General features: G+C 46.2%; 5 protein-coding genes, 2 long non-coding RNA genes and 1 pseudogene across 7 annotated transcripts; 3 read left to right on the forward strand and 5 right to left on the reverse strand.

The window, feature by feature from the left end:
- Window positions 1-19,349: 19,349 nt before the first annotated feature.
- Window positions 19,350-22,509, reverse strand: LOC127298957 (uncharacterized). The gene is made up of 3 exons (XR_007850219.2): window positions 22,014-22,509; window positions 21,696-21,929; window positions 19,350-21,364 (listed from the first exon to the last, which is right to left on the reverse strand). It is a non-coding gene; the product is annotated as an uncharacterized lncRNA (long non-coding RNA).
- Window positions 22,510-38,994: 16,485 nt separating this feature from the next.
- On the reverse strand, window positions 38,995-44,194 carry LOC127298956 (uncharacterized). The gene is made up of 11 exons (XM_051328825.2): window positions 43,794-44,194; window positions 43,130-43,299; window positions 42,932-43,049; window positions 42,561-42,814; window positions 42,273-42,482; window positions 42,098-42,190; window positions 41,909-42,013; window positions 41,020-41,802; window positions 40,684-40,923; window positions 40,542-40,605; window positions 38,995-39,211 (listed from the first exon to the last, which is right to left on the reverse strand). Exons 2-11 carry the CDS (start codon window positions 43,289-43,291, stop codon window positions 39,207-39,209), a joined length of 2,034 nt encoding a protein of 677 aa, XP_051184785.1. The 5' UTR covers window positions 43,292-43,299; window positions 43,794-44,194; the 3' UTR covers window positions 38,995-39,206.
- Window positions 44,195-45,841: 1,647 nt separating this feature from the next.
- Window positions 45,842-51,832, reverse strand: LOC127303234 (probable carboxylesterase 18; annotated as a pseudogene).
- A 1,101-nt stretch (window positions 51,833-52,933) lies between these two features.
- On the reverse strand, window positions 52,934-55,283 carry LOC139830963 (uncharacterized). The gene is made up of 2 exons (XM_071819741.1): window positions 53,689-55,283; window positions 52,934-53,368 (listed from the first exon to the last, which is right to left on the reverse strand). The coding sequence occupies exons 1-2, from the start codon at window positions 54,764-54,766 to the stop codon at window positions 53,325-53,327; spliced, it is 1,122 nt and encodes a 373-aa protein (XP_071675842.1). The 5' UTR covers window positions 54,767-55,283; the 3' UTR covers window positions 52,934-53,324.
- Window positions 55,284-63,401: 8,118 nt separating this feature from the next.
- Window positions 63,402-65,489, forward strand: LOC127303233 (uncharacterized). The gene is made up of 3 exons (XM_071820675.1): window positions 63,402-63,660; window positions 64,167-64,452; window positions 64,534-65,489. Exons 1-3 carry the CDS (start codon window positions 63,402-63,404, stop codon window positions 65,093-65,095), a joined length of 1,107 nt encoding a protein of 368 aa, XP_071676776.1. The 3' UTR covers window positions 65,096-65,489.
- Window positions 65,490-68,083: 2,594 nt separating this feature from the next.
- LOC127304565 (uncharacterized) lies at window positions 68,084-69,354 on the forward strand. The gene has a single exon (XM_051335211.2). The coding sequence runs from the start codon at window positions 68,134-68,136 to the stop codon at window positions 69,352-69,354; it is 1,221 nt and encodes a 406-aa protein (XP_051191171.1). The 5' UTR covers window positions 68,084-68,133.
- Window positions 69,355-77,840: 8,486 nt separating this feature from the next.
- Window positions 77,841-79,991, forward strand: LOC127303232 (uncharacterized). Its single transcript, XM_051333989.1, has 2 exons — window positions 77,841-79,382; window positions 79,905-79,991. Exons 1-2 carry the CDS (start codon window positions 77,841-77,843, stop codon window positions 79,989-79,991), a joined length of 1,629 nt encoding a protein of 542 aa, XP_051189949.1.
- Window positions 79,992-80,491: 500 nt separating this feature from the next.
- On the reverse strand, window positions 80,492-81,991 carry LOC127304564 (uncharacterized). The gene is made up of 3 exons (XR_007853439.2): window positions 81,885-81,991; window positions 81,730-81,789; window positions 80,492-81,656 (listed from the first exon to the last, which is right to left on the reverse strand). It is a non-coding gene; the product is annotated as an uncharacterized lncRNA (long non-coding RNA).
- Window positions 81,992-144,179: the final 62,188 nt, after the last annotated feature.

The following is a 144,179-nucleotide window of genomic DNA, read 5'->3' on the forward strand; positions in this document are numbered from 1 at the left end:
CCCCCCGCATTATAATAGGATATGGATTGTCTTTCCTTAGATTAACTAACTCACAGAGAAAGGCCAGCTTAAGCTCATCCTGGGCAGCTCCATAAACTGCGACCATACTCCAAGTGAAATTGTCCAACTTATTGCAGATATGGAGTCTAATATGAAAATCTCCACCCGAATCTGACAAAGCATCCATGGTATCTTTCTCGGTGCCAATTAGGAGGCCCCAGAACAACCAAGAGGAGGACGAGACAACCACGTAAAGCCAACCCCGCCAAAAAGACGGTTTAGGAGATGTCGGGGGGATGGCCCCCGATAGGCCAAGACTATGGCAAATATGCCATGTTTAACCATTTGTGTACCGGATTAAAGATTAATCCGGATCCTAAGAGTTAATCTTAATAGCGCTAAGCTGGTACAATGCGGTGTCCCAGGAGGGGTATACCGGAGTACGGGAAGCGGAGGAGATAGAGATACGAAGGCAAAGAGGCCGGAACTCGCAGGCAAAGATACCGGAGATCCGACATAGGCTCAACTATAGCATGTCGGCACCCCAGTCAAAGATTCCATCAAGGACTAAAGGACAAGATGAGCGAAGCACTTCAGCTTTAATCGAAGCCCTGAAGCCAAAGCAGAGGATGACGTAAAAGAAGCCGGACGAGGTCATCAGCCCCTGATTAAAGACAGAAGCGTCATCATTGGGGCCAAAGAAGCTTTATAAAGTAGCTTAGGTCATCAAAGATGCCATTAGGGTTTCTTCCCTTGTAAGCCACCTCTCCCCTATATAAGGAGAGGAGGGGCACCCCTGCGCGGGAGATCGAGACACATGCGAAGAAAGAGTGCACTATGTAGGAAATAGACTCTGGTTTGGTAGTCCGTACCTTCTTCAACCTCTGGCCTTCGGCCAAGTTCTTACGATCAATACAATCTTGGGTTCTGTCTCCCTTTCTCTCTAAACCTTACCCTCACCCGGATCCTCAAGCGTACATCCGCGCCCCAACTTAAGCCATCCTATGGCATCTGTCGTTCCACCACGACGACAGTTGGCGCCCACCGTGGGGCCAGCAGCTGCGCTTGCTGGAGTTCATATCCGGGCGGGCCTCCTCACCGTCTTCGGCGAGCGTGTGGTGTCTGGCCTCGTCTAGCGCCTCGGCTCGCTGGATTTCGTCAGCAACAACGCGGGCTGCTTTGCCAACGGCGGCCGCTTCCCCAAGAACGGCCGCATCATCGAGTTCGGCTCGCACCACGTCTACTTCGTCACCGTGCCGGAGCCCCGGTATCCATCGCTGGTGCTTGTGGCGTCGGATCCACCATGGTCTTCAGCTGCCCGCGCCACCGGCAGCGTCGAGGTGATGATGGCCGGCGCAGGAGGCGCTGGCAAAGCAGCAGCGGAAGAGGGCGCTGGGCCTACCAAGTCTGGGAGCACGGCAAAGCCTCCAATGGAGTGTGACGAGATCATCGCCGGCACCTCTACCGCGCCACCGGCGGCAACCCCGCTGTAGGCCGCCATGAGCGTGTTGGCCACGCCGATCACGCACAACACCGATGTCGCGGCCACCCAAGCTGAGCTGGAGGCGCAGCGACAGACGCTGCTCACCGGCGCAGCGGATATCATCCGAGCCCGGCAAGAGCTCAACCTAACCCTCCGTGAGTACAACGCTGCGCATGGCTTTGCTTCAGTTAACACGAACCTAGCTAGAGTAGCGGGAAACCGGCTTAGAAGTCGAAACTTAGACCAGGATCTGCGCCGGGAAGTTCTTTCCGGTAAGAGCGTGTCGGTATGTTTGGGACCGGTAGAGAAACCAAAGTACAGTAGTCCGGATAAAACTTTGAAAGCTGCTAGAGCTGCTGTAGAGGCATGTGATTCGCTATCAGGTGATGCTCTGGCAAAACAGCAAGCTCGACTAAAAGACTTACTTGATACAATTGAAGCGCAAAATGCTGAGATGGTCCGGAACACCAAAGTGGCCGTGGCATCTCAAACGGTTCGTTCGGCAAGAAATGCCAGAAGCAAATCGCATGGGCAGGCCTCGTCCCCCCATCCGGACAGAAGAAGAGAAAAAGATGTGAATGCACAGCAAATGACTGTGTATGATCCGGTGTTGGCCGGAAAACAAAAAGCCGGGCAACATGATGCCGGTAGAAAAAGCCAAGGGGCAGGCCACGGTTATGCCGGAAACGCCTATGCCGGAAACGGTGAATCCGGGCAAAATTATCACCCAGCAAGAGCGGGGTATGCCGCACAAGAGACAACACCTCACAGATACCAAAGGGTTGCCACTGCTGCGCCCAACCGGTATGATGAAGCTGATTCCGGGATGGAAAGAACCGGATACCACCGGAATCCTTTGGAAGAACGTGTTGGAGAAAGATGCTTGCCGGAACGAGATGCGCGGCACAAACTGGACAGAGTATACTTGTCTGAAATGATTGAGTCCGAGGGTCCGCCAGGTCCGCCATGTTTCGGCCCCCGGATCATGAGGGAGGAGCCACCGGTGCGTAACTTCCAGTTGCCTCGGGACACAAGAACATACGATGGCAGTACCAAGCCGGAAGATTGGCTTGCGGATTACGTTACAGCGGTATATGTCGCTAGAGGAGGAGGAACCGCAACTGGCAGGGGAAACCGGCGCTGGGCGGTAAGATACATACCGTCAGTGCTGGTAGGATCGGCACGCATTTGGCTCAACAATTTGCCAAGGGGAAGCATAAATGGGTGGCTTGACTTTGAAGAAGCCTTCGTGAGCAATTTCAGCAGTACATACCGGAGACCAAACAGACCGCAGTAGCTCGCCATGTGCTAGCAGCGCGAGAATGAAACAGACCGGGAGTACCTGACCCGGTGGAGTTCCACAAGAAACTCCTGCGAGGGTGTGATAGAAGCTCAAGCAGTTGCTTGGTTTTGCAATGGGTGCCAGAGAGGCTCACCGCTGTGGCAAAGGCTACAGAGAAACATGCTGACCACCTTGGCTGAAATGATCCGGATAGCCGATAGTTATGTGTTGGGAGATCCAATGCAACCGGCAATCGCGGGTGATCCGTTGCCGAGAATCCCACCGCGCCAAGATCAGTACCGGAACAACCACCATAACAAAAGAAGGGAAGATTTTCCGGATAGGAGATACGGAATGCAACAAGTAGCCGCAGTGCAAGATAACTCAGGAGCCGGCGCAAGCCAAAGGCAAAAAACCGGAACGCAGCCGTGGGCTGGCCAAAAGAAATAATGGGCTGAGAAAAAACCTTGGCAAGATCAGCCAAAGTACACAATGGAATCCGCTATGGATCAGCCGTGCCGCTGGCACACGCCCAACTGATACGTCTCCGACGTATCGATAATTTCTTATGTTCCATGCCACATTATTGATGTTATCTACATGTTTTATGCACACTTTATGTCATATTCGTGCATTTTCTGGAACTAACCTATTAACAAGATGCCGAAGTGCCGATTCTTTGTTTTCTCGCTGTTTTTGGTTTCAGAAATCCTAGTAAGGAAATATTCTCGGAATTGGACGAAATCAAAGCCCAGGGGCCTATTTTTCCACGAAGCTTCCAGAAGTCCGAAGGAGAGACGAAGAGGGGCCACGGAGGGGCCACACCCTAGGGCGGCGCGGCCCCCCCCTTGGCCGCGCGGCCCTGTGGTGTGGGGCCCCCGTGCCGCCTCTTGACCTGCCCTTCCGCCTACAAATAGCCTCCGTGACGAAACCCCCAAGTCTGAGAACCACGATACGGAAAACCTTCCCGGTAGACGCCGCCGCCGCCGATCCCATCTCGGGGGATCCAGGAGATCGCCTCCGGCACCCTGCCGGAGAGGGGAATCATCTCCCGGAGGACTCTACGCCGCCATGGTCGCCTCCGGTGTGATGTGTGAGTAGTCTACCCCTGGACTATGGGTCCATAGCAGTAGCTAGATGGTTGTCTTCTCCCCATTGTGCTATCATTGTCGGATCTTGTGAGCTGCCTATCATGATCAAGATCATCTATCTGTAATTCTATATGTTGCGTTTGTTGGGATCCGATGAATAGAGAATACTTGTTATGTTGATTATCAAAGTTATGCTTATGTGTTGTTTATGATCTTGCATGCTTTCCGTTACTAGTAGATGCTCTGGCCAAGTAGATGCTTGTAACTCCAAGAGGGAGTACTTATGCTCGATAGTGGGTTCATGCCTGCATTAACACCGGGACAAGACAGAAAGTTCTAAGGTTGTGTTGTCTGTTGCCACTAGGGATAAAACATTGATGCTATGTCTAAGGATGTAGTTGTTGATTACATTACGCACCATACTTAATGCAATTGTCTGTTGCTTTGCAACTTAATACTGGAGGGGGTTCGGATGATAACCTGAAGGTGGACTTTTTAGGCATAGATGCAGTTGGATGGCGGTCTATGTACTTTGTCGTAATGCCCAATTAAATCTCACTATACTCATCATGATATGTATGTGCATTGTCATGCTCTCTTTATTTGTCAATTGCCCAACTGTAATTTGTTCACCCAACATGCTGTTCGTCTTATGGGAGAGACACCTCTAGTGAACTGTGGACCCCGGTCCAATTCTCTTTACTGAAATACAATCTACTGCAATATTGTTCTACTGCTTTCTGCAAACAATCATCTTCCACACAATACGGTTAATCCTTTGTTACAGCAAGCCGGTGAGATTGACAACCTCACTGTTTCGTTGGGGCAAAGTACTTTGGTTGTGTTGTGCAGGTTCCACGTTGGCGCCGGAATCTCTGGTGTTGCGCCGCACTACATCCCGCCGCCATCAACCTTCAACGTGCTTCTTGGCTCCTCCTGGTTAGATAAACCTTGGTTTCTTTCTGAGGGAAAACTTGCTGCTGTGCGCATCATACCTTCCTCTTGGGGTTGCCCAACGAACGTGTGAAATACACGCCATCAAGCATATTTTCTGGCGCCGTTGCCGGGGACCTGAAGAAAAGTTACACCACAAAGATTTCTATCTCCCACGTCAACTGCACGCCAGCAGCATATTTTCTGGCGCCGTTGCCGGGGAGATCAAGACACGCTGCAAGGGGAGTCTCCACTTCTCAATCTCTTTACTTTGTTTTTGTCTTGCTTAGTTTTATTTACTACTTTGTTTGCTGCACTAAATCAAAATACAAAAAAATTAGTTGCTAGTTTTACTTTACTCGCTATCTTGTTTGCTATATCAAAAACACAAAAAAATTAGTTACTTGTCTTACTTTACTTAATATCATGCATGTTTTTATTTCACTAGTTAAGCATAATGGAAAACAACAAAAATATGAGAGATCTTTATGAACTTTATCTTGAATTAGGACATGATGTGTTTAAAGAGAGAATTAAAAAACCCATGGAACTTTATATGCATGCTAATGGGAATGTTATTACTATGGATGCTTTGAACACCATTGTTGCTAATGCTATGGAAAATTCTAAGCTTTGGGAAGCTAGCTCTGATGAGCATGATCTTTTTAGTCCCCCAAGCATTGAGGAGAAAATTTTCTTTCATGATTACAATATGCCTCCTATATATGATGATAGCCACTTTGTTGAATTTGCTCCCACTACAACTAATAAAATTGATTATGCTTATGTGGAGAGTAATAATTTTATGCATGAGACTCATGGTAAGAATGCTTTATGTGATAGTTATATTGTTGAGTTTGCTCATGATACTACTGAAAGTTATTATGAGAGAGGAAAATATAGTTGTAGAAATTTTCATGTTACTAAAACACCTCTCTATGTGCTGAAATTTTTGAAGCTACACTTGTTTTATCTTCCTATGCTTGTTACTTTGCTCTTCATGAACTTGTTTATTTACAAGATTCCTATGCATAGGAAGCATTTTAGACTTAAATGTGTTTTGAATTTGCCTCTTGATGCTCTCTTTTGCTTCAAATACTATTTCTTGCGAGTGCATCATTAAAATTGCTGAGCCCATCTTAATGGCTATAAAGAAAGAACTTCTTGGGAGATAACCCATGCGTTATTTTGCTACAGTACTTTGTTTTTATTTTGTGTCTTGGAAGTTGTTTACTACTGTAGCAACCTCTCCTTATCTTAGTTTTGTGTTTTGTTGTGCCAAGTTAAGCCGTTGATAGAAAAGTAAGTACTAGATTTGGATTACTGCACAGTTCCAGATTTCTTTGCTGTCACGAATCTGGGTCCACCTCCCTGTAGGTAGCTCAGAAAATTAAGCCAATTTACGTGCATGATCCTCAGATATGTATGCAACTTTCATTCAATGTGAGCATTTTCATTTGAGCAAGTCTGGTGCCATTTTAAAATTCGTCAATACGAACTGTTCTGTTTTGACAGATTCTGCCTTTTATTTCGCATTGCCTCTTTCGCTATGTTGGATGAATTTCTTTGATCCACTAATGTCCAGTAGCATTATGCAATGTCCAGAAGTGTTAAGAATGATTGTGTCACCCCTGAATATGTCAATTTATAATGTGCACTAACCCTCTAATGAGTTGTTTCGAGTTTGGTGTGGAGGAAGTTTTCAAGGATCAAGAGAGGAGTATGATGCAACATGATCAAGGAGAGTGAAAGCTCTAAGCTTGGGGATGCACCCGGTGGTTCACCCCTGCATATATCAAGAAGACTCAAGCGTCTAAGCTTGGGGATGCCCAAGGCATCCCCTTCTTCATCGACAACATTATCAGGTTCCTCCCCTGAAACTATATTTTTATTCCATCACATCTTATGTGCTTTTTCTTGGAGCGTCGGTTTGTTTTTGTTTTTTGTTTTGTTTGAATAAAATGGATCCTAGCATTCACTTTATGGGAGAGATACACGCTCCGCTGTAGCATATGGACAAGTATGTCCTTGGTTTCTACTCATAGTATTCATGGCGAAGTTTCTCCTTCGTTAAATTGTTATATGGTTGGAATTGGAAAATGATACATGTAGTAATTGCTATAAATGTCTTGGGTAATGTGATACTTGGCAATTGTTGTGCTCATGTTTAAGCTCTTGCATCATATGCTTTGCACCCATTAATGAAGAAATACATAGAGCATGCTAAGATTTGGTTTGCATATTTGGTTTCTCTAAGGTCTAGATAATTTCTAGTATTGAGTTTGAACAACAAGGAAGACGGTGTAGAGTCTTATAATGTTTTCAATATGTCTTTTATGTGAGTTTTGCTGCACCGGTTCATCCTTGTGTTTGTTTCAAATAAGCCTTGCTAGCCTAAACCTTGTATCGAGAGGGAATACTTCTCATGCATCCAAAATACTTGAGCCAACCACTATGCCATTTGTGTCCACCATACCTACCTATGCTACATGGTATTTTCCAGCCATTCCAAAGTAAATTGCTTGAGTGCTACCTTTAAAATTCCATCATTCACCTTTGCAATATATAGCTCATGGGACAAATAGCTTAAAACCTATTGTGGTATTGAATATGTAATTATGCACTTTATCTCTTATTAAGTTGCTTGCTGTGCGATAACCATGTTTACTGGGGACGCCATCAACTATTCAATTGTTGAATTTCATGTGAGTTGCTATGCATGTTCGTCTTGTCTGAAGTAAGGGCGATCTACACTGAGTTGAATGGTTTGAGCATGCATATTGTGAGAGAAGAACATTGGGCCGCTAACTAAAGCCATGTTCCATGGTGGAAGTTTCAGTTTTGGACAACAATCCTCAAATCTCTAATGAGAAAAGAATTAATTGTTGTTGAATGCTTAAAGCATTAAAAGAGGAGTCCATTATCTGTTGTCTATGTTGTCCCGGTATGGATGTCTAAGTTGAGAATAATCAATAGCGAGAAATCCAATGCGAGCTTTCTCCTTAGACCTTTGTACAGGCGGCATAGAAGTACCCCTTTGTGATACTTGGTTAAAGCATATGTATTGCGGTGATAATCCAGGTAGTCCAAGCTAATTAGGACAAGGTGCGGGCACTATTAGTACACTATGCATGAGGCTTGCAACTTATAAGATATAATTTACATGATGCATATGCTTTATTACTACCGTTGACAAAATTGTTTCATGTTTTCAAAATCAAAGCTCAAGCACAAATATAGCAATCGATGCTTTTTCCTCTATGGAGGACCATTCTTTTACTTTCAATGTTGAGTCAGTTCACCTATTTCTCTCCACCTCAAGAAGCAAACATTTGTGTGAACCGTGCATTGATTCCTACATATTTGCCTATTGCACTTATTATATTACTCTATGTTGACAATATCCATGGGATATACATGTTACAAGTTGAAAGCAACCGCTGAAACTTAATCTTCTTTTGAGTTGCTTCAATACCTTTACTTTGAATTATTGCTTTATGAGTTAACTCTTATGCAAGACTTATTGATGCTTGTCTTGAAGTGCTATTCATGAAAAGTCTTTGCTATATGATTCACTTGTTTACTCATGTCATACACATTGTTTTGATCGCTGCATTCACTACATATGCTTTACAAATAGTATGATCAAGATTATGATGGCATGTCACTCCAGAAATTATCTGTGTTATCGTTTTACCTGCTCGGGACGAGCAGAACTAAGCTTGGGGATGCTGATACGTCTCCGACGTATCGATAATTTCTTATGTTCCATGCCACATTATTGATGTTATCTACATGTTTTATGCACACTTTATGTCATATTCGTGCATTTTCTGGAACTAACCTATTAACAAGATGCCGAAGTGCCGATTCTTTGTTTTCTGCTGTTTTTGGTTTCAGAAATCCTAGTAAGGAAATATTCTCGGAATTGGACGAAATCAAAGCCCAGGGGCCTATTTTTCCACGAAGCTTCCAGAAGTCCGAAGGAGAGACGAAGAGGGGCCACGGAGGGGCCACACCCTAGGGCGGCGCGGCCCCCCCCTTGGCCGCGCGGCCCTGTGGTGTGGGGCCCCCGTGCCGCCTCTTGACCTGCCCTTCCGCCTACAAATAGCCTCCGTGACGAAACCCCCAGTACCGAGAACCACGATACGGAAAACCTTCCAGAGACGCCGCCGCCGCCGATCCCATCTCGGGGATCCAGAGATCGCCTCCGGCACCCTGCCGGAGAGGGGAATCATCTCCCGGAGGACTCTACGCCGCCATGGTCGCCTCCGGTGTGATGTGTGAGTAGTCTACCCCTGGACTATGGGTCCATAGCAGTAGCTAGATGGTTGTCTTCTCCCCATTGTGCTATCATTGTCGGATCTTGTGAGCTGCCTATCATGATCAAGATCATCTATCTGTAATTCTATATGTTGCGTTTGTTGGGATCCGATGAATAGAGAATACTTGTTATGTTGATTATCAAAGTTATGCTTATGTGTTGTTTATGATCTTGCATGCTTTCCGTTACTAGTAGATGCTCTGGCCAAGTAGATGCTTGTAACTCCAAGAGGGAGTACTTATGCTCGATAGTGGGTTCATGCTGCATTAACACTGGGACGATGACAGAAAGTTCTAAGGTTGTGTTGTGCTGTTGCCACTAGGGATAAAACATTGATGCTATGTCTAAGGATGTAGTTGTTGATTACATTACGCACCATACTTAATGCAATTGTCTGTTGCTTTGCAACTTAATACTGGAGGGGGTTCGGATGATAACCTGAAGGTGGACTTTTTAGGCATAGATGCAGTTGGATGGCGGTCTATGTACTTTGTCGTAATGCCCAATTAAATCTCACTATACTCATCATGATATGTATGTGCATTGTCATGCTCTCTTTATTTGTCAATTGCCCAACTGTAATTTGTTCACCCAACATGCTGTTCGTCTTATGGGAGAGACACCTCTAGTGAACTGTGGACCCCGGTCCAATTCTCTTTACTGAAATACAATCTACTGCAATATTGTTCTACTGCTTTCTGCAAACAATCATCTTCCACACAATACGGTTAATCCTTTGTTACAGCAAGCCGGTGAGATTGACAACCTCACTGTTTCGTTGGGGCAAAGTACTTTGGTTGTGTTGTGCAGGTTCCACGTTGGCGCCGGAATCTCTGGTGTTGCGCCGCACTACATCCCGCCGCCATCAACCTTCAACGTGCTTCTTGGCTCCTCCTGGTTCGATAAACCTTGGTTTCTTTCTGAGGGAAAACTTGCTGCTGTGCGCATCATACCTTCCTCTTGGGGTTGCCCAACGAACGTGTGAAATACACGCCATCACCAACCCAGCTAAACCGGCAAATCACTTGACGAAAGATTGCTCCTAGACCAAGAGGTTGATGGAAAGAGGTGCGATGAAGGAAGGTAGAGACCAAGGTTTCGAAGCATTGCCGCCACCACCCTTAACCGGGGCAAATGCGCAACCGGTTTTCACTCAGCAGAACCAGCCGCAACAGCAAGGAGTTCATCAGGTGGCGCAGGGAAATAATCATGCTCCTCCTCCGGCACCGCTGGGCCGGAATGTTTACCAAGATCCGGACTTATGTTGCGTGGTATTCGTAACTGAGCCAAGAGACCGGCAAAGCATGCATCGCCGTTCCATGGAAGTGAACGGGGTGATACCGGCAGTGCTGAAATATATGTTGTGGTCAGAGCAAGAGATCACTTGGTCGTTTAAAGATCATCCGAAGGTGATGCCTAATCCGTGCGGATATGCTTTGGTGGTGGATCCGATCATGCACGGGCCATCATCGCGAGTCCGGTTCAGCAAAGTGTTGGTGGACAATGGAAGCAGCATCAACATCAGTACCGGCATACCATGCATACGCTAGGCATAACTCAAAACATGCTGGAGCCAACTCACACAACATTCCACGGCATAGTTCCGGGATTGTCCTGCTCCCCGATGGGCAAAATTCGGGTTGATGTGCTGTTCGGCGGCCGAGACAATTGCCGTGTCGAAAACATCCTATTCGAGGTGGTGGATCTGGAGAGCCCTTACCATGCACTGCTTGGGAGGCCAGCATTGGCTAAGTTCATGGCCTCAACTCATACGGCTTACCTGAAGATTAAGATGCCAGCGCCTAACGGTCCCTTAACCGTGGTGGGCAATTACAAAGTGTCACTGGAAACTGCTTCTGCTGGATCAAATCTGGCCGAATCACTGGTTATAGCGGAAGAAGAAAGGTGGATGCAAACTGCGGTTGCGCTTGCTCAGTCATCCCAGCTGAACTTAGCGGCAATGAGCGGCCAGCTTGGCGGACCGGTTTTCAAGCCGACGAAGGAAACAAAAGATATCGTGCTGGATCCGGCTTACCCAGAGCGCACCGTCCGCATCGGTGCCGGCCTGAGTGAAGCATAGGAAAGCCCGCTCGTCAACTTCCTCCGTGAGAATCGGAACATCTTCGCCTGGTCTACTGATGACTTGGTAGGTGTGCCGAGGGAGTTGGCTGAGCACTCTCCGAACGTCTGTAAGGACGCTAAGCCGGTGAAGCAACCATTACGCCAGTTTGCTGAAGATAGGAGGAAGATCATTGGAGAGGAAGTAACCAAACTACTGGTGTCCGGTTTCATTGTGGAGGTGCTAGATACAGAGTGGCTGGCCAATCCGGGGTCGAGAAGAAGAAAGAAGAGGACCCGAAGGCTCCAAAGGCGTGGCGAATGTGTATTGACTACACCAACCTGAACAAGGCGTGCCCAAAAGATCCATTCCCGGTGCCTCGAATTGATCAGGTGATTGATTCTACTGCTGGATGTGAACTCTTATCTTTTCTGGATGCTTATTCCGGTTTTCACCAAATTCCCTTGAAAAAGGAAGATCAAATAAAGACTGCGTTCATTACCCCGCACGGGGCTTATTGCTATGTCACTGTGCCTTTTGGTTTGAGAAATGCCAGCGCAACATACCAGTGCTGTATGCAAAAATGCCTTCACGATCAAATCGGTAAAAATGTGCAAGTCTATGTCGATGATGTCGTGATAAAAACGAAAGTAAAAGATACTTTGATGGATGATCTGAAGCAAACGTTCGATAACTTGCGAAGGTTCCGGATGAAACTTAACCCAGCGAAATGCACTTTCGGCGTTCCTGTCGGAAAACTGTTAGGCTTCCTAGTCTCAAGCCGCGGTATAGAGGTTAACCCGGTAAAGATTCAGGCCATCGAAAGGATGGAGCGGCCTCAGTGCCTCAAATATATGCAAAAGTTTACCAGATCCTTGGCATCTTTAAGCCGGTTTATAAGAAGGCTAGGAGAAAAAGCCTTGCCGTTATACGCACTAATGAAAAAATCGGATACTTTCGTTTGGACCACACAGGCAGACGCGGCATTCAAGGAGTTGAAGAAAATGTTAACCACAGCTCCGGTGTTGGCTTCACCTTTGGAAAGGGAACCCATGTTGCTTTACATAGCGGCAACAAACCGGGTCATAAGTGTTGTGGTCGTGGTGAAAAGAGAAGAGGAAGGAAAAACCGTGCAGAGACCGGTATACTACCTAAGCAAGCTGCTCTCCCTCTCAAAGCAAAACTACCCGCACTTCCAGAAAGTGATGTTGGAGATATGCCCAAGAGGCAATAATAAAGTGGTTATTATATATCTTTATGTTTATGATAAATGTTTGCATACCATGCTATAATTGTATTAACCGAAACATTGATACATGTGTGTTATGTAAACAACAAGGAGTCCCTAGTAAGCCTCTTGTATAACTAGCTTGTTGATTAATAGATGATCATAGTTTCATGATCATGAACATTGGATGTTATTAATAACAAGGTTATGTCATTAGATGAATGATATAATGGACACACCCAATTAAGCGTAGCATAAGATCACGTCATTAAGTTCAAATTGCTATAAGCTTTCGATACATAGTTACCTAGTCCTTCGACCATGAGATCATGTAAATCACTTATACCGGAAGGGTACTTTGATTACATCAAACACCACTGCGTAAATGGGTGGTTATAAAGGTGGGATTAAGTATTCGGAAAGTATGAGTTGAGGCATATGGATCAAGAGTGAGATATTGTCCATCCCGATGACGGATAGATATACTCTGGGCCCTCTCGGTGGAATGTCGTCTGATTAGCTTGCAAGCATGTGACTTGGTCACAAGAGATGACATGCCACGGTACGAGTAAAGAGTACTTATCGGAGACGAGGTTGAACAAGGTATGGAGATACCGATGATCAAACCTCGGACAAGTAAAATATCGCGTGACAAAGGGAATCGGTATCGTATGTAAATGGTTCAATCGATCACTAAGTTATCGTTGAATATGTGGGAGTCAATATGGATCTCCAGATCCCGCTATTGGTTATTGGTCGGAGAAGAGTTTCGACTATGTCTGCATAGTTCACGAACCGTAGGGTGACACACTTAAGGTTTGATGTCGTTTAAGTAGATATGGAATATGGAATGGAGTTCGAATGTTTGTTCGGAGTCTCGGATGGGATCCAGGACATCACGAGGAGGTCCGGAATGGTCCGGAGAATAAGATTCGTATATAGGAAGTCATATTCCAAGTTTGGAAATGATCCGGTGCATTTATGGAAGGTTCTAGAAGGTTCTAGAAAAGTTCGGAAGAAATCACCATGGAAAGTGGAATCCCGGAGGGACTCCACCTTGCATGGCCGGCCAAACCCTAAGGGGGAGGAGTCCCAGATGGGCTCCACCTTGGTGGCCGGCCAACCCCCCCAAGGAAGGGGTGGGAGTCCCACCTTGAATAGGATTCCCCCCTTGGGTAGGTTTTGTCCCTTTGGTAGGTTTTGGTTTCGGGTCTTATTCGAAGACTTGGATATCAACACTTGGGGATTTCCACCTATATAATGAGGAGCAAGGGGAGGGGGCCGGCCACACCAAAGCCCTCTTGGCCGCAGCCCCCAAGTGGCCGGCGCCCAAGACCCCCCTCTCCCCAAACCCTAGCCGCCTCTCCTCCTCCACCTCTCCCGCATACGCTTGGCGAAGCCCTGCCGGAGATCTCCACCACCACCGCCACCACGCCGTCGTGCTGCCGGGATTCCGAGGAGGATCTACTACTTCCGCTGCCCGCTGGAACGGGGAGGAGGACGTCGTCATCAACACCGAACGTGTGACCGAGTACGGAGGTGCTGCCCGTTCGTGGCACCGTCAGGATCTTCTACGCGCTTTTGCAAGCGGAAAGTGATCGTCTACATCCACCACGAGATCTGATCTCGTTAACACTTTGTGATCTTCAACGATATGCCGATCTTCACCTCGTTGCTACCATCTTCTTGATTGGATCTTGGCTTGTTCTTCGTTCTTGCGATAGGAAATTTTTTGTTTTCTATGCTACGAATCCCTACAGTGGTATCAGAGCCGTGTCTATGCATAGATTGGTTGCACGAGTAGAACACAATGGTTTTGTGGCCGTTGATGCTTTTGTTGTCTTTAGTTCGTGTACTTTGCATCTTGCGGGATGGTGGGATGAAGCGGCTCGGGCTATCTTTACATGACCGCGTTCATGAGATTTGCTCCACGCTTGACATGCAACTTGGATTGCATAAGTGGCTTTGCGGGTGTCTGTCTCTCCCACCATAGTGAAGATTCAATCTACTCTTTCTATTGACAACATTAGTATCACCGTTGTGGTTCATGTTCGTAGGTAGATTGGATCTTACTCGAAAACCCTAAACCACGTAAAAAATGCAAACCAAATTAGAGGCGTCTAACTTGTTTTTGCAGGGTTTGGTGATGTGATATGGCCATGATATGATGATGAATATGTATGAGATGATCATTATTGTATTGTGGAAACCGGCAGGAGCCTTATGGTTGTCTTTAAATTTCATGTTGAAGTATTATTTCAAAGTAGTTGTAATAGTTACTACATGGGAGCACAACCATGAAGACGGCGCCATTGACCTTGACGCTACGCCGACGATGATGTAGATCATGCCCGTTGATGATGGAGATCATGTCCGTGCTTTGGAGATGAAGATCAAAGGCGCAAAGACAAAAGGGCCATATCATATCACATATGAATTGCATGTGATGTTAATCCTTTTTATGCATCTTATATTGCTTAGATCGCGACGGTAGCATTATAAGATGATCCCTCTCACTAAATATCAAGATAATAAAGTGTTCATCCTTAGTATGCACCGTTGCTAAGACTTGTCGTTTCGAAGCATCACGTGATGATCGGGTGTGATAGATTCTACATGTGCATACAACGGGTGCAAGCCAGTTTTGCACACGCGGATACTAAGGTTGCCTTGACGAGCCTAGCATGTACAGACATGGTCTCGGAACACGGGATACCGAAAGGTAGAGCATGAGTCATATGGATGATATGATGAACACTTTGAGTGTTCGCCTTTTAAGCTACATCTTTTCTCGTGATGATCGGAATTGGTGTAGTGGATTTGGTTCGTGTGATCACTAAGACAATGCGAGGGATATTATTTTGAGTGGGAGTTCACCTAGTTAATTTAAGAATTAAAATTTGAACTCAATTTATCATAAACATAGTCTAAACTCTTTGCAAATATGTTGTAGATCATGGCGCCCCCCTCCATCAATTTTAACCAGTTCCTAGAGAAAGAAAAGCTTAAAAGCAATGGTAGCAACTTCACCGACTTGTTCCATCATGTGAGGATTTTCCTCAATGGTGGAAATCTGCAATTTGTGCTCGAAGCACCGCTAGGTCCCCCACCACCACCTGCAGTATCCGAGGACGAAAAGAATGTTTACGAGACTCAGGTAAATCGGTACTCTCAAGTTCAGTGTGCCATCCTGTGCAGCCTAGAGGCGGAGCTCCAAAAGCGTTTTGAGCACCACGACCCTTATGAGCTGGTCCATGAGCTAAAAACTATCTTTGAAACTCATGCGGCCGTGGAAAGCTATGAGGCATCGAAACACTTCTTTGGTTGTATGATGGAAGAGGGTAGCTCCGTTAGTGAGCACGTGCTCGCTATGTCCGGGCATGCGAAGAAGCTCAGTGACTTGGGAATAGTGATTCCTAACAAGCTGGGTATTCATCGTGTACTCCAATCACTGCCACCTAGTTACAAGAACTTTGTGATGAACTACAACATGCAGAACATGAACAAGGAGTTACCTGAACTCTTCTCCATGCTGAAATCTGCTGAGGTGGAAATACAGAAAGAGCACCAAGTGTTGATGGTCAACAAGACCACCAGTTTCAAGAAGCAGGGCAAGCCTAAGAAGGGCAACTTCAAGAAGGGTAGCAAGAAAGTTGCTGCGCCTCCTGAGAAGCCTAAGGCTGGCCCTAAACCTGATACTGAGTGTTATTACTGCAAGGAGAAGGGGCACTGGAAGCGGAATTGCCCCAAGTACATGGCTGATCTGAAGAGTGGCCTTGTCAAGAAAAAGAAAGGTATATTTGATATACATGTTATAGATGTCTATCTTACTGGTTCTCGTAGTAGTGCCTGGGTATTTGATACTGGTTCGGTTGCTCATATTTGTAACTCGAAACAGGAACTGCAGAATAAACGAAACCTAGCGAGGGACGAGGTGACGATGCGCATTGGAAATGGATCCAAGGTCGATGTGATCGCCGTCGGCACGCTCCCTCTACATCTACCTTCGGGATTAGTTTTAAACCTAAATAATTGTTATTTGGTGCCTGTGTTGAGCATGAACATTATATCTGGATCTTGTTTAATGCAAGACGGTTATTCATTTAAGTCAGAGAATAATGGTTGTTCTATTTATATGAATAATATCTTTTATGGTCATGCGCCTGAGATGAATGGTTTATTCTTGTTAAATCTCGATAGTAGTGATACACATGTTCATAACATTGATGCTAAGCGAATTAAATTAAATGATAATTCTACTTATATGTGGCACTGTCGTCTTGGTCATATTGGAGTGAAGCGCATGAAGAAACTCCATTCTGATGGACTTCTTGAGTCACTTGACTTTGAGTCACTTGATAGATGCGAAGCATGTCTAATGGGAAAAATGACTAGGACTCCATTCTCTGGTAAAATGGAGCGAGCTACAGACTTATTCGAAATCATACATACCGATGTGTGTGGACCAATGAGTGTACAATCGCGTGGTGGTTATCGTTATGTTCTAACCTTCACAGATGATCTGAGTAGATATGGGTATATCTATTTCATGAAACATAAGTCCGAAACTTTCGAGAAGTTTAAGGAATTCCAAAGTGAAGTAGAAAATCAACGTAACAAGAAGATTAAGTTTCTGCGTTCTGATTGCGGAGGTGAATATCTGAGTTATGAGTTTGGCATGCATTTAAAGAAATGCGGAATACTTTCACAGTTGACACCGTCGGGAACACCACAGCGCAATAGTGTGTCCGAACGTCGTAATCTAACTCTCTTGGATATGGTTTGATCTATGATGTCTCTTACTGATTTGCCGTTATCGTTTTGGGGTTATGCTTTAGAGACAGCCGCATTCACTTTAAATAGGGCACCATCTAAATCCGTTGAAACGACACCGTATGAATTATGGTTTGGCAAGAAACCTAAGTTGTCGTTCCTTAAAGTTTGGGGTTGCGAAGCTTATGTAAAGAAGTTACAACCTGCCAAGCTAGAACCCAAAGCGGAAAAATGCGTCTTCATAGGATACCCTAAAGAAACAATTGGGTATACTTTCTATCACAGATCCGAAGGCAAAATCTTTGTTGCTAAGAACGGATCCTTTCTTGAGAAGGAGTTTCTCACTAAAGAAGTGACTGGAAGAAAGGTAGAACTCGACGAGGTTACTGAACCTTCTCTCGTAGATCAGAGAAGCGCAGTACCGGAAGATGTTCCTGTGCAGCCTGCACCGATAGGAGAGGAAGCAAATGATAATGATCATGAAACTTCAAACGAGAAAACTACTGAACCTCGCAGATCGACGAGGGAACGTACCACTCCTGATTGGTATGATCCCAGTCTAAATGTCATGATTGTGGACAACAATGATGAAGACCCTGCGACGTATGAGGAAGCAATGATGAGCCCAGATTCCAACAAATGGCATGAAGCCATGAAATCCGAAATGGGATCCATGTATGATAACCAAGTATGGACTTTGGTAGACTTACCTGATAGCCGCAAGGCTGTCGAGAATAAATGGATCTTCAAGAGAAAAACAGATGCTGATGGTAATATTACTGTCTATAAAGCTCGACTTGTCGCGAAGGGGTTCCGACAAATTCAAGGAGTTGACTACGATGAGACTTTCTCACCTGTAGCGAAGCTAAAGTCTGTGAGGATTTTGTTAGCAATAGCTGCATTTTTCGATTACGAGATCTGGCAGATGGATGTCAAAACGGCGTTCCTTAATGGTGACATTGAGGAAGAGTTGTATATGGTACAACCCAAAGGTTTTGTCGATCCTAAAAATGCTAACAAGGTATGCAAACTTCAGCGTTCCATTTATGGACTGAAGCAAGCATCCCAGAGTTGGAACCGACGCTTTGATAAGGTGATCAAAGACTTCGGGTTTATACAGTGTCATGGAGAGGCCTGTATTTACAAGAAAGTGAGTGGGAGCTCTGTAGCATTCCTGATATTATATGTAGATGACATATTATTGATTGGGAATGATATAGAACTATTAAGCAGTGTAAAAAGTTATTTGAATAAGTGTTTTTCAATGAAAGACCTTGGTGAAGCAGCGTACATTTTAGGCATCAAGATTTATAGAGATAGATCAAGACGCCTAATAGGGCTTTCACAGAGTACATACCTGGACAAGATTCTAAAGAAGTTTAGAATGGATGAAAGCAAGAAAGGGTTCTTGCCTATGTTGCCAGGTAAGTTCTTGAGTAAAACTCAAGGTCCGGCTACGCCAGAAGAAAGAGAGAGGATGAATCAGATCCCCTATGCCTCGGCAATAGGCTCCATCATGTATGCCATGCTGTGTACTAGACCGGATATCGCACATGCTGTTAGTTTGACCAGCAGATATCAAAGTGATCCAGGAATGGAACACTGGACAGCGGTCAAGAATATCCTGAAGTACTTCAAAAGGACTAAGGATATGTTTCTTTGTTATGGCAGTGACCAAGAGCTCGTTGTAACCAGTTACACCGATGCAAGTTGGAACACTGATCCTGATGACTCTAAGTCTCAGTCTGGGTACGTGTTTTTATTGAATGGTGCTGCAGTTAGCTGGATGAGTTCCAAGCAGTGCACGGTGGCGAAGTCTTCAACTGAATCTGAATACATAGCGGCTTCGGAGGCTTCATCGGAAGCGGTATGGATGAAGAGGTTCATTGTTGAGCTTGGTGTGGTTCCTAGTGCATTGGACCCATTAGTCATCTATTGTGACAACATGGGTGCACTACTGCAGAAATCCTTATCAGTGACAAGCACATTTTGCTCATCAGTGACAGGCGATGCGCACAGCCGCTAGTGTGCGATCACTGTACTTTGTCACTAGTGATGGGAAGAATGCCCGTCACTAGTAGGTGCACTAGTGACAAGCAGAAAAAATGCATGTCACTGGCGTGATGAAAGGCCACATCCATGTTGGGTTCACTAGTGACTAGTCCATTATTATGCCTGTCACTGGTATGAATTTTGATATTAAAAAAAAATTCATTTTCGACGAACATGCAGTAACAAGTAGGTACAATATAGCATTTCATAGGCGCAGTCTCATATTGAATTCATGAAAAGCACAGTACAAAGCGTAATATAGGAAACATATGAAGAGTTACACAAAATTTAAAACTAAGCGGAAAGAACACTATGGGAACTAGAGGCGAACCAAAAGAACCCAAACACCATGCAGTTCGACATCTTCTACTCGGCGAACTGAAAGACACCAACATCCCTGGATCACCTCCAACGTGAGAACCATCAGTCCCAGCCTTGCCTTCCTGGAAAAAAAGGAAAGTAGTCATATTCTAAATCTATATTTTTCAAATGCAAGAGAAAGATATAAGCCAGTAGTGCATTGGACTTGCAAACATATCACCAATAGTAAAACCAGCAAACAAAACATTAGCTGCAAGTAGCGGTAGTGTTGTAGTACTCAAAACAAATGCACTTGATGCTCACCCCATTTCGAAATTACAGTGCAATATATTTCTGTACATTGCACGGGTTGAACCAAAGCACACTATACCAAAGAGCAGGCAAAACCAAGTTACCAACTGTCAACATTACTCTATAAATTTACATCATAAGTATTTACTATAGCTCTCTAAATTAACCCGCGAGATAAATTTACATCATAAGTATTTACTATAGCTCTCTAAATTAACCCGCGGGAACAAGAAGAAGCATGGCAGAACAGTAAGTCATGCAGCTAGAACCAACAATAGACGACAAGGTTCATAAAATTTAAGCCATTGGACGATGTACTCCAGCCTAACCTGGTTAAGAAATACACCGGAAGCATAAGGAGCATAATGGAACTAGCATCCAATGTCAGACTTTGCAATTTCCACTATTCATATTGCCGTAATGAACATTAATACAACTAGATGATACCATGCGCTTTGCAGCGTGCATTTGTATCACTGTATAATTGGATGCATCCATTCATATGAAATAAAAAGTTATGCGGCATAGATCTCGAGAGCCTTCAAATATGCATCAGCTGGCATTCAGATACTCTCATCTATAAAGTTGCAGATTATTTATCATACACGCCCGAATGTCACACCACTTCTCAATGTTCAGATAGACCACATGACTCTGAAGACCAAACGTTCCTAGATGCAGATGAGCGAGACACAACCACACAGACTTCAGTATGGTACGAAGAGGAGTGCAACGAAATAGCAACATATGATAAAATCAACTTTAAAACATGGAGATCATCTTTAGTCATATATTTGTACAGAAATCCTGTATAGAATGGGTAGTTTCAGATTTACCCCTTTAAGAAGTCGTCATCTTCCATTTGCATGCACTGGGTCTTTTCAAATTGCGTTCGGAAACTGAAATAGCAACATACTAATGGTATATACCAATGGATTTTCCGGGACTGGAGATACTCTAGTTACACCTAGAGCATAATCAGCTAGCCAAACAGCCTCAAAAGATCAACAAACTTGATTAAAAAAATTAGCCTGCAGATATGTGTGTAACAATATAAGGGTTATCAGTTTATCACCTACAACTATTGAATTGACATAAGTCCATAACTCATAAAACCGAACTGGTTTGTAAATCAAGATGTAAACAACTTAAATAGATATTGCATGTTCTCAGCAAAGGGCTAAGGCCCAAGGTTTATTAAATACAATATGCATAGTTTTTGTTCAACTTACTGATTGGAGTAACATCCCACCGAAGGAAACATCAGAGAGAAGTACCAGCAATATATAGTGGCTTACTGGTTCGAAGTAGCTTCCAAGGAAAAATGAGATCCTCAATACCAAATTATTTTATCTCATATAGAAGTGGTACATAGCAAATGGTGGGCATGCAGATTAGTGTTAGATAATTATTACAGAATTAAGTTGAAGCTTGGAACTGAAGACATCAGGATGTGATGTGCAGCTTGTGAGAGAAAATAAACAAAGCAACTTTGGTCACTCATTGCCGGTTGGTCCTGATCAAAAGCTGCAATCAGAAAACACATACTGTTAGCTCAAGTCATGATATATATAATATAGTTTCATAATATAGTTTCTTTGCAGGTTTATACACCAAGAATATAATCGTGGCTGCAGTACATACAACGGTAAAGATTAGACTTTGATTTAGAACCATCCAACTGCATCACAGGGTACCATATTCCCTCAAATCTGATATCATAAAAATAAATACATTACTGTGTGTTCAGAAGCTCAATCAATTAAGATCGACTACAGGTTAACCAATCACGTCGGTGATTGACGATTACGCTTACGAATTAAGCTATCTGCTAAATCTCCAAGAAAAACAACAGTACCTAGGACGGTGAAAGGGTGCCATGATGGGGATCCAGCATTCCGGCGCCGCCTGTTGACCGTGAGGCGGACCTGGGTCTTGTAGCACGGGAGGCGGATGATCCATCTGAGCTTGGCAATGCGGCGAGTTAACTGGCACTAATTGCTATAAGGAACGCCTCGGTCTCCACTTGCCCTGCTCGTTCGGCTTCGTGTCGCCCATGCCCATGAACAGGTGCTGCTGCTCGCATTACGCACTGCATGGACAGCAACAAATTGTCAAACATGTAAGCGGCAAGGGTCTGATTGGCATAGCAAGGCAAGATTGGGTGGTAATGGACCGATTGGTCTTTGATCTCACGGAGCCAACTTCCAGCGGCTTCAACACATAACGCTTGGCCAGTTGAACAGCTGGAGACGTTCTTCAGCACCATCGCGTGCTTCTTGGCTGAGGACGCTGGACGCGCCATATGCGGCACCGGAGTTACAAGAGGAACAAATCAAATAATAATAAAAAACTGAATCATAGGAATTCTCAACCGATTTACAGAATGAAAAAAAGAATCGATGTTCCTCACCCCTAGCTCGCAGGCTACATCGGTGTTGAACCGCCCCTGGCCGTGCGGACGGCAGCATCTCCACAGGCATGGAAGATTGGTGGAGGCGACGACGACACCCTCGTCGAGAGGAGGATGGGCGGCGGCAGCGCGTCCCAAACGACGGAAGAGCTTTCGTGTCCCTCGCGGCGGGATCTGAGCCGTGCGTGGCGGAGTGCGGAGGCGGCGGTTTCGTGGGGAGGGAGTGCGAAGGGAGGAAGAAGCGATTTGGCCCTTTGGATTTTTTTAGGCCGGCGGATGTAGTCCGCTCGCGTCAAAGACGGGCTAAATTTGGGACGCTCGATGTGTATGTTTTACGGCCGAGATTAATTATTAATTAATTAATAGTAGAGGTGAGGTGATGGAACCTGGTCCGAGGTGACTCTACGTCTACTGCGACCTGTAGTCCAGCGCGACTCCGGGACGGATACGAGGCCGCCACGATTCGCGGCTGTTTCGGCTGGACGCGCGACACTCCGGAACGGATACGAGGCGATCGCCGTAGTTCTTGGCCGGAACTGCGCGGGGCATTGTTCGCGGAAGCTCCACAGCTGCCTCCTGATCGATTGATTGGCCAACGGTACTGCTGCCGTGCGGACCAGCCGGCCAGGTAACAAGAGCGGGGAAGGCCAGCCCATGAAGATGGCGTGCTGGAAAGAATCTCACAAGGAGGATACGCGCCCGAAATACCGGCGTATGCCTAGTGACAGGCTTTTTTACTAGCCTGTCACTAGCCACTTCTCCATCCAGGCTAGCCTCAAAAAAATAACCAGTGACATCTCTTTTCACGCGCCTGTCACTACTATTTTCTACCAGTGACAGGCTTATAGGTGCCTGTCGCTGATTATGGTTACTAGTGACAGGCATAATTTTGCCTGTCACTAATCACCTGGTGGCTATAAGCATTTCTGCAGTAGTGGTGCCATCGTCAATGCACAAGAACCAAGGTCACACAAGAAGCTGAAGCATATCAAGCTGCGTTTTCATTCGATTCGCGAGTACATCGAAGATGGTGAAGTAAAGATTTGCAAAGTACACACACATCTGAATGTGGCAGATCCGTTGACTAAAGCTCTCCCTAGGGCAAAGCATGACCAATATCAGAATGCCATGGGTGTTAGGTACCTTACAATGTAATCTAGATTATTGACTCTAGTGCAAGTGGGAGACTGTTGGAGATATGCCCAAGAGGCAATAATAAAGTGGTTATTATATATCTTTATGTTTATGATAAATGTTTGCATACCATGCTATAATTGTATTAACCGAAACATTGATACATGTGTGTTATGTAAACAACAAGGAGTCCCTAGTAAGCCTCTTGTATAACTAGCTTGTTGGTTAATAGATGATCATAGTTTCATGATCATGAACATTGGATGTTATTAATAACAAGGTTATGTCATTAGATGAATGATATAATGGACACACCCAATTAAGCGTAGCATAAGATCACGTCATTAAGTTCAAATTGCTATAAGCTTTCGATACATAGTTACCTAGTCATTCGACCATGAGATCATGTAAATCACATATACCGGAAGGGTACTTTGATTACATCAAACACCACTGCGTAAATGGGTGGTTATAAAGGTGGGATTAAGTATTCGGAAAGTATGAGTTGAGGCATATGAATCAAGAGTGGGATATTGTCCATCCCGATGACGGATAGATATACCCTGGGCCCTCTCGGTGGAATGTCGTCTGATTAGCTTGCAAGCATGTGACTTGGTCACAAGAGATGACATGCCACGGTACGAGTAAAGAGTACTTGTCGGAGACGAGGTTGAACAAGGTATGGAGATACCGATGATCAAACCTCGGACAAGTAAAATATCGCGTGACAAAGGGAATCGGTATCGTATGTAAATGGTTCAATCAATCACTAAGTTATCGTTGAATATGTGGGAGTCAATATGGATCTCCAGATCCCGCTATTGGTTATTGGTCGGAGAAGAGTCTCGACCATGTCTGCATAGTTCACGAACCGTAGGGTGACACACTTAAGGTTTGATGTCGTTTAAGTAGATATGGAATATGGAATGGAGTTCGAATGTTTGTTCGGAGTCTCGGATGGGATCCAGGACATCACGAGGAGGTCCGGAATGGTCCGGAGAATAAGATTCGTATATAGGAAGTCATATTCCAAGTTTGGAAATGATCCGGTGCATTTATGGAAGGTTCTAGAAGGTTCTAGAAAAGTCCGGAAGAAATCACCATGGAAAGTGGAGTCCCGGAGGGACTCCACCTTGCATGGCCGGCCAAACCCTAAGGAGGAGGAGTCCCAGATGGGCTCCACCTTGGTGGCCGGCCAACCCCCCCAAGGAAGGGGTGGGAGTCCCACCTTGAATAGGATTCCCCCCTTGGGTAGGTTTTGTCCCTTTGGTAGGTTTTGGTTTCGGGTCTTATTCGAAGACTTGGATACCAACACTTGGGGATTTCCACCTATATAATGAGGAGCAAGGGGAGGGGGCTGGCCACACCAAAGCCCTCTTGGCCGCAGCCCCCAAGTGGCCGGCGCCCAAGAACCCCCTCTCCCCAAACCCTAGCCGCCTCTCCTCCTCCACCTCTCCCGCATACGCTTGGCGAAGCCCTGCCAGAGATCTCCACCACCACCGCCACCACGCCGTCGTGCTGCCGGGATTCCGAGGAGGATCTACTACTTCCGCTGCCCGCTGGAACGGGGAGGAGGACGTCGTCATCAACACCGAACGTGTGACCGAGTACTGAGGTGCTGCCCGTTCGTGGCACCGTCAGGATCTTCTACGCGCTTTTGCAAGCGGCAAGTGATCGTCTACATCCACCACGAGATCTGATCTCGTTAACACTTTGTGATCTTCAAGGATATGTTGATCTTCACCTCGTTGCTACCATCTTCTTGATTGGATCTTGGCTTGTTCTTCGTTCTTACGATAGGAAATTTTTTGTTTTCTATGCTACGAATCCCTACAAGTGACCTATGGCATGTTCATGGCCGCCACTAAGCTCAGGCACTACTTCGAAGAACATTCGATGAAGGTGGTGTGCCAAGCGCCTATCTCGGAAATCATTGGCAATAAAGATGCCAGTGGCCGGATCGCCAAATGGGCAATTCAGCTATCGCCTTACGTACCCACCTACGTAAGGAGAGACGCCATAAAATCACAAGATTTGGCGTACTTCCTGGTTGATTGGGCTGAAATGCAGTAGAAGCCGCCCAAACCGGAAGTGCATTATTGGAGGATGCACTTTGACGGATCAAAACTCAAAGAAGGTCTCGGTGCAGGAGTGGTTCTCACCTCACCAAAAGGAGATCACCTGAGATACGTGCTGCAAATACACTTCAGGGCATCAAACAATGTGGCTGAATACGAGGCTTTAGTCCATGGACTCAAGGTCGCAAAAGAAGTCGGAGTGCACCGGATCATTTGTTACGGTGATTCGGATCTGGTGGTCCAGCAGTGTTCCGGAGTTTGGGATGCAAAAGATGCCAACATGGCCGCATACCGGTTCTATGTGCAGAAGATTGCCGGATTCTTTGAGGGATGCGAATTTCACCATGTGCCGCGAGCAGAAAATGAAGCCGCAGACACATTGTCCAAACTGGGCTCATTTAGGCAAGAAATTCCTTCCGGAATAGCCTTGGCTCACCTAAGGAAACCGTCAATCAAACCAAGTCCGGAATCCAAGTCAATTTTTGTGCCGGAATCTCATGTCGTACCAATGGACATTGATGAGGTGAACCCGAGGACTGCTCCTTTTATCTCGGGGACTGCTCCATCTAACCCGGGGACTTCAGGCTCGAAACCGGAAGAAACTATGATGGTGGATTACATGGAGATCGATGTACCAGTTTTTGTGGTTCGAGAGGCACCAACCTGGGTAAAACCTATTAAGGAATTCCTAGTCAATGGCGGTTTGCCAGCTGATGAAACCAAAGCAAGAAGAATCCAAAGGAGGTCCAAAGCGTACACCATCATTAACGGTGAGATGTACAAGAGAAGTGTTACCGGAGTCCTGCAGCGCTGTGTGGAACCGGAAGAAGGAAAAGAGATGCTCCGGGAAATTCACCAAGGGGAATGTGGGCACCATGCCTCATCCAGGGCGCTGGTGGCAAAAGTATTCCGGCATGGGTTCTACTGGCCCACGGCTTTGGATGACGCTGAGGACTTAGTCCGGAAGTGCAATGGGTGCCAGAGGTACAGCAAGCAAAATCATACCCCAGCATCCGGTTTGAAAACAATCCCGATAACGTGGCCATTCGCTGTTTGGTGCCTGGACATGGTTGGACCATTCAAAACGGCAAGAGGAAACATGACTCACATCTTGGTTATGGTTGATAAATTCACCACGTGGGTGGAAGTGAAACCGATCCGGAAATGTGATGGGCACACAGCCGTGAAGTTTCTAAAAGACATCATCCTCCGGTATGGTTATCCGCACAGTGTAATCACTGATAACGGAACAAACTTTGCTCAAGGAGAGTTCAAGTGGTTTTGTGACGATAACAAAATCCGGTTGGATATAGCCTCTGTGGCACATCCGGAATCTAATGGGCAAGTGGAAAGAACAAACGCACTCATGCTGTCCGGTATAAAACCGCGGCTTATCGAGCCACTCGAAAAGACGGCAGGATGTTGGCTTGATGAACTACCATCAGTATTGTGGAGTCTAAGGACCACACTAGACCGATCAACCGGTTATACACCATTTTTCATGGTATATGGAGCAGAAGCGGTCATACCAACCGACATCATCCATGACTCACCACGAGTCCAACTCTATACCGAAGAAGAGGTTAAAGAGGCCCGAGAAAATGATGTCGACTTGCTCGAAGAACAAAGAGAGCTGGCATTGGCAAGATCGGCCATATACCAGCAAAACCTCAGACGCTATCATAGGCGGAAGGTAAATCCAAGGTTGTTCCAAGAAGGAGACCTAGTGCTACGTCTAGTGCAGCACACTAAAGGACGGCACAAACTCAGACCTCCATGGGAGGGACCCTTCATTGTGAGCAAGGCTCTGCACAATGATGCCTACTACCTAATAGATGCACAGGATTCCAAGGAAGGAGAGAAGGATAGGTCAGGAGAGGAAACCAAGCGCCCATGGAACATAGCTCTACTTCGCCCTTTCTATTCCTGAAGATGTGATGTAAGGGGTTCTTTTTGTACCCTATTTGCTATCAATAACATGCCAACACCTCGAATGTATCTCGGGGACTGCCTTTACCGGAATCATATGCAATGTGTTTATTTTTTCCGTACACCGGTTTGTTTGTTAGAGATTCTCCTTTCCGGTTTAGTAATGTGTTTAACCTAAAGGTGAATCTTCGACTTAGCTACTGTCCGCAACCTGGCTTCATGGCAAGCAAGACAAACCGAAAGGATTTGAGCACATGAAAAACAAGAAAGAAACCAAAAACACCCAAAAAAACATGAGTTTGAACCAAAAACATGAGTTTTTTCTCTAAGTTTGAGAAGGTGTTTGCTTGGCAAAATAACTTTGGGCCTCATACGTCAAACACCCAAAAAAGGTAGACAGAGCCAAAGTAAAAGAACTAAGCATGCATTGGATTGAACTCGGGAATGAATCCGGAGTCTTCACCACGAAAATCGGAAAGAGAGCAAACCGAAAGGTTTCTGTCAAACCAAACCTACCGGTTTAACATACCAAATGTAACAAGGTTCAAACATCTCAAACTTAGCAAATTAAGAAGTTTAACAAACCAAAAGGACTTAAGAGTATATTACACCTTCCCACCCGGCATACCGGGGGATTTCACAAATTGTTTATGGTGAGACAGGATCAAAGTTTTTCACACGTATTCCGGAGAGGAACTCTCCGGAACAGGACCAGTGGTGACGGTTTCAATGTTGGTGGCAACGGTTTCTTCTGGGGCATCTCCCTGAAGCTCTTCTTCTTCTTCGCCATCTCCGGCTTCTTCTTCGTCTTCAGAAAGCTCATCTTCGACATCAGCGGGAGGAGGAATAAAAGTGCTGGTGGAGGCATAGCTGGCGATGCGGTAAGCCCGGTAGCGGCGCGCGGCAGTCTTGGCTAGATCGGTGTTGGTTGGAGCATCGCCACACATGGTGGTGAGGGTATCCAGATCCAAAGACTCATACCACGAGCAGACAAACCGCAGAGCGGTGTCAGCTCCGGCCCGTGCAGCAGAACGCCGCCATTCGCTCAGCCTCTTGCCGGTATCCAGAAACCGGTCGGCGAGGGCGCTGACGTTGTCCGGAACGGGCTCTCCAGGCCAGAGGCACTTGAAGATTTTGAGCGCAGCCTCCGGTAGCTGAGCGAGATGCCGGTCAACGATTTTCATGTGCAGAACGCGGGAGGAGAGAGCGGTCAAGTAATCTTCTGTCGTCCAGGGGGAGTTGGCATCGGAAGCCGAAGCCTCGACACGGACTTTGGCAACGGCCGCTTCGGCACGTACCTGTGAGTCCGGGAAGATCTCTGCAGAAAAATAAAAAGAGGATGGTGTAAGAATAAACCGGCAAGAAAAGAAAGCTTATAAGCAAAGACAAAACACTTACTCCGGACTTTCTCATCCAGCTCCTTGATGAACTGGGCAATTGAGTCCTGGACCACCGCAAGCTCCTTGTTCCGCTCCTTCTCGAGCTGCCGCAGCTTCTTCTCTTCCTTCAGCTCCTAGCGCAACTGCTCCTTAGCCTCCTCCACCTCCGCTTTGCCGGCAGCAATGGCGTCCTTCAGCGCTACAGCCTGCTGCACTCCGGCCTGGAACAACTACTCCTTGATCTTGGAGGTTTCCGCTCGTTGGGCATGCAGCTCCTGCTGGTGCTGGAGGGATAGCTCTTCCTTTTCAGCTGAAATCCGACATATATGGAGTTGGTGAAATGAAACAACAGCGAAAAAAAAAAGAAACCGACGGAAGCGGCTCACCTTTGAGTGCAGCAATTTGGCTGGTGAGCTCATCAAGGGAAGCTTCCGGAAGCGCGGCTGCCCAAAAGAAACAGTTTAGTAAAAATTCTGCAGAGGCAAAACTGGTACAAAAGAAGCCGGTTAGCTCACACAAACCTTGGCACTGGCTATGCGTAAGCTGGAGGGCGGCGAAGGCCTCCGTAAGGTCGCGGTGCTCCCACAGCATATTTTCAAAAAGTTTCTTGCGCGAGTCCAGTGTGCCCTGAAAGAGGTTAAATGAAACCGTAAGGGATGCCGGTTTTTCGGCAAGTTTTGTGCTAAGTACTGCACGTTTAACCCGAAACTCGGGGACTACGTATGCCGGTTTTTTGAGCAGTTTCACGCTAAGTACTACGTGCTTAACCCGAAACTCGGGGACTAGGAGGATATATCTACAAGATATAAGTTGAAACAGTTTTGAATAAGTAAAGTGTGAATCCGGGACAAGATCTTACCAGCACGTTCTTGTCAACGTCGTGCCAGGCATTGTCGAACTCGCGCACGCTGCGCTTGAGCCGCGTCAGGTGCTGCACCGTGCAGCGGGCGCCACGGGCGTCCATCACCACTTTCCCATCCTTGCCCACGCCAAGGGTGGCCTCAGTCATGTCGGCGGTGTTCCACTCGTTGACATATTTCTGAAGCGCGCCCATGTTGTCCGCGCCACGGTTCAGCTCGATGATCCGGCCTGTTTGAGCCGAGAACTTCTCGCTGACGGTGAGCGCAGCACGCCCGGCATGTAATGTGAGGGCCTGTGGGCCGGTGGGCTGAGCCGCTGCAGCTTGGACTGCGCCGGAGAGCTGCTCCGCAGTAATGTTAGCAACCTTCCGGGAGAACTTCTTGCCGGAAGGGCCAGTAGGAGGCTTGTTGGAAGGTACCGGCGGCGCAGCCGCGCCCTTGGCCGGAGAAGACGGCTTCGATGGTGCGGAAGAAGAAGTCTTGGAGGGGAAAGCAGATGGTGCTTTGCTTGTTTTCGCGAGGACGGGCGGAACCAAAGGTTCTGACCGCCCGATTTGTTCTGAACCGGCGCCCGTGTTGCTGTCGTCGGGATCTTCAAAATCCGAAGGGGAAGTGAAATCATCCTCGGCGCGGTGATCTTCAATATCAGGGGCCGCGTTCCCTGCACTTGTTGTACGTCCCCGAGGGGAGGAAGGATCTTTGCCGTCACCAGAATGTGTCGGACTTTTCCGAGGAGTTTCTTGGCGTGAGCCGGTATCCTTGGGGGCTTCCGGCTTCATGCCGAGCGCGCTCCTGGTGAGCTCAAGTGCTGGTCTGAAAAAGGAAATAAAGCAAGAGTTAGCCGCAAGAGGTGCAAAATGTGGAGATTTAAACCGAGAAGGTGCGTCAAGGGAATTTACCCGGAGGAGGTGGGAATGCTATTCTTTTTCTTCTTCCGGGGAGGCCCGGAGCTTAGGATCTTTTGGCGCTTGGATGCTGGCGCACCGCTTGAACCGGTTTCTGGGGCAGGAGCCTTCCGGACTCGAGAGGCCGGAGGATCCCTGACCTTGGCCTCGAGCGGAGTAACGTGTTCCAGCACCTGGCGGTCCCGGTCAGCTGAAACCGGCATCGCAGGGAGAGCATAAGATAAGGGAAATGGATCAAGTACCCCAATAATTACGCAATCGTCCTCCTCGTTGCTGGAATCACCGGCCCGAGCACTTGAAGGGCGGGATGCAGAAGTGTTACCGGTACGCTTGGTGTAGCTGGAGCCCATCTCGTGCAAAGATCCGGTTCGGAAGGGAGCCGGATCCTCGCCGTCCTCGTGGGTGTGCCTAGGGGTGAAAGACTCCGGCTCCTCGGCGCTGATGCGGGGAAAGTTCTGGAGCACAAGATAGAAACAAGTGAGATGATGAAATTCGTTGTTCCGGAAAAGTTATTCCGGAGTCCCCAAGATCTTACTTTGGACGGCGGCGGGCGTACGTGGCAGTGAGGCTCCAGGCCCCATTTCCAGTCAACCGGCATCTTTGTCTTACAAATTTGCTTGGCCTTGGCGACCACGTCGGCTTTAGAGAGCCGGAAGGTAGTGATCCGGGTGGGATCGAACCGTCCGGTCATCTGGCAGATTTTGTGGGCGCGGCGCTGCAACAGGAGAACCCGGCGTGCGATAAAAGCGTGCACTATATTGTCAGCTGAGAGATCAGTGTCCCTCTTCAGCTTCTTGATATACCGGACGATCCGGTTGGTTTCATCGTGATTATCCTTGGGGTTGTACTGCCAGTTCGTTCTGGCGGGTGCGCCAGGGACATATGCCGGAAGATTGATAAAATCAACCGGCCCGGAGTTCCTCACATAGAAAAAGGTTTGCAGCCATTTCCGGCAGGACTCGAAGCTGGAGAGCTTATAATAAGGGCTCCCCTGGCGGGGCGTGAGTATGCACGCCCCGCACTGCACTACTGGTTTTGGAAGAGGAAGTTGGGGGTCTTGGATCGAGTTTGTCAACACCCGGATTTTTAAGTCCAGATGCCTGTTATGCCATACATCGCAATCCCAGGAATATTGTTGTTGCGAGACATAACAGTTGAATATCATAAGTCATCATTCATTACATAGCATAGTCGTCTTATAAATTCAGATCACATGATCCATATTACACAAATAGTTGATCTATTGATCAACAAACACAAAGTTCATAGCGGAAGCGTAAATAGAAGGGACTCTCTAGTCCACAGGCCAACGTCTGACGTCAGAAGATTCCCTAGTTGTCGTAGACATCTTGGTTGCCGTCATCTTGATAGTTCTGCTCCTCTTCATAGTCTGGCCATTTGAATAGCCAGGGACACAGCCGTGAGTACTTTAAAGTACTCGCAAACTAATACTAATGTAAAAGCTATCAATTCTAGTAAGGGGGTGCTAAGCTCTAATTTATTTTGCATAAAGCCAATTTTAGTTCACAAGTATTTGATAAAAGACTCTTTAATGTGCTAACTAACTTAAGTGGGAACATTAGTGTCATTCCCACAACTCAGTTGTGATTCAAAAACAAGTCACCATTCACCATTCACTTCACCAACCTTTTCAAGAATCTGACACCGGAAACTGTATGGCATTTCCAACCGTCCGTAACCGTGGACACGGCTATTCGAATAGGTTTACACTCTGCAGAGGTTGCACACTTGTGCCACAACATTTTATTTCATCCGTTGGGATAACCCCGAATCATCGTAACACAGTACGCGGATCATCAACCATAACCTTTCATTTACAAACCCTAGTATAGGCACCTCTCCCATGAGCTTGGCCTCCCAGTGAAGACCAATTGTCAACCTGGGAACTGCACAGGGCTTGGCCGTACAATTCACCTCAATTCACATCATTTCTCAACAACGGAGGCAGCCTCGGCATAACCCCTATGATGTGTGTTCAGAGGAACCCATACTAAAATGTATAAACTTCCAGTTAAGCCCTACCCATAATCAGGTATTGTGGGGGTACTCAAGAATTGGAAAGGTATCGCATCCAAACCAATATCAGTTTTAATCAAAAATCACCATCTTCTCCAAGTCATATTCACCTTCAAAAATCATTCAATGGAATGACTCATCATTCCAAGGTTTCAAATTCAAAACAAGTCACATGTTCCTATCTAGAGTAGTCAAGTTTTAGTATTTAGCACTAGCACTAATCATGAGGGGTGCTAATTTATTTTTAGCTATCTAGGCTAAGTTTGATGCTCTTGTACTACTCCATACTTAGACCAAAGTTAACTATAAAAGGAAGCTTGAATACTCAAGGTAAAAGCTTGGAAAGGTAAAACTTGGGATTCATCCTGAGCATAAAGTAATAGGTAAGTGTGCCTTGCTCGGGTAGAGCTTTGCACTTTGCAAGAATATTAGCTTGCAACAATAGAGCTTGCATTGGTGTTAGCTTGCCTTGATGGTTGAGATGAGCAAAGTCCTCTTCTTCTTCGGGGTAGAATCCTTCCTCTTCCTGGTATTCTCCGGTACTAGCGTCTATACACGAATACGAGGATACAATCACCAAACAATACTTAAGTAGCCTTAATTAGCCTTAATGGCTCTCTCCAAAAGATCTAACATCATCACTTAACATTGCTACCTAAAATAAATCTAGGGTTTTCGTATTTAGTGTTAGAGAAATAATTTCCTCTCATTATATATGTAAATGATAGTTTCCATTTAGTTCTTTGAGGAAATAATTTCCCCTCATTGAATCTTCTTAAGATTTAATTTCCTCAACAATCATGCATGAAATCATGTTGACCTAAGTCAACCATTCATCATCATCCTTTGGGAAAATAATTTAAATGAGGTAGAGTACCTCATACTATTTAACAATACTAATTATGATTTAATATCACCAAGTATTTTCATGTGAGAGCATTTAGACCAGGGTCACAACTTCATATGAAAGTACTTGGGACAAGATTTAAATGAAGCAAAACCCTTCATATGATTTTCATAATAGTTTTGGACAATATCACTTGACTAACTAGCCATATAGTCCTTTATTTACTTTAGGCCATGATCACTCAAGGTAACCACACCATATTTTTGCAGAAACAATTAGTGTAAGTGAAAAGTGAGCTATGACAGTTGAAATCAACTTAATATCACCTTTGGTTGATTTTTAATAATTATTTGAATGTGCAAAAGTCTCTGACTTGTTATTTTTGTCAGCTTTATTCTACACAGAATTTCAATGTGAGACCAGTGTGGTTGGATCAAGCCTTTCATAAGCTTTCCAACAATATAAAGTTTGTTAAATTTGGTGCAGCAGAGTTGAAACCATTTGAATTTGAATTGGACACCAGTTTGCATTTTAACAGATTTGATTTAAACCAAATTTTGAATTAACAGGCCACGCGGGAAAAGCTAAACGGGCCGGCCCAGCTTCGCTCTGCGCTCAGCGGGCCGTCTGACAGTGGGACCCAGGCGTCAGTGAGATTTAAAACCCGAAGCGGTACGGGAGGAGGCGGGCCGTTGGATTAAAACGCGATCGTGCTGCGCACGATCGTCGTCTCCTCCGACGAGAAGGGCTTACGGGCACGGCGAGGCTAGGGGGTCGACGGCGAGCAGGGACTCCGGCGAGCGGCGGCGTTGATGCAGGGCGGCGTTGTAGACGACGGCGAGCTCAACGGTGGTCGTGGGAGCTCCGGGGATGGCGCCAATCGTTGGCGTTGCTGAGGTACTGGCGCGGCGAACTCCGGCGCAATTCCGGCGATGGAGGGCCAAATCGAGGAGGGGAAGGGGTATTGGCGAGCGAGAGGAAGGAGGGGAGGCGACTGGTGTGCTGAGAGAGGGTCGGGGCTTGCTCCTTTTATAGATGCGAGGGGTGGCCGTGGAGTGCTGGCGAGGTCGACCATGGCGCGGCGCTTCCGGTGAGCTAGAGGGGTAGGCGAGGGTGGCGCTAGGTAGGCGACATCCAGGTGGTGCTAGAGCGCGTGCTGGCGAGGTAGGGGACGGTCGGGTTCGTGCTTGCGCGTGCAATGCCGTGAGGCACGGCGGCGGAGAAGTGGTGAGGTTGTCGACGGCGACAGCCTGCGCGAGGGCACGGGCGCGTGTCTGGCGGACTGCGGGTGCGGTGGCGAAGCCCAGCGTGCCGGAATGGGGTCCGGGGGAGGCGTCGTTCGTCGGGGCGACAGGTGGCCGTGGCGCGCTCTGGTGCGTGCCCACGCCGTGATCGGCATGGCCTGGGTAGTTCTGGGCACGACGAGTGCCAGCACTGGGGACCTCCTCTCCAGCAATGGCGGGCACAGGCGTGTTGAGGGAAGCTAGGGGGAGCAGAGGGACAAGGTGTCCAAGGCTAGAGAGGGGAGGATCTAGGGTTGGCATGTCCAGGGAGGACATGGCCGGCATGGCCTTGCCATGGCTAGGTTTGGCCTTCCTCTAGGGTTTTAATAGCATGGGTTGGGTGAGAGGGGACCAGGGGGCAGTAGAGGACCAAGTGGTGTTAAAGGTTGGGCCAAACACTATTTAGAATAGTGTTTGAGATTGATGCCTAGTTGCAAATTTCAAATTCTTGCCAAATTTGGTTAATGCAATGTGGTTCCAAAATTTGAAATTGAGTTGTTTGGATGAGTTGCAATAGACCAGAGGCACTCAAAGGTGGTGGTGGAATTTAAAAAAAACAGAAGAAATGCAAAATTTGCAAAGTGTGAGATTGTTGAATTTGTTAAAAAGTCTCAACTTTGCATGAGCATAGTTTTTGATCCAAGATGAATTTGATATGGTGGTCTTTACAAAAGTTGTTCACCTTGATGTGTACTTGGATGAGGTGCAAAGAATTGGAATTGTTTGGTTTGAAAATCTTGAGATACAGGGGCTCAAAGTAGTGACCAGACTGAAATTGTCAGATTTGACCAATATCATATGTGATCACAATTTGAGTTCAAATTTGATTTGATTTGAGTTTCTTTGCTTCCAAAAGTGTGAATAAGTGTTTGGTAACATAATACAACTAATGGTGAAAGCCAAATTGGTCTAAGTCAAAGATTTGTAAAGATGGCATAAACCATATGTGAGGGTTTTGTGATTTTCTAACTTTTATTCTTTTCTTTTTCTTTGCTTCTCTTTGGCATGGGTGAGGATCTATTTAGGGTTAGATTGAGTTGGGTAAAGGGTTCAAACCATTTGGGGAAAGTGTAGGTGCCAAGGTCAAGATTTGGTATTATGGCTAAGTGCCACATATGCCTCTATGCATATGTTTTCTTTTATTTTTGTTTCTCACTTAGATTTGTTGGTAAGTACTAGGTTAGGTGTGTTGAGGTATTTCAAAATATCTACATAAGGTAGCCATGGCAAAAGTTATTGTTTGCCAAAAATAGCCATAGGCTTACATAGGCCTTTTTCTTATTTAAGATCATTTCTTTTTATTTTGTTTTTCAATGGATGGTGATAAGAGGGGTGAGGTTTAGGGTTCAGTGGGGTTTACAATGGTTCACCACCATTTAGCAAAGTAAGAAATGGTAGGGTTCAAGATTTACATATTAGGGCTATATGCCCACATATGTCTTTTTATTTTGGTTTCTCAAAATTGATCCACTTTGTCTTGAGAAGGTTAGGGTTTAGGGTTTTGGAAATGTGTGTAATGCAATGAACACACAATCATGGCAAAAGCACAAGGATTAGGTATGAGCACTATACATAGCACCCTATGTAAGAAAAGTTTTTGTTGGTTCTCATTTTTTGGAAAAAAGGAAATTTCATTTTCTCTTTGTTTTAAAATTTGGGATGTTACAGAGTTGATCCGGAGATTGTAGAAACGGGCGAAGGTTTCGGTTGTGGGCCAGAGGCCAATGAATCCTTCCATGAAAGAAACGAAGGAAGAAAGGTAGAAAATAGCATTGGCGGGGAGATGATGGGGCTGAAGCCGGTAGAAATCGCGGAAGCGCCAGAAGAAATCTGACGCCGAAAGGCCTAAGCCGCGCTCAAAATGAGCGGTAAAGACCACAACTTCGCCCGGATGGGGCGCGGGCTCGTGCTCGTTGCCGGGGATCCGGCAGAACACCTCTTCCGGTATCCTCCGGGACCGGTATAGCCAGTCGATCTCCGCTTGACTCACGTCGGAGCCCCTCCGGGAGCCGCGCGTATAATCCGCGAGATTTGGCCTAGCGTCTTGATCCGGTCCGCCGGCTTCTTCCATCATCTGGTCAATTTCTTCTTCCAGCGCCACGGATTCTTGATCCACGGCGTCTTCTTCACCCAAAGAGACCTCGGGCTCCTCGCTAACCCGCGAGCTACCGGAAAGATCTAATCCGGATCCTTCTGATGCCATTGAGCAAAGGTACCGGAGCTACCTAACAACAAGATTTTGAACCTCTACTCCATTTGCGAAGATCTAGACACAAGAGAAAAAGAAAGAAAAAGGGGTGAATAAACCTACCGCGCCTATGATGAACACGAAGAACACAGAGAAAGGAAAAGGGTGCGGATCTAGCCGCACTGACCTTAAACGGGCGGCGGAGGTTCCCGGCGGCAGCGCTGCAGAAGTTCGCCGGAGGAAGTTGCTTTGGCGACGAGCGGCGGCGCGGGAGCTCAGGGGCAGCGTGCGTCAGTGAGATGGGATGGAGAACGGAAGAAACGGCGAGAGCCTGAGATGAGCAGTGCAGTCCCCGCAAAGGTTCGCCGGAGGAAACGGCTTCGGCGATGAGAGGTGGCGCAGAAGTTCGGGATGCAGAGAGCTTTGAGGTTGGAGATGGCGAGAATGGAGGCGTGGGGGAACGGCGATGAACCGTCGCCCCTTATATAGGCACAGGGCGTGATGGGCCGGAAACCGCCCGGCCCATGTCCCTTCGGCAGATGGGCCGCCACGTGGCGCCGCGATACACGCGGTTCTGGAGCCACCACACCGAGGGCCACATGGATCAGATGCGGCGCATTTAATACGCGCGGGAGACGAGGGATTTGACACCCTGACACTGGGGTGTCAGTTACAGTGCGCATGTCACTGGCAGGCACAGTAATGGAGATATTCTCGACTTCGCCGAGGAGAACTTAATGACAAAGAAACCGTCGGAAAGAAACCGGAAGGGTTTGGAAGAATCCGGTTTATCGGTATAAAACCGGTATGAAATCGGTTAAGTGTAAATGGAAACCGGAATGATTAGTCTGGTACGTTCGGAATAGGAACCTAGCGTGGTCCGTCGGATGAATCAGCCGTACCACACCAGCTTCGGGGACTAATGTCGGGGGATGACCCCCGATAGGCCAAGACTATGGCAAATATGCCATGTTTAACCATTTGTGTACTGGATTAAAGATTAATCCGGATCCTAAGAGTTAAGCTTAATAACGCTAAGCTGGTACAATCCGGTATCCCAAGAGGGGTATACCGGAGTACGGGAAGCGGAGGAGATAGAGATACGAAGGCAAAGAGGCCGGAACTCACAGGCAAAGATACCGGAGATCCGACATAGGCTCAACTGTAGCATGTGGGCACCCTGGTCAAAGATTCCCTCAAGGAATAAAGGACAAGATGAGCGAAGCACTTCAGCTTTAATCGAAGCCCTGAAGCCAAAGCCGAGGATAACGTAAAAGAAGCCGGACGAGGTCATCAGCCCCTGATTAAAGACATAAGCGTCGTCACTGGGGCCAAAGAAGCTTTATAAAGTAGCTTAGGTCATCAAAGATGCCATTAGGGTTTCTTCCCTTGTAAGCCACCTCTCCCCTATATAAGGAGAGGAGGGGCACCCCTGCGCGGGAGATCGAGACATATGCGAAGAAAGAGTGCACTCTGTAGGAAATAGACTCTGGTTTGTTAGTCCGTACCTTCTTCAACCTCTGGCCTTCGGCCAAGTTCTTGCGATCAATACAATCTTGGGTTCTGTCTCCCTTTCTCTCTAAACCTTACCCACTACACCATGGACCAAACATAAGGGCAGCTCTCCTGCCGGGAGAAGTCGCCTAAGATGGCAATGTAACTGCCGGCAAAGATTTTTGCCCGGCAGTTTGGCATGCCCGCTATAACCCTGCCGGCAAATGTCTTTGCCGGCAGGTACATCTATGCCGGCAGTTAGATTGCCCTATTATCGGAACAATTCCCGGCAGGTCTGTAAACTGCCGGCACAAGTTGTCCCGGCAGGTTGGACATCTCCCGGCAGTCTAATTGCCATTGAATAGTCAAGTTGTCCCGGCAGTGGGCCTGCCCTGAGATCATATTCCTGGCAGTCTGACTGCCTTGGCATGCTGAACTGGTTCAACCCCCACACTCCTAGCTCCCCTGTTTGGCAGTATGTCAACTCAAACACACAATTCAATCAAACTTTGACAAACATAATAATAATATATCTTGCAGAAGTGAGATATGATCAAAAAGTCACATTCTTCATAAAGCATGGTCAATCCATAGGTCATACTTCATGAGGTGCACAAAACCATAAATAGTTCGCCCATCGACAACAAAGTGAACAACAACAGTGAATAGGTTTGTTTCTAAGACAATGACAATACATATGTTTGTTCCTAAGACAACGAATAGTGCATAAATAAGTCCAAGACAGTGGTTGGGCATGCATCTAGTCCATGGAAATCCTAGTTATTTCTTGCCCTGATGATGATCAACCTCTTCTGCTGTTAATTAAACTGAACAAAACAAAGTGAGAGATGAGAGTTAATAACAATCTTTAATTAAGCACATGAAAGTTAGTCGAAGACAACATGAAGACAAGGTATTTTTGTTGATCATGTCAGACCTACATCTTCCACTACAGCGGTTTTCCTTTATGAGCTAACTGATGAAGTTTCAGTGTGAGTTTCGATTATAGTCCTATGCCATGTGACAAATCTGGAGCTTGCTCCACAGCAAAACTGAAAGCCTTTCAATATTACAAGAAGGTAACTACACCAAATTCAGGAAAAAAACATGGTAATCGCTGAGCACCAGCGACACTAGAAGGCATGTAACACCAGCGGATAGGAGGGCCTGGTCACGTCGAGTCGGTCCGGCCTACAAGATCATCCGCAAGTTTGACCGCGACGGCAATCGACTGCCACCAGATCATGCCCGTTAAGCACTCTCTGTTGTCACCTAGGGCTGGATTTTGATTTGCAGCAGCAGAGACGCCCTGCTCTGTTTTGCATTTTCTTATCCGGGTGTAGCCGTGCACCCGTGCCTCAGAGCTCTGCCCGCATGAAGATCAGGTCAACGTAAGTTCAGCAAAATTTTCAACGTCTATTTGCTCAGTTAAGTATATATGTTAGTTGTCCAGTCCACTTTAATGACCTCCATTGGACTTATGATTTTACGATTGGTTTAGTCCATGTGTAATAGTTTCTGCACCTGGTACTCTGTAGTATAGTGCAATTGCTTCAAAGGTTTGTGGATGCCATGATTTGAGGCTTCAGGCTTTGCTGTATAAACTATCGATTGAGATATATGGATAGGTGGAGTGCATCGTAGGTTTTGTATATGGCTGGAAATATGAACCGCAATTCCATTGTGTTTCTACGGCTGGCTACAGCTTGCTATCACAAATTCAGTTACAGTACACAGTTATCTATTTGCTCTGACAACTTTTCGACTTAGCCGTCTTAATCTTTTTTTCTTCTTATTTCTGAAATCGGAATATAGTGCATTATTACCAGGTTCAACAAAGACATAATAAAGGCTACTACGACGCCCTGATTTGGATAAGTAAAGTACATGAGCATGAATGTAGGGCAAGTCTGAGATTGGGAACCAGACTAGCAAACAACACACTTATAGCTGCCAAGCAAGCTTGTTTGGATGATCTGGACTGTACGTAGTATACCCAGGTTTTGGTCTTACCTTGTGTATTCAGCACGACTGAAATACTACTGACTGATATTAATACAACACAACAACTTCAATTACGTAAAGGAAAATTCGTTTAATTAGACATGTATATAATCGTAACAGGCACCATGGTTAACTTAGACAATATTTTATTACCTCTTGGGAGTTCATTTTCTTGTGGCGGCGAGGCTTGCTTCATCTTGGACTTGTCAACCTCCAGCTGCATATGAAAAGCTTCGTTAGAAACTTGAGACAATATTTGGCTATTTGGAATGTGAATAAAGCAAAATAATCCTACATGTTTATAGAGCCATGCAATAGTTCTTCCTTGAGCTTGTCCCATGGTCGTCACATCGCCAATGGGACGAGGCAATATGGCATCTCTTTTGATGATGTAGTTGACAACAACTTCACAACATTCAGTGCCAAGCTCACGACCCCCTACGATCTTCTTCCTGTCAGTTGCTAGAATGGTAGCTTTTGCCACTGGTGTAGTATGATCACGATAAACATTGAACAAAATCACTTCATTTCCTTTCTGAAAAAATTGTGAAACAGGAGTAAGAACTAAGCAGTATCAATTATTTGCTTTCCTAGAAAACTAAGAAACCGAAGCAGGAAAGGCCTAAGTCACCTGATGATTCTTTTGTGTAACTGTTGCTTCCTTCTTCTTCTTCAGGTCAGCTTCCCTCTTCTTTTGCATGTCTTGTTCCTTCTTCTTTTGCATCAGGTCTTCTTGTTTCTTCTTCGACTCAATTTCCCTCTTCTTTTGCATGTCTTGTTCGTTATTCTTTTGCATTAGGGCCTCTTCTTTCTTCTTGTGCAGTAGTTCAACCTCCTTTCTCTTCTGTAGTTCTGCTTCATTGTTTAGTCGTTGGGCTCCTTCCTTCTTCTTCCTAATCAGTTGTGCTGCTTCTGCTCTCTTCTTTTCATATTGTTGTTGTGCTTCCCTCAACTCTTGCATCATAACTTCTTCCTCACCAATGCTATCAACATCATGAACAGATTGGTCAGAGGTAGAATATTCTCCCACACTTGCTTCAGGTTGAATTGCAGAAGTATGCATAAAGTTCTTGTTTCCAGCAATAGATTGTGATAACATGCTTCTCATTTCAGCCATTTCGGCCATCAAGGCATCCATCTGAGCTTTGGTATCTTCTTTAAAATCATCCATGTGATCCATTAGAGCTTCATTAGTTCGCCAAGCTTTCTCAGCCTCTAGCTCCGCCATTTGGAGCTTTGTAGATTTAAGCTTTTGAGCTCCTGGTATACCAAGAGAGCCCGCAGTTGGTCCTAGTCCTACGCACCTAACATACCCATTTCTCTCTTTCCCCAGTACATGTGACAAGATGTCACCTTGCTGAATGGATTTTTCTAACAGCTCGGGGTGCTCTTCAATCGCAGTATCTATGTCCTTCTACAATAAGCATTAACACAATAAGAATAGGATAATATACTACGCAAACTGAAAGAAATATCAGATGTTATTTAAACGAACTTAAAGAAATATCAGAAGTACATACAATTACTTTTGATGTTTCTGCAGTCATAGTAGTTTCATCTCTTTTGCTTATGTGTGTTCGGACAAACACTTCATCTCTGCGAGGAGCATATCCTTTCTCCTTGTGCTACATCAAGTATAGAAATAATCCTAGTCAGCATCACATTCACAAATTGTGCTAAGTTCAGAAATAAAGGGAGCATAAAGTTACCATTTCAGCGGCAACACGAGCATGACTCTTGCTTCCAGATGTATGCAATACCTTTTGAGAACTTCGATTCTTTTTTCCTTGTTCACTTCGTTTCTATGACAACAGAAGCAATATATAAATTATCCAAACCTGAACCAAAATACAACATGTGAAATATAGGTTATAAAAACATTACCTCAGCTTCTTCACTTCTCCAAAATTTGATAAGCCAGACACAATCATCATAGCTTACTCTATTGTCCTCAACCCTAAGAGTTAAGATTTCTTCATCAGTTTTTTCAGGCTTAAAAAACTTCTTCTTCAAATCCACCTTGAAATCTCGCCATTTCTTATGAGAAGTTCCCATGACATAGTCCTTGAGCTTGTCGTCAACAACATAGTATTTCTGAAATGGATGTATTGGAACTATTAGACTACTACATAACAAGGAAGCAAACTACATGCTAGAACAACTACAACATACCCTTAAGGTTGTCAATAATGCATTCTTCTTTTCTACTGGAACAAGTCTCCAGTCCTCATGTCCAAGAGGGATATGTGTTTTGACAAGCGTAGCAATGAAATTGCTAAATTCTGAGGCATTGTCCCCATTTGGTTGTCCTTTTTCATTAAAAGACACTGGAACTGGTGGTTGGTTGCCCCTGTTATAGACAGTGTGCATTCTAGTGCGCTTCCGGCCATCCTTTTTCTTCTTCTGTTGATCATCCAAACCCAGCTCTTGCATATAGTAAAGGATCAGTCAGTTACAACAATTATTTGGTTGCAGCAACAAGAGCCATTCCGTTTACAAGAACATGAGTAAGAACTAAGGAGTCAAAATTGTTATTTTGTTACCTTCATTCTCTTCTAGCTCTTGTTCATTATCAACATCTTCTTCATTATCAGACTCGTGCATAACTGATTGAGATCTAAGCACTCGAGTGGATTCTGGAATAGCTACTTCTAAAGCTCTCTGGAAATGAAAATGACAACAGAAGTTTCAGCATAGAGGAACAAAACAAAAACGCAAAACATCAAGTCATTTTTCATCACCTTCTTCTTTGGTTTTCCAGCAGCCTTCTTTGATGCTTTCATCTCACTAGAAATAACAGCAAGCCCCAAACTCTTCATTTTCTCAGTGTTTCTTGCCACTTGTTCCTCACGTACATCATCGTATGTGCGAGCCTCCTCGCTTGACCCTTCTTCCCTTGCCATTCTTTTTCCTGAAAAGAAGATGCAATAATATTAGAACAAACATATTTAATTTGAAGCCGATAAAAATAATGAAAGTAAACACAGCGGCCGACCAGGTGCTCTTGAGTCTTCCCTTCTTCAGCTCTAGCACTAGCTGTTAGTAGACTAGTAGACTAATAAATTAGCTATTTGGCGTACTAACCTAGCACTATCAGATCGAATTCCCTAAACCCAACTATGCAAGCTCCTAATCCTGTCTTTTTTACAATGAATACCCAACATCTATTTTCTGGCGCCGCCACTGATCAACGACAAGACCATCTGCTGCCACACTCAGCTTAGCAATCAGTCAAGACTGACGAAAAAAACTGTATACAAGACTACTACACCGCACATTTCAGTATTGACTTAACTTAGCAATCACGTATATTTGTTACAGCACAGTGAGAACATCACATGATTTATTCATGATTTAGCAATAAGAAAACTGTAGAAAATAACTGAAAAGAGGGGCTGGTCTCACCTTGATGCGCTGGTCGACTACAGGTTCAGGAACCGTGGTGAGTAGCAGATGCAGTTCTTGTTAGGATTCTCTTGGATGGTGGAAGCGGGCAGCACAATAGACTTCTCAGGCACGGAGAGACAAGGTTGGGGACGATTCGAGAAGCCGGCAGCGAGCTCCCTTCTGGCTGCGGCGACCTCCTCCTGGTGGCTGCGAGTTCTTTTCCGGCGCAGGAGCCCGGCGCCGGACGTGGACGGGAAGTGCCGGACGGACGCGGACAGGGTCAACACAGGATGCAGAGTTCGGCGGCCATTGGGAGGATGAGGTTTGACGGTTCTACAACGGTGCGGCGCGGCGGCGGGAGCGACGAGCGGAGGAGAGGTGGTTGCGGTTGCGGCGCGCGAGCTCGAGCGAGCGCGGCGGCGGGGAGAGGTGGCGGCAGCGTGAGGGCCAGAGAGATTGGGGATTTAGGGATTTGTGATTTTTCCACCTACTAGTTACAGAGAGATGGGCTGAGCGCGGTCCTTTTTCGCCAAAGTTTCGCTCCCCGCGCAAACTCGCTAATGTGCTCGGGCTTATTTCGCTCCCCCCTCGCCACAGATGTACCGGCAGTTGATGGGCCGGGATCAAGTTGTACCGGCAGAATATGGGCCGCCATATGTTTTGACACTTGCTGGCAGTTTGCTTGCCGGTGCTCCTCCATCTATACCGGCAGCAAGTCTGCCCTCTCCTACTTGTGCCGGCAGTTATTTTTTCCTGGCAGTTAAATTGCCTGCTTAGGTGGACTTTTACCGGCAGTTCTCTGCCCTCTTGTTTGGTCCATGGTGTAGTGACCCTCACCCGGATCCTCAAGCGTACATCCAGCCCCAATTTAAGTCATCATATGGCATCTGCCGTTCCACCACGACGACATGAGACTTGGTGAGTAATCTCGTTTACCCGTCTCGAAGATAGCAACAAAATCTAAAGAATGACCCCGAATACATTCAACAATGTGAAAATGTTTATGCACTTTACGAATACCTCTGTTATTGTCAAACATGCCGTGGAAATCATTGTAGATTTTAAAAGTTCGGTCCTATTTTTTAGACCCAGAAAAATCTTTGTGGGGGAGGATTTTGATTTGTGTCGAGATGCTTTTAGATCGAAGACTGATCCATGCTTCGCCTCATCAAAATTAACCTCAGATACTCTCACCTACCAGATGTGAAAGGAGCTGACCATCAATATCGGCATGCAGCTCTTCTTCAACATCTGTCAGGGAGGTATCCGACTTACTCAAGGCCTACGCTACTTAACTTTGCTAAAATTTAAGGAGTAGAAAAAGGCAAAAAGGATCGAGACGTTTTAATTGTACCTATAGAGTCAAGGTTGGATGCGGCTTTACGATGCAACATCATAGATAGAGTGTCATCATATGTCGTCGACGACCCATCCGCCCCCACCGTATGGCGAGTGCTGCGCCGAGCCGGGGTTGCGGCACGTGGCGAGCGCGCTGGAGAAGGTATCGGGATATGCGTTGGCGGTGAAGACCCACCGCTAGTAGTCCTAGACGAAGAAGGTGTGAATGGCGGCGTGGTGAACAAAGGGGAGGTTTGTGCGGGTGGAGGCACCACCCCCATAGTCCGCGACGTGGAAGCAGCAACCCTCGTTGTACCATCGGGCGTCGCAGTTGAACCCCCGGTCACCAACTCATCAGCAGCCGGCCATCCTAGCAGCTAGCTCGTCTGCACCATGGTGCGACCCAGCAGCAAAATACCGGCCCGGTCAACACAGAGTGCTGACGGTGGCCTAGCGTTGACCAGCACCGCGCTACCTTAGACAGCAGTAGGCGGGGTCGCTCGTGGTTGCACCTCAGTGGACGCATGTGATGACTTTGTCAAATCTCAAGACCCATCAAACCAAATTCTTACACTCGGTTTTTTTTAAGGTGCTCATAGAGGTAGAATGTCGATGCATTCGTTTATATGGATGAGTGTATGTAACGGTTAAAATACATTTTCGAAAGTTAATTACAGACCATCTCAAATCAACTTCGTTCCCGTCGGTTGCAGCATGGTGCCTATTCACTACGCGGAGTATTCCGGCGTCGACCACGACACACTGTTGCATTCCACGAACGCCCCAATGTCCTCAATGATCTTGGCGCTGGCGGCGAGCTGCGGGAAGAGGTAGAAGGCGTGGATGCCCTCCGGGAACTCCACCACCTGGAAATTTTGACAGATCAGACCACCTATGAGGGCAAATGTCAAAACTACCATGGCGGCACGCTGACCAAGGGACACGTCGCACATGCCGCTGTAGCCGGTGGCGGCAAGACTTGCCGCCGTGATTGGTGGCGGCACGTTGGACGAATGCCGGGTGGTGAGCCCTGCTGCCACCGGCTGTGGCGGCACTTTGACGTGGACGAAGCTGCCCAACGTGCCGCCACCACACACGGCGGCAAGCCCTGCCACCACCGGCTACGGCGGCATGTGCGACATGTCGCTTGGCCAACGTGCCACCACGGTAGTTAGTTTTGATATTTGCACTCAGATGTGGTCTTTTCTGGCATTTCACTTGAGGCAGGTGGTCTCAGGTGGTCTGATCTGTCAAAATTTCCACCACCTGCACCTGCTTCCCCTTCCACCGCAGCACGTCAGCGTACCGCCGCTGCCAGTTTTGCAGCGGGTCGAACCCGCCGACCACCACCAACGCCGGGGGGAACGCCTCCGCCAGCTCGGCGTTCTCCTCGGTCACGTGCGCCGCCGAGTGGTTAAGGCTGGACGTACGGGACGAGTTTTTGGCTCGGCCCGAGCTTTTCTCGGCTCGGCCCGAGTTGAGCTCGGCCCGCGTAAGACGCAGCCCGAGTCGAGCCTAATTTTCTGGACCGCAGCGGGCTAAAAGCTCGTCCGGCTCGGCTCGAGCCAGCCCGTTAGCTCGTGACTTTTTTTTCGAATTAACAGAGGGACGTGATCTGGCCTGGTTTGAGTGGTCCAGCCCGAAAGCTCGAGATATTTTTTTTGCGAATTAACTGAAGGGAGAGATGTGGGCTGATTTCAGGCCTGTGAGGAGATCGAGCAAGCGACTAGGTCACACTCCGCTCCTCAGCAATCGCTCGATCTATCTGCTCGTTCTTCTCTGTAGCGCCGCCGGGTGGTCGAGGGGCAGCGGCACGTCCCGTACGGGCTGAGGTGGCAACCGCGAAAGTGTGCGGAGGCAGGGCCAGCGCGGTGCTCGCGGCTGCAGGGGTGGTACTCGTGAGACGACGGCGGCAGGCGGTGGCTGGCGCCTTGCTCGATCCGTCTTTCTTTTCTGGCGAGCGGCGGCGCGCAGCCCCAAGTGCTATGAAGCAGCATGCTAATTCAGTCGTGGGAGGCGCACACAAGCTTTGCCATGGTTGCCGTGAAGTAACGTAGGAGAATTTTGGGCGTACTCCTGCGTTCCATGAGCTGCAGACCGAACCTTTGAGAAGAAGATGAGGTGGGTCCCAGTGTCAGTGACTGTTAGCCGTCTGGCTCGCGAGCCAGCCCGAGTTAGCCCGAGCCAGCGACAAGCCCGAGCCGAGCCCATTTTTCCAGCTCGACAGCAAAACGAGCCAGACCGAGCCGAGCTGAAATTGAGCGAGCCAAAGTGTGGCTCTGCCCGAGCCTGGACCGAGCCAGCTCGTGTCCAGCCTTAGAGTGGTCGCGGGTGGCGCCCGCCGGGAGGAATGCCTTCCATCCAAAGTCCGACCGCAGAAGGTTCACGATCGGCGCCACGCCGTCCAGCCGCAGCTCCGACTCGGTCCGCTCCTCGCCGCCGAAGAAGGGCTGCACGGACAGGAGGCCGGCGACGCGCACGCAGCCGGAGGTGCGCTGGTGCGTGGCTGCAGCCCAGCGGTTGGCCACGTGGTGGATTATGTTGCCACCAGCGCTCTCCCCGGCGAGGAAGCAGCTGGAGAGGTCCAAGGAGACGCCGTCGCCAAGGCCCGGGACGGCGTTGGCGTCGATGAAAAGGAGCGTGTCCGTGGCGTCGTCGTAGGCGGCCGGGTAAGGGTACTCGGGAGCGAGGCGGTACTCGACGGAGACCACGACGGCGCCGATGCCACATCAGATTCGGCGGCAAAGACGGTCGAAGTAGCATTGGGCCGCGGAGAACACCGCGAAGCTGTTGGAACTAATCTTGTTAGTTAATAGTTTATTATGTTTTAATTTCGTCAGTCATACATGTAGTCAGAGCTGCGGTAGTGTGTGCACGTATAGTTGTGTTCACGTGCACAATACAAAGCTAATCATGTTGAGTCAGCTAGCTGCATGCCCATACACTGCGGAGCTGGATAGCTAGCTAGTGGAGTAAAAATAGGATCAAGTTGTTGCATGCAATGTGCGTGCGTGTGTGAGTGAAATACGGATCAAGCCGGTGTGTGTGTGGCTTGGCCGTGAGTGTGAGTTGGCTATTTAAGCCCATGTAATGTGTTGAGTTTCCTAAGTTGAACAAGAGAAAAGGGCACAAGTGTGCGGTGCCACAAAACTCTGCGTGTTTTTCTTCTACCATGAGCATATGTGTGTGTTGATCCTTGGGCAAATTCTATCAGAAGCCCCCGCCGTGGAAGTAGACGACGAGCGGGAGGGGCGGCCGGGGAGAAGATGCGGCCCGTGGCGAGAAGACTCGCGCCCAGAGGCCGCGTGAGGCGTCCACCGTGAAATCTGCCGAGCCGACGCCGGAGGAGTCCGGGCGGTTATCCGCGCGCACTCGGAGGAGGCGGTCGGCGACGGAGTAGAGGCAACGATTGACGGTGCCGTCGCGGCGGCAGCTGATGGCGTCGATGCCGACCGAGAACGCGGTGACCTGCAGATGAACCGCGCACGGCAGCGCCGGCGGCGAGGGCCGCGGTCGCCTGGCGCGAGCTTGCGCCTCTTGGCTCGTCACTGGTAGAAAAATGGCCTTTAGTCGCGGTTCGCAACTGCCATTAGTCGCGGTTGCGCAACCGCGACTAATTAAGCGCGACTAAAGGCCCCCCCTTTAGTCGCGGTTGCTTACGAACCGCGACTAAAGGCCCGTCCACGTGGGCGGCTACCGTGCGCCTGGGCGAAGGACCTTTAGTCGCGGTTGGTGTCCCCAACCGGGACTAAAGGCTATTTCGTTAAATTTTTTAAATTCATTTGGATTTCTAATTTTTTTTCACTCCGTTTTTTTTTCCTTTTTTTTTTCAGAATTTCTCTCATTTCAGTTATTTGCATAGCTTAGTCTCTATCTGTAACTACACTTATCTCTAGTCAAATTACTTACTCGTGGTCAAACTTCCCGCTCGGTCACCCATCCTCCCACTACTCCACCTCTAGCACGCTTAACTTCCAAGTTCCATTCCATTCCGCATCCAAGTGCTTCGCGCGCATGTATGTGATAGTAGTATCATATCAATCCTATTAACATGTTGATCGATGTCACATTTCTTTATTGTTTGAATTTCAAATAATTCTTTTAATAAACAAAAGTAATGATGTAATAATAATATTGAATAAATAAATAAACATTAACTTTTTAATTTGTATTATTTTTAATTTTATTAATTAATTAAATATTTTTTTTGCCAAACCTAAAATCTAAAAATTTGAAAATCTAAAAATTGGGTAAAACTGATAGTAATCTTTATGCAGAATGAAATTATTAATTTTAGGTTTTAAAAAATTAAAAAAATATAAAATCCATAATTTACAGAAAAAACTAAAATCTTCCTGCTTTTGTATTTCCATTTGGAATTTTGAGAATCTAAAAATTGGCTAACCGGGTAAACCCAGGTGAATTCGGATGTAACTTTTTCCCAGGATTTTTTTGATATATTATACGTTTTTTTCCGACGTCGTATGCAAAAGTTATTGCGGTTTTACCATTTTTTAAACTTTTTTTGCAAAAAAAGTGGAAATTCGAATTTCTTAATTTCTCCGAATAGTAGGTTGCATAACATACAAGAATCTGAAAACAATTTTTTTTTTGAATTTTCTACCATTTTCTTTTGTATTTTACAAACCAAAAAAAGGCGATCCACGGGGGTGTGCAGGTGCGTGGGAGTAAAAAAACTCGGAAAAACCTTTAGTCGCGGTTGGTGTCCCCAACCGCGACTAAAGGTTTTTCCACCGGCCGCATCCCTCCATAGCCCGTTAGTCCCCCCGGTTGGTGTTACCAACCGCGACTAAAGGGGTACCCTTTCGTCGCGGATGGAGCATTAGTCGCGGGTCGCCTCCCGAACCGCGACTAAAGCCCCCTTTAGTCGCGGTTCGAATATTTCCGGGACTAATGGGGGTGAACGGAAGCCTCTTTTTCTACTAGTGCGTGATTCCCATTTCCATCGTTTAATTACCCGCGGTTGCTGCCTTTGGCTCATTTTCACTGGCCTGCTCAGATACATATGAAGAAACACACGAAGGAAAATATTCAGATTCTTGATTTTTGGATCTGTAGTCTGTACTAGCTAGGCTTACAGAGTTGAGGACGGGAGAGTTCTCTGTTTCTCCTCTATCCTCTCGATCCTTCTAAGCTATTCTATATGGACTACCCCTTTTACACTTTAGACCCTACAGCTCTATATATTTTACTACTTACTCCAACACTCCCCCTCAAGATGGGTCAAATATATCAAATAGACCCATCTTGCTACAAAATACAGAGAAATTTTTTTCAGGTAAACCTTTAGTAAGAATGTCAGCTATCTGACTTGCTGAGGTTACATAAGGTAAGCAAACAATCCCCCTGTCAAGTTTCTCTTTGATGAAATGGCGATCTATCTCAATATGTTTGGTTCTACCATGTTGGATTGGATTGTTTGCAATGTCAATGGCAGCTTTATTGTCACAGTAGAGCATTAATGGACCATGCTTATAAAGCCTTAGCTCTACTAGAAGAATTTGCAGCCACAATAGCTCACATATCCCATGAGCCATAGACCGAAATTCTGCCTCCGCTGTTGATCTCGCTACCACAGACTGTTTTTTACTTCTCCATGACACGAGGTTCCCCCCAACAAATGCACAATAGCCTGAGGTGGAACGGCGATCATCTAGGGAGCCAGCCCAATCAGCATCCGTATAGCATTCAACTAATAAGTTCCCTTGCTTAGTGTATAACAGGCCCTTCCCGGGGCACCCTTTGAGGTACCTTAAAATTCTATTCGCAGCATTCATGTGAGATGTCTTTGGTTCATGCATAAATTGACTAACGACACTCACAGCAAATGCTATGTCAGGACGAGTATGAGAGAGGTATATTAGCCTTCCAACTAGTCTCTGATAGCGCTCCCGATCAACAGGTATGCCAGCATCATAGCTTAAGCGGTGATTCTGTTCTATAGGAGTTGCCGCAGGACGAACCCCAAGCATACCTATTTCTTTGAGTAGGTCCAATGTATACTTTCGTTGTGATAAAAAGATACCTTTTGAGCCCCTTGAGACCTCTATGCCGAGAAAATAACGCAGCTGACCAAGGTCCTTCACTTCAAATTCTTGTGCTAAATGATGCTTCAGCTCATTGATTTCCTCGAGGTCATTGCATGTTATCACAATATCATCAACATACACTATTAACACAGCAACTTTATCATCAACATGTTTGTAGAATAATGTATGGTCAGCATTGCTCTGCTTGTAGCCTCTTTTCAGCATGGCTTGTCTAAAACGATCAAACCACGCCCATGGTGACTGTTTTAGACCATATAATGATCGACATAGTCGTAACACCTTCCCAGAATTTTGCTTTGGTTCAAAACCAGGTGGAATGTCCATATACACTTCCTCGTGGAGATCACCATGAAGGAAAGCATTTTTAACATCCATCTGATAAATATTCCAGTCAAGATTTACAGCACAAGAAATGAGTGTCCTTATTGAATTCATCTTTGCTACAGGAGCAAACGTCTCCTCGTAATCAATCCCATAAGTTTGTGTGTAACCTTTTGCTACAAGTCTAGCCTTATATCTCTCAACCTTACCCTCAAGGTTATATTTAATGGTAAAGACCCATTTGCATCCTACAGTTTGCTTACCTTGTGGTAGATCCACGAGCTCCCAAGTCTGATTTTTTTCCAAAGCTCTCATCTCATCCAGCATTGCTTCCCTCCACTTTGGGTCCTCTATGGCTTGTTTCCAGTGGGATGGTATGGAACCAGAGTCTAACGAGGCAATAAAGTTTTGGAAGACAGGACTACAGTATTTATAGGACATATAATTTGCTATGTCATGTTTTTGTGTAACAAAATCTTTGAGGTATCCTGGGGCACTACGTGTTCTGGTTTGTTTCCGTAAGGCAATAGGCAAGCTATCTTGTGGGTTAACAAATGGAAGTAGATTATGACCCTGCCCCATAGTGCTACTAGGATTTGTAGGATTAAGAGAATTACTATCAGTACCTGGATCCTCATGCAATGGAGGCTCTGCTCCTTGATGTGGAAGTGGTGAATTTGCTGTTGCATCCTCTATGTTTCCATGACAGGAATTATTGTCAGCATTGCCATTTGGCTCCCCCTGGCTTGAAATGCGATCACAAGTTAGAGTACCACCTGGAGTGGGAGCAAGAACAGGGCTACTCAAAGAACCTCGAGTTCCACTCTCCCCCTCTTGTTCCACTTCAGGTGGTAATAAAGCAATACCAGTATCATTAATTGACTCATAAAAAGGTTCATGTTCACGAAATGTCACATCCATACTCACAAAAAAACGATGTTCAGAAGGACACCAACATTTGTAGCCTTTCTTAGAAGGAGAATAGCCCATAAAAACACACTTTAAAGCACGTGGATCCAGTTTCCCAACAGAATTACGATAATCATGTACGAAACAAACACATCCAAAAATCTTTGGAGGAACAACAAATTCATTTGAATTCAAAAGACATTCAGCGGGAGTTTTATAACCTAGTGAGCGAAGAGGCATACGATTTATCAGATATGCTGCAGTTTTAATAGCCTCTCCCCAAAGAAATTTTGGAACATTCATAGTAAACATAAGTGAGCGTGCAACTTCAAGAAGATGTCTATTTTTGCGCTCTGCGACACCATTTTGTTCTGGGGTATTAACACAAGTAGTCTGATGTTCAATACCACTCTCAGAAAGAAAATTTTCGAACTCCTGATTGACATATTCAGTGCCATTATCTGAACGTAGAACTTTAATAGTTGTTCCATGTTGATTTTTTATGAGAGCACACAAATCTTTAAAGACGGATAGAACATCACTCTTTCGCTTCAAAAGATACAGCCAAGTATATCGGCTAAAGCAGTCAATGAAAGTTACAAACCATCGATGTCCAGAGATTGAGTGGACCTCACAGGGTCCCCAGACATCTGAGTGAATGACATCAAAAGGTTGTTTACTTCTTAAACCCCTACTAGGATAAGAGCCCCTAGTATGTTTACCTAGTTCACATGCATCACAAACTAAGGACTCTCTAGTACATGATTTAAAAAGAGTAGGATATATGCAGGACATAACAGCAAAAGAGAGGTGTCCAAGCCTGCGATGATGCAACAATATTTCTTGACTTGGAGACAAACAGGATGCAAACGCCACTTCATCACTTCCTTCGTCAAGATAGTAGAGCCCCTCATGCTCGGTCCCAGTCCCCAACAGTCTCCCTGTTCCTAGATCCTGAAACACACAACGAGTAGGATCAAACCAACTTCCACAATTGAGGGACTTGTTCATAGAGCTAACTGATAAGAGATTAACTGGGAACTTAGGAACATGCAACACTGGTGATAAGGACAAATTCTTGGTGCACTTGATGGATCCGCGCCCTACAATAGGTGCCATCGATCCATCAGCAACACGCACTTTGTCCATACCTGAGCACGGTGTGTAGGATGTGAATAAGTTGGAGGCTCCTGTCATATGATTTGTAGCTCCGGTGTCGATAATCCATGGGTTTCAGAGATGTGTGGAAGTGTAAATCTGAGGACATGTCATACCTTGATGAGAGGTGGCGGCGAGGCAAGAATCTGGTTTAGAGGAACCCTGGGAGGAAGAAGATCCTTCTGAGAGGCGAAGCCTGGAACTGAACTCCTCAAGAGCTCGAACATCTACCACGGGTCGCTGCTGTAGAGATGCAATATGACTGGCTTGCTTCTTGTTTTCTATCTGAACTCCCCCTGTCCGTGGCTTTCCCTTGTCCCACCAAGATGGATAACCATGCAGCTCAAAACACATTTCTTTTGTGTGTCCATTTTTCCTGCAATGATCACAGAACAATCTGCTCTTGTCAATCTTGTTGAAGGACCTTGGACCACGCCGTGACTGCATTGACAGGGCCGCTCTTTCTTCTTTGTAGTTTAGATTTTCCTCCTTGCGTTGAGCCAAGCGTGTCTCTTCTTCAATCACACTAGATATAATGTCATCAAGACTTGGCCATTCTGGTTGTGAAAATATGAGTTGTCTCCGAAGATTCAGTTCCTCGTTTAACCCATCCAAGAAAAGTTTGGCTACAAGTGACTCAAACCACTTATGGTGAACAGCCATATCTTTCTTATCAACAGGTTGGAACGGATGATAATAGTGAAGATCCCTGTACAATCTTTTGACCTCGCCTGCAAATTCAGTAACAGACTTGGACCCTTGATTTAGATGAGTCAACTCATCCATAATTCGTGTAGCCTGCATCTTATTCGACTTGCCAGCAAATTGTTTCTCTAGTGTTGCCCAAACTTCATACACAGTTGGCATAATCTCCACTTGCTGTCGCACAACGGGGTCCATACTTCCTAGCATCCACACTAGAACTCTATCATTAGCCTGTTTTGCAGTAATATCACCACTCTTTTGCTTCTCATCCTCTTCAACAATCAGATTCTCACATCCGTGAGAGCTCAAAATGAGCTGAGCATGCCTTGCCCAGCTAATGTAGTTCCCTGGACCTGACAATCGCACAGGATTGGGTTCAAGGGCATACTTGGTCACCTCAGGGATTGCTTTCAGCTGTTGCTGTTCAAAGAACTTGCTAAAAAGTTCATACATCTTATCCATACTCGAGTCCTTGTTTGGTTCTCCCATCTTTCAGGGAAATCACACACTAGCAGATAATAATTGCAGTATGCTAATCTGATTTGATTTGTCTTTCAAGACAGGGCTGCAATTTCGACCTCTCAGCTCAACTCTCGTATACTAAATAAATGCCAGTGTAGTTCATACCTTCCTCTGTTTCTTGTGAAAGATCTGACGAAAGATAAAAAGCTTGGAGTGGAGCACTGCAGCAGCCAGCTGGAGCTTGTGACCTGTGAAACGATAAAGGGCAACAGTAGATAACTAGGGATCCGCCTTCTTCTAGCCAATTCCCCCTGGATCCAAGCGAATCAAGCAGCCGCTGCCACAACTTCTTCAGTTGCCGGTGACACAGCACCTCGCCTGATAGCGATTTCCGCTCAAGAAAGTAGGGAGGACGTGCAGGAACCGTCCTGCTCTGATACCATGAAGAAACACACGAAGGAAAATATTCAGATTCTTGATTTTTGGATCTGTAGTCTGTACTAGCTAGGCTTACAGAGTTGAGGACGGGAGAGTTCTTCTCTGTTTCTCCTCTATCCTCTCGATCCTTCTAAGCTATTCTATATGGACTACCCCTTTTACACTTTAGACCCTACAGCTCTATATATTTTACTACTTACTCCAACAACATACGTACGTACTTATGACTCCGATCCGATCCTTGTCAGATCGTCGTCGTGAAGAACTCTCCCAAGTTTTGGTTTGGATTCGTGCACACGTATGCGCAGCTCGAGTAACTAGTTGTGTAGAATGACACGCTACGCGACCGGCCATGAAGAACTGTCACAGAACCCTACTGTAGACGACGCACAAGATGATAGCGAAGCACCAAAGCACCTACAGTCTGTGATGTCCATTCTAATGAATAAAGCGTCCTTATTTTTTGAGTTTTTTTTATCACGAATTGCTCCAAACATGTAAAGATTGTTGGTATAAAATTAGCATCTTTAGAGAGTGTTTTTCAATACGAATCCAACGATACTAATTGCTAATTACGTACAATATAACCAAAACTTCGTTGCTTAATTTTTTTTTCTGTCAAAGTTCGTCTTAAAATACATGTGCACTATTTATAAAAACAGAGGTAGTACACGACATTAGCTTTTTTCGGTCCTCAAAAGGAAAGGATAATTGGACATTTCGAGAGAGGTGTTTTGGCACATGGGAGCACATGCTCCCTCTATTTTCAAATACATGTTATACATATTTTGAAAATTTAAAAAAATAAGATGAAAAATTAGCACGTACATCTTCACGTGCTACGCGCTCACAAAGTCGTATCACAAAAAAAATCGATTTTTCGTGAGGCCTGTGTAAAATAGACAAAATTTAATGGTATAAATAAGGCTTTTCGGGTGATATATTTTCTGTTTTTCAATAGACCACACAAAATATTGTTTCCTCGCGATACTTGACAAACACACGTATATTATGGAGATGTACAAGTAGAATTTTTGTCAAAAAATTTCGATATTAAAAAATATAACTTTTTGGTAGAGGAAGCATATGCACCCGAGAGCTGAATTAAATTTCCAGGATATTTCTTTGTTTTCAATTAGAGGGCCTTTATTTTATTTTTTGTCAAGCAGTTAATTATATAATGAAAATTGTGAAACTTTTCACATCCACAGTCCCATTCTTTTAAACCTATGCTTAAGCATGTGTTTTTTCCTACGCTCTCAGACTGAGGGTATCTCCACCGGGTGACACATTTCGGATGTTCAAAACGGCCACGCATGTTCTTTTAGTGGACACAAAAATGATTGTCTTTAACGCGTATCCGTTTGCGTCTGGGTGTGCTCCCAGCGGGACGACCCATATTATTTTTCCAACATTTTTTCATAACTCAAACGCTTGAAATGTACATACGAAAAACAAGAAGGAAGAACAAGGTCATATACTACTTGTTGCCACTCGGGGCGGTTGATGGCCCGGCCCCATCGCTGCCTCCCTCCCTCCTCCTCAGCTTCTCCGCCGCCAGCCGCTCCATCCGCCATGCGGCCGCCAGAGCTCGGTGGGTCGCCGCGTCCTCCAGCATCCGCTGCCGCAGCGCCTTGTTGGTGGCATCCTCGGCCTTCTTGAGCATTTCGAAGGACTCGACTAAAGCCCTCTGCTGCGCCGCCTTCTCCTCCAGGTCATGTTCCAGTCCCACTCGAAGTCGTCGTTGTCGGACTCGTCCTCTACGACCGCCGCCTCCTGTGGCGTTCCTGCTCAGCGTCGAAGCGCCCATGGCCGCGTCGATAAAGTTGTCCATGCTATGTTCGTTTCTCCTCATCGGAGCTGTCGGTCGGGGGTGGTGGATTGTCGGAGGTGGAGACAACGGTGGAGGCGCACTAGCCTCCCAGACGCGAGCGGTCACGCGGCGCGACCACGCAGCGTCCGCAGAAACGCATCCGAGATGCATATTTGAGCCGTGTTTGCGTCTCAACGGGCAGCCCGGTTACTATGTGCACATTTTTCGACGGCGCGGTCGCAAACGATCGCTCCATGTCACACTTGCGTCGCCCCGTTGGAGATGTCCTAAGAATATGCATTTACATGGCCTGCCATTATCCAATTCGTAACAATCAATTGTCATAAAAAAGTGAATCAAGAGGGCACGATTTCTGACCAACGGACTGGATTACGTCAAAATATGAAGAACCGTACACGATTAAAAAAAGGTCTTGCCTTAATCCATATTCTTGCTTGTACTCATTTTTTTCTTATTCGTCCAAGTAAACCGTGGTGGCTTCCCCGCCCTTTTCTATCAGAAGCACTGGAACCTGCTGAAGAATGACATATGTGCAGCTGTTCGGGGCTTCCTTTCTGGTGATGTGATACCTGAGGGTTTCTGTGATTCAGTTCTGGTCCTTATTCCCAAGGTATGGAAGCCGACATCATTGACTAATTTCCGGCCTATAAGCATATGCAACGTTTTTTACAAAATTGCATCAAAGGTTGTTTCTAATAGACTGAAGGTTTATCTCCCGGAGATTGTGTCAGAGCAACAAAGTGTATTTGTGCCTGGAAGGTTAATCACCGACAATGTTCTTATTGCCTATGAGTGCTTGTACACGATTAGGAAACAAAGATCTAAACAACCTTTCTTCGTACTAAAGATTGATATGATGAAGGCATATGACAGAGTTGAATGGTGTTATCTTGCCGATGTTCTTCAGAAACTTGGTTTTGATCAGTCGTGGATCAATATGGTGATGAGATGCGTCACAACAGTACGTAATTATGTCCATGTAAATGGAGAATTAACAGACCTCGTTATTCCATCAAGAGGTATTCGTCAAGGGGACCCAATTAGTCCGTATCTGTTTCTTATTTGCGCGGAAGGTTTATCGTGCTTGTTGCAACAAAAGGAGAGAACCGGAGATCTTCTTGGACTGAAAAATGGACGTTCTGGTCCACCCATCAGCCACCTTTTGTTTTCTGATGACAGTGTGTTCTTTACGAGAGCTAATAAGAGGAATGTGGAACATTTGAAGGATGCTCTAACAACCTACTGTCAAGGCTCCGGACAGAAGGTCAATATGAGTAAATCCTCTATTTTCTTTGGGAGGCACTGCAATGTTCAAGTTAAGAATGAGGTGAAAGCTCTCCTACATGTCGATGATGAGACTTTGCAATCCACCTATTTGGGCATGCCTACATGGATTGGTAATTCACCAACGAGCTGCTTTAATTTCCTCACCGGGCGTCTTTGGAAACACTTAAATGGATGGTCAGACCGTCCAGTTTCGCGTGCTGGTAAGGAAGCTTTATTGAAAACTGTTGCACAGGCCATATCAACTTTTGTTATGAGCTGCTTTGAGGTCCCTATTGCAGTTTGTGATAAAATGAGAAGGCCAATATCCAACTTCTGGTGGGGAGTTGAGGATGGCAAAAAGAAAATGCATTGGAGATCCTGAAGGTGGATGTGCACACTATGGTGGCATGGGCTTCAGAGGCATGCCTACTTTCAACCTTGCAATGCTTGGGAAGCAATGTTGGCGCCTTCTAACCGAGCCAAACTCTTCGTGTGCTCGTGTTTTGAAAGGGCGTTATTTTCCGAATGAGGATTTCTTGAATGCATCAAAACCTCGTTCTGCATCATATACTTGGCGCAGCATTCTCAAGGGAAAGAAATTGCTCCAGCGTGGACTGTTTTGGCGAGTTAGGGATGGGTCAAACAGGGGCGGAGCCAGGATTTAGGTATAGGGGGGGCAAGTTAACGGTGAAGCCAGCGATTTATTTTTTGTTGCGCAAGCAAAGAGCATTGAAACAATTGACTTGGAAAATGTATTCGTTGCTTGTGTCTTCCTCTTTATTCTTAAGTATGTACTGTATTTTTTAGATCAAAATTTTACCTTATCTTATACTAAACTATAGTAATTAAGTAATATGTAACCCCTGACACACATCTAGGCAAAACCATTTTTGCTTCGACTGAAAGTGGGCTTTCCAAACATCTAGCATAGGATTGATCACTCACCCCAGGATCAAAAATCACGAAGTAAAATATATGAACAGCCGGCAGTTTGTACTGATTTAGTTGTATAACATATGACATACCTTGCGAGATGCAACTCCGGCTACATCAGGCGGTCTGGCTCTGGCCGGCAGGTTACTTCTGCACTGTTACGGATGGTTGACATATAGCGGCGTAGGGCGGCTGTGGCTGTGGATCATATGGCCGGCCGGAGGCTATCGGTAATATGGGGCGGGACGGCGGCGGCTGTAGATGATAGGCGGCGGCTTTTAGTCAGGCGGGAGGCGGCAGAACGGAATTAGGGAAATCGTTAAACGTACATCAGAGCGTTTGTGGAGGCGAACTAATCGATCTCTTCTTGGGCCTGGGCCGCCGGAGGGCACGGTAGACGCTAAACTGTACAACTGATTTATCATAATCAACGTAGATTAGTACCAGTACAATAGGCAGATTGTTAGGGGGGGCCGATCGATGGGGGGGGTCTGACCCCTGCTCGCCCCCCCCTGGCTCCGCCCCTGGGGTCAAAGATCTCTGTTCTGATTTCTGAAAGACAACTGGATTCCGAACACACCTTTTGGGTCAGTTGTTACTACTGTTGAACTCCCCGACGAAGTCAAAGTAAACTACTTCCTTGATGATGTTCACAAGTCATGGAAGGTAGATGTGGTGCGAGGTGTTTTCAATGCTGATACTGCTGAGAGAATTCTCTCTATCCGTCTCAGCTCTGATGGCACCACCACGGCCACCGAAGCCTAGACCACCCCGCGGCCAGCACCACCTCGCTGCCAGCCAGACGCCGCGGTCAAGCGCTACCGGCGCTAGCACCGCGCATGACTGCTGCCACGACCAGAAACCCTGGACAGCCCAAGCCCATCTGGGCCCGAGCCGGCCCGGGGCTCACCATCGCGCTTGCAAGAGCGCTTCTACTCCGAGGCGGCCGAGCAAGGATCATCAGCGCCAAAACGCCTTGCCTCAGGAAGCCTGCAGCACCTCGCCGCTGCCTCGTTGCCGGAACCTCACACCACCGCCGCACGTGCATGGAGAGGTCTGTGTCTCCGTCGTCGCAGGCCGAGATTTTCCTGGATGGATCTCAGGCGCTGGCGGGAAGGGGGTGTGGGAGGAGGATTCCTGCGACTAGCGACGTGTTCGCCCCCAAGCCGCCAACGGTTGGGGGTCATTGGCTTTTTCTCTCGAGTAAAGCTCACCTTTGTCTGAATCAGTCGGATGCAGATTAATGCAGACCAAAATAGGCTGGTGAGTACCGGCCAGAGCGCAGGGCTATGTACTATTAGAAAAAGTATATATATTTCAGACATCATGGATTTCTTTAAAAAGAGCAGCTTTAGAATAGTAGATGTGGTTTCTCTCGAAACCGCAACGCTACATGCCCATCGGCACGTGCACCGCCTTAGACTTTCCTGGCCCGAAGAACAAAGCATACTCACCGAAGCTCGTCACCTCTGACCACTTATTTGGTAATTCTCACAGCCTCCCGGTGGCGCGTAACAACGAGGAAGCTAGGCGGCATGGCGGTGGCATCAACCACTTGCACAACATCTGTATTGGGGAGGGGATCTCATCCTCCACGAGAACCGCCTGCTGGTGCCGCCGGCAAACGGATGGTAGACCAGAGCGGGCAGCTACCCTATGCCAACCATCCTGGAGGGCGCTGAGCTCCGCACCGGAGATCAGGGAGCTACCACCGGAGGCGCACACCACTACGGGAAAAACGGCAATTGCCGTGTTGCCCAACCTTTGCCGTGTGCCATAGACCTCGGAACACGGCAATTACGAGCTTTGCCGTGTTCCACGAAAAAGGAACACGGCAAAGATAAAAAACACGGCAAAATCTGGGAAAAGAACACGGCAAAAAAAGCAGCACGGCAAAGGTTCAAAAAAGAACACGGCAAAGAGTTGAACACAGCGAAACTCGTACAAGACACACGGCAAAGGTCCAAACCACGGCAAAGGCGGCGACACGTGTCTCGGGCGAGCACTCAAGACGGCGCCGTCATAACGGCATGGCTTTGCCGTGTGCCCCTAACGGAAACACGGCAAAGGCCGCATGTCGGCAACATTTTGGCGTGAAACCTTCGCCGTGTGCAAAAGAGCAAGGAACACGGCAAAGATGTATTTGCCGTGTGCCATTTTAAAAAGAACACGGCAAAGATGGCTTTGCCGTGTGCTATTCTAAAAAGCACACGGCAAAGGTCCATTTCTCTCTTCTTCCCCACCATTTCTCTCTTCTTTTCCGTCGTTTCTTTTCCGCCATATTTTTTCTCGGCCGCCGTTTCTTTTCCCCATTTCTTTCGCGCCGTTTCAGCACTCGCCCTCCCTATATATACCCATCTCTCGGGCATTTCTCCTCCACATCCACCAGCACTTCTCCCTCTCTAGCACTGGCACCTTCAATTCTCCTCCAAACACCACCATCACTCGTCCTACCTATATATACCCATGTCTCGGGCGTTGTTTTATGTGACCTAGTAGAGGGAACAAAAGACGAATGTGGGATACGGTTGTTCTTCTGAAAAATCCTTCACGAAATGAGCTATCACGTCCGGAGTTATATGGCTTTTAGGGCAAAAGAGCTAGGTATTGCCCTCCGGACACGCATAGTTTGTCGGAACGAGCCCATATCGGGAACGTGCGTGTAACTTGGGATGGGAAGCAACGCCGTATGAAGTGTTTCCCTTTAGGTGCCACGAAAAACCCGTTTCCCATTTCCTGAGTGCCGAAGCGGGCTATTTTTGTGAAGCAGCTACAAAAGGCACATTCAACAATTCAGCGGGACCTCTGCACGTTGATAGAGGAACACATATACACCACGGATCACATGCGTGCCGCACAGGTTAGCTTTCCTGGTAGACCTACGGCTCCGTGCGGTGTCCAGTCGATTTCGCTGGAAAAACTACCCGGATTTGAACTAAGCGTCCACTTTCTGTCGCCCCAAAATTTTTGGAAAAATCATTTTTAGAACCGGGACACGTTATTTTATGTGTAAAGGTAACCTCGGTTTCACGCGTTCCCAACCCAGTGAACCCCGGCCAGCGGTTATGGCGGCCCGTCATTTCACGTGGGTCCCATTTCGGGCAGAAATGTATTGAAACAAAGTCAAAAATATGCGAGATGTTGTGGGACGTCGTTTTATGTGACCTAGTAGCGAGAAAAAAGACGGATGTGGGATATGGATGTTCTTCTGAAAACCCCTTCACGAAATGAGCTATCACGTCTGGAGTTATATGGCTTTTAGGGCAAAAGAGCTAGGTATTGCCCTCCAGACACACATAGTTTGTCGGAACGAGCCCATATCGGGCACGTGCGTGTGCCTTGCGACGGGAAGCAAGGCCAGATGAAGTGTTTCTCTTTGCCATGTGTTTTTCGCCGGCACACGACAAACGGTATCCCCGCCTATTTTTTCCTCCATTTTCTCTTCGCAACCCTGCTGTTTTCTCCTGCCATCGTTTCGTCCTCGCACCACTATATATTGCCATGTATCGAACACAAGGTTCACCACTCAGTTCTTCCTCCACCAGTTCCCACCTCCAATAGCCCCTCTCACCGCCACCACCAACCTCGCAGGGTCGTTGATGTGGGTATTACCCTTCGGGTACTCGATATTGCCCTACCTCCTCTTGCCCAACAAGGGGCCCATGTGGACGCCGCAGCCCAAGAAGGTCCAAAACGTCGGTTGTGCGGTGGAAAGGTGGAAGGTGACGATTTCTTGAAGTGCAGGACTCTCGGAACCTGGCGTCCTATATAAAGGCTAGGAGAGAGCCTGGAAGATCTCTCTCTCTCTCTCTCTCTCTCTCTCTCTCTCTACTACTCACGCACGCACCAAACCCTAGCAACCTTGCCTCTCGGCGTGAACACCATCATGCAGTCCTTTAGCTGCTCCATTGTAATCAATTTCACCCATAATCAAGATCAGACCGACAGGACGTAAGGATATTACCTCTACGAGAGCCCCGAACATGGGTAAATCTCGCGTCGGCTACATCTGCGTCGGCATCGTCTTTGTCGGCCCTAGAGGATTCGATCTGCTTCGGATCCTTCGTGTTCACTCAGCAGCCCTTCTCGCCGTGCTCAGCCTTTTCAGGCCTACTTGGCGGGATGGATCTCGTGATCATATCAGCTTATTCATCAGCATCATCATCGCGCGGAACCGCGTCTCCTTCCACGATGTTTGTCGGGTCTGACGACTCGGGGTCGTCGGATCTGATGTCCTACTACTACATCGGCTGCGACAACAGGCACGAGCTGGGCTCAGACGCCCTTGTCTTCTGGCGGAACCGACGCCTCCTTCACCGGCTCCTCGGCTCCCGTGGTCATCATCTTTTCAGAAATGACCCTCGGTTTCTTCGAATGTGGAGGAGGTATCTCTCCTTCATCATTGGTCAAATAAATTCGAACATATCATCAAAACGGATGAGGCTATCGGGTGATTCGGTGGTGTAAAAGAGAAAAGGCACACAAACGGATGAGGCTATCTTAGGATCAACCTTTGATTTCCATGTTTCCGTGAGATAAACAAACACAAACGAATATAGTATCCCATTGGCGAACCGTCGTTTGGAGAGTTTCGCAGGGTAGACCGCCATCGTTCAGAGAAATCAAGATAGGTAGAGCGCACAGAAACCCTAACGAAGAAGCCTTTAAATTAAAGAAAAATAAAAGTGAAAACAATAGAAGTACCAACATTTATATAATAGTACAAGCTTTAATAATAAAGAAATATAGGAAACTGAAATAGTAAAAAAAAATAAAAAAAGGCTTTTCCCGTGTGTCCCCTTCCAAAACACACGGCAAACGTGTCTTTTCCGAGTGTTTCCAGGATAGAACACGGCAAACATGTATCAATAGTTCAATACGAGATCTGATGACATAGCAAAAGAAAAAGAAAAAGGCCCACCCCAACCCTTATCCTCTCCCCTCTCTCTCTCCCAGCCGCACAAGCCTCATCTCTCCCAGCCCCGGCCCTCCGCATCGCTCCCAGCCCCGTCCCTCCGATTCGCCGCCGGCCGCCGCCTCCCTCTGCTTCGTGCTCACAGTCTTCAACGCCACCCACGTCGACACCTACGCCGTGCTCCACGGCACCACCGCCTTCAACGCCGCCCACGTCGACACCTGGAACGGCACCACCTTCATCGTCCCCGTCATCGGCGCCTTCCTCGCCGACAGCTGCTGGGGGAAGTACAACACCATCGTCGCCTCCCTCCTCTTCTACCTCGCCGTCAGTATCCTCCCCTTCTTAATTCACTATCTATCCCCTGCGATTCTGTGAAGCAATTAGCTGAAATTATTTTGGATGCAGGGCCTGGTGCTGCTCGCCCTGTCCGCGGGGATCTCGCCGCTGCGGCCGGCGTCGTGCGAGGGGATCTCGTGCCCACAGGCCACCGGGAAGCAGTTCTCCTCTTCTTCGCGGCGCTGTACCTGACCTCCATCGGCACGGGGGTGTCAAGTCGGCGCTGCTCCCTTTCGCGGCGGAGCAGTACGACGTGGACGGCGGCCCGGAGCAGGCGCCGAGGAAGCAGTCCTTCTTCACCTGGTTCTTCGGCGCCATCAACCTCGGCATCTTCGTCACCGGGACGCTCGTGTCCTGGCTGCAGCAGAACGTGTCATGGGCGCTCGGCTTCGGGGTCTCCGCCCTCTGCCTGCTCCTGGCGGCGATTGGCTTCCTGCCCGGCACGCCCTGGTACAGGATTCAGCGGCCCGTCGGCCACAGTCGCGCCTACTCCTCCATCGCCCCTCCGCCGACCGTTGCCGTTGCCAGGTGCTCACACTCGCCGGTAGAGATGCGTCCCAGAACGACGACGTGGGTCACCGGCGGGGGTACCCGACTACCCGGCATCGTCAATGACAAAGGTGGGGCTTGAGCTCGTCTCTGGCGACGCGACAAGACAGCTTTTTTTTTTTAATTTTGAAACTAGCCTTTGCCGTGTTGGTTGTAAAACACTCGGCAAAGGGTCCAGGGTAGTGCCGTGTGAGTCCTCCAAGGCACACGGCAAAGGTGGCCTGACGTAGCACCGTCAGTTAGGTGGAGAAACCGTGAAGTTAATTTTTGCCGTGTTCTTCAAAGTGAGGCACACGGCAAAGGCTTTGCTGTGTTCCACGCGGAAAGGCACACGGCAAAGGTTCTTTGCCGAGCTGTTTTTCGCCGTGTGAACTTTGCTGTGTTCCGCCACACAGCAAAGGCTTTGCCGTGTTCCGAAGGGCCTTTGCTGTGTATTTTGCCAACACGGCAAAGTCGTGTTTTCCCGTAGTGCACATGCCAGTAAGATAACTCAATATCAGTTCCCTCCAACATCGTAATATATTTTTCTTCTGATAAATTTCTTCCCTTCTTGTATTAGCACATTGTCTAACTAACTAGATAGCTGTTTTCCCTTAGCTATTCTTGTTGCTGCTGCGCTAAATTGGCAGACAAGTCGACATGCCATGTCTCTTATTTATATATACCGACTGTGTCATGTTTTCCAACCCATTTGTTTGCAACAGCCCGTGTTGATATCGTATGACCAACTAACACTTTATGGAGTCATTCAGTTGCTATGCAGGCAACTAGAACAGAGCATCTCAATTGCATGAACTTTCCACATAGAATTCTTCTTTTCCATAATCTGATATCTAACTCTCTTTTTTAACATTGGTGCAAATTTTAGGCACTTGTAGAATCTGACTTTTTTTACAACCAATACCATATATTTATAGTAACAAATATTACATGGTAGTGATACATGATATTTCTCCAGCGATTGCAAAATAAAGTGCAATAAAAATGAGCAAGTCTTCGAGGTTTACAAACTCTTTCGTCTTTCGTGACATAATCTTGTAATTTTCTGAAGGCAGCCAAAGAGAGATACCAAACTATAGACCTGAAAAAAGTAACGAAGATTCTCTCATAATTATAATTTGAGTCGCAATGCTAAGTCTGAATGCACACGCACAACCACTAGGATAGTCAATCAACATCTGCAAGAATACCAACACCCGTATATCAGGAAAAAACAACCAAACATCTTGGTCGATATAGCTGAGAGCTGAGAGTACGAATCACCATTGTCGAGGACGTAGCAGCTGGGAAAAATATTACGAGGATAATCCTCCACGCGGCAACCATGAGAAAGATCCATAATAGATCCGGCGAAGCAAGATCTAAATGCCCATATAACTAAAGAAAATATAATCTTATGACACCACCATTGACATCATGAAGGAGATCTCGACGTCGAACGAAGAACCCAATATCACTTATTGTAGACGGTGCGATCTCTGTTGATGGAGAAGCCAAAAAATGGCAGCTACTAGATCCCCAGAAAACACTACTTTTATTTTAAAAAATCACATATAGATCAGGTTTCCCACCCCTCTCGACGACGACAAGGTAGACCAGAGGAGGGTGAACCGACCTATGAAGGAGGCGGCGCTAGGGTTTTTCTCTTCCCTGTTTCACAAACCGGCTAATCCGTCTTCTTTTTTTACATGTAGAATTATGTCTTCTTCATTGCCGAGTAAAGTTTTTCCGTTTCATGCATATTCTAAAAAAAGTGATTCCCTTTTATAGGACGAAGTGGCTGGGCTCAACGTTTCTTAGACTATGGGTGCAAGTGAAAACCCTCCAATAGCTGCCGCGGCGGACGTAGACGGAGAGGAAGAAGGCATGTAGCAGAAGGGAAACATAAGCGGATACGGGTGATTCGTATCACCACTGCGCCATCGGAGGCCACCGCTGATTATTCTGCTACTTTGAGTTTACGCTGATTTGGTGATAATCACATACCTGTTGTCATTGGTTTGCTACTCTCTTCTTTCTCCCACGCGTTACTTTGTAGTGTTTAGAGAATGACCGGATGGTCAGATGGTTAGCTTGAGTTGGTGGTTATCCCACAACCCGGGTTAGAATCTCCTCGGACGCGAAATTACAGCTCATTTAGCTTCTTCTATAAGAATATGTCCTCCTTGTTTAGCTCAATCTATACTCATAACTTTGAAAGAAGACGTTACATATGTGATAGATCCTGCACGCTTACGGTTGCAGTTTGCATAATTTGTTTATGTGGATGTGGCTCTGGTGTAAGTGTTCAAAGTTTGAGGCCCCGGTGTTCAGAATACCAACACAAAACCATGTCATTTGTGTAACTTTAATTCTTCCCTGGCGTTGAAATGAGATGAAATATGTACACCGATACATTGGAGAGGGGAATATGGACATACTAATTTTAGTTTTTTTTTATAAAATTTGCCTGCTTTAGTGATAATTATTGATAATAGCGTACAAGAAATATTAAGGGGCTCTAGTAACCACAAACTTGAATTTGTAAAAGTGTGCCATGTATCAGCCCAAAACCGAAAAGTGTAATGGCAAAGGGAACATCGGTGTAGGTGGCACGTGTTGCTTGGGGAGCTTGCCGCCATGGTGTAGCTGGTCTTTTTTTTCAATTTCACTCAAAGGTGATCATTTTTAACAATTTACTCATAGAGGTGATCTTTTTGCCAAAAAATCTGGGAGCACCCTCATAAAGGGCCGGGGCCATCATTCACCAGCATCATGGAGCTATCTGAGTTTTGCTGCTAGAGCGGAGGTTGTGATCTTCCACTTTTTTTAAAAAAAAACTTATTTATTTTATTCACCTATATGTAGACTCAGATTTTGCATTTAATTTAATTATTTAGAAAAATCACGACTCCCTCTATTATAAAATATTTTTTTGAACATTTTTCTGGATATGGAACTGTTGTATCTTTTTTTTTTGACAGAATAAACTGTTGTATCTGGATATGGAACATTCGCTGCTTCAGTCCCGACGGGGACCACAACCAAATCGCTGAACCGCAGCCGCCATGACCGCCTTCGCACACAGCACGCCCCTCAAACCCTAATCCCCCTTTTTTACATTTCCATTCCTCTGCCCCGATGGCACCGCCGGAGCAGTCGCCGCCGCGGCAACTCCAATCCCCGCCGTCGGAGCAACCGATCCTGGATGAGCTCCTCGAGGACATCTTCCTCCGCCTCACTACGGCCGCCGACCTCGCCCGCGCCTCCACGGCGTGCGTCTCCTTCCGCCGCGTCATCGCCGGCCACGCCTTCCTGCGCCGCTTCCGCGCGCTCCACCCACCGCCTCTCCTAGGCATCTTCAACCACCCATTCCTGCCGGCCCAGCCGCCTCACCCGTCCGCCGCTGCCGCCCGGGCCGTCGCCGACGGCGCCGACTTCTGGTGCTCCTTCCTCCCGTCCCGCGAGCGTTGGGGCATAACGGACATACGCGACGGCCGCGTCCTCCTCGTCGGCGTCCCCGAGGGGAAGACCTACCCTTGGGGCAGCAACGGCATGCTAAGGCACTTCGCCTTGTGCGACCCACTCTCCCGCCGCTACCTTGTGCTACCTGCCATCCCTGATGACCTAGTCCATGAACTGCACATCACTGATAATGACGGTGCGTACTTCCTTGCACCTCCTGTCGCCGGGGACGACGACGGTGTGTCCTTCAGGGTGATGTGCTTGGTGAAGCGCAAATCCAAGCTGGTTCTGTTCGCCTTCTCTCGGGGTGCTGGACAATGGCGTTATATTGAGTATGATCCAGGTTTTAAGTTGCATTGGGCATCCAGACGCTACTATTGGCGTAGATTCTTTTGCTGGGCAGTTATGCCGGAGAACAAGTTGCTGAAGCTTAACACGGACAAGATGGAGTTCTCTGCTGTCGACCTGCCACCCGAGCCCTGGCCCGAAGAGTATGAGATGACCTTTGTGGAGGCAAGCAAAGGAAGGCTTGGGATGTTCACTATCTATGATGATTTTGATGAGGAGCAAGGTGGAAAAATCTTCCATCTTGGGTATGCCATATTGCGAAAACGCCGGGACAGGACAACCCGGTGGCGATCGAAGGCGATGATTTCTTTGCCTTCAACTTGTCGGCATTATAGAATTATTGGTGTAGCTGGGGGATACCTCCTCCTAGAAGGGGTCCCAAAAGATCTGCCTTCCACCCCTTCGCCGGAAGGTGATGAAATCGACATTTTTTCATTCAATCTGCAGACTCTCCAGCTTGAGCCGTTCTGTGGTGCCACGGACACGATTTATGAGGACAACACCTTGTATGCTGGTTTCCCACCTTCCTTGTCTGCACCAACTATTTAATGCGGTAAGCTTGCTCTCAGTCTTTTCTTATTTTTACTTCACATTGCAATATCACACAGTTATTTGTTTCAACCTATTTTGCTTTGTGATTTTACTTACTTCAGCAAACGCTGATGCAACCAATATATGTCATGCCTTTTATTATCCTTATAGACTCTTGGACTTGTTGGTGTATGGGTGATATTCTAATTGCTAATGTATCAGTTTAATTTGAAAGCTGCGAATCTCAGAAACTAAAAAGAAGTATTTGTTTCTTATCTTGCTTAATCGATAAGTCTCAAGTATCATAGAAATAAAACAAACCAGCAGCATATTACCCATTAAAATGCTTTACTGAACTTGATTTGGACCTGTTACTGTCTACTTTCCTGTAAGTTATGGATACGTTGTACATTATTACCGTTATTTTCAAAGCATTCCTTTCTTACGTCAATCATGATTATTCCATGATGATTTAGCATCTTTGTTTTACTGTCCTCTCTATAGAAAAACTTATATTCTTCTTAATTTCAAGCCAATGCTCCTGCCAATTATTCGTAAAGTTTCTCCGTGCTAAGATTAAATGGAGTTTTATGATACTTGTAGCAGGAAACCCCACCTTTTATCAGAACATGCACTTTTAACCACTTGTTGTTGAGCATAGCTGGCGCTGCAGTCTGCATCATTTATAGTGGTAAATGTTATGCTCTTGGCTGGTTAGACCCACAGTTCAGTTGAGGAGTAAGATTTAGCATGTTAAATTTGAGTTTTGGTGCTGTGATTTTATGAAGTTGCCTTGCTATTAAGCCTGGTGGGATAACATGAGAAATGGTAATGATTTGTGCATCAATTTGAACGATGCTCTTGCTCAATTAGGACTTCTGATCACACTATTGATGCTTCCTCTTGTAATATTAGGTAAATTTGTGTAAGTATATGTGTTTTTATCTCATGATGCACTTGTGAGCATCGTGTGCAAATGATCTTCAATTTTATTTGAATTGGCAGTTGACATATTGCCAGTTTTGACGGTTAATTGTGCATTCAGATGTCCTTCTGACTCTTAGGCCCAGTAGAATGCCTTCTCTTGAAATGAAATTACACTCAATTTTATTTGAATTGGCAGTTGACATATTGCCAGTTTTGACAGTAAATTGTGCATTCAGATGTCCTTCTGACACATAGGCCCAGTAGAATGCCTTCTCTTAAAATGAAATTACAAGGTTACTTGGCTAGGCAACTATTTAAGAAATGTTTGTGCAATTTTGCGTTTTCCTGTACTTAACCAGTGGAACTAAACGCACACTCAAATTTTCAGCAAACTAACTGCTAGTAGTTCACTGGAATTACATGGCTTGTATCTGAACCTTTGGGCATGTTGTGCTGTTGCCCAGCAGACCGTTGGTGCTTGATATGTTCTGGCTGTGTTGTATCTGAACCTTCTATGGACGTGATTGCTTTATTTATAAAGCGGGGCGAAAGCCTATTTCGAGGAATTACATGGCTTGTATAGCATCTGACGATGATTTCTCATTGCATCTAATTGCAGGCTTTAACCTGCATATGGGGGCTTATTTTGTGTCAGGCTCTGCTGGCGTGGACTGGGATTGTTATTGAACCACACTTCGGTTTGGCCAGCTTTTGATGAGACGTCAACTGTGAAACCCTTTGGTTTTTCATGTGTTGACCTTGAGTACTCCATATATTCAGCATGCTCCTATAAGTTAGGTCAGCTGTTTGAGCAAGTATCCTGCTATCAGTTAGGCTATTCTGTTTGGAGCCATCAGTTAAGCTTTGTAGTTCAATAAACTAGCAAGACAGGGCGCGGCGGCACGCCGCGCCAGTGAGAGAACATTGGCGGTTCAATGCATGTGTGACATTAACTATGTACTGAAATTTCATCAATCTATATCTGGTGCACACAACTATGAGTCAGAACCTATAGTTCAGTGGTAGATAATTAAGCAGTTAATGCGGCTTATCCCACACAAAATAACACATGCTCGTGCGGTCCTACACTTTTAAGACTTATATGATCTATGATGCAGCCAATCTGTCTAAAACCGGCCGCATAATCTAGTAGGCTGCATAGATAAGTAAACCTAGTGGAGCAATCACCCATATCTCTACAAAAAGCCTTAGTACAGCTATCCATTGTATGCATGCTTTGGAGTCAACTATCCAATGAATGAATGACATGTTACCCTATGGCCATGACTGCCATCGGAATAACTGTGAGGACTGTTGTTTCCTTTGTTAGATGCTCAACATTTGTCACCGCCAGTGAAGCCAGCACTCAGTTGCCGCGGTAAGCTTCTAAGTTCTGCCTTGATCAATGACATCAATGACCCGTGTGTTGGCAATGGCTCTATAACCCAAAGAAATTAAGGGTCGAACACCATTTCACCATCAACAACATAAACAGGAACTGGCTCATAGTTCTTTTGAGGTAAAAAAACAGGAGACCATCAAGTAATATTACAAAATGCAGATTGACCACCATTGGTTAACGACTTGATACAGATGGGGCTAATTATTTGTTTCCAATCGTCATATACTCGCTATATAGGATTGCATCCATATATTTTCTCTCCAAGCTCTATTACTCTGCTCTAGATTAGATGGTATTTTATCCCCAATCATAATATCATAATAATGGTGAAAAAAGTAATAAGTTTTGTGCATACTAAATGTACAAATGCAAAAAAGCAAATTATCAGACTCTCCGCCATGATCTTCTATCGTGTGCCTAAAGCTATAGCTTCCATCCTTACTATCTTGGCATATATGAACAGTCTGTAAAGTGTACAAACAAAGGAGTGAAGCCCATAGTTGCCTGACTGGAAATGACAACATGTTACTAAATCCGGTTCAACACTCCTGCCATCTATAGTTAAGCACTCTCATAATCAAGGGTTAAGCATTTTCCTCATATATTGTGCACTCTTGTTGGGAATATCTAATATACACGTGATCAACTTCGGCAAGATATTGTGGCAAAATCCTAAGTTATTTTCCTCTAGACTTGAGCTCCTTGACTAATTACTTGTTTGGACAACCGGTTGTTGTTTCCACTTTGAGATCATGTGTAACTATTAAGAGTAAAACTCTCAAATTCAATACTACTTAAAAAAAAAGAAATGCAAAGACAATGAAATGAAGGAAAAGATGACTTTCTAAATATTCAGACTCTTTATCCATGAGCACTTCAGGTGGACCTGTCGGGGGGGTAGGTCAAGACTATGGCAAATATGCCATGATAAGGTGTTTATAAACCGGATTAAAGGATAATCCGGATTATGAAAACTTGGTTTAAAAGTATTGGAAGGTATGATCCGGTATACCAGATGGGGTATGCCGGAGTAAGGGCAACCGGTGATAACTAAGCCGGAGGAACACCTAGGTTAACTAAAGTTTCAGGATAAAAAAGAACAAGAGTCCGGTTTATGCCGGTCATATTACCCGGGATCCGGCATAGCCTCAACAGTAGCATGTCGGCACCCTGGTCAAAGATTCCCTCAGGGACCAAAGAACATGAGGAGCTAAAGCAATTCAGCTTTAATCGAAGCCCTGAGGCCAAAGAAGAAGATGACGTAAAAGGTACCGGACGAGGTCACCAGACCGTCAATGCAGGAGGAAGCGTCACCCCTGGAGCCAAATAAGCTTTATAAAGTAGCTTAGATCATCAAAGATACCCCTTCGGTTCCTTCCCTTGTAAGCCTCCTCTCCACTATATAAGGAGAGGAGGGGCACCCCTGTGCGGGACGATCGATCCTTTGAGTAGTTACAGGGGGCTAGGCTAGTTGTGCCGTACGTCTTCAACCTCTGGCCAGAGGCCAAGTTCTGTAGCTCTCTGTTCATCTCCTAATACATACAGTGTGTTGGGCTTGTCCCTTGAGCTTTTCTGCTTTCTCTCTCAACCTTCCCCTCCTCCGGATCCCCTTGCGCACATCAGGCCCCAACTTAAGCCATCCCATGGTATCTGTTTGTTCACCACGACGACAGTTGGCGCCCACCGTGGGGCCAGCGCTTGCGCTTGATGGGGTTCAAATCCGGATGGGTTTCCTCACCGCCTCCGGCGAGCGCGTGGTGTCTGGCCTTGTGCAGCGCCTCGGCTCGCTGAATTTCGTCAACGACAACGCCGACTGCTTCGCCAACGGCGGCCGCTTCCCCAAGAACGGCCGCATCGTCCATTTTGGCTCGCACCGTGTCTACGTCGGCACCGTGCCGGAGCCCTGGTACCCATCGATGGTACTGGTGGCGCCGGATCCACCAAGGTCAGCAGCTGCCCGCGGGTCGCGCACCGATCGCACCGCTGGAAGCGTCGAGGTGATGATGGCCGGCGCAACAGAAGACGCCGGGCCCGCCAAGTCCGGGCGCCAGGCGAAGCACCCACTCGAGCGGGACGAGAACGCTGCCGGCACCTCCAACGTACCGCCGTTGGCAACTCCGCTCCAAGCCGCCATGAGCGTGTTGGCCACGCCCATCGCGCCCAACGCCGATGCCGCGGCCACTCAATCCGAGCTGGAGGCGCAGAGGCAGACGCTTCTTACCGGAGCCGCAGACATCGCCCGAGCTCAGCAGGAGCTCAACCTAACCCTATGTGAGTACAATGCAGCACATGGCTTTGCTTCAGTTAGCGCAAACCCCGCTAGAGTAGCTGCAACCCGGCTTAGAGGTCGTAACCTAGACAAGGATTTGCACCGGGAAGTTCTTTCCGGTAAAACTATGTCGGTGTCGCTAGGGCCGGCAGAGAAACCAAAATATAGTAGTCCGGATAAAACTAACAAGGCTGCTAGAGCTGCAGTAGAAGCATGTGATCTCTCTCGGGTGATGCTCTTGTAAAACAACAGGCCAGAGTAAAAGAGTTGCTTGATATGGCTGCTGAGCAAAATGCAGAGGTTGCTCGGAGCAAGAAAGCTGCCGGACCATCCCAAATCGTTCATTCGGCTAGAAATGCCGGAAGTAAGTCGCATGGGCAGGCCTCGTCCCCCCATCCTGACAGAAGAAGAGAAAAAGATGTGAATGCTCAACAGATGATGGTGTATGATCCGGTTTTGGCCGGAAAACAAAAACCGGGCAATACAATGCCGGCAGGAGGAGCCAGGGAGCAGGCCACGGCTATGGCGAAAATGGCTATGCCGGAAACGGTGAAACTGGGCAAAACTATCGGCCGACAAGAGCCGCATATGCCGGCGCTGAAATGCCGCCACCGAGATATCCAAGAGGCAATGCCGCGGCGCCAACCCGGTACGATGAGGCAGATTCCGGGTTAGAAAGAGCCGGGTATCACAGGAATCCTCTGGGAGAACGTGTCGGAGAAAGATGCCTTCCAGAACAAGATGCGTGGCACAAATTGGACAGAGTATACTTGTCCGAGATGATTGAGTCTGAGGGTCCACCGGGTCCGCCATGTTTCGGCCCCCGGATCATGAGGGAAGGACCTCCGGTGCGTAACTTCCAGTTGCCCTGGGATACAAAAACATATGACGGCAGCACTAAGCCAGAAGATTGGCTCGCAGATGACATCACAGCGGTGTATGTTGCTGGAGGTGGAGGAATCATAGCTGGAGGAGGAAACCGGCGCTGGGCAGTAAGATTCATACCGTCGGTGCTAGTTGGACCGACACGTATTTGGCTGAACAACTTGCCAAAAGGAAGCATAAATGGGTGGCTTGACTTTGAAGAGGCATTCGTGAGAAACTTCAGCAGCACATACTGGAGGCCAAACCGTCCGCAGCAGCTCGCCATGTGCCAGTAGTGCGAAAACGAAACCGACCGGGAATATCTAACCCGGTGGAGTTCAACGAGAAACTCCTGCGAGGGCGTGATAGAAACTCAGGCCATAAGTTGGTTCTGTAACGGATGCCGGAGTGGCTCACCGCTGTGGCTGAGGTTGCAGAGAAATAGGCCAACTACCTTGGCTGACATGATCCGGGTGGCCGATAGCTATGCGTTGGGAGATCCAATGCAGCCGGCAATCGCAGGTGACCCCCTGCCGAGGTTTCCGCCGCATCAAGATCAATATCGGAACAACCACCACAACAAAACCAGGGAAGATTTTCCGGATAGAAGATACAGAATTCTGCAAGTGGCTGCAGTGCAAGATAATTTGGAAGCCGGCGGAAGCCAAAGGTAGAAAACTGGAGGACAGCCGTGGGCTGGACAAAAGAAGAAATGGGGAGAGAAGAAACCTTGGCATGATCAGCCCAAGTATACCATGAAATCCGCAATGGATCAGCCGTGCCGCTGGCATACTCCTAACCCGACAAAGCCGGAAAACCACTTAACAAAAGATTGCTCCTGGACCAAGAGGTTGACGAAAGAAGGCTTTCAAACGTCACCACCACCACCTCCACTTACCGGGGCAAATGCGCTACCGGTTCATGCACAGCCAAACCGGCCGCAGCAGCAGGAAGGAGTTCACCAGGTGGTACAAGGGAATAACAACAGTGCCCCGCCTCAGGCACCACAAGGCCGGAATGTGTATCATGACCCAGATATGTGATGTGTGGTCTTCGTGACCGAGCCAATGGACCGGCAAAGTGTGCACCGCCGTTCCATGGAGGTGAACGCCGTTATACCAGCGGTACCGAGATACATGTTGTGGTCGGAACAAGAGATCACTTGGTCCTTCAAAGATCACCCGAAGGTGATGCCTAATCCGGGCGGATACGCCTTGGTGGTGGATCCCATCATGCACAGGCCGTCATCGCGAGTCTGGTTCAGCAAAGTGTTGGTGGACAATGGCAGCAACATCAACATCATGTACCAGCACACTATGCACACGCTCGGCATAACTCAAAACATGCTGGAGCCAAGTCATACGACATTCCACGGCATAGTTCCGGGATTGTCCTGCTCCCCGATGGGCAAAGTCCGAGTTGATGTGCTGTTTGGCGGCCGAGATAATTGTCGCGTGGAGAACATTCTCTTCGAAGTGGTTGATCTGGATAGCCCTTACCATGCCTTGCTTGGAAGGCCGGCGTTGGCAAAGTTCATGGCCTCTACTCATACAGCTTACCTGAAAATGAAGATACCGGCACCTAATGGTCCAATAACCATGGTGGGCAACTACAAGGTCTCGCTGGAAACCACTTCAGCCGGATCAAACTTGGCCGAATCATTGGTCATAGCAGAAGAAAAGAAAAGGATCCAAACTGCTGTCGCGCTGGCACAGTCAGCCCAACTAAATTTAGCGGCAATGAGCAGCCCGATTGGAGGAACGGCATTCAAGCCATCGAAGGAAACGAAGGACGTCGTGCTAGATCCGGCTCACCTAGAGCGCACCGTTCGTATCGGTGCCGGCCTCAGTGAGGCATAGGAAAGCGCGCTCGTCAACTTCCTCCGTGAGAATCGGAACATCTTCGCCTGGTCTACTGATGACTTGGTGGGTGTGCCGAGGGAGTTGGCTGAGCACTCTCTGAATGTCCGGAAAGACGCTAAACCGGTGAAGCAGCCCTTGCGCCGCTTTGCTGAAGACAGGAGGAAGATCATCGGTGAAGAAGTTACCAAGCTGCTGGTATCCGGCATCATTGTCGAGGTCCTGCATACCGAGTGGCTGGCGAATCCCGTGCTGGTCGAGAAAAAGAAGGAAGAAGACCCGAAGGCACCGAAGGCTTGGCGCATGTGCATTGACTACACGCACTTGAACAAGGCATGTCCCAAAGACCCGTTCACATTACCCTGGATTGATCAAGTGATCCATTCCACTGCTGGATGTGAACTGTTGTAGTTTCTGGATGCTTACTCTGGCTTCCACCAGATTCCACTGAAAAAGGAAGATCAAATAAAAACTGCCTTCATTACCCCGCACGGGGCTTATTGCAATGTCACTATGCCTTTTGGTTTGAGAAATGCCGGTGCAACATACCAATGTTGTATGCGAACATGCCTTCATAACCAAATCGGTAAAAATGTGCAAGTGTATGTCGACGATGTCGTGATAAAAATGAAAGTGAAAGACACTCTGATCGATGATCTGAGGGAAACATTTGATAACTTGAGGAGGTTCCGGATGAAACTTAACCCGGCAAAATGCACCTTCGGAGTACCAGCCGGCAAATTGCTCGGTTTCCTGGTGTCAAGCCGCGGCATAGAAGTTAATCCGGTTAAAATCAGAGCCATCAAAAGGATGGAGTTACCACAGTGTCTAAACGATGTGCAAAAATTTACCGGATGCTTGGCATCCTTACGCCGGTTTGTAAGCCGGTTGGGAGAAAAAGCCTTGCCCTTATATGCATTAATGAAAAAATCGGACACTTTTGTCTGGATTTCCCAAGCTGACACGGCATTCAAGGAACTAAAAAAGATGTTGGCCACCGCACCGATACTGGCATCACCTTTGGAAAAGGAACCCATGATGCTTTACATAGCAGCAACAAACCGGGTTGTGAGTGCTGTGGTTGTGGTAGAAAGGGAAGAGGAAGGAAAAACCGTGCAGAGGCCGGTATACTACCTGAGCAAGGTGCTCTCTCTTGAAACAAAACTACCCACACTACCAGAAGATGACTTATGGCATGTTCATGGTCGCCAAAAAACTTAAGCACTACTTTGAGGAACACCCGATGACGGTAGTATGCGAGGCTCCTATCTCGGAAATCATCAGCAACAAGGACGCAAGCGGTAGGATCGCAAAATGGGAAATCCAGTTATCACCATATGTGGCGCTATACAAGAGAAGAGATGCGATTAAGTCGCAGGCACTGGCAGACTTCTTGGTGGATTGGGCTGAGATGCAGTATAAGCCACCTCTGCCGGAAATAGAGTATTGGAGGATGCACTTTGATGGATCAAAGCTCAAGGAAGGACTTGGAGCCGGAGTGGTTCTCACCTCACCAAAGGGGGACAACCTAAGATATGTGCTGCAGATACACTTCAGGGCATCGAACAATGTCGCTGAATATGAGGCTTTGGTCCACGGACTTAAGGTCGCAAAAGAGGTCAGAGTGCGCCGGATCATATGCTACGGAGATTTGGATCTGGTGTTACAGCAATGCTCCGGAGATTGGGACGCGAAGGATGCAAACATGGCATCATACCGGTTCTACGTGCAACAAATTGTCGGATTCTTTGAAGGGTGCGAGTTTCACCATGTGCCGCAGGTAGAAAACGACGTAGCTGACACTTTGTCTAAGCTGGGTTCATCCAGGCAAGAAATTCCTCCCGGAATAGCCCTATCCCATCTAAGGAAGCCGTCAGTTAAGCCCAGTCCGGAGTCCGAGTCAATTTTTGTTCCGGAATCACATGTTGTTCCGATGGACATTGACAGGGTGAACCCGGGGACTGCCTTGCCAAACCCGGGGACTTCAGAATCGAAGCCGGAAGAAACTATTTCGGTGGACTACATGGTAATAGATATGCCGGTCTTTGTTGTTCGAGAAGCACCAACTTGGGTGAAACCAATCAAGGAGTTCCTGGTCAATGGCGGTTTGCCGGCTGACGAAGCAGAGTCGAGAAGGATCCAAAGAACATCCAAAGCTTGCACCATCATCAATGGTGAGATGTACAAGAGAAGCATAACAGGAGTGCTGCAGCGCTGTGTGGAGCCGGAAGAAGGAAAAGAAATGCTCCGAGAGATTCACCAAGGTGAATGTGGACACCACGCTTCATCACGAGCCTTGGTTGCCAAAGTATTCCGGCACGGGTTCTACTGGCCCACGGCTTTGGAAGACGCAGAGGATATGGTCCGGAAGTGCAACGGATGCCAGAGATACAGCAAGCAAAACCACACCCCAGCCTCCGGTCTAAAAACAATTCCGATAACTTGGCCGTTCGCGGTCTGGTGCCTGGATATGGTTGGCCCATTCCGGCCGGCGAGAGGAAACATGACTCACATTCTGGTCATGGTGGACAAGTTTACCAAGTGGGTGGAGGTCAAACCAATCCGAAAGTGCGATGGGCACACGGCCGTGAAGTTTCTGAAGGACATCATCCTGCGGTATGGTTACCCGCACAGCATTATCACTGACAACGGCACAAATTTTGCCAAGGGAGAATTTTCATGGTTCTGTGAGGATAACAAAATCCGGCTTGATATTGCCTCTGTGGTACATCCACAAGCCAATGGGCAAGAGGAAAGGACAAATGCACTTGTGCTGTCCGGCATAAAGCCCCGACTTATTGAGCCATTGGAAAAAACGCCAGGATGTTGGCTTGATGAATTACCATCTGTGTTGTGGAGTCTAAGGACCACACCAAACCGGTCAACCGGATATACACCATTCTTCATGGTATATGGAGCAGAAGCGGTCATACCAACCGACATTCTCCATGACTCACCGCGAGTTCAGCTATATACAGAGGAAGAGGTCAAAGAGGCCAGAGAAAATGATGTCAACTTGCTCGAAGAGCAAAGAGAATTGGCACTGGCAAGATCAGCCATATACCAACAAAACCTCAGACGCTATCATAGCCGGAAGGTAAATCCAAGGGTGTTCCAAGAAAGAGACCTAGTGCTACGTCTGGTGCAGCGCACTGTAGGACAGCACAAGCTCGCACCCCCATGCGAGGGACCTTTCATTGTGAGCAAGGCTCTGCACAATGATGCCTACTATCTTATCGATGCACAGGATGAGAAGGAAGGAAAGAAGGACACATCAGGTGAGGAAACAAAGCGACCGTGGAATGTAGCCCTTCTTCGCCCTTTCTATTCCTGAAGATGTAATGTAAGGAGTTCTTGTACCTTTCGAACATTTGCTATCAATGAAATGCCGACACCTTGAATGAATCTCGGGGACTGCCTTTGCCGAAATTGCATGTAACGTATTTATTTTTTCTGTATGCCGGTTGGTTTGTTTGAAATTTTCTTTTCCGGTTTAGTAGTGTGTTTGACCCAAAGGTGGATCTTCGACTTAGCTGCTGTCCGCAACCCAGCTTCATGGCAAGCAAGAAAAGCCGAAAGGACCCAAACACATGAAAAACGAAAGAGAGAACGAAAACAAACAATTCGGAATAAAATTTAACTAACCCCGGTTATACCGGTTTTTTGCAAAATTTTCGAGTTACTCGAAGTTTTTTCTCTAAAGTTCAAGAGATTGTGTGTTTGGCAAAAAGACTTTGGACCTCATACGTCAAAACACCCAAAAGAGGTAGACAGAGCCAAAGTCAAAAAGCTAAGCAAACACTAAATTGAACTCGGGATCGAACCCGGAGTACTTGACATAACAAGTTCAGACAAACCGAACCTAATAAGTTCAAACATACCAGACCTAATAAGTTCAACGGACCGAAAGGACTTAAAGTGTATATTACATCATCAAACCCGGCATACCGGGCATTTCACGAATTGTTTTTGAGGATAGGACCAAAGTTTATCATGCATACTCCGGCGAAGAGCTTTCTGGAGCTTGGCCAGACGCAGCTGGTTCAGCATTGGCAGTGGCATCTTCAGCGGTTTCTTCAACTTCATCATCACTTTCAGCATCTTCAAAATCTTCCGGCGCCGGTATGAAAGTGCTCACGGAGGCATAATGGGCCACTTGGTAAGCTCGCTCGCGGCGCTTGGCGGTAAGAACCGGATCGGTGTCAGTAGGAGCACCAAAGCGTAGCATAGCCAGAGCATCCAAGTCCAGGTCTTCATACCAGGAGCAAACAAACCGCAGAGCGGTGTCTGCACCAGAACGTGCGGCAGAACGCCGCCATTCATGAAGCCGGGCACCACACTCATTAAGCCGGGCACAGAGGGCATCAATACGGTCCGGAAATGTTTCACCAGGCCAGAGCCACTTGAAGGCTTGAATTGCGGCATCTGGGAGCTTAGCAAGCTTGGTCATATGAGTCACGCGAGTAGAGAGAGCGGTAACATGTTCCTCTGTGGTCTAGGGGGCGGCATCAGAAGCCGGATCCTCGACCCTGACCTTAGCAACGGCCGCTTCAGCACGTGCCTGTGACTCAGGGAAGACGGCTGCAGAAATGAACAAAAGAAACCGTTATAAGAACAAACCGGCAAGATAGGAAGAACTACAGATAAGAAAGGGGATGCTTACTCCGGATCTTATCATCCAGGTCCTTGATGATCTTGCCATACGAAATCTGGACTAGCTGCAGCTAGTTGTTCCGCTGCCTCTCCAGCTCCCGCAGATCCCTTTCTTCTTCAATGTCCTTGTGCAACCGGTCCTGGACTTCCCTCACCTCCTGCTCATGCAGCTCAATCAAAGCAGTTTTAGCTTCCTCCACCTCGGCTTTTCCGGCCTGGACGACCTCTTTCAGGGCGCTATCATGTCGCAGCCCGAGCTGGATCAGCTCTTCCTTGAGCCGGGCGGTCTCATTTTTCTGAGCCTGCAATTCATTCTGGTGCTAGAGGGAAAGCTTCTCCTTCTCTCCTGGAAACCGGAATAACAGAAGTTAGCAAGGTAAAAAATGAGAAGTGCAAACACAAAGCACAACGGAACAAACCTTGGAGGGCAGCAATGCGGCTTACAAGCTCATCCAGCTGGGAAGGTTCCGGTAGCGCGGCTGCACAAAAGGAAACCGGGTGAGAAAAATGTATAATGGCAAAACCGGTATAGAAGAATCCGGTCAGAAAAGAGAAACACAAACAAGAAACAAACCTTGGCACTGGCTGTGCGTGAGCTGAAGTGCTGCATGCGCGTCAGAAAGCCCGCGGTGCTGCCACAGCAGCTGCTCGAACAGTTTCTTGCGAGATTCCAGCACGCCCTGCAAGGATTAAGTGGAGGTATAATGTATGCTGGTTTTTGAGTAGTTTCACGCTAAGTATAGCATACTTAACCCGAAACTCGGGGACTATGTATGCCGGGTTTTGAGCAGTTTCACGCTATGTATAGCATACTTAACCCGAAACTCGGGGACTATGTATGCCGGTTTTTGAGCAGTTTCACGCTAAGTATTGCATACTTAACCCGAAACTCGGGGACTATGAGGATATAGGTGTAATGTCTAAGTTAATGGCAGGTCGGAATAATGCTAAAGTTCAAATCCGAAAGAGAAACTTACCGATACGTTCTTGTCAATGTCGTACCAGGCGGTATCGAAGTCTCGCATGCACCGTTTGAGCCGCTGCATGTGTTGAATAGTGTTCCGGGGGCCGTGAGGATCCACCAGAGGCAGCCCATCCTTGCCCAAGCCAGATGTTACTTCAGTGATATCGGAGATGTTCCACTCGTCGGCATACCTCTGGAGCGAGCCCAAGGTCGCTTCGCCCCGGTTGAGCTCGATAATCCGGCCAGCTTGCGCAGATATCTTGTCGCTGATAGAGGCCGCGACTCGGCTGGTGTGCAGGGTAAGAGCCCGGGAGCCGGTTGGCTGAGCCATGCCGGCCTGGAGTGCGCCGGAGAGCTGCTCTGAGGTGATTGCAGTGCTCTTCCGGGAGGAGTGTTTCTTGCCACCGGCAGCGGGAGCGGTTGGAGGCTTGTTCTTGGAGGATACCGGCGGGGGTGCAGGAGAACCTTTGGTGGGAGAGGCCGGTTTGGAACCTTCCGGCGGCGCAGAGGATGAAGTTTTCTTAGGTAAAACTGGTGGTACTTCAGGAGTTTTGTAAGGGACGGGCGGAACCACAAAAGGTTTCGACTGCCCGGTTTGATCTGAGCCGGCGCCCATGTTGCGGGCTCCGGGGTTTTCTTCTGGTTCAGGAGGCGAAGTAAAGTCCCCCTCAGCACGGTGATCTTCTGTTCTAGGGGCCGTGTTCCCCTCACTTGTAGTGGGCCCCCGAGAAGGGGAAGGAGTTTTGCCAGCACCAGAGTGTGCCGGACTTGCGCGAGAGGTGCGGCGCTTGTCCTTAGAAGGACTAGGCACCAGGAGGGGAGCTTCTTCTTCTTCCTCGGCATTGTCACGAGGTTGGTCGGTATTCTGGGGAGGAAGCCGGGTCCTGCCGGGGGCGCTGCAGTTAAGCTCAAGCGGAGCCCTGAAAGCAGAGTAGAAAATATGTTAGCTGCAAAAGATATGGGAAGAAAAAGTTTAAACCGGAAAAGAACATTATCATGACTTACCCGGACGAGGTGGGAATGGCCTTGGTCCGCTTCCTATCCCGCGTTGGACCCGCACCAGGTGTCTTCCGCCGCTTGGTGGGTGGAGCAGCACCAGAACCAGCATCAGTTCCAGGGGTCTTCCGGGTGCGAGAGGCCGGAGGTGCCCCAGGATTGGTAGAGAGATGCACCATGTTCTCCAGCACCTGGCGATCCGGATCAGCTGAAACCGACATCGCTAAGAACGCGTAGGAGATGGGAATGGGGTCAAATACCTCAAGGATAACACAGTCATCTTCCTCGCTGCCGGTATCATCGGCTCGAGTTCTTGATGAAGAGGGTGCTGAGGGCTTACCAGAGCCCGTGTTATGGGTGGCATCCATCTCGTGCACCGGGGTGTTCTGGATAGAATCCGGATCCTCCTCGTCCTCCTCGGCGCGGTTTGCTATGAACTCAGCCGGCTCCTCGCGTCTCCAACGGCTGAAGTTCTGAATGCATAAGATAAGACATATGAGTTAGAGATAATGAAATTTAACATTCCGGAAAAGTTATTCCGGAGTCCCCAAGAACTTACTTGGGGTGCTGGCGGGTCTTTGCGAGAGTGAGGTTCCAAACCCCATTCCCAGTCAACCAGCATTTTTGTCTTGGAGATGAGCTTGGCCTTGGCAACCACATCAGCTTTAGAGAGCTTGAAGGTAGAGATCCGGGTGGGGTCAAAGCACCCACTCATCTGGCAGATTTTGTGAGCACGACGCTGGAGGGGGAGAACCTGGCGCGCGATGAAGGTGCGCACGATATCGTCTGGTGTAATCTCATTAAACTCGCGAAGCTTCCCGATAAACCGAATGATCCGGTTTGTCTCAGGGTGGGATTGCTTTGGATTGAAAAGCCAGTTAACTCTGGAGGGTTCGCCGGGAATGTAAGCCGGCAGGTTGATAAGATCGGTGGCTCCGGAGTTCTTGACATAGAAAAATGTCCGCTGCCACTTCCGGCAGGATTCTAAGCCGGATAGCTTGAAGAACGGGCTCTTCTGGCGGGGGCAGATTATGCAGGCCCCACATTGAACTATGGGCTTGGGAAGCGGTAGATCCGGATCTTGGATTGAATTGATCCGGAGATTGTATAAACGGGCGAAGGTCTCGATGGTAGGCCAGAGGCCGACGTACCCTTCGCAGAAAGCCACGAAGGAAGAGAGATAAAAGACGGCATTGCCGGGAAGATGCTGAGGTTGCAGTTCATAGAAGTTGAGGAAACGCCGGAAAAAGTCAGAAACCGGCAATCCCAATCCACGCTCGAAGTGGGCGGTAAACACCACCACTTCGCCGGGTTCGACCTTCGGTTCCCTTTCATCACCCGGGATCCGGCATACTACGCCTTCCGGTATACGCCTGGACCGGTATAACCATTCTATTTCAGCTTCAGAAACATCTGAGCCCTCCCATCGGCCTCGGGAATAAGCCGCGGAGCTGGGGCCGACCTCTTGCTCTCCGGCATCTTCCTGCTCCCCGGCAACCTCTGGCTCTCCGGCCTCTTCCTGCTCTCCGCTGACCTCCGGTTCGCCAGAAACCTCGAGTTCTATTTCTTCCGAGGCCATGGGACGGTATGGCAGAGCCGGAACCAGCTACAAACTAATTCCCCCAACTCTATGCGTTTGAAAAGATCTAAGGACAGAGGAAAAAGAAGAAAGAAATGCGTAAATAAATGCTCAAGATCTAGCGGCTGCGGTGATGAACGCGAAGAACACGAAGAGAAAGGAGACATTGAGATGGTCCATACTAACCACAGACGGGCGGCGAAGGTTCTCCTCGATGGCGGTGTTGCGTCCGCCGGAGAAAACGGGCTCAGGTGAGAACGGTGGCGGAGAAGAGCGCGCGGTGGTTCACAGAGAGCTCCGAGGCGACGAAGACGAGAATGAGGAAGGAGATGGAAAAGGGTGCGAACCGTCGCCCCTTAAATAGGAAGAGGGAGTTAGTGGGCCAAAAACCGCTCGGCCCACGTCGCTTCGGCGGCCGGGCTGCCACATGGAGCAAGGGTACACGCGCCACTTTAGAGGCCATATGGAGGGTTACACGGATCCCATGCGGCGCCATAACTGCTCACGGGAAACGAGGGATTTGACCCTCGCTGACCACTGCGGCGTCAGAAACAGTGCGCATGTCTCTGAAAGGCATGTATACCGAGATATTCTCGACTTCGCCGAGGAAGCGTAGAGGCGAAGGAACCGCCGAAAAGAGGCCGGAAAGATTTTGGAGAGTTCGGTTTAACTAGACAGCTAAGATGAGTCCGGCAAGTTGCCGGTTTGTTTTAAGTTGAAACCGGAATGATTAATCCGATATGCGTTATCAGGGAACCTGGTGCGGCCCGTCGGATGGATCATCCGGACCACACCAGCTTCGGGGACTACTGTCGGGGGGATGACCCCCGGTAGGTCAAGACTATGGCAAATATGCCATGATAAGGTGTTTATAAACCAGATTAAAGGATAATCCGGATTATCAAAACTTGGTTTAAAAGTATAACCGGTGATAACTAAGCCGGAGGAACACCGAGGTTAACTAAAGTCTCAGGATAAAAAGAACAAGAGTCCGATTTATACCGGTCATATTACCCGGGATCCGGCATAGCCTCAACAGTAGCATGTCGGCACCCTGGTCAAAGATTTCCTCAGGGACCAAAGGACGTGAGGAGCTAAGCAATTCAGCTTTAATCGAAGCCCTGAGGCCAAAGAAGAAGATGACGTAAAAGGTACCGGACGAGGTCACCAGACCGTCGATGCAGGAGGAAGCGTCACCCCTGGAGCCAAAGAAGATTTATAAAGGAGCTTAGATCATCAAAGATACCCCTTGGGTTCCTTCCCTTGTAAGCCTACTCTCCACTATATAAGGAGAGGAGGGGCACCCTTGTGCGGGACGATCGATCCTTTGAGTAGTTACAAGGGGCTAGGCTAGTTGTGCCGTACGTCTTCAACCTCTGGCCAGAGGCCAAGTTCTGCAGCTCTCTGTTCATCTCCTAATACATATAGTGTGTTGGGCTTGTCCCTTGAGCTTTTCTGCTTTCTCTCTCAACCTTCCCCTCCTCCGGATCGCCTTGCGCACATCAGGCCCCAACTTAAGCCATCCCATGGCATCTGTTTGTTCACCACGACGACAGGAGCTCATCGGTATATATCATTACTCTAGTTTCTTTATAGGTTCAACTTTGTAAACCTGAATGGTAAAACATCGTTGCATCTACAACTTAATTATCATTAGTGGTTCCTATTTTCCCATTAGAGGACATTTTGACTACAGAAGTCATGAAGGAAGTGAAACATACTGCAGAAACACTCTTAAGCAAACCCACTTGAACGTCCTTCAAAATTTCAGCAACGTTTTCAAGTCTACTGCATTTCTCAAGCTCCTACATAAGGAAGTGGATATATAAGACACTCTTACGTATTAGTTGAAGAAGGGAGATAGGCATAAGAACCAGAAACAATCAAATTCAACTATATATTTTATTCCATGTCCATCTCATTACTAATAAAACCACAATAACTATTGACGGTAGCATAAATCAAAAAGGACGATGATGAGCATAGACTTCTCCACTTTCAAAACTACCTTCAGAGACACATATATGGCTATGCATTATCATTAGAAAGGAGTTGTTTCTTTTTATATATCTCTAATGCATGTATTCGTGCAAAAAAAATGCTGCTAATATTCATGTAAGGACAACTGAAGAATATGTTATGCCATTAGAACACACTTGTACTCTACTTAAAGCGTATGTTCTTACAGGTATTCTATGATTTCATGTGTATTTTACATTGGATTGCATTTCATGCTTGTAGAATCACCAGCCTACAACGTCCCTGTAAAATAATTTAACAGCCCCACACACCAAAAGTGCTTATAAGAATATTTTAATGTATTGCTCCTTGTAATGTCTTCTTGTGTTTCATTTATGCTAGCAAACAGTAAGCGAGCTTCTCCATGACCTCTATCAGGAAACCAAAAGACAACATATATATTGCAGCATGCCATCTCTATAGCAAATAAGCAGGGAGATGCAGAATAAAAAAACTAAGGAGAGAACATGTCAACAACACCCATATAAAACTGGAAGAAACATAAGTATATCCCCCATAGAAGATTTCTTTTCACTCCTTGGTCCTAAAGTAGGTCAGTTAGTTTGCTTCTCTGAAACCACAGATGCGGAGAAACATAAATGCAAGTAAATGCTAAATTCTAATTCCTGTTTGCAATATGAACATCATACGTTGCTATTCAAAATAAATTATTCACAACATTGAGTATATCTTAGTGATTACTATGTCATTTTAATGGATCTAAGCACTTAATTTCTGACACAATGAAGGTAACAGAACTGATTACAATTGTCCACCTAGGAAGTTGTTTCAGCAAAGCAAATACGCAGGAAAAAAGAGCAGAGCTCGATCAGGGAAACAACCATCTAAAATCTGTAGATGTATAAATTTGTTCACAGTCTGGAAAAGTATAATAAACAGACCTAGCTTGAACTGTATATTATTTAATAAATGGTCATAAATCAGCATATTTTACAAATAAATGTAATCATGGTGTAGAGTATGCATGATTACATTTACATTGAGAGTTCATGCTTCAACACAACAATTCGAAAGAACCTAGGTACAATGGTGGCAAACTTATTATAATATTTTCTTTATGCTTGCAGATGTTCGAACAACCATTTTTATAAACTCTTATTGCCAATAAATAACTAAAAGGGGTGAAGGGGCAAAACACATAGGTGCACACTAAGTTTTCAAATAACCTTTCCCCTAAATTTGTAGTAGCGTTTGTTGTTCAATTCAGTAGTGGTAACTAATAAAAAATGCAAAGACGAACATAACTCACACTCTCTTGTATAACTCATCAAAACGGGCAACTATACTCCAAACAAAGAGAGAAGTTTTCTAAAAATTATAGTTAGTTAATAGCAGTGTTAAGTAGTAAATGGATCAAGGTTGACACTGTAATATCAATTACTTGCAAGGAAAAAGAACACATTGTAACAATGTTGTAATGCCCCAAGTGAATTATCACCTATCCTTTCGTTTTCTCGGGAAATAAATAGCCATACGATAAATAGTGATGCAGCTTTCTATTTAGCTTCCTTTGAAAAAATGAAGAGAGAAGACTTTGACTACTCAATGGAAATCAAATAGTTCTGAAGAATAAGTACCTACATCCATCCTGGAAATGATGTGATGATGACTCAGTTTCTGTAACACGGCTCTGATGCCAATGAGTACAACAGGAAGTTTAGCTCAGTTCTCGCATTGGAATTACTTCAGCCAAAAGACACCAGTTCAGAAAAATTATCGCAGAACTCGCTAGCTTCCAACATAAACCACTAATAAGTTCACACCCCCAACAATCGTTATGAGAAAAAGTTTCAGCATAAGCCACACATACATAGCAAGACAATGACCTGGACCTTTTGATCTCCTCCGTGCGAGATGTATCCTGAACATAAAAAAATACAACATTATTAGTTAGCCGGATGCACAACAATAGATATATCAGAACCATTGGCATGGCGCTTAACGTGTACAATACTGTATACTTGAGATTAAAAACCTAAATTTGACATTCGGATGAATATAATCTGTCACACACACGCACAATTTCATATATGAGAGTCTTGACTCACTTGTTTGAGATATGCACAGGTAAGGTCAAGCTGAAAAAACACGAATTGAATCATACATCCAACGGGTGTGAGTGAGAATTTTGCTTGCCAAAAAATTACCAACAGGAAGGTAAGCACCATTAAATTTTAATAAAATCCAAAACCAAGAGCTCACTTTGGTAGAACAGGGTCTAATATATTACTACCCATGAATGGAAAAACCAGAAGTCCTGCACAGAGCTTATCGGCCGTCAGGCCAAGACAATAATAATTCGATCTAAAAGATAGAAATACTTTCTAGCGTGCCTTCTTTCCAGACATGTATGTGAGCTCATTTTTGCGTAGCAGGGTCCAAAATATACTACCCATGAGTTGATAAATCGAAATTCATGCACATAGCTTATCATTACCCGTAACACTATGTTGAGATACAATCATGTGTCTCCACAATTTGTCATTAGTTTGGCTGTAAATGGCTACTAACTCTACTTTCCATATTTCTGGTGGCTGTGGGCTACTACTACTAACAACGCCATTGCTAGAATGGCTTGATGAAAGTAGCTGGCAAACTGAAATAACACAGGGAAGCATCATTCAGCAGGACATACATGGTGAACACATAACATTGACTTTACCAAATAGGAAAAGTAGTAAAATCAATGGAAGCTATCGTGCCATAGTATGCTGAGGTTTCTCAGAAGGCTTCAAAACATCCAGGAGTGACTCAACTACCAGCGGCATCGTATAGAATCCATGCATGTAAACATGCATCTGATATGCTTGACTCCCCTGTAAAATTCACAATTATGCCTGCATGGAAGATACAATTATGTTACAGGGCACGTCAACACTGAAAAATTATAAATGAAAGACGATTTATTTGGATAGTGGAGCAGTCAATTATTCTGCTGCTGTTTTGTAGATCTTATCACAAATTTACATAACATGGGGCATCAAATTTAGACACCTCCAAACATGCAGATGTGGAGTACATGAACACTGACATAGCTCAAGAAACAAATCTAGAGACAAACCCAGAAGGAAATTAGGAAACGAAAATTCAGCTGTGAGGACTGACTTACCTTTTGTTCTCGTCAGGACTGGATGCCGGTGGTTAGCCTGCGCGATGCTGCTCTTGTCACCTGGACTCCCATCGCTCCTTGTACCGCTCGAAGCTGGCAGCGACGTGCCGGCAGCCAGAGGTAGCCATGTAGCCGATGACGCGCGAACGAAGGTCGGCACTCTCCCCTGCCCAGCCACTACGCTCATTGACAGAGAGAGAGAGAGAGAGGAAGTGAGGCTGGAGAAAGAAAGGGGATGCAGAGGAAGGCGCGGTCACGCGCCGTACCTGCCCGATGACGCATCTAGCCGCCGGTGATTCGTCGCCCGTCGTGGATGAACTCGTGGTCGAGGTGGCTGTATCCGACCTCTCACTCTCCCTGCTTGCCAGCCCGCCTCCGTGCCGGAGGCGTCGCCGCCACCCAGCTGCCTCCCGAGGTCGCGCCGCACGCAGATCGGCGCGCGCCCCACCCGATGCCATGGCGCATCCACCTGCTAATGGGGAATAGAGAAGGCGTGCCCCTCTCCCTGCTTGCTGGACCGCCTCCACACCGATGACGTCGCCGCCACCCAACTGCCTCCCAAGGTTGTGTCGCACGTCGATCGGCGCGCGCCCCGCCCCGATGCCATGGCGCCACCGCCTAGTGTTGGGGAATAGAGAGGAGGAGGGTGCGGCTCGGCGTGCGGCGGCGCTGGCTGTGGCCAGGGGAGGGAGGGGAGCAGGCCACCGTGGCGGCCATGGATGGGAAATGAGAAAATGAGAGGCAAGAGTGGAAAAGATGGGGGACAAACTGGCTGGTCCGCTCGGGAACTGATGCAACCGCTTTGACTATCTATAGGGCACCGCTTTGACTATCTACAGAAAGGCTACAGCCACGCACGAAAGGATGAGGAAAACTGTTTCTCAGCCTCTTTAAAAATGGTACAGAGCACCAAAAGTACACACGGGAAAACACTTGCGGTAATTAAACTATCTAAACCATACGTGTCAGCCCAACAATAATCCCAAAAAAATCCGAAATTAGGAGAAAAAAGATGCTTGTTAAGATTTAGTATAGTAGTTATACCGTTCCAAAGATTGGCACGCTGGTCTATGTTGTTCTTTGTTTGTGCTCCATTGTGTGCCATTTGCATATGCTATTGTTATCCCGTCAGCTCTTTCTGAATAGAGAGTTTGTTTCCTCGTGACTGAACTTGCGCTGGACAACAGAGTATCTATGCCCACGATGTTCTTCTGCGGCATGATATACTGAACATGTAACAGGGTTCTGCTGTTATTTTGTGTGGTATATAACGTTAACTAATTTTCCAGAAAGCCAATGACTAACGGAATATCAAGAGTATGCTTTTTTTTAGAAAATTATATGGCTATGATATGACCAGTTCAAAACTCCATACACCAGTTCTCAAATGAAAAAAAAATCAGTACTCTAGTTGATAAAATTTTGTAGTGATGCAAAATAGGAACGATTGGAAACATATATTTCTCACCGAGTAATAGACTTTTAGGTCATAGTCTTTACTATTATATTGCAGTCTGTACGTCGTTAAAAATGTTTGATGTCAAATATTGGAGACATCTTGACCGTTCAATCTTACTAAACGTCTCCCGTTTGTCATCCAGCCATCCATGGTCACGCGGCACGACCGCAGTTCACTCCCAAAAATATGAAGACATGAACATCAATCACGGGATCTCGCGTCAATCACCAGATCGCCATAGTCAATAATAAGACAACAATTTTCTAGAAAATATGGAAACCAATGAGGACGGTATCATTTGTGACATCACATCTTTCCTTGATAAATTCCCTCAACATGGAATCCACTTACACCGCCCGATTTTTACGGTACGTTTCTTCTGTCGTTATCAAATCGGAAAATTACATACCAAAATCTCCTTTTGAGACTGGAGATGCTATCCTATCAAATCTTTGTTCCTAAAACCAATCGAGCCTGCCCAAGAATCTTTACTATTATATTGCAGTCTGTACGTCGTTAAAAATGTTTGATGTCAAATATTGGAGACATCTTGACCGTTCAATCTTACTAAACGTCTCCCGTTTGCCATCCAGCCATCCATGGTCACGCGGCACGACCGCAGTTCACTCCCAAAAATATGAAGACATGAACATCAATCACGGGATCTCGCGTCAATCACCAGATCGCCATAGTCAATAATAAGACAACAATTTTCTAGAAAATATGGAAACCAATGAGGACGGTATCATTTGTGACATCACATCTTTCCTTGATAAATTCCCTCAACATGGAATCCACTTACACCGCCCGATTTTTACGGTACGTTTCTTCTGTCGTTATCAAATCGGAAAATTACATACCAAAATCTCCTTTTGAGACTGGAGATGCTATCCTATCAAATCTTTGTTCCTAAAACCAATCGAGCCTGCCCAAGAATCTTTACTATTATATTGCAGTCTGTACGTCGTTAAAAATGTTTGATGTCAAATATTGGAGACATCTTGACCGTTCAATCTTACTAAACGTTTCCCGTTTGCCATCCAGCCATCCATGGTCACGCGGCACGACCGCAGTTCACTCCCAAAAATATGAAGACATGAACATCAATCACGGGATCTCGCGTCAATCACCAGATCGCCATAGTCAATAATAAGACAACAATTTTCTAGAAAATATGGAAACCAATGAGGACGGTATCATTTGTGACATCACATCTTTCCTTGATAAATTCCCTCAACATGGAATCCACTTACACCGCCCGATTTTTACGGTACGTTTCTTCTGTCGCACTAGTGGAAAACGGGGCAATAGGCCCGGTCCATTTGGGCCTTTAGACCCGGTTCTTGAACCGGGACCAACAAGGCGGGACTAAAGGGGGTACCCTTTAGTCCCGGTTCAAAGATAAACCGGGCCTAAAGGCCTCAACACGTGGTGCGACCAGGGAGCTCGCGCTGGAAGGGCTTTGGTCCCGGTTCGTGGTACGAACCGGGCCTATGTTTCTCTGCCGCGGCAGAGAATTGCTATTTCTCTGCCGCGGCACAGATTTAGGCTGTACCAGCGTTTCTCTGCCGCGGCAGAGAAACAGGGCGTTTCTCTGCCGCGGCAGAGTTTCAGCAATGCATATATATATCATTCAAGAAACCACAAAAAATCGTCATGAATATATATAGACATCGTCAACAGTACACGACATAGTCAACACAGTACACGTAATGCATGCATATTTACAATACAACTTTTCCTGAACGAATATCGTCCGACGTCACGATCTTCCGATAGTGCTCTCCACCTGGGGTAAGGACCTCGGTAATAAAGAATCCCGCGATTTCCTCTTGAATTGCTTTTATTTGATCCGCTGTTATGAGAGTGTCCCGCAGGCGTGTCATCTATATTTAAAAAAGGAGATCAATATATGAATGGAACTCAATACAATAGATGGTACTAATTAAGATTAATTGTGAAAATTTGTTATCGTACACGAGTGTGGTGTATTTGGGCATCCCCACCCTTGGGACAGGACATGTCACGCATGAAGGTGCAGACGTAGTATCCACATAAGTTATTCCCTTTTTCCTGCCTCATACACTTTACGAAAAAATAGTTCGATCAAACTAATAATCAAGCATCGTATTGAAAGTAAATATCATATATAAAGTTTCACGGACATAGCTATATATATAGTACTACTTACAGGGTAATCTCTAAATGTAAGCTCCGGTTTCCATTCACCCGGAACAGTATTGATGAACCGTTTCCAAGCCCTGCCCGGCAAAAAATAATGAGTAAATGAGTAATTGATTAGTTGATGATATCTTCGAATTAGAGCAGATGAAGATGCCAATACGAAATTGATTGAAACTACCTCTGGAGGATGGCAGCCATGTCCGCCCATTCCGCATATTCTTTACGTTTCGAGTCCATGACGTTTACGACTCCAAGGTGAAGATCAATGATTAGGAGAATAAAATGGAAACTGCACAAGCATAGCTCAATGATTACGAGAATAAAGTGGAAGGTGCACAAGCATAATGTATGTTATATATAACACTCACTTGAAGTTGTAGGGAAAGAATATATCCTCTTTGTCTGCTTGCTTCTCTAAAAACATTACGATGTTGTCCTCTGTGTCCTTGGCGAAGTCTCGAACCGTAACTTCATGAACTGTGTTTGGGTCTATGAACCCCAGCGGTAGGAGCTTGCCTCTTTTGTATTCCAGCTTCTTCATTCTGCATAATTAAATGTATAGCGTACACAAAGAATATAATGAGGATAATTGTTAGTGCAAATGAATGAGCTACAAACTTAATTACACAAATAAATCACTTACAGGCAGTAGCAACTGATGACAGCTTTGTCGAGGGCGTCTTGATTGAATAACTGAAACAGTTCTTCTACGTCAATGTTTATCTCGTCTTCCCCCCGGAAGTAATGCTCATCTCTAAGATACAACGTGAGGTAGCGATCACCTCTTCGACAGGCTTTCAGGTACCAGTCATGCAACCTTCGCATCTGAGTCCCTAGACGCGCGAGCTCGCCAGGTTTGACGAGATCAGATCCGTATCTATACTTGTTTACCATTTGAGCCGTCGGATAGTAATCTTCGTACTCAACTGATGCTCCCTGAGCTCTAGCCGCCCGTTCGATCATCGATGCCGTCTCTGGATCATGATATGGCTCCACGATGAAGTGGGGTGCGGCCTGAATGTCCTGCTGTCCAAGCTGGGCGACTTTATACCGCTACTTTCATCGCTTTAGAGGACTGTCCAAGAGAGCGGTCATAATCAGCTCTCAGCTCAGGTCTCTTCATTCTCGTCTCGGCAAAGTGCTTCACTGTCTGCGGTGGAATAAACATCTTCTTCGGCGCAGTTGCAAGAAACGCCTTTTGCTCTTCGGCGCTCATGTGGCAACAACTCTGGAGTCTGTTCCCTCATTGGAGTTGATGATCTCTTCGGAGCTGTAGGAGGTGCCGCGGACCGCTTCCTCTTTTGCTTAGGTGGAAGCGGCGGAGTCTCTTGACGAGGAGGAGGAGGCGGCGGAGTATTTTCACGCGGAGGAGACTGGTCATGGATAGGGGAATCATCATCGCGCAGAGGAGAATCATCACGCGGAGGAGACTGAGGTGGCGGAGGAGGCGGAGGTGGCCTGCTTGTTGGCTTCTCACCTGGAAACACAATGTTCTCCTTCCGCCATTGCACGGTGGTTCTACGGGCTTCTCCCCGGTCTTTGATTTCCCCATCTTCACCTGCAGGGTGCTCAAGCACCAACCCCTCATACTCTCTCAACACTTCATCCACCATCACAACAAGAAAGTCGTCTTGGACCGGACGGCAATGGTAAGACCTTGTAGGTAAGAGGATGCCGACCGCCGCCTTGAAGGATAGGTTGAAAACTTTAACATGCAGCTCACAAGGACGGCTCTCAGTGAGATCATCCACGGGGGGGTAGCGAGGAGGCTCGACCACCTGGTCATCATTATCCACCTGCTGAGAGGAAGCCACGCTGCTTTTCCGGTGTGGTTGAGATTGCAGCGGGGCGATGGCATTGAGCAGTGCAGGATCTACAGCCTGCCCCCGAGCCATCTGAGATGTAAGTACTTGGGTTACCATGGTTAATTGGGCTTGCATGGTGCTCATACCCTCCTCTAAGTTAGCCAGGCGGTCTGTTTCCCTTGCCGTCCTCCACTCATGGCTTTTATCGGGGAAATCTCTTCCTTTCCGCAGGAAAGCCATACTTCCACGGAACGGAGCCTGCTGTGCCTCGTGTTCGTCCGCCGTGTTCTTTGTTCCCAAGGGCGCGTGTCAGCTCATCGTTCTCTCTTTCGGGCTGGAACAACCCCGCCTCCACGTCCCTATGTGCCTTTTCCAGGGCATCAATGGGAACCTTCAGATGAGCTTTCTTATAGATGCACTTCCCTGTTTCTGGATCCAACGTTCCCCCAATCCCGTAGAACCACTCCTTGCACCGTTCGATCCAACCGTGTGTCCCTAATCTGATCCCTTTACTGGTCAGTTCCGCCTCAGCTGCCTCCCACTTAGGACGGTTAGCCCTGTATCCACCTGGACCCAGAATTTGGTGATATAGCTTCAACGCAGCATTTGCCTTATTTATTTCCGACCTTCTCAAAAATTCGTCAGACTCCGTCTTTGTACTTCACGAATTCGTCCCAGTGACTTTTTACCTTCTCACTGTCCGGAGTCTTCTTTAACTTGATAAGGCGGCGCAATCTTTTCTTGTGGCTCTTGAATAGTTCGGCCATCTTCTTCTTGCCAAACTCGCGGAGGGCCTGCTCCATCTTGGCCTTCTCAGCGTCACCCCCCTCTTCGGGTACTATGTTGAAATGTGCCATGAGCTTGTTCATAATACTGTTTTTGGCTACATCATCGATATAAAGACCTTGAGCTTCTTCCTCTGCAGACAGCACTAGTCCCTTCGGCTTGTGCCATTCTCGAACGGTGATCGGGACGTGGTCCCTAACAAGCACTCCGCATTGAGCTATAAATGCCTTTGCACCTTTCTCTGGAGCAATCGGTTTACCATCATTCTCGATGTGGGTGATGTCGTGCCTAACACCGTCATCCAACTTTTTGGCCGGCCTCGCTTCCTCGACTTTACGTAAGAAGTGCTCGATCCGGAGGGCTAAAAAGAAATAGTTCATAGTCAGTACAATTTCATTAGTTAATGCATCTAGTCGATCAACAACGGCTTAATTAATTTATATACCTCGGTGATAACTACAGTTCGGGAGCCATTATGATGATCTTGTTCCTCACCGGCGCCACTAGGATCTTCTTCCTCAATATCCTCCGCTCCCTCACCGGAGGCATTCAAATAAGTTGCGGTGACATCGTCACCGCCATCATCTGGAATAACGTCGTCGTCGCGATCATCCAGAGTACCGTTTGCTATGAGTTCCTCCATGAAATTTTCTTGAATTTCATCTCTCTCCATGCTTTCTACAACGACCTGCAAGCTATATATAGGAACCATCATATGATCAAATTAAGGATAATGCGAAAACTGAAAATGGAGTTACATATGTGTAGTTCTTAACTAAGGATCGATAATATAGTGCTGAAAGCAGATATCTGCGATTACATGCATACATAGATCGGGTTCATGTTTATTTAACCCTAATACATATCAATCACTACTACAACCACTCAACCGCGCAGACCGGGTCCTAGAGGGCGCCGACTGGTCCTGAGCCGCGCTGGGTGTGCCCCCAAAGCCACGGAACAATAACGGGAGCATAGCTAACATGAGATCCCCGCATAACGCTCCATCCGGTCCTATACATGTTGTCTAACGCGTACATGTAACGGCGAACGTGTTGGTCCTCCGCTTCAATGCGCTGAGCTACCTCCTCCGGCGGGGCCGGCTCCCTCTGAAACGACCGTGGCCCATAAGACCTCCACCAAAGAATATCCGGGTCGACAACGGGACCCGGATTCCGCACCAAGGTGCGCGACCCGGAAGCTAAGACCTCCCAGTGCCACCCCGGCGGAGCCCAGTCCCGGACCTCCCCCATCTGCTCCATCTCCTCGGTGAGAGTCAGACCACGGCCCGCCGGCTGTCGCTGTCGCGGCATCGTAGCTACGAAAACAAATCATATATGTATACTAATATAAATAAAAAACATGATATTGTGCTAAATAAAAAACTCCACGACCCTGTTTTGGGGGCGTCGGCAGGGGCGCCGGCAGTACCGGCACCGCCACGGACTCGGCGCTCCTCCTCGCTCGCTCTTTCTCTATTTCGCGACCCTAAGTCTATGTCGCGGCGGCACCGCTACGGACTCGGCACCGCCACGGTCTAAGTCGTCGGCGCGCGCGGGGGGCGGCGCCGACACAAATGAATCTATTTTCTAACTTTTCTAACTTTTTCCTAACTAATTTTACTAACTTTTTTCTAACTAATTTTACTAACACTAACTAACTAATTTTCTAACTTTTCTCTAACTAATTTTACTAACACTAATTTTACTAACACTAACTTTTCTCTAACTAATTTTACTAACAAACTAATTAACTACACTAATTTTTCTAACACACTAACTACACTATTTTTTTTTTCACTAAATTTTACTAACAAACTAACTACACTAATTTTTCTAACACACTAACTACACTATTTTTTTTTTCACTAAATTTTACTAACAAACTAACTACACTAATTTTTCTAACAAACTAACTACACTATAATCAAACAAATGAAAAAAAAAAAAAAAAAAAAAAAGGGGATGTGGCCGGGGGGCCGGGCTCACCTTTGCCGAGGAGGAGGCGCGCGGTGGCGGCCGGCGGAGGGGAGGCGGGCGGCGCGGCGTGGAGGAGGCGGACGGCGGCGGCGGTGGAGAGAGGCGGACGACGGCGGCGCGGCGGGCGGCGGTGGAGAGGAGGCGGACGGCGGCGGCGCGGCGCGGCGCGGCGGGCGCGGGCGCGGCGCGGCGGGCGCGGGCGCGGCGTGGAGGAGACGGAGGCGGGCGGCGCGGCGTGGAGGAGGCGGACGGCGGCGCGGTGGCGGCCGGCGGAGAGGAGGCGGACGGCGGCGGCGCGGTGAGGAGGCGAACGGCGGCGGCGCGGCACGGCGGCAGCCTCGGCGGCGTCGTTTGCCTTCGTCTCCGCGGGATTGATCTCCGCGGAGACGAAGGGGCGACAGTTATAGTGCCCCCCCCCTTTGGACCCGGTGCGTTTTACAAACCGGGCCCAAAGACCCCCCTTTGGACCCGGTTTGTAAAACAAACCGGGACTAAAGGTCTTTTTTAGTTGCGTTTTGCGCGCACAGAAAAAGGCCTTTAGTCCCGGTTTGTAATACAAACCGGGTCCAAAGGCCAATTTTTTTAAAAAATTTCATTCCCGCCTTATTTCAAATGAAAAAAAGCCACCGCACCGCCACCGCCTGGCCACCACCGTCACCGCCGTGTAGTGGCCACTGTCGCCACCGCCTGCCCACCACCGTCACCGCCATGTACGGGCCACCACCGTGTACTGCCCACCACCGCCACCGCCACCGCCTGGCCACCACCGTCACCGCCATGTACGGGCCACCGCCGTGTACTGCCCACCACCGCCACCGCCACACGTGTCCCGTCCCCGTGCCACGTGTCGCCGCCGCTTCCACGTGCCTCGCCCCGCCGCCACCGCCATGTACGGGCCACCGCCGTGTACTGCCCACCACCGCCACCGCCGTGTACTGGCCACCGTCGGCACCGCCGTGTACTGCCCACCACCGCCACCGCCACCGCCTGGCCACCACCGTCACCGCCGTGTAGTGGCCACTGTCGCCGCCACCGCCTGCCCACCACCGCCACCGCCGTGTACTGGCCACCGTCGGCACCGCCGTGTACTGCCCACCACCGCCACCGCCACCGCCTGGCCACCACCGTCACCGCCATGTACGGGCCACCGCCGTGTACTGCCCACCACCGCCACCGCCACACGTGTCCCTTCCCCGTGCCACGTGTCGCCGCCGCTTCCACGTGCCTCGCCCCGCCGCCACCGCCGTGCGACGTGTAGATCCCGCTTCCACGTGCCACGCCCCGCCGCTTCCCCGCGCCACCTGTCGCCGCCGCTTCCACGTGCCACGCCCCGCCGCTTCCCCGCGCCACCTGTCGCCGCCGCTTCCACGTGCCACGCCCCGCCGCTTCCCCGCGCCACCTGTCGCCAAACTTGCCGCGTCGCTGTGCTATAAAGCGCCGCGTGCGCGCGGAACCACACGTCGCCGTCGCCTCCGTTCATTCGTCGCCGGGATGCCGCCGCGCCGTCGCGGCTCGTCCGGTTTCCGTGGCGTCCGAGCGCGGCCGAACGGTAGGTTCTACGCCGAGATGCGTGCCGGTGGCTTCCGGCTCACCCTCGGCACGTACAACACCCCGGAGCTGGCGGCGCGCGCGTACGACGCGCCGACAACGACCCTCGGTGGGACGACATTTGGACCGAGACAACCTCCGACGACGAGTAGATCGACTAGTCTAGTTGGTTAGCTATTTTATTGTATTTTCAATGAAGTCGTTGAGACTGTGGCTGATGATGAGAAAAGTTTCCCGCCAGATTACATGTGGAATTAAAGTACAGAACTCAACTGAAAATTAATTAAGATACATGGCCAGATAGTACTCGTGCCTAGCCCTATAGTACTCGTGCCTAGCTCAACTGAAAATTAATTAAGATACATGGCCAGATTCGACTGTTCGAGTCATTCAGTCATACTCGTGCCTAGCCCTATAGTACTCGCCACTGTAGTCGTCGTAGTCGCCGTCATCATCGTCGCTGGCATCGGGGTCGCGGTAGTCAAACCTCGGCGGGAGAGCACGCGTGGGCTGGGACTGAGGGTAGCGCAGGCGGGGCCACGGTGGGCCATGACGCCCTGGAGAGTTCGGTCGCGCCACCACAGCCGACGGCCGGCCTCGTTGAAGTTCGAAGGAGGCGGGCCGCCCTCCTCGTGCCTGGCGAGCGCCCTCTCACGCCGATTGATGAAGAAGCTCTCCCAAGTCGGGCTGTAGTCGGGATGCCACTGGGGATTCCTCCGCTGCTCTGGCGTGAGCTCGAAGTAGTAGTGGTTCGTGATGGCCATCTCGCGCGCCACACCTAGAGGGACAGGAGGGACCGGTACCCCTCCGATGCTCAGCAACCAGCCGGTAGGGACGCGGTAGCCCGGCGGGCAGGGGTAGTTCGACGCGCAAAGCGCCTCCGCCTCCCGGAGGGTTAGAGATACGATGGAAGCCATGTGACCTGGTGATGAGGTTTGCAGATATGAGTCTAGATGTGATATGTAAATGGAGGCCAAGCCAACATATATATAGTGAAAAAATGGCGGGAGGACGGAGGCGGGAAGCAGTGGAAAGCGCGGGAAGAAAAATAGGCGGGAACGCAGTGGCGCCAAAAACTGTCGGTGGGATAAGGACGTGTGGGTAACCTTTAGTCCCGGCTGGTGGGTACAACCGGGACTAAAGATCCTTTTGTGTCATCTAACAAAACCTGTCGGCGGGATAAGGACGTGTGGGTAACCTTTAGTCCCGGCTGGTGGGTACAACCGGGACTAAAGATGTCGGCAGGATAAGAACGCATGGGTGGACGCACTGCTCGATGAGATAAAGCATGTAGAGCATCGATACGCCTTGCCAAGCCCCTGAACGACTACATCTCATCTAACAGTGTTGGGGAAAGGGTTGGGAAATCTCCCGTGGCGCATCTCCACTTTTAATATCTTACATACGCTACATGATTACACAAAAATAAATGGGAAATTGATTGCCATGTTGAGATACTCATTTGTGCCATGAACATTCTTCAATTAACTTGATGATGGAGCATCTTCATCATTTAATTAATCTTCTTCGGCCGTAACCATGGAGCATCTTCATCATTTAACTTGATGCTTGGATCAATGTTCACTCTGAAGGGTGGAATTTCATCAAACTGATTATAATCTTCTGACATGTCTGTCTTGTCCTCCACTCCCACGATGTTTCTTTTTCCATAAAGAACTATGTGGCGCTTTGGCTCATCGTTTGATGTATTTGTTTCCTTATGTTTCCTTTTTCTTGGTTTGGTAGACATATCCTTCACATAGAAAACCTGGGCCACATCCTTGGCTAGGACGAATGGTTCGTCTCTATACCCAAGATTGTTGAGATCCACCGTTGTCATTCCATACAACTTGTCTACCCGAACCCCGCCTCCTGTTTTGTTGACCCATTTGCACCTAAACAAAGGGACCTTAAAAGAAGGTCCATACTCAAGTTCCCATATATCCTCTATGTAACCATAATATGTGTCATTTGGGCCTTCATTCATTATTGCATCAAAGCGGACACCACTGTTTTGGTTGGTGCTCTTTTTATCTTGGGCGATCGTGTAAAATGTATTCCCATTTATCTCGTACCCTTGGAAAGTCACTACGATCGAAGATGGTGTCTGGGCCAGCAAGTACAACTGATCTTCAATATGTTCGTTATTCAGAGATGTTTTTGCAACCAACCGCCGAAAGTCGACATGTGTTCACGTCTAATCCAATCGTTCGACCGCCCGGGTTCTCGGGAGCGTAGAAAGTTCTTGTGGTCACCGATATACGGAGCCACCAATGTGGAACTTTGTAGGACCGTGTAGTGTGCTTGAGTCAAAGAAATCCCGTCCCTACATATCATTGATTTCCTTCCTAGCGTGCCTTTTCCACTTAGTCTCCCTTCATGCCGCGATTCAGAACACCAATCGGCTTAAGGTCAGAATAAAGTCAACACAGAATTCAATGACCTCCTCTGTTCCATAGCCCTTGGAGATGCTTCCTTCGGCCTAGCACGGTTATGAACATATTTCTTCAAGACTCCCATGAACCTCTCGAAGGGGAACATATTGTGTAGAAACACAGACCGAGAATGGAAATCTCATCGACCAGGTGAACGAGGAGATGTGTCATAATATTGAAGAAGGATGGTGGGAACACCAGCTCAAAACTAACGAGACATGGGACCACATCATGCTGCCACCTCGGTAGAATTTCTGGATTTATTACCTTCGAGAAATTGCATTGAGGAATGCACATAGCTTCACAATGGGCAGTCGAACATTTTCCGGTAGAAGCCCCCTCAATGCAATCGGAAGCAACTGTGTCATTATCACGTGACAGTCATGAGACTTCAAGTTCTGGAATGTTTTCTTCTCCATATTTATTATTCCCTTTATATTGGAGGAGAAGCGACGGGACCTTGATACTGCTAAGACATTCAAAAAATATTTCCTTCTCTGCTTTTGTAAGAGCGTAGCTGGATAAATGACGTCCTTTAACTCTCTCATGCAGCTTTTTGGGGTCTTTCCAACGTTGCTGGTCCTCCCGTGCTTCTGGTGTATCTTTTGTCTTCCGTACACCCAGAAAGCCTAGCAAGTTCACGCAAAGATTCTTCGTCACGTGCATCACATCGATTGAAGAGCGGACCTCTAAGACTTCCCAATAGGGTAGATCCCAAAATATAGATTTCTTCTTCCACATGGGCGCGTGTCCGGCATCGTCATTCGGAACAGACCGTCCGCCAGACCCTTTCCAAATATTACATCTAGATCCTTGACCATACCAAATATATCAACACCATCACGATGGGGAGGCTTCCTCCGGTGATCAGCCTCACCGTTGTAATGCTTGCCTTTCTTTCTTACGGGATGGGTAAGCCTAAGAAATCGACGATGCCCCGTGTACACGACCTTCGACCTTTTTCCAAATAATCACCTTCGAGCTCATGTAAACGGTGTGTGCATGCATTGTATCCCTTGTTTGACTGTCACGAAATGTTACCAAGAGCAGGCCAGTCATTGATGGTTACGAAAAGCATCGCTCTTAGGTCAAATTCCTCCTGCTTGTGCTCGTCCCACACACGTACACCTGCTAGGGACCACAGCTGTAGAAGTTCTTCGACTAATGGCTTCAGGTACACATCAATGTCGTTCCCGGGTTGCTTCGGGCCTTGTATGAGCACTGGCATCATAATGAACTTCCGCTTCATGCACAACCAAGGAGGTAGGTTTTATATACAAAGAGTCACAAAGCCAGGTGCTATGGCTGCAGCTCTGCTCTCCAAAAGGATTCATGCCATCTGCATCGAGACCAAACCGTAAGTTCCTTGCATCCTGTGCAAAGTTTGGGAACTCTCTATCGATTTTTCTCCATTGGGAGCCATCAGCAGGGTGCCTCAACATCACGTCTTTCTTACGGTCTTCTTTGTGCCATCGCAACAACCTAGCATGCTCTTTATTTCTGAACAAGCGTTTCAGCCGTGGTATTATAGGAGCATACCACATAACCTTGGCAGGAACCCTCTTCCTGGGGCGCTCGCCCTCAACATCACCAGGGTCATCTCGTCTGATCTTATACCGCAATGCAGTGCACACCGGACATGCATCCAAATTCTCGTACTCATCGCGGTAGAGGATGCAGTCATTAATGCATGCATGTATCTTTTGCACATCTAATCCTAGAGGGCAGACAATCTTCTTCGCTTCGTACGTACTGGCGGGCAATTCGTTACCCCTTGGAAGCTTCCTCTTAATTATTGTCAGCAACTTTCCAAATCCTGAGTCAGTGACACCGTTCTCTGCCTTCCATTGCAACAATTCCAGTGTGCTTCCTAGCTTTTTATGGCCATCTTCGCAAGTTGGGTATAACAATTTGTTGTGATCTTCTATCATCTTGTCGAAGGCCAACCTTTCCTTTTCAGTTTCACATTCTCTCCTTGCATCAGCAATGGCCCGGCCAAGATCATCATCAGCAGGCTCATCTGGTGCCTCTTGATCTTCTACTTCATTGTCTTCATTGCCTTCTGCAGTATCATCGTATTCAGGGAAATTGGGATAACCGTCATCATCCTCTTCCTCTTCGTCATTGTCTTCCATCATAACCCCTATTTCTCCGTGCTTGGTCCAACAATAGTAACTGGGCATGAAACCGGATCGCAGAAGGTGGCTGTGAATGAGACTCGAGCGAGCGTAATTTACGGTATTCTTGCAGTCCACACATGGACAATACATGAAGCCACCATGTTTGTTTGCCTCCGCCACGGCCATAAAATTATCCAGGCCCGCAGTGAACTCGTCAAACCGTCGGTCAATGTACATCCATTGCCGATTCATCTGCATGATATAATTAAGCTGATCAAAACCATTACAGAACATCACGATGTATATATACACATGCATTTTATCAATTGCAGATGAAAAGGATAAAGTTGTTAACCTCGATGAAGAAGAAAAAAGCAAGTTAAGTGTGGCTTGATTTGTGTAAACTCAAGTGGCAAATCCTCTTAAGCATTTCATCAAACACCTCTTGTGCATGTGAAGAAGAGAGGAGAGCAATACACCCTCTTGTGAAGATAGTGAAAAAATGGCTAAGTGTGGCTCACACTTGGGCAGGGGCAAGGTTATATAGCCAGAGGGGGCCTTTGGACCCGGTTTGTCATACAAACCGGGACTAAAGGGTTCCCCAGGCTGACACGGCCTGGCGCGCCCTGCGGGTGGACCTTTGGACCCGGTTTGTCATACAAACCGGGTCCAAAGGCCGCTACAGGACATGCGCCAGCGGGTGGGGTCGTCCTGGGCAGAAACGAACCGGGTCCAATGGGGGCATTGGACCCGGTTTGGTTCAGCAGTGGGTCATTTGCTTGGGTCCAAAGGCCACTTCTCCACTAGTGTCGTTATCAAATCGGAAAATTACATACCAAAATCTCCTTTTGAGACTGGAGATGCTATCCTATCAAATCTTTGTTCCTAAAACCAATCGAGCCTGCCCAAGAAATTACATCTTGGTTGCCAAAATTATTCTTGCTTGTGGATCTCCACGATATTGAGGATTGTACTGAGGATTGTGCGTTGCAATTATGTCGCGGAAAACCTTCTATGTTTGACTTTCCCACGCACTACGTATTACGTAGTATTAATCATGTCGCTCCCCTAATTCCTCTCCCTGAACTGATGTTTCCTCCAAAGCCAATTCCCAGGTCGCGACGTGAGAAGCAGGAGCATGGTGCAGATAGACTATGATTTGAGTATGGATCATGAGTCTGCGATTACAATGCTAATCTGTATGAGAACCATGACATTCTGCTAATTAGTTTCTATGATTACTTATGATATTAATATATGATTGGTGAAATGGCATTTAGAGATCTCATTGGAGCACTACTACTTGGTTGATCGAGGAAGATAGAGAGAAATCGAGTCGTTACTGGTTTAGCAATTCTGAGTAGAACATAGTGATGAATAGATACCCTGTTAGCTAAACTGAACTCTGTTTTCTCACCCTAGACTCACGGCGGCACATTGTCGGGGCTAGAGGAGCTCACATTGAGCATGCATGATTGTTGAAAAACAAGATTGCTAAAGGGGAGGAGATTGAGCATTACTGCCTCAACAAGCAGACACCCACTAAAACCATCGCACCCGCAGCGCAAACCACAAAGAAAGACATAAATTCCTGGGAGATCTCCACTAAAGAAGCAGCGAAAGGAATGACAATAATGACAACGAGCACAACCAAGATTTGTATACACGCTCTTCTTAGCATTGGAAAATTTATGCTACCGGATATGCCAGCAATCACTTCCTCTCCTCTCGCCCATGCTGGAGGGTGTCGACCCATTGACGAGAAGGAAAATCTAGGAAATGAACCATGAGCACTTGGCCAGTCACACCACCGCAACACCAAAGAAAAACAAAAAAGCTACCAACTACATGCCACCAACCGTTGAGCTTGTCCACCATCTCCGATTTCTCATGGTGACGCGCCCATAGAGGGAACGAAGCCGAAGCACTAACGGTGTCCAAATGAAAGATTTTTGTTTTTCACTCAAGACAGGTAGGTTGGGAGGGGAATGGACCTCGACATTGCCTTCGTTAAGGAGAATGCCACCCGAAGTGTCGTCGACATTGTGGAAGCCGTCGTCGGCTAAGGGTTTCCCCGATCAAGAGCCCTGCCTCCGGCCACACCCACCAACCGCCGGAAGGGGCTACAGTATCGAAATCCAGGGCTAGGTAGGTGGGGCGAGCAATGCAAGGAGGCGCATGCATCTTCGGATATGGCACCAAAAGCCCAACATGGTGGCCTCCGAACTAAGACCATGTCCGCCGCCACCCGCGCAGCCAAGCCACACAGTCTGCAGCACTGACGCTCGCCACACGCCGCTAGGTCAATGTCGCCATCACCTCGCAAGGCCATCGCCTCAGATCTAGGAGCCCTCCACCATGGAGGGTGAAGCCATGATAATCTCACCGCCACTTTCTTCGGCAACTGCGAGCGCTTGCGGTGAAACGAGGAAGGGGAAGGGAGGTGTGGGGCCAATGCTAGGATTTGGACTCTCGGGTCCCTTTGCTTCCAAAGGGGTGAAGCAAGGGGGGTGGTAAGAACCTAACAATGAAAAATTAACAGGCCAATTAACTTAAGATAATTTGTATGTACAAAGTGAGGTGCTCATACTTGTGTTACATAAATTGGATTTGAGATTTTGCTGTTCTATTGCTTCATGGATGGAATTTAGATGCTCGGTAATCATGCATGTTGCTACTGTTGCCAGCCAAAGTAGAATACAATAATAATATTTATGTATAACAAGAAAGTTTACAGTAAATAAAGAGCTTAGAATGAACTAAGCGAAATTTAGTGCCGTGGCAACGCATGGGCATTCAACTAGTAATGTATTAAGTATGAGTTATAAGATCCCTTGCTTCATGAATGGTAGCATTTACAAATTTGCCCATCTTCTCATTTCTGCGGGCCCTTCCTTTTCAGTCGTTGTGTTGTCCACATTTTTTCTTGCCCGCTTCCTTCCACTACCTGCCACCTGAGCAGTGCGCCTTGGTGAAGATTTACTGGTACGCTTATCAGGCTCGTATCTAGCTGACTTTCTTGACGTTGTGAAGTAGACATCAATATTATTTGTTAAAAAATATTTGTCTTCTGTAACTTCTGTTTCAATTTTCTGTGTGACTTCCTCCTGAACAGTTGCATTTGCTGACTGAGCATGTTCCACCGTTGATCTTGTAGAGGAAATTCCTTATTTGACATTGGCTTAAAATGAGGTTCCCTATTTGACACTAGACACAATTTTCTTCCCTATTTGACATCTTCTTAAAAAAAAGACCTTTTTACCCCTCGTTCATAATGTGCCCAAAAGTATGTACATGACAATAATTGAATGTTACATATTTTGTCATGGTTAAATGACCAACTGAGACCGCATAATTTGGTCACTGCACAGATTCAATAAAAAATGTATTCCTCTTTTTTTAATTCAAAAAATTGGGTAGAACCTCCCTGTTTTTTAGGGGTAAAACATAGCTTTCACTAGTAGAAAAATGGGCTTCCGTCTAGGCCTTTAGTACCGGTTCCCTGGGTGCATTAGTACCGGTTGCTTTGCCCAGGCGGCCGAGAAACATCAATACGAACCGGTACGAAAGGATTTCCGTCCAATTTTGAGGCGGAGGTGGGGCCAGAGCTGCACCTTTAGTACCGGTTCATCTGAAGAACCGGTACTAAAGGGTCCCTGCCCTATTTCTTCAACCCATCGGGCCACCCTGCATCTCGTTTTTCCTTCTCCTCTCACATTTCCAAATATTTTCAACCTCTCACGCTCCAACAAATCTCCACTTTTCTCCACCATTTTATCAAGATTGACGGCACCCATCTATCCAAGGGTTAGCAATATCATCCTTTCTTCTGGTGTTCTTAATTTAGCTCATTTTTTTGCTAGTTTAACTCGTATTATTTTTCTAGTGCTAGCAAGGTGTTCGATGAAATGCCTAAGTTAGGGATTTCATTATTTTTATATGCAATTTGAGCTCAAATTAAAGTATGATTTCTTTTTAGAGAGGAAAGCATTTCAGAGGTGAGGCAGATAACCGAACGAAGCCTACCCGCCCTACTTGGGATGTTATATATGATATGGTCAAGGATTTAAAAGTGATCTTTGGAAAGGGTCCTGGCGGACAATCTGTTCCGCATGATGTTGACGGACATGTACCCATGTGGAAGAAGATGTCTATATTTTGGGAGCTACCCTATTAGAAAATCCTAGAGGTTCACTCTGCAATCGATGTGATGCATGTGACGAAAAATCTTTGCGTGAACCTGCTAAACTTCTTGGGCGTGTATGGGAAGACAAAAGATACACCGGATGCACGGCAGGACCAGCAATGTATCCACGAAGGGAACAACCTGAATCCAGAGAAGTATCAAGGTACTGCCAGCTACGCTCTTACCAAAGAAGAGAAGGTGATCTTTTTTGAAGTCCTGAGTAGCATCAATGTCCCGTCTTGCTTCTCGTCGAATATAAAGGGAATAATAAACATGTCAGAGAAAAAGTTTCAAAACCTAAAGTCTCATGACTGCCACGTGATTATGACACAATTACTTCCGGTTGCATTGAGGGGGCTTCTGCCGGAAAATGTCCGAGTACCCATTGTGAAGCTATATGCGTTCCTCAATGCAATTTCTCAGAAGGTGATCAATCCACTAACTCTACAAAATTTACAGAAGGATGTGGCGCAATGTCTAGTCAGCTTCGAGTTGGTGTTCCCACTGGTGGAAAACAGGGCTTTCGTGGGAGCATTTTGTCGCGGGCGCGACTGCACCCGCGACAAATGGCGTGGCCACGTCGCCCCGGAACCATTTGGAGCAAGCTGGGCCTTTTGTCGCGCCCTTTTGTCGCGGGCTGTATCACAACCCGCGACAAAAGGGGTCTGAGCTTTGGGGCCTCCTGCCGGCACCCCTTTTGTCGCGGGTCGTAATACGGCCCGCGACAAAAGGGCCATGCCTATATATACACACAGCCAGCTTCCCCCCCCCACCTCCCTACATTTTTTGCCTTGGTGGTGAAAGGTGGAGGTTTATGCTAGCTCATTTTTTCTTCATGTGCACAAGAGGTGTTTGATGAAATGCTTGTGAGGGATGCCACTTGATTTTATTTGATAAGATTTCTCCTCTTTTTGATCCTAAAAGGTTAGCAACTATTTTATCGTATATACATAGTCCGTACAATACTAATTTTAGCAAGGTGATTGCATCTGATACATAATTGTACTTATGATGCAGATGAGTCATCCATGGATGTACGGTAACCGATGTGCTCCCACTTTCAGAGAGGGCGTGAATTCTTTCCTGCTTGTGGCCGAGGCCAACAAGTCGAAGCAAGGTTTTATGTGTTGTCCATGTCTGAAATGTAAGAACGAGAAGGATTACTCTTGCTCAAGAGACATTAAGAGCCACCTGCTTCGGTTTGGATTCATGTCCAGCTATAATGTTTGGACCAAGCACGGAGAAGAAGGGGTTATGATGGAAGACGGTGATGAAGAAGAAGATAACGATGACCAGTACCGATCTATGTTCTCTGAATGGGATGATACCGCAATGGAAGACAATGAAGAAGAAGGAGGTGAAGAACATGCAGCAGATGATCCTGTTGATGATGATCTTCGTCGGGCCATTTCTGATGCAAGAAGAGACTGTGGCACGGATAAGGAGAGGTTGCAGTTCGACAAGATGTTAGAGGACCACCACAAATTGTTGTACCCAGGTTGTGAAGATGGGCAGAGAAAGCTGGGTAGCATATTGGAATTGCTGAAATGGAAGGCAGAGGTCGGTGTGACTGACTCGGGATTTGAAAAATTGATGATAATATTAAAGAAGCTGTTTCCAAGAAATAACGAATTGCCCGTCAGTACGTATGAAGCAAAGAAGCTTGTCTGCCCTCTAGGATTAGATGTGCAGAAGATACATGCATGCATTAATGACTGTATCCTCTACCGCGGTGAGAAGTACGAGAATTTGAATAAATGCCCGATATGCGGTGCATTGCGGTATAAGATCAGAAAAGATGACCCTGGTGATGTTGAGGGCGAGCCATCCAGGAAGAGGGTTCCTGCGAAGGTGATGTGGTATGCTCCCATAATACCACGGTTGAAACGTTTGTTCAGAAACAAAGAGCATGCCAAGTTGTTGCGATGGCACATGGAAGAACGTAAGAAAGACGCGATGTTGAGGCACCCCGCTGATGGTCGGCAGTGGAGAAACATCGGGAGAGAGTTCCCGGATTTTGCAGGTGAGGCAAGGAACTTATGGTTTGGTCTAAGTACAGATGGCATGAATCCTTTTGGGGAGCAGAGCTGCAGTCCACAAAGACTGGCCCGTGACTCTATGTATCTACAACCTTCCTCCTTGGTTGTGCATGAAGCGGAAGTTCATTATGATGCCAGTGCTTATCCAAGGCCCAAAGCAACCCGGCAACGACATTGATGTGTACCTAAGGCCATTAGTTGATGAACTTTTGGAGTTGTGGGCCAAACCAGGTGTACGTGTGTGGGATGAGCACACCGAGCAAGAATTTGACCTACGAGCGTTGCTATTCGTAACCATCAATGATTGGCCTGCTCTTAGTAACATTTCAGGACAGACGAACAAAGGATACAATGCATGCACACACTGTTTAGATGAGACTGAAAGTAAATATTTGGGAAAAAGCAGAAAAGTTGTGTACCCGTACAATCGCCGTTTCCTTCCGCGCAAGCATCCCTTAAAGAAAAAAGGCAAGCATTTCACTGGCGAGGTAGACAACCGTCCGAAGCCTGTCCCCCGTAGTGGTGCTGATATATTTGACATGGTCAAGGATTTAAATGTTATCTTTGGAAAGGGTCCAGGCAGTCGACCTGTTCCGAAAGACGCTGACGGACACGCGCCCATGTGGAAGAAGAAATCTATTTTTTGGGAGCTAGAATATTGGAAAGTCCTGGAAGTCCGCTCTGCAATCGACGTGATGCACCTGACCAAGAATCTTTGTGTGAATATTCTAGGTTTTCTGGGCGTGTATGGGAAGACAAAAGATACAATAGAAGCACGGGAGGACCAGGAATGTCATAAAGGACGAAACGGGAATCATCCAGGGTAGTTTGAAGGGCCTGCCAGCTACGCTCTTACCAAACAAGAGAAGGAGATCTTTTTTGAAGCCCTATTCAGCATCAAGGTTCCGTCTGGTTTCTCGTCGAATATAAAGGGAATAGTAAATATGAAGGAAAAAAAATTCTAGAACCTGAAGTCCCATGACTGCCACGTGCTTATGACACAATTGCTTCCGGTTGCATTGAGGAGACTTCTACCAGAAAATGTTCGACTAGCCATTGTGAAGATATGTGCATTCCTCAACGCAATTTCTCAGAAGGTAATGGATCCAGAAACTTTGTCAGGATTACAGGAAGATGTGGTCGAATGTCTTGTCAGCTTCGAGTTGTTGTTCCCACCATCCTTCTTCAATATTATGACGCACCTCCTCGTTCACCTAGTTGAAGAGATTAGAATTCTCGGTCCTGTATTTCTACACAATATGTTCCCCTTCGAGAGGTTCATGGGAGTATTAAAGAAATATGTTCATAACCGAGCTAGGCCAGAAGGAAGTATCTCAAAGGGCTACGGAACTGAGGAGGTCATTGAGTTTTGTGTTGACTTTCTTCCTGACCTTAAGCCGATTGGTGTTTCTGAATCTCGGTATGAGGGGAGGCTGACTGGAAAAGGCACACTAGGAAGGAAAGCAACGGTGTGCAGGGACAAGATTTCTTTCAATCAAGCACACTACACAGTTCTATACAATTCCAGCTTGGTGGCTCCGTACATCGAGAAACACAAGAATGTTTTACGAGAAATAAACCCAGGCCAGCCCGAGTCCTTGATTACACGTCAACACATGAATACCTTCGGCAGTTGGTTGCAAAGACATCTCATTAGTGACCCAACTGTTGTAGAGCAGCTGTACTTGTTGGCCAGGTTACCATCTTCAAACATATGTACATTCTAAGGGTACGAGATAAATGGGAATACATTTTACACGATCGACCAAGATAAAAAGAGCACCAACCAAAACAGTGGTGTCCGCTTCGATGCAAAAAATGAGAATGGGCAAACCACCACATATTATGGATACATAGAGGAGATATGGGAACTTGACTATGGTCCCACTTTTAAGGTCCCTTTGTTTCGGTGCAAATGGGTGAAGCTCAGCGGTGTACAGGTAGACGATAAGTACGGTATGACAACAGTGGATCCCAACAATCTTGCGTACATGGACGAGCCATTCGTCCTAGCCAACGAGGTGGCTCAAGTTTTCTACGTGAAGGACATGTCTAGCAAATCGAGAAAAAGAAATCAACAAAAGAATACATCAACCGAGGAGCCAAAGCGCCACATAGTTCTTTCGGGGAAAAGAAACATCGTGGGAGTGGATGACAAGACAGACATGTCAGAAGATTATAATAAGTTTAAAGAAATTCCACCCTTCACGGTGAAAATTGACCCAAGCATCTTGCTAAATGATGAAGATTCTCCATGGCTACGGCGTAGAAGATCACAGCAGTAGATGGCGATGTAATAATGTATTCTTCATATATAGTTCCCAAGACAATCTCTACATTTATGTAATAATGAGAACCCTTTCCCCAACACTGTTAGAGGAGATGGAACTTTAGTCCCGGTTGCACCCACCAACCGTGACTAAAGGTTACCCACACATCCTCATCCTGCCGACAGCTTTAGTCTCGGTTCCACCCACCAACCGTGACTAAAGGTTACCCACACATCCTCATCCTGCCGATAGCTTTAGTCCCGGTTGCATCCACCAGCCGGGACTAAAGGTTGCCCGCCTATTTTCTTCCCGCGCTTCCCACCGCTTCCCGCCTCCGTCTTCCCGCCATTTTTTCACTATATATATGTAGGCTTGGTCTCCATTTACATATCACATCTACACTCATATCTGCAAACCTCATCACCCTCTCCCATGGCTTCCATCGTATCTCTAACACCCCGGGAGGCGGAGGCACTTTGCGCCTCGAACTACCCCTGCCCGCTGGGCTACCGCGTCCCGACCGGCTAGTTGCTGAGCGTCGGAGGCGTACCGGTCCCTCCTATCCCTCTAGGTGTGGCACGCGAGATGGCCATCACGAACCACTACTACTTCGAGCTCACGCCAGAGCAGCGGAGGAATCCCCAGTGGCATCCCGACTACAGCCCGACTTGGGACAGCTTCTTCATCAATCGGCGTGAGAGGTCGGTTGCCAGGTACGAGGAGGACGGCCCGCCTCCTTCGAACTTCAACGAGGCCGGCCGTCAGCTGTGGTGGCGCGGCCGGACTCTCCAGAGCATAATGTCCTACCGTGGCCCCCGCCTGCGCTACCCTCAATCCCAGCCCACGCGTGCTCACCCATCCAGGTTCGACAACCGCGACCCCGATGCTAGCGACGATGACGTCGGCGACTATGATGACTACAGTGGCGACGTTTATAGGGCTAGGCAAGACTATGACTGAATGGCTCCAACATTCAAATCTGGCAATGTATCTTAATTTTCAGTTGAGCTCTGTACTTTAATTCCAGTTCAATCGTAATAAAATTTCGTAACAACCACTTTATTGAACTAAAACAACCGACAACTACTTTATAAACTGAATTTAAACTAAAACAACAGACAACGACTTTATTGAAATTACAATAAAATAGATAAATGAATAGTCTAGTCTCTACTCGTCGTCGGAGGTTGTCTCCGTCCAAATGTCATCCCACCGAGGGTCGTTTTCGGCCCAAGTTGTATTCGGGTTCTCGAGCTCGAACTCGGCGACAGCCCGACGGTGGCGCCTGTTGGACCTGCGTTGTGCCCTGAGGTCAGCGAAGAACGCGTCGCTGTTGTCGACGTCGTTGGGGAACTGCGCCCTCCACTGGCGCATCAACTGCTCATCGTGCTCGGTGATGGCGATCCTGCGCTGCACCTGGCGGTGCCAGCGACGGTCCTCATCGTCGAGGAGGCACGGCGCTGGCGCGAGGAACTCCGCCTCCTCTAGCGATTCAACATCCGGGAAGTTCATGTCGCGCCGTGGCCGCCGAAATCGCCACGCCGCCGCGTCGTAAGCGCGCGCCGCCAGCTCTGGCGTGTTGTACGTGCCGAGGGTTAGGCGGAAGCCACCGGCGCGTATCTCGGCGTAGAACCTACCGCTCGGACGCACTCGAACGCCACGGAAACCGGACGACCCTCGACGACGTGGCGGCATCCCGGAGATGAATGAGCGGAGGCGGTGGCGACGTGTGGCTGCGCGCGCACGCGGCGCTCTATATAGCGCACGCGGGGCATGGCACGTGTAAGCCACGGCTACACACGTCGCACGCGGGGCATGGCACGTGTAAGTTACGGCTACACACGTCGCACGCGGGGCATGGCACGTGTAAGCCACGGCTACACACGTCGCACGCCGGCAGCGGCGGGGCGACACGTGGCACGGGGAAGCGACACGTGTGGCAGGCCGGCGGTGCGCAGTAGAAAAGAAACAGAAACGGATCAAAGTTAAACGGAGCGGGGAAACCTTAGTCGGTGTCACTCCGCATATCATTAGGGGTGAAACATACACGACTATCAATGTTTGATATGATGCGAGATGCAAATAGGTATATGGATGTCATATTCATGTTCATTGGATTTTGCTGATCAATTTTCATGTATAAAACATTTCTATTTGAGTTACCATTTAAAAGTTATTACAATAATAGTTTTTATGTTTTTAAAATAGTTAAATAGGGTTCTATTTGGGCTGATCCGCGTCCAACGGCTCCGGGCCGTTGGATGCACTGTGCCACGGATCAGCTCCAACCCCTTTTGTCGCGGGTGGAGGCTCAACCCGCGACAAAAGACCCACCCTTTTGTCGCGGGTGGTGGCACAACCCGCGATAAAAGGGGGGCCTTTTGTCGCGGGCTGTACCACGACCCGCGACAAAAGGGGGTATGTATATAAGCTTTCCGTCGCGGGCAGAGCCCCCACCCGCGACACTGGAGGCAACCCTAGACGACGATTCCACGCCGCCAGGCTGCTCAAAATTCCCGCCGCCGCCGCCGCCGCGCCGCCTCCCTCGAGCTCCTCCTCCGGCGCCGCCTCCCTCGAGCTCCTCCGCCGCGCCTCCCTCCCTCTGCCACGCGCGCTCGGGGGCCGCCGCGCCGCCTCCTCTCTGCGTCGCTCGGGGGCCGCCGCGCGCCCTAGCTCGCTCCCTCGAGCTCCTCTCCGGCGCCGGCCGCCTCCCTCGAGCTCGCCTCGCCGCGTCAGGTAGCGCCACCAGCAAGGGCAGTACCGGCGCCGGCGCCGGCCATTTTTTTTTAATTTTTTAGTTATTTTTAGTTAATAGTTATTTAGTATATAGTTTATGTAATTAGTTAATAGTTATTTTTAGTTAGTTTATTTAGCTAGTATGTAATTAGTTAGTTAGTTAGTTTATAATTAATATAGTTTTTTAGTATAGTAAAGTTTATGTAATTAGTTAATGTAGTTTATGTAATTAGTTAGTTTGTATTTAGTTAGTATAGTTTTTTAGTATAGTTTACTAAAAAAACTAGTTAGTGTAATTAGTTAGTTTGTATTTAGTTAGTAATTAGTTAGTTTGTATTTAATTAGTTAGTTAGTATAGTTAGCGTAATTGAACCGGATGCCGATACCGGCCCTCTCCCTCTCCTCTCCCTCTCGCCGAGGGAAGTTGCGGTGTCGGGGGTGTTCGCGAGAGGGAGAACACCCCTCTTCTCTCCCTCTCGCGAACACCCCCGACGCCGCAACTTTTTTCTCCTCTACCTCTGAAACGTCGCAACTTCCCTCTCCTCTCCCTCTCGCCGGCACCAGTCGCCGACACCCTCACGCGCCCTCTCCCTCTCGCAAACACCCCTCTTCTCTCTCTCTCGCGAACACCCCCGACGCCGCAACTTTTTTCTCTTCTACCTCTGAAACGTCGCAACTTCCCTCTCCTCTCCCTCTCGCCGACACCAGTCGCCGACACCCTCACGTGCCCTCTCCCTCTCGCAAACACCCCTCTTCTCTCCCTCTCGCGAACACCCCCGACGCCGCAACTTCCCTCCCTCTCGCAAACAACCGACACCCTCTCCCTCTCGCAAATACCAGTCGCCGACACCCTCTCCCTCTCGCAACCAACCGACGTCGATACCCTCTTCCTCACGTGAGCATTATCGAGATCCTCTCCTTGAGCCTACCCCATCCGTGGTTAGGGTTAGGGTTTGGGTAGTGTTTGGTTAGGGTTAGTGTTTGATTAAGTTTAGGGTTTGGTTAGGGTTAGAACATGTACTTATCGATTTAATTTTTTGCAGAAACAATGGATCCATTCGAAATCCATCGAGACTTGGAACAGGAAGACCTATTCGAGGACATAATCCGCGATGGTCCAAAAGCCGACCGAGAAGAGCGCGACTCTGGTGATGGAGAAGACCGCGGCTCCGGTGATGGAGAAGCCGACGGCTCCAGTCATGGAGAAGCCGACGGCTCCGGTCATGGCGAGGTATACGATCACTAGGCATTAATGGAATTCTATATGTACATATAGATATAAATTAATTAATTTTTATTCTCTTAGGCCTCCGAAGATAAGTTGGAGAAACGAGGCACGTCAAAGAGGTTGAGCCCAAAAGACCACTTCACAATTGAAGCTATATCACCGAAACGCCAACCGGTGGCACCCGCGGCTGTCAGAGTGACATTTAAAAATCAGTGTGGAGTTCTGGTTAGGGATCGTCTCCCGATCACTATTAGAGAATGGAACAAGACCAAGAATGTGTCCGAAGATTAGGTTGCCGATAGGTACAAAGACACACTTTTTGACGACCTCATGACACATTTCACTTTGCCAGTTTTGAGATCGGAGTCTGAGATGGCCAAGCAGAGGGCGCTAGTGAAGAAATGGGCTCTTAAGAAGATGGGGGAACTTTTTCGGGCGTATAAGAACCGGTTATGGGCAACTTATAAGGCCGAGAAGAAGCCTCCATTATTCGAAAACTATCTAGCGAAGCAGGAGCATAATTGGGAAGAATTTGTGAAGTACAAAGAATCGGAGGAGGCTATGAGACTATCAAAGAAAAACAAGAAGAATGCAAGCGAAAAGAAATATCACCATCATACGGGGCGAGGGGGCTACGAAGTAGCCATGCCTAAGTGGGATGCACAAGAGGCTGAGATGAAGCGGAATGGGATCACTCCAGAACCCGAGCGAGAAGGATGGGACACTAGGGCTCGAAATTGGTTCCTTGGGCATGGCTGTGAGTATGACATGAAGACAGGGAACCTTGTTGAAAGTGACAGCAACGTTAAGGTACCCAGGGAAAAATGGATTGAAGTGATGGCTAATATGAAAGCGGGAAAACTGAAGTTTGCTCCCGATAGAGAGAAAGACTTGCTGACGCTTGTCCTCGGTAATCCTGAAAAGGGAGGACGAACAAGAGGCTTCGGCCCTAGTGTTCCGTGGGCACTTGGGTTTCTAGACGACGCGGAGACTTATAGAAGCCGAGCGAGAGCAAAAAAACGCGAGCTGGAGGTGCAGAATGACCGGATGGCCGAGTTCCAATGTCAACTTGACCAGCAGCAGCGGGAGATTCAGCAGCAGCAGCGGGAGATAAATGAACTAAAAGGACAGCGCCAGCCAGATAATACCGCCGGCATATCTCAGCGGCGAGACAGCAGCGTGGCCGACTAGGAGGCCCCGCCTTTACGGATGATAGATGGCGGTCCGGGCGACCCCGTGGATGGAATCAAGGAGGAAACACCTTGTGATCTCCATGAGGTGTTCAGGAACTTATCTGTTAAGGTGGCGGTCGGCTATGTCTTACCTGCATTTGGAGCTGAAGGTGAGCCGGCAACATGGCATGGCAATGAGATTCCAGCTGGCTATGCTCGTGTCGGGGTGGATTCAGATATACCGTCGTGGGAGACATTGCAGCTCGTAATCCCTGGAGGTGATGGCCAGGTTACACTCGGAGACGTACTGGGAGAAATCATTCTTTGGGAAAAGAAAAACATCAAGCTTCCAGGTTGGGTAGCCCCTAGTACTAGTCGTCCCAGGTCACCATCACCTCCTCCAAGTGATCGCAGGCCACCATCACCTCTTCCGACTGATCACGTGTCGCCACCATCACCCTATGGGTACGACCACGACATCCGTAGTCCATCTCCATCTCCAGCGCCGCCGCATGCGCCCACTAAGACTCGGAATGCACCCAGCCGGAAGCGTTTCAAGAGTCCAGTCCGCAAGCGGTCGCCCCTCCCAACAGTACCAAAGGTTCCTCCCCCCCCGTCCTTACGATCGTACTAAAGAGGAAAATGAGGCCATTGTAAAGAAACACGTGCATGAACAGCTTCATAAGGAAAAACCTCCAGCGCCAGCGCCATACACCGAGAAGCAAAAAGGATATGCTCTTGATTTTCTGAACACACCATCGCAATATGACATACATGAGAAGAAGGATGACTACACACGCACACTTGCGAGGGTAATTGAGGACAAGGGCACTGCTAAGAAGAAGGATAGTGCTAGCACGAGCAAATCATCAGCTAGAAGTGTAGCCGGGAAGAAATCAAGTTCAACAAGTGCACCCCTCAAGGCCAAAGCAAGCAGCGACAACGGGCAGAAAAAGAAAGGAAGTTCCCCAGCTCGGAGAACAGGCCAAACAATCAATCCCACCACTCAAAGTGTTAGATGTTCCCTCGGTGTACCAGGAACATGGTGATTTCGATCTGGAAGCAACTGCGGCGCTAGCGGCTCAAGTTGGCTGTACCGTGGAGGAATTGCTGAGTGCCCGTGATGCAGTACTACCCATTGCTGATATAGCTCCTTAATTTGTCTACGGGGCCGACTTGGTCAGCAAAGAGCGGCTGCATAAACTGCCAACGCATATGCGGAATTTGCATCAGTGGTACCTTGATGCGTGCAAGGAGAACACAAGTTACATCGTGGCGGATATCCCAGAAGATTATTACTTCCGAAAGGAGGAGATCCATATTGAGATGAATGAACTCTGGCAGTTATTCAATTTAGACGCCCTCGACAAATCTCTCATGAGTTGCTACTGCTTGTAAGTTGTTAACTACATATAAGTTCATGTTCATTCAGTTGTTCCTGTTCATTGCATATACTCATTATATCTTATGTGTTCTCTTATGCAGACTGAAGATCATTGAATGCAGAAGAAATAAGATGTTCAATGTTGGGTTTGTTGACCCAGATAAAGTACATCATGACACGGTAAAGAATAATGTCGAAGAAACGGGGGGAAACCTACTAAGGTTTATAGGGGAGCAAAGCTTCTGTGATTCAATACTGTTTCCTTACAACTACAGGTGAGAGTCTTACTGATCTGTTGTGCACATTCAATTTTTCTTACTCGATGTTATGTGTAATTCATGACGTATATATATATAAACATGTGCAGTTTCCACTGGATTCTGCTAAATATTCAAGTTGATAAGGGAATAGTTGAAGTAAGGGACCCATTGAGTAGAGGCCTGGACGGGTTCCGCGACTTGCAGAAGATTCTCCAGACGTAATTTCAATCATTTCCGCGCTATATCTTTCATGAGATATCAATTAATTATCCACTCATTCAATCATTCTTTTGCCTGGCAGGTGTTGAAGTGCTTTGAAGAAGAATATTGTGGGTAACTTCGCAGAGAAGCTAACATTTACTCTTGTACCGTGCGCCCAGCAGCCACAGGGGACGAATCTATGTGGATACTACGTTTGCGAGTCCATTCGCATGTTAACCACTGAGAAGCACAACGATAATAGATTCAACGTAAGCAATAACATTCACAACTTTAGTTTATTATCGTCAGTATTTCGTTATCAAGATTGATATAGTCATATTCATCTCATTTTCCTATATAGGTCGACTTCATGCGGGAGAAGCTCCAACCACATGAGCACATACTAGGAATTACGGAGGAATTGGCGGGACTTCTAATGAAAGAAGTAATAGACGACAACGGCTTGTTTAGTCCAAATAGGCGCAACAAATGATCCCCATGTATTAGTTCGAATAGACGACGGGCTTTAGTCCCGGTGGTAGTGAGCTCCATGTATATGTGTAAGGGGAATCTACGAAGTTTTGCTCCCAATATTTGTTTGCTCGATCTATATATAATGAGTGAACGTGTACAACTTGTAGTAGCGTACAAATATATGCAACTTTTATTTTAAAATGAAATAATGAAATAAAAGGGGGGCGGTGGCGGGGGGGGGGGGGGGGGGGGGTTGCTGCACACCTCAAACCCTAAAGCAGCAGCGTTCGGCGCGCGCCACGTAGAGGTCCTTTTGTCGCGGGTGGTAATACCGCCCGCGCCAAAAGGGTGTGCCCCTGGGGCATCCCGCGCCTGCCACGTGGTGGACCATATGTCGCGGGTGGTAAGCGACCCGCGACAAAAGGGTAGACCTTTTGTCGCGCCTTCGTTGTCGCGGCTGGCCGCCCGTGACAAAAGGCCCTTACGGCCCGCGACAAAAGAGCTGTTTTCCACTAGTGTCCCACCATCCTTCTTCAATATTATGACGCATCTCCTCGTTCACCTGGTCGAAGAGATTGGCGTTCTCGGTCCTGTATTTCTACATAACATGTTCCCCTTTGAGAGATTCATGGGAGTCTTAAAGAAATACGTTCATAACCGTGCTAGGCCAGAAGGAAGCATCTCCAAGGGCTATGGAATAGAGGAGGTCATTGAGTTTTGTGTTGACTTTATTCCTGACCTTAAGCCGATCGGTGTTCCTGAATCGCGCTATGAGGGGAGACTGCGTGGAAAAGGCACGCTAGGAAAGAAAGCAACAATGTGTATGGACGGACATTCTTTCACTCAAGCACACTACACAGTTCTACATAATTCCAGCTTGGTGGCTCCGTACATAGTGGAACACAAGAATTTTTTACGCTCTGAATACCCGGAGCAACGTGAAGATTGGATTGATGGAGAACACATGAAGACTTTCGGCGGTTGGTTGCAAACAAGTCTCATTAATGTCGCTGATGAAGAACAGCTATACTTGTTGGCCAAGCAACCATCTTCAACTATATTGACTTTTTAAGGGTACGAGATAAATGGGAATACATTTTACACGATCGCCCAAGATAAAAAGAGCACCAACCAAAACAGTGGTGTCCACTTTGATGCAGTAGAGGACAATGGGAAGAAGGTCACATATTATGGGTACATTGAGGAGATATGCGAACTTGACTATGGACCTAATTTCAAGGTCCCTTTGTTCCGGTGCAAATGGTTCAACCTGAAAGACGGGGTACAGGTAGACCCACAGTACGGAATGACTACAGTGGATCTCAAGAATCTAGGGTACGACACCGAACCATTCGTCCTAGCCAGTGAAGTGGCTCAGGTTTTTTATGTGAAGGACATGTCTACCAAACCGAAAAAAGAAAAGAAAGGCAAGAGGACACATCATACGATGAGTCAAAGCGCCACATAGTTCTTTCAGGAAAAAGAAATATCATGGGAGTAGAGGACAAGACAGACATGTCAGAAGATTATAATAAGTTTGATGATATTCCACCCTTCAAGGTGAAAACTGACCCAAGCATCATTTTAAATAATGAATATTGTCCATGATTGCGTCGCAATCAGAAGAAAGGGAAACACACGAAGAAAACTCAGAAGACTAGATAGGGATCATAACTTGTGTATCTCAATATGGAAATCACTTTCCCATTTATTTTTGTGTAATGATGTTACTGTATGTAAGATATTAACAATGGAGATGGTTGGCTTGTTTTACTAGTTAAGTAGCTTTCACGGGCTTGCAGGGAAATTTTTCCGAGGCGGAGCTTCCAAAGATGTCCTAGGGCGTGAGCACCAACGACATCTTCGAGAAGCTCCGCCACGGGAGATTTCTCAACCCTTTCCCCAACACTGTTAGAGGAGATGGAGTATTTCATGGGCTTGCAGGGAAATTTTTCCGAGGCGGAGCTTCCGAAGATGCCGTAGGGCGTGTGCACCAACGACATCTTCGAGAAGCTCCGCCACGGGAGATTTCCCAACCCTTTCCCCAACACTGTTAGAGGAGATGGAGTCTTTCACGGGCTTGCAGGGAAATTTTTCCAAGGCGGAGCTTCCGAAGATGTCGTAGGGCGTGTGCACCAACGACATCTTCGAGAAGCTCCGCCACGGGAGATTTCCCAACCCTTTCCCCAACGCTGTTAGAGGAGATGGAGTCTTTCACGGGATTGCAGGGAAATTTTTCCGAGGCGGAGCTTCCGAAGATGCTGTAGGGCGTGAGCACACCAACGACATCTTCGAGAAGCTCCGCCACAGGAGATTTTCCAACCCTTTCCCCAACACTGTTAGAGGAGATGGAGTCTTTCACGGGCTTGCAGGGAAATTTTTCCGAGGGGGAACTTCCGAAGATGCCGTAGGGCGTGTGCACCAACGACATCTTCGAGAAGTTCCGCCACGGGAGATTTCCCGACCCTTTCCTCCATCCGTGGGGATAAAACTCTCCCTACCTTCTAGGTTTGCTTGTTGAGCTGCTTGCCATGGCGTATCGATGCTCCTTTTATAGGCACGGCGCCGCTTCTACTTTGTCTTATTCCTCTGACAGGGCGTCGTGCGCTACATGCTTTATCTCATCGAGCAGTGCGTCCACCCACGCGTCCTTATCTTGCCGACAGCTTTAGTCTCGGTTGCACCCACCAGCCGGGACTAAAGGTTACCCACACGTCCTTATCCCACCGACAGTTTTGTTAGATGACACGAAAACCACCTTTAGTCCCGGTTGTACCCACCAGCTGGGACTAATGGTTTCCCGCACGTCCTTATCCCGCCGACAGTTTGGTACATGGCTTCTAAAACCACCTTTAGTCTCGGTTGCACCCACCAGCCGGGACTAAAGGATACCCACACGTCCTTATCCCACCGACAGCTTTAGTCTCGGTTGCACCCACCAGCGGGACTAAAGGTTCCTCTTCTTCCTCCTCCCCATCATCATCGGCGCCACTGCGTTCCTGCCTATTTTCTTCCCACGCCACTGCGTTCCCGCCTATTTTCTTCCCGCACTTTCCACCGCTTCCTGCCTCCATCTTCCCGCCATTTTTCACTATATATATGTAGGCTTGGCCTCCATTTCCATATCACATCTAGACTCATATCTGCAAACCTCATCACTCTCTCACATGGCTTCCATCGTATCTCTAACCCCCTGGGAGGCGGAGGCGCTTTGCGCCTCGAACTACCCCTGCCCACCGGGCTACTACGTCCCCACCGGCTGGATGCTGAGCGTCGGAGGCGTACCGGTCCCTCCTGTCCCTCTAGGTGTGGCGCGCCGGATGGCCATCACGAACCACTACTACTTCGAGCTCACGCCAGAGCAGCGGAGGAATCCCCAGTGGCATCCCGACTACCGCCCGACTTGGGACGGCTTCTTCATCAATCGGCATGAGAGTGCGCTTGCCAGGCACGAGGAGGATGGCCCGCCTCATTCGAACTTCAACAAGGCCGGCCGTCGGCTATGGTGGCGCGGCCGGACTCTCCAGAGCGTCATGGCCTATCGTGGCCCCGCCTGCGCTACCCTCAGTCTCAGCCCACGCGTGCTCACCCGCCGAGGTTCGACTACCGCGACCCCGATGCCAGGGACGACGACGTCGGCGACTACGACGACTACAGTGGCGACATTTATAGGGCTAGGCACGACTATGACTGAATCACTCCAACATTCGAAAACAACTTCGGCCGATTGTGACTTAATCTGGCCATATATCTTAATTTTCAGTTGAGCTATGTACTTTAATTCCAGTTCAATCGTTTTCCCGCCCATTATTTCCCGCGCTTTTCCTCCCGCCCTTTTCTTCCCGCCCATTTCCTCCCAAGGGCGCAGCGTGCCGCCGCGTCAACGCTTGCTAGTAATATTAAGAACCACGGTACAAAGCTCACCGTGGCTATATATTAAGAACATAATTTGAAACAGAAACAGCAACATCAAAAGAAAAATAGCAAAAGAAACAGCAAAAGAAAAAAAGAAACAGAAAAAGAAAAATAGCAAAAGAAACAGCAAAAGAAATAACAGAAATAGAAAAAGAAAAATAGCAAAAGAAACAGCAAAATAAAAATAGCAAAAGAAACAGCAAAAGAAAAATAGTAAAAGAAAAATAGCAAAAGAACCAACAAAAGAAAAATAGCAAAAGAAAAATAGGAAAAGAAACAGCAAAAGAAAAATAGAAAAAACCCTTTGGTACCGGTTGCAACCGGTACCAAAGGTCCGCAGCCCGTTTTGCCCTACTCCGCGCCACCAAATCAAAGACAGTTTGCAAATTTCCCCCACTCTGCCGCCATCGCCCGCAACGCCACGCCGTCGCCCGCAGCTCCCCGGCGCCACCCCCGCAGCTCCCCGCCGCCACGCCCGCAACACCACGCCTTCGCCGTCACCCGCTGCTCCCCCCTCCGCCGGCAACCAGAGGTGAAATTATCCTCCCCTTCTCCCCTCCTCCGGCGCTGTCGCCCGCCGCTCCCCCCTGCGTCGCTGCCACGATGTCCCAGCCTCCGAGCGCTCGCCTAGCTCCACGCCGCCACCGTCAACCCTTCTGCACCGAGACTAGGCCACGGTGCTCCTCACGCTCACGGACCAGGCCACGACGCCGGCCCACCTCGCGTACGCGCGCCAGGTGTTCGACAGAATCCCCAGCCCGGGGGACGTCGTCTGGCAACACGCTGCTGCGCGGGTATGCGTGCTCGGCCAGGGCGGCAGCCTTCGCGGAGGCGGCGCGGATGTTCGTGCGGATGCTGGTCGGGGCGGCAGCCTTCCCCTTCGTGTCGCTGCTCAAGTCGTGCGTGGCCGCGCGGGCCAGGGAGGAGGGCCGGCAGGCGCACGGCGTGGCCATGGGTGCTGCTTGGGAGAGGAGGAGGAGGAAGCCCCAGGGTTGTTGAGCAGCGCGTCCGGCAGGCCGGCAGGCGCGGGGCGTGGCCATGGCGTGACCAAGATGTCACGGTTGTTGAGCAACGCGTCCGGCAGGGAAGGCCCCGTGGCCATCGCCGCCGTGTCCGTGTCGTAGGCGAGGGTGGCGGGGTGCTGGTTGCTGACGGCGAGGATGCGGCTACCCAAGGAGGTGAAGAACATGCGGTAATTTGGCGCGGGTGAGGCTAGACGGAGGAGAGGGGGTCGCTAAGGTCAAGGCGGATGTCGCCGTCGTCATCGATCTTGCAGTGGTCCTCTCTTTACCATGTTGCAAAGCAACCTTCAACTAATTTTACTACTCCCTGTCCCTCCCATCCAAATTGTCGGTCCTCTCATATTTACCATGTTAAGTCAACCTTCATACTACCTGCCATCCAAATTTCAATCTACCCGCCCCCACGATGATCACCGGTGGCGCCTGCCGTGTACGGTAGTATGTAGGGTCGCAGCTGTGGATTAATGCCACCCGTTCCACTCCCGCGCCCGCGCCGAATTGTTTTGTGCGACACATGCAGCTCGGAGCCACCCGTTCCACTCCCGCGCCCGCGCCGACCTCCTTCGTGTCCCCCTTGGACGGCCACCGTCCGGTCTCCGACACCACCACCCGCACCTTTGTCAAATGTGTTGATGAATTTACTATATCTAGACAACTATAAAACAAGTTATGGACATTGCAATCATGTGTAGGACATTGCAATCATGTCTAGGACATTCAATACTATGTTATTCCTTGTTATCCATCCAGCAATCTGTTATGATTCAATATATAGCACTTAATTTCTATGGTAGTGATCATGTCTGTGAGTATGTTGACATTACAAAATTTTGTAGTGACATTGAGCTATGGAGGACGACCACTTCATCCGAGATGAGGAGCAAGAAGAAATGGTGCAAAAAATGATATATGAGAGTTCCCGTGGACCAGAACCCGGTGGAGATGACGATGATTTTGGCAGTGGAGAAAAGGAGGAGAAAGAAGGAGAGGGAAGATGACTCGGTGGGAACTGCCCTGGAGATAAAATGGCAACTGCCCAGCCGAAATTATACCACCTTTTGTGGTAACAGACTGAAAAAATGGACTACCTTTTTATGCGGGCCCTGCAAAAGCTTGATGCTGGGCAAAATGGGCAAAAATTGTTGCATGGTTTCGCCACTTTTTATGTAGTGCTTACACCATCGATTAATAGCAAACACCAATGCCATGACAAAAAAAACACATGCGTTAACCATTATTCAAAAACATAATATGTAGCGAAACACTAATGTCCCATTTTTCATGACAAAAATGTCATGTAAAAAAGCATTTGAAAAAACGTGGTGACTTCATAGTTGATCAACTAGGAGCTTGAGAACACCGTCGTTGCTAACACGAAACCCAAAAAAATAGATGTCACCAACTTGCATGTTATTTTGCTTCACAACATCCATCCATTTTGACGTAATGATTTATGCAAAAAAATTGAGTTACATGTTGATGAAAAGTGAATAGGTGGGTTGATAAATAGGTTCCCTTGTTCCCTTGGAAAAACAAAGGGACAAATTTCTTTTAAATAAAAAAGAAGGATGGAACCCAAAAAGAAGGCTTGGTAAAACATTGAGATACCTATTGATGAAATAGTGAATAGGCGGGTTGATAAATATATTTCATCGTTCCCTTAAAAGAACAAAGGGGCAAAATTTGTATAATAAAAAAAGGATGAAAACAGAAAAAAGGTTTGGTAAAAACATTGAGTTACCTATTGATGAGAAGTGAATATGTGGGTTTATAAAAAGTGGTTCCCTTGGTACCCTAGGAGAAAAAAGGAACTGAAAATTGTATAATAAAAGAAGGGTGAAAACAGGAAAAGGATTGGTAAAACATTGATTTACCTATTGATGAAAACTGAATAGGTGGGTTGATAAATAGTCCCTTGTTCCATTAAAAAACAAGGGGAAAAAATTTGTAGGATAAAAAAGGATGGAAACATACAAAGGGGTGGTAAAAAACATTACAGGGGTAATGTCTACAAAAAATGATAAGTGATTAGCTGGGTTGATAAAAAATATGTTCCAAACATAGCTTATAAAAAAAAGATCACACACATACATATTCCTTGAAACATAAAAAGGACATAGTTCACCATCAAAACACAAAAACATCGATCTCGAACTTAAGGTACAAACATAATTCAGGGAAGAGAACAACTAACAATGTTTCATACGATAAAAAGGGCTAGAACGATGTCCCAACATACACAAATGCACTACATCTTCAAATGACATCGACAGAAATAACAACACCCTGCCTGCGTGTGATGATATCACCATAAGGATGGAAGAGAAACATCACCACTTGACCAGCTACTAGTCCCTTCTTTTTAGCAAAATCTTCCCACGCATCAGGACTTATTATCCTCCTACCATCAGTGGAGGGATAGAACTGTCCAACAACATCTGGTGTGTTATCTACTGATAGAACCACATCACCTGATGGTTCTAGTTGAAGACCTTGGACAACAATGGTTGGAATTTTCTGCACATTACAACATAAAAGAAACAAACTAAAATATATAAGCAGGCATGTTCATGGGATGATTTGGACTACAAAAAACATTAAAAAAGACATATATATAAAATGAGACACAGATTACATACTTACCATCAGGGATTTGTTAATGTTTGTGGATAAACAATGGTCCCAACCCAGTGCCTGTCCTATTAATAATTGATCTCCAACTAACCAAGATGTTTGTAGACCAATCAAGTGGCCTTGTCATAACAACAACACTATGTCTATCATACACTGATAACAAAAAGAAAAATGAAGAAAGTCTGAATAAGCTAATGTTGTTTAAGGTGGAGACATATTGCATCATAAGTAAAAACATATGAAAAAAATAAATCATATAACCTTCATCTGGTTCTTCATCACTTGATTCACTGTAAGAACCACTCGAAGTATCAGCTTGGACCTTACTGATCTGGGACATTGTTGCTAACTTGCAAGGTCCTACTTTAATTGGTGTGTCAGAGTTGTTGGTCATTTGAAACATAACGAAATCACCAGCCTGAGAACTGGAACTGCGTAGAAATTCATTCCACCCCCAACCATAAAAACTTGTTACCGACTCATTCATCGCTACATTGAAAGTGTAATTGATTCCTACGTCATCAGAGATATTGATTTCAGTTCTGCCAGCACATATCATGTTTATCTTGTTCCTAACATAGCATGGAACATTCTGCCAAAAAAAAGAATGGTGAAAACATGCAAAAAATATATAAATATACATTGGTGCAGTGATAAAAATATATCAGGAAAAAAGAAAACCAAAAAAAGTATAAAAAATAATGAAAAAATGTACCAGCCACTTATCAGAGTTAACCAATAGCTCTGATATGAAAAATGAGCAATCCCTTGTTTTGGCCCTGCATGGTCCATCTGGATTACCACAAACATTGCAGACCATCTTAAAAAGAAAGACCTACACAAGATGAAAAAAAGACATCTGTAAGTAAATAAAGGAAACAAAGGACGAGCTCACAGAGATTTGAAAAATACTAGATCTACAAAACTATTACTTGTAGATCTGATCTATTAGGGTTAAATCTTGAGAATCTGATTTGATATTTAAAAAGTTGTTGTCCATGCAACTTACTAGATTTAGCAAAAAAGGCAAACCAACAGAGGCAGCAGAAAAGGAAATGCAACGAGTTCGTACTGCAAAACACATGGAGGTGCAGGATTCAGAACATAAATAAAGAGAAAAACAAAACCTTACCGCCCCGATACAGCTATGGAGAAGATCCACCAAAGATAGATAAAAAGAGGAGGATTCCTTTGCTCTGGTCTGAGGGAGGAGCAACACTAGCAGAATCGCTCGATGTGGATGTAGACCTAAAAGAGGGAGAATGGAAGAGCCAAGAGTGAGAAGAGCTGCAAAAGTGATAAGGTTGTCTATTTATTGAGGCCGAGCCATCTCACCTTCCCCGCACTGTAGCATTAAAAAAGTCGTAGTAAACAAAAGCATCTGATGGGCACTTGAGTCGGGCTGATAAGGGAGTGTATTATGCCTAATTTACAAAAGAAGAAAAAGATATTAGAGTATACAGAAAAAATTGTAAAAAACTACTGAAATGTAAAAGAAATATAAACAAAAAAATGCCATGATACTTTCGACAAAACCTAACGACAAAACCTAACGATTAAATGCCATGAAATGTAAAAGATATCTAAGATGAAGAGATGTCATGACAACACCTAGCTGCAAAAAATATACATTTTGCTTAAATTTGACAAAAGACATAAATTGTTCCACACAAACAAACGATTACATATCCAGTCTTTACAAAACATGAACAAAATGGGGGGTTACACACAAATAACAACACACACAGAGCTTTCGACACTATTGTCGCATATTAACTTAGCCCCCCACTCCAACTCCATTGCATCAGAAGCTTCTTTTTTTAGTGGTTGGATATCTCAACGAAGTCAATAACCATCACTGAGTCAACTGTAGCATGGATCCTACACAGAACAAGTGTTCCTTCCTGGATGTTGACATCTTCAGCAAATCCATCCCATCCATTGCCTATTATTATTGTTCCAGTCATGTCATCACCATTTATGATGTAGCATGCACCATAAGGTTCAGGCAGTGACCTGTTCATCAGCAAAGCTTGCCCAAACCCTGGCATTTTAAGTTGACGAACAACCCTGGCTGGAATGAACTGTGATACAAAAAACACAAAGGAAAAATATAAAAGTTATTCAATTACATTGAATACGTAAAAACATGTGTATAAAAATTAACTATGTGGTAAAAAATTACCAGTGTTCCATCTTCAACATTCTCTGCATCTATCTTGTGAGCAAAGAACTGCATTTCACTAGAGCTGACATAGGATTCACCATCAGTAAGCTCACGTGCTATAGCTGCGTGAACTACTTTGAGAATTCCAAAAATGATATTGGCCATGTCATTCTCAGTGATGTTCCTCACATCATAGAAAATTGTATTGTGAAGAGCAGTCATAATTTCATCAGGGACGTCATATAGCACTACAAAAAAATGAGAACAAAGCAAGCATAAAACAAAAAAATTAGCTAGAACTGTACGTTACGAAAATGGAAGAAACTTATATATAACATTCTTGGTTAACAAAAACATATAATTGAAAAAAAAGGAATGAAAAAAGACTATGATTCTAGGTCATACCAGTGGGTGACACACGAGGCTTAACAACTTTCAAGTCATCTACCACTTGATACAGAAACACCTCGAACGTAGCATTTACATCATCATATTCAAAGCAAATGACATTTCCGATCTCAACATTGTAAGCTGTGGCATAGGACCTCCAGTAAGGTCCACATATTGTTGTCCTTGCTTCTTCTTTACGAAGGTAGAAATCGAATGTGCTCGTTTCAGACTTGGCAACCATCCAATTCTTCCCATTGCACATAGTGTTCAATGGCTCTTTGAACTTGCAAGGAACAATCTTGGAAAAAATAAAAATACCCAGTGAACTTGCAAGTAATATTACTAAAAAAATAAATAAAAACAAATAAAATTCATATGTACTGTATATTCATATTTAAAATTTAAAAATTACTAGTTGATAACTATTGAAGGATGTATTCCATCATTACTTAATTAAGACCTTGGTAACTTTCACAGCATATAAAAATTGACACAAGAAACATTTGTAAAAATGCAACTTGGTTGGCATTGATAGCTAAAATATGGCCTTAGTTGATAACTTTTAAAAGATCTATTCAATCATTACTTAATTAAGACCTTGGTAACTTCGACAGGATATAAAAAAGGTAGACACAAAAATATATTGCAAATTGCAGCTTGGTTGGCATTGATAACTAAAATATGGGCTGGTCGCTAAAGATTGTTACCATTACTTGCTGACTACAGATGTAATTTAGGTATTAACAATACCAAAAGAACTGCACCACACATTGCATAGCACAGAAAAGAGAAAAGCACGTATGCATAAAAAGAAAACCCTGCATCATAAAATGATAGTATATAATATATTGAACTCACAACACCATGTTCGAACCCATCCTTCACAGCAATCTCGATAGACTGTAGTCTTCTGTTCGAACGACCACCACAAACCAATGAACCTTGCCCACATATGACACATTGCGTCTGATCCATGCCTGAAACTACAAAAGTTCATACATGAATAAAAAGTGTATCAAGTATACTGTACAAAGAAAAATCGTTAGATCTGATACTGCAAACCACAAAACACACATACAGAGTTTTCATATGTCAAGAAACAAATGTAGATATCCAAGTCATATAAACAAATCTTGAAAAAATGCTGATTAATACAAAAAAACCCCCGTTCTTCAAAGATAGCAGTTGCAAAGAGAGGAAAAGAGGATAGATGGAATGAAAAGGAATAAATCCAAGCAACATAGCTCTGGAAAAACAAAGAAAAAGATGACTGGTGGAGGGATTTGGGAGGAGGGAGAAAGGAGGGGTTGGGTAAAAAACACAACGAAAAAGAATAGATCTCAGATAACAAAATAAACAAAAAGAAGTTACACTAAAGAAACTCACCGGAAATGAAGTAGTGGACTGCTGCGCAGAGATTGAAGACAAATCGCTTGTCCACCAGATAGGAAATGAGTCGTCCGGCCTTGGATACTTGCCCCTTTGTTCGATATTTAAAGACCCTCTTCCCTCTTCCCCCAACTACCTCGACACCGAGCAACTATCTGGAAAAGAAACCTAGGACCCAAAAGCAAATGAAGACAGAGAAATGGGTTGTTAGAGCAGTGGAAAAAAGGACCAAAAGCCCAGGAACGAAGTAAAGAAAAATATCCAACATGTCTATTTTATAAGCTAATAAAAATAAAAAGAGGACGTACAAAAGAAAAGTCTTTAGTGCCCAGTGTTGGTAAATACAGTCGTCCAGCGTTGGTAACAAAATACAGTCACGCTTGATAACTATTACAAACAAACTATAAGTACCAATGCCTTAAAAAAAGATAAATACAAAACAAAAAGGTTGGTACAAAATGATTTGTCCGATTGTGAAAAAATCATTTGAAGAAAACCATTGTAAAAAAGAAGAAAAATATAGACTAGATGCCGGCGTCATGAACAATGAAAAAATATTCATAACTGCTTGTAAAGAAACGGCAAGCTAGACACTATTTTGAACATCTGGTAGAAAAAAAGTCTGAAAACAAACAGGGCAAATGACAAAAAGTCAGAGAAGGGTACATAGTAAGAACTTTAACCACTCATACAAGAGAGACCAAACAGTAAAAAGGTAAAAAAGAGCATAGCAGATCTTGCTACAAACTTATTTCATGATAATGTCCATGACACTAACATACTGACTGCAGTTCAGATAAGCAAAAGACAGTACTGGATAATAACATAAAAGTTCTTGCTACCTACTTATTACATGACATGTTTTGAAACTAAGAGTCATAGGACTGCAGATAACTAATGACACAAAAGGAGAACTACACAGTCATAGTTCTACTAGAAACACTCATAGAAATCATCGATATGACGCCTCCCGTAGAAAGGCAGTTTGCCCGTGTCAGCTTGTTCATCCAACTGTTCCACAGTGTTGACATAGTAAAACTTTATCATTTTGCCTCCGATAATGTAATGCCTCCTTGCAACAGCTTCAGCTTGCTCAGACTTCTTGAACTTCATGTAGAAAGTGCCATTCTGGTCAATAGCAAACTTGAATTCAAAGTTTGAAGGTATCACTTCAAGTGCAAGTCCAATGGTTGCAGGTTGAACAAAGTACTTGACGATAACATTGAGAAGACCAGCTTGCGCTCCTTCAGATATGCCCAGTAAACTCATGGTCGTCGCTGACATTCTTGTGTTACAAAAACCATCAATGTTATCACCTTCGTTAGAGAATCCCACAGGATTAGATAACTCACTCATCCTTTCAACTGAGAGATGATCATATGAACAAGGGAATGTCGACAGTGGTTTGTTCAGAGAGAAATCCTTTGAAACTGGCTTGTAGTGAAGCTCTTCTATCTTGATGATCTTGATATCACGGTGATTCAGCGTGAACTTAAATTCAGAAGCAGCTAGAAGAGTAGCTTTATCATCTGCCCCACTAGGCCTGATGAACACTTTGGTTTTGCTGCTCTGATTAACAGTGTACTGAAATTCCATAGTCAGCAGCTTCTTTGCTAGTGCAAGAGCAATGAATATACCATCAAGATGAAAACCCATCACACGGAAAAGGTAAAGATCATGGACTCTTCCAGGATACTCTCCAAGGCTACTCATAACATGACGAGTAACTGATGGCCTCCTCATCTTAGTGATGTACGACATACCCTGGCAAAAATAGAAAACAAATGATAGGTTAAAAAAGAAGAGATTGTATGTTAGAAAATTATAAACAAAATAACAGTCCACAAAAAAGAAAATCACAATTTAAAATCATGAACGAATTAGCAAAGACAAAAAAGGATCTAACACTCAGATTTGTCACACATGTTCATAAACGTGGCAGCACACAAACAATTCACCACCACAAACTTACATAAGAAATAGCATCCATACACACGATGAAAAAGCAGCATAAAAATAGGGTTCATCAAACCACCTAGACACAGAAAATATTCAACAGAAAGATAGAGTAGACAATCAACATCAAGGGCTCTAAGCCTTGATACAAATACCACATTACATAGACTTCATACTGTGCTTCTAAAACACTTAGAAAAGCACTCTATCCCTATCAATCAAGCAGACTGGAAGTGGTCTTCATTCTTGAGCCTACTGTATACTGGACATTTCTTGCCAATATCTTCCATGAATGAACACTTCTTGACAGTCTTGACTGAGTAGAACTTGATCATGAATCTATCAACAAAGTAGTGGCTCTTGGTCATCACCTCAGCATGCATTGGGATCTTGAACTTCATGTAAAGCTTCGAGTTGTGATCAACAGCAAACTTGACAAACTATGGGGATTGCACAACAGAGTATGCATGGGCAATGTACTCAGGTGAAAGCAGATATTTTAGGTTCACTCTAACTAGACCCTCTTGGGAACCCTCAGATACACCAAGAATCTTCATCGTGGTGTCCGTCATTCTGATGTTCTCCTCAGACTCCATGTCAAGGCTTACATCAGAGTATCCAACTGGATAATCTAGAAGCTTCTGCTGAGTAATACTACGATTCTCCATGCTGGCTGAAAAGGTCTTAACTGGTTCCTTGAGGAAAATGTCTTCATCTTCTGGAAGTGTTTCAAGGAAGCTAACCTTGCAAATCTTCACGCGAGCTTCATCAAACTTAAAAGTTAAAGGAAGCACATCCTGAAGCTTCGCAGAAGCAACATGGGTAGTGCACCTAACAAAGACTTCACACTGGCGGCTTTGATTATCTATGAAATCAAAATCTGTGCCGACCAGCTTGTTGATGATATGGAGACATTTGAAGACTCCAGCAGGCTCGAAACAGAAAAGGTTCTTGACAACGAACAGGTCGGTAACTGGGCCAGCAGTAACTCCTAGTTTACTAAGAAGGAACTTAGACACCTGAACCCTCATCTCTTCAGTCACAGAAGTAGACATACTGAATTTCACTCCCCTAAAATGTTCAAAAGCACTAATCAAATTATATTGACAAAAACACAAAAAAAAACATCACCTATTGCTGATTACAAAGAACCATGCATGCATTTCTCTACCCACAACAAGATAACTGACAGTGAATGACAACAAAAAAGAGAAGTACAAGCACCTTGGTGACTACAGTATATAAATGTTGATAACTATTATGATATCTGTTGTGCTGCTGACAAACTACCTGGTGTTTAGACGCATATATTACAATTATATTGGATCCCATATTTAAGCTTAGTGCTAGAAAATAATGCGTAATAAAAAATGAACATAAAATGTTAATGTAAAAAAGGTCATACATATACATAAAAACAAGAAGGAGCAGACAACCAAAAATGCACTTGATAACTAAATGCAGCAAAGTTCATAGTTAATCCACAAAACCTATGATAACTTTTGTATGTCTCAGAATAAATAACCCAATAACTGACAGCGAAGGACACCAACGAGCAGTAGATAAGCACCTTGATGAATACAATATATGAATGTTGATAACTACTATGATATCTACTGTAGTGCTAACAGACTACCTGGTGTCTAGATGCATATATTACAATTATATTGGATCCCATTTGTTAGCTTAGTGCTACAAAATAATGCGTAATAAAACATGAACATAAGATAGTTAATCTAGAAAAGATCATACATATACATAAAAACAAGAAGGAGAAGACAACCAGAGATGCAATTGATAACTACATGCAGCAAAGTTCATAGTTAATCTACAAAACCTATGATAACTTTTGTATGTCTTAGAATAAATAACCCAATAACTGACAGTGAAGGACATCAACGAGCAGTAGATAAAACACCTTGATGACTAAAATATATGAATGTTGATAACTACTATGATATCTACTGCGGTGCTAACAGAGTACATGGTGTCTAGATGCATATATTACAATTATATTGGATCCCATTTGTTAGCTAAGTGCTACAAAATAGTGCGTAATAAAACATGAACATAAGATAGTTAATCTAGAAAAAGGTCATACATATACATAAAAAACAAGAAGGAGCAGACAACCAAAGATGCAATTGATAACTACATGCAGCAAAGTTCATAGTTAATCTACAAAACCTATGATAACTGTTGTACGTCTGAGAATAAATAACCCAATAACTGACAGTGAAGGACATCAACGAGCAGTATATAAGCACCTTGATGACTACAATAATGTATGAATGTTGATAACTATCATGATATCTACTGACAAATAACCTGGATTTCAGACCCATAGATTACAAATTATATTGGATCACATTTGTTAGCTTACTGCTAGAAAAATAATGCATAATAAAACATGAACATAAAGATAGTTAATCTAGAAAAGGTCATACATATACATAAAAGAGAGGAGAAGACAAACAACAATGGACTTGATAACTACATACAACAAGGTTCATAGTTAATCTCCAAAACCTATGATAACTTTTGTGTGAGTCGGAGGAGAACAGATTTTGGGATTGTGATACGTCTCCGACGTATCGATAATTTCTTATGTTCCATGCCACATTATTGATGTTATCTACATGTTTTATGCACACTTTATGTCATATTCGTGCATTTTCTGGAACTAACCTATTAACAAGATGCCGAAGTGCCAGTTGCTGTTTTCTGCTGTTTTTGGTTTCAGAAATCCTAGTAACGAAATATTCTCGGAATTGGACGAAATCAACGCCCAGGGTCCTATTTTGCCACGAAGCTTCCAGAAGTCCGAAGAGGAGACGAAGAGGGGCCACGAGGGGGCCACACCCTAGGGCGGCGCGGCCCCCCCCCTTGGCCGCGCGGCCCTGTGGTGTGGCGCCCTCGTGCCGCCTCCTGACCTGCCCTTCCGCCTACTTAAAGCCTCCGTCGCGAAACCCCCAGTACCGAGAGCCACGATACGGAAAACCTTCCAGAGACGCCGCCGCCGCCGATCCCATCTCGGGGGATCCAGGAGATCACCTCCGGCACCCTGCCGGAGAGGGGAATCATCTCCCGGAGGACTCTACGCCGCCATGGTCGCCTCCGGAGTGATGTGTGAGTAGTCTACCCCTGGACTATGGGTCCATAGCAGTAGCTAGATGGTTGTCTTCTCCCCATTGTGCTATCATTGTCGGATCTTGTGAGCTGCCTAACATGATCAAGATCATCTATCTGTAATTCTATATGTTGCGTTTGTTGGGATCCGATGAATAGAGAATACTTGTTATGTTGATTATCAAAGTTATATCTATGTGTTGTTTATGATCTTGCATGCTCTCCGTTACTAGTAGATGCTCTGGCCAAGTAGATGCTTGTAACTCCAAGAGGGAGTATTTATGCTCGATAGTGGGTTCATGCCTGCATTGACACCTGGGACAGTGACAGAAAGTTCTAAGGTTGTGTTGTGCTGTTGCCACTAGGGATAAAACATTGATGCTATGTCTAAGGATGTAGTTGTTGATTACATTACGCACCATACTTAATGCAATTGTCTGTTGCTTTGCAACTTAATACTGGAGGGGTTCGGATGATAACTTTGAAGGTGGACTTTTTAGGCATAGATGCAGTTGGATGGCGGTCTATGTACTTTGTCGTAATGCCCAATTAAATCTCACTATACTCATCATGATATGTATGTGCATGGTCATGCCCTCTTTATTTGTCAATTGCCCAACTATATTTTGTTCACCCAACATGCTGTTTGTCTTATGGGAGAGACACCTCTAGTGAACTGTGGACCCCGGTCCAATTCTCTTTACTGAAATACAATCTACTGCAATACTTGTTCTACTGTTTTCTGCAAACAATCATCTTCCACACAATACGGTTAATCCTTTGTTACAGCAAGCCGGTGAGATTGACAACCTCACTGTTTCGTTGGGGCAAAGTAGTTTGGTTGTGTTGTGCAGGTTCCACGTTGGCGCCGGAATCCCTGGTGTTGCGCCGCACTACATCCCGCCGCCATCAACCTTCAACGTGCTTCTTGGCTCCTCCTGGTTCGATAAACCTTGGTTTCTTTCTGAGGGAAAACTTGCTGCTGTGCGCATCATACCTTCCTCTTGGGGTTCCCAACGAACGTGTGAGTTACACGCCATCAAGCTTTTTTTCTGGCGCCGTTGCCGGGGAGATCAAGACACGCTGCAAGGGGAGTCTCCACTTCTCAATCTCTTTACTTTGTTTTTGTCTTGCTTAGTTTTATTTACTACTTTGTTTGCTGCACTAAATCAAAATACAAAAAAATTAGTTGCTAGTTTTACTTTATTTGCTATCTTGTTTGCTATATCGAAAACACAAAAAAATTAGTTACTTGCATTTACTTTACTTGATTCATCATGTTTCCTTTTAATTTTACCACGAAAGACATACCGGTAGCACGTGGGTCTAAAATTGGGAGAAATAATATAGAAAAAAATTTCAACCATGTCAGTACCGTTGACGATTTTGAGGATAGACACTTGGTAGACCTTGCCCCTACCTATGAAATTGCTGCTGCTGCTTTAGTTCGCATGTTGGAAACTAAATTTGTTAATCTCAATCCTATAATCCAACACATGTTTCTCACACTTGGTGATATGGAAGAAGGGGAAAAGAAAGATTTTGTATTAGAAACCCTTCTTAGAGAATTTGGTGGTATAGTGAGAGAGGCTAGAAAGGTCTTTGCTAAATTTAATATGCTTGGTTCTTACACCAATTTTGTTAGTCTCCTTGAAAAGATGGATATGGATAGAATAAAGTACACTAATAATATTAGTGATGGAGGGGAGATCAAAGCACCAATACCATGTAAACTCTTAGCTATGAATGATGCACTAGAAAATAACTATGCTTGGCTTGTTTCTGAAAATTTGTTTGATGAGAGTAGCACGCCTAAAACTAATGAAAAGGGAGATGCTAAAACTTATGTATCTAATATACTATTCCTGGTTGAAAAAACTCCACACCCCGCTGAGAATGCACCACCCTTTGATAATACTTGATATACACTTTCTGCGCCTAGCTGAAAGGCGTTAAAGAAAAGCGCTTATGGGAGACAACCCATGTTTTTACCTACAGTACTTTGTTTTTATTTTGTGTCTTGGAAGTTGTTTACTACTGTAGCAACCTCTCCTTATCTTAGTTTAGTGTTTTGTTGTGCCAAGTAAAGCCGTTGATAGAAAAGTTCATACTAGATTTGGATTACTGCGCAGAAACAGATTTCTTTGCTGTCACGAATCTGGGCTGTTTTCCCCTGTAGGTAACTCAGAAAATTATGCCAATTTACGTGAGTGATCCTCAGATATGTACGCAACTTTCATTCAATTTGAGCATTTTCATTTGAGCAAGTCTGGCGCCTCGATAAAATTCGTCAATACGAACTGTTCTGTTTTGACAGATTCTGCCTTTTATTTCGCATTGCCTCTTTTGCTATGTTGGATGAATTTCTTTGATCCATTAATGTCCAGTAGCTTTATGCAATGTCCAGAAGTGTTAAGAATGATTGTGTCACCTCTGAATATGTTAATTTTTATTGTCGCTAACCCTCTAATGAGTTGTTCTAAGTTTGGTGTGGAGGAAGTTTTCAAGGATCAAGAGAGGAGTATGATGCAACATGATCAAGGAGAGTGAAAGCTCTAAGCTTGGGGATGCCCCGGTGGTTCAACCCTGCATATATCAAGAAGACTCAAGCGTCTAAGGTTGGGGATGCCCAAGGCATCCCCTTCTTCATCGACAACATTATCAGGTTCCTCCCCTGAAACTATATTTTTATTCCATCACATCTTATGTGCTTTTCTTGGAGCGTCGGTTTGTTTTTGTTTTTTTTGTTTTTTGTTTTGTTTGAATAAAATGGATCCTAGCATTCACTTTATGGGAGAGATACACGCTCCGCTGTAGCATATGGACAAGTATGTCCTTAGTTTCTACTCATAGTATTCATGGCGAAGTTTCTCCTTCGTTAAATTGTTATATGGTTGGAATTGGAAAATGATACATGTAGTAATTGCTATAAATGTCTTGGGTAATGTGATACTTGGCAATTGTTGTGCTCATGATTAAGCTCTTGCATCATATGCTTTGAACCCATTAATGAAGAAATACATAGAGCATGTTAAAATTTGGTTTGCATATTTTGTTTCTCTAAGGTCTAGATAATTTCTAGTATTGAGTTTGAACAACAAGGAAGACGGTGTAGAGTCTTATAATGTTTACAATATGTCTTTTATGTGAGTTTTGCTGCACCGGTTCATCCTTGTGTTTGTTTCAAATAAGCCTTGCTAGCCTAAACCTTGTATCGAGAGGGAATACTTCTCATGCATCCAAAATACTTGAGCCAACCACTATGCCATTTGTGTCCACCATACCTACCTACTACATGGTATTTTCCGCCATTCCAAAGTAAATTGCTTGAGTGCTACCTTTAAAATTCCATCATTCACCTTTGCAATATATAGCTCATGGGACAAATAGCTTAAAAACTATTGTGGTATTGAATATGTAATTATGCACTTTATCTCTTATCAAGTTGCTTGTTGTGCGATAACCATGTTCACTGGGGACGCCATCAACTACTCTTTGTTGAATTTCATGTGAGTTGCTATGCATGTCCGTCTTGTCTGAAGTAAGAGAGATCTACCACCTTATGGTTAAGCATGCATATTGTTAGAGAAGAGCATTGGGCCGCTAACTAAAGCCATGATCCATGGTGGAAGTTTCAGTTTTGGACAAATATCCTCAATCTCATATGAGAAAATTATTAATTGTTGTTACATGCTTATGCATAAAAGAGGAGTCCATTATCTGTTGTCTATGTTGTCCCGGTATGGATGTCTAAGTTGAGAATAATCAATAGCGAGAAATCCAATGCGAGCTTTCTTCTTAGACCTTTGTACAGGCGGCATAGAGGTACCCCTTTGTGACACTTGGTTAAAACATGTGCATTGTGATGATCCGGTAGTCCAAGCTAATTAGGACAAGGTGCGGGCACTATTAGTATACTATGCATGAGGCTTGCAACTTGTAAGATATAATTTACATGATACATATGCTTTATTACTACCGTTGACAAAATTGTTTCATGTTTTCAAAATTGTTTCATGTTTTCAAAATCAAAGCTCTAGCACAAATATAGCAATCGATGCTTTTCCTCTATGGAGGACCATTCTTTTACTTTCAATGTTGAGTCAGTTCACCTATTTCTCTCCACCTCAAGAAGCAAACACCTGTGTGAACTGTGCATTGATTCCTACATATTTGCTTATTGCACTTATTATATTACTCTATGTTGACAATATCCATGAGATATACATGTTACAAGTTGAAAGCAACCGCTGAAACTTAGTCTTCCTTTGTGTTGCTTCAATATCTCTACTATGAATTATTGCTTTATGAGTTAACTCTTATGCAAGACTTATTGATGCTTATCTTGAAGTGCTATTCATGAAAAGTCTTTGCTTTATGATTCACTTGTTTACTCATGTCATATACATTGTTTTGATCGCTGCATTCACTACATATGCTTTACAAATAGTATGATCAAGGTTATGATGGCATGTCACTCCAGAAATTATCTGTGTTATCGTTTTACCTGCTCGGGACGAGCAGAACTAAGCTGATTGCTGTTGTGGATCTGAAGATATAACAACAGTAGATAGGTTCTCCACTTGGTAACTACTTGCTACACCACTTGATAAATCCTAACCGTAACACGAAATTGAAAAGTAAGTGAATAACTCACTTGGACACATGTCCACAGGTAACTACATAATTTATTAATCGCATAAACAAAATAGAAATGCAATTCATATTGGTTTAAAAACAAACCCTAGATTTACAAGCAAGCAGATGACACACCAAAATAAAAAGTAGCAAATCAAAATATAGATTTAAAAAACATATAACAGCATGATGTAGAAGTGCTCACCACCGAGTCACAGAGCAGATCTCCAACAAAAGGATGCAGACCCAAATCCTCGAGAGAAAAAACCCCTTTCGTTCGCATTTACTATTCACCTGCAAAAGGATAAAATCTATGCGCAATCAGATAGTCGATTCAGAGTAGAATCGATGAGAAGAAATAGTCGATTCAGAGTAGATTCGAACAAGAACATCGAAAAATGCTGGAGTGGCAACTCAGATTCCACAAAAACGAGACCACAGAGACAGAGATTAGTTTCTCCACCAAGAAAAGAACCCTAAAAACTTGAGAATGCTACAGAGCAACTAGAGAAAAATGCGAAAAAGAGTAAGAACAAAGAGAGATCAAAAAAGAGTGGATGGGGGAAGACTTGAGATAGAACCTACCGCAGCAGTCTCTCCGCTTCCTCTCAACCACCGTCCAACTTCTCAGGGGAGGAGAATGGTAAATGCGACGAAGTGGAGATGTGGGGGCTCCGTCGGTTCGAGAAGAGTCATACTTATAGACTTTTAACTGGACTGGACCAGACGAGACGGCCCAAAAAGAGAATAGGACTAGAAAATACAGTCACACGAAAAAGGACTTTCTTTACTGGGCCACGATGGGCCAAGCACAGTGCGAACCCCCATCAGGAAAAATATAGTTACGATTATTAATTCCAAAACAAAAACGAATGTGAAAAACAAATTAACTTAAATAAAAGAAGATAATTCAGATACATCAACACTGTCAACATAATATGTTAAAAACAAGAAAAAGCCATTTCATCATCACCAAAAAATAATTAAAAAGGAAGAAGAAACAAAAAAGGATTGATAAAAAAATATTGTCTACACTACATCTTATCGGTCGCATCTTATCTCTTCTTCACGACAACGGGACACTCCAAAAACATCTGCAAAAACGATTAACACGCAAAAGAAAGAGACAAAAATGAACATGTGTATTTTAAAAAATAATTTAATTATGATTGACTTAAGAAAGTCCATCATAAAAAAAGAACATAAACAACATTTGGGATAAAAAAAGTACCTTCCATTCCATACAATGAAAAAGATCAAAAGATAAGCATTTCTTCAAGGGAATCAGTGTTATCTACATTTCAAAAAATGAATTAAAAAGAAAAGATAAGCAACCCATATCATGAAAAGAATAGTTTCATTGCATTAAATCAAAAATAAAAATCATGCATACCTAGTATAACACGAAAAAAAACTCGACTAATGGCTAGACTAGTCTATGAGCATTAACTTGACTGTCAAAACTAGCTTATTAAAACTCTACTAGTATGTAGAATCAAAAGCTGTACTAGCACCTAAAAAAGTAATGAACTAATCTAAGTCATTCTTAGTATTTCAAGTGGGAGACTCAATATAGACATGATTAAAAATGGGCTCTCAGCCTCCCGCTGGATGGAAAGTTTATAAACAGTGGCTATGTCGATATTAGATTCCAGTTGACAAATAATAAGAATTGCTACGGCCTCCATCTGTTGGTTTTGCTCCTATCAGATTACCACATACGTAATAGCAACTGATGAAGTAACAGGTGACCAAGTATAAACTAGTGTAAAAAAGAATAGTCCAACAGTCAGTACACTCACAAAGACTAAAAAAATTGACTAGTCAACCTGTAATCCTTACAAACCATATATAAACAAAAAGAAAATTAAAAAAAAAATGAAGCTCTGACAAAAGGAATATGTAACATTCACCATTGATAAGCTTGTTTTGCTCGTGCATCCAAGGATAGTAACCTGGTGTCTGAAAAATAATAGACGAAATAAATTAAGAAACATTTTTATAGAAATAGATAAAAATGACAAACAATTAAGTTTCAAAAAAAGATAAACATGTACAACAAACACAAAATAATATGGAAAAGGCATAGAAATAGTTTTAAAAATCCAAACCTTGTAGTCAAAAGGAATTCCCTGTCTCGTGAAATACATGCCAAAGAAAAAAAAAGACTACTAATCAATAGATCGAACAAAAAGATTTACATATTCAGAAAAAAAGAAATCAAATGTGAAAAAACATACATGCTTCCTAAGGATTTCTTTTGTTTCAGGTGGCATCTTCTCATTGAAAGGATGAGCAACCATATAGTAAGTGAGGCTCTCACATAGTGGTTTTGCATGGTTCTAAAAACAAAAAAGAAGACATATATTAACTATACATTTTAAAATATATATTCATCCATCGGTAACAAAAAAGAACGAAATGAAAACACATATGATAAGTAATTAATAAAAAATACATACTGGTTCGAAACAAAGTTTGTTTCCTCCTTTCTGATTCCTTAATAGTTCCATGACGAACACACCGCTATCAGAACTGAATAAATAAAAAGAATAAAGTTATAATAGAAAAGAAAATGAGTTTGTATGGCATTAGGATATATAAGAAGAAACAAAAGCCCTGGTAACTACACAATCAAAATGGCCTGATACCTTCTTAACACCACAATTTGTGAA

This window comes from Lolium perenne, chromosome 5 (assembly GCF_019359855.2).
Source record: "Lolium perenne isolate Kyuss_39 chromosome 5, Kyuss_2.0, whole genome shotgun sequence".
Lineage (NCBI taxonomy): Eukaryota > Viridiplantae > Streptophyta > Magnoliopsida > Poales > Poaceae > Lolium > Lolium perenne.

Excerpts from the sequence above, each read along its gene's own strand:
- LOC127303233 (XM_071820675.1), top strand. The coding sequence starts at position 63,402 with ATGTTTGTCGGGTCTGACGACTCGGGGTCGTCGGATCTGATGTCCTAC. Across the intron at positions 63,661-64,166 it reads AAAACGGATGAGGCTATCGG|CCGCACAAGCCTCATCTCTC; the intron begins GTGATTCGGTGG and ends TCTCTCTCCCAG. Across the intron at positions 64,453-64,533 it reads CCCTCCTCTTCTACCTCGCC|GGCCTGGTGCTGCTCGCCCT; the intron begins GTCAGTATCCTC and ends TTTTGGATGCAG.
- LOC127298956 (XM_051328825.2), bottom strand. The coding sequence starts at position 43,291 with ATGGCAAGGGAAGAAGGGTCAAGCGAGGAGGCTCGCACATACGATGAT. Across the intron at positions 41,803-41,908 it reads CAGAAACATCAAAAGTAATT|AAGGACATAGATACTGCGAT; the intron begins GTATGTACTTCT and ends TGCTTATTGTAG. Across the intron at positions 40,606-40,683 it reads TTGCATGGCTCTATAAACAT|CTGGAGGTTGACAAGTCCAA; the intron begins GTAGGATTATTT and ends TTTCATATGCAG.
- LOC139830963 (XM_071819741.1), bottom strand. The coding sequence starts at position 54,766 with ATGGGAGAACCAAACAAGGACTCGAGTATGGATAAGATGTATGAACTT. Across the intron at positions 53,369-53,688 it reads CGCCGCCACCTCTCATCAAG|GATCTAGGAACAGGGAGACT; the intron begins GTATGACATGTC and ends TGTGTGTTTCAG.
- LOC127303232 (XM_051333989.1), top strand. The coding sequence starts at position 77,841 with ATGACTTATGGCATGTTCATGGTCGCCAAAAAACTTAAGCACTACTTT. Across the intron at positions 79,383-79,904 it reads GGCTTGATATTGCCTCTGTG|GATGAGAAGGAAGGAAAGAA; the intron begins GTACATCCACAA and ends ATCGATGCACAG.
- LOC127304565 (XM_051335211.2), top strand. The coding sequence starts at position 68,134 with ATGGCACCGCCGGAGCAGTCGCCGCCGCGGCAACTCCAATCCCCGCCG.